The 141,847-nt window shown below is 48.6% G+C and overlaps 4 protein-coding genes across 7 annotated transcripts; 1 reads left to right on the plus strand and 3 right to left on the minus strand.

Moving 5' to 3' along the window:
* Positions 1-2,193: 2,193 nt before the first annotated feature.
* On the minus strand, positions 2,194-7,300 carry NSUN4 (NOP2/Sun RNA methyltransferase 4). 3 transcript variants are annotated; one of them, XR_010923569.1, is made up of 7 exons: positions 7,184-7,300; positions 5,575-5,966; positions 4,544-4,698; positions 4,058-4,212; positions 3,423-3,547; positions 2,391-2,722; positions 2,194-2,310 (listed from the first exon to the last, which is right to left on the minus strand). XR_010923569.1 is itself a non-coding variant. In XM_067567734.1 (6 exons), the coding sequence occupies exons 1-6, from the start codon at positions 7,286-7,288 to the stop codon at positions 2,446-2,448; spliced, it is 1,209 nt and encodes a 402-aa protein (XP_067423835.1). In that variant the 5' UTR covers positions 7,289-7,300; the 3' UTR covers positions 2,194-2,445. The 3 variants fall into 3 exon arrangements, 2 of the variants coding, with proteins under 2 accessions (XP_067423835.1, XP_067423837.1); XM_067567734.1 differs by having other exon boundaries at positions 2,194-2,722; XM_067567736.1 differs by lacking the exon at positions 2,194-2,310 and having other exon boundaries at positions 2,593-2,722; positions 3,394-3,547.
* A 3,672-nt stretch (positions 7,301-10,972) lies between these two features.
* Positions 10,973-15,098, minus strand: UQCRH (ubiquinol-cytochrome c reductase hinge protein). Its single transcript, XM_067567851.1, has 4 exons — positions 14,936-15,098; positions 13,199-13,231; positions 12,237-12,398; positions 10,973-11,256 (listed from the first exon to the last, which is right to left on the minus strand). Exons 1-4 carry the CDS (start codon positions 14,984-14,986, stop codon positions 11,224-11,226), a joined length of 279 nt encoding a protein of 92 aa, XP_067423952.1. The 5' UTR covers positions 14,987-15,098; the 3' UTR covers positions 10,973-11,223.
* A 37-nt stretch (positions 15,099-15,135) lies between these two features.
* On the plus strand, positions 15,136-27,178 carry LRRC41 (leucine rich repeat containing 41). Its single transcript, XM_067567848.1, has 10 exons — positions 15,136-15,381; positions 16,027-16,113; positions 17,048-17,118; positions 18,918-20,151; positions 21,365-21,610; positions 22,803-22,967; positions 23,746-23,844; positions 24,313-24,435; positions 25,189-25,264; positions 25,795-27,178. Exons 1-10 carry the CDS (start codon positions 15,270-15,272, stop codon positions 26,027-26,029), a joined length of 2,448 nt encoding a protein of 815 aa, XP_067423949.1. The 5' UTR covers positions 15,136-15,269; the 3' UTR covers positions 26,030-27,178.
* A 139-nt stretch (positions 27,179-27,317) lies between these two features.
* RAD54L (RAD54 like) lies at positions 27,318-49,962 on the minus strand. 2 transcript variants are annotated; one of them, XM_067567849.1, is made up of 18 exons: positions 49,942-49,962; positions 49,757-49,843; positions 47,975-48,094; positions 47,312-47,372; positions 45,451-45,586; positions 44,305-44,374; positions 41,958-42,246; positions 41,279-41,403; positions 39,646-39,796; positions 36,976-37,102; positions 35,329-35,403; positions 34,943-35,073; positions 31,752-31,862; positions 31,206-31,329; positions 30,778-30,856; positions 30,502-30,681; positions 29,309-29,472; positions 27,318-27,784 (listed from the first exon to the last, which is right to left on the minus strand). In XM_067567849.1, exons 1-18 carry the CDS (start codon positions 49,942-49,944, stop codon positions 27,583-27,585), a joined length of 2,235 nt encoding a protein of 744 aa, XP_067423950.1. In that variant the 5' UTR covers positions 49,945-49,962; the 3' UTR covers positions 27,318-27,582. The 2 variants fall into 2 exon arrangements, with proteins under 2 accessions (XP_067423950.1, XP_067423951.1); XM_067567850.1 differs by having other exon boundaries at positions 49,760-49,843; positions 49,942-49,954.
* Positions 49,963-141,847: the final 91,885 nt, after the last annotated feature.

Genomic DNA, 141,847 nt, shown 5'->3' on the forward strand with positions numbered 1-141,847 from the left:
ACAACCTCCAATCCTGAGGTTCTCGTAATGCTGAGGTTCTACTGTATATTCCTGCCATTCACAAAAATCCCCCGCCTACCGCACAACACCCACAAGCTACCCGACTGGATCCAGAGGGCGGTCTGCTCCTGCTGGTGTTGCCATTGGAGGAGAAATCAGTGATGCAAAGTCGGGGTATGTTTTTAGGGCAAATGCTTTGCATCTATACCAGTCCTGGAGCAGAGGTGGTCAGCAGGCAGCCAAACCCTGAATGTTGCCAAGTCAGCTGATTCGAAGTGACATCTGGCTTGTTCATGTGGCATTGGGTGGCTGTTTTCAGGCAGTCAGGGCTGGTGATTTTTTCCATTTGTCACTGCAGTCCACGTTTTTTTTAATTTGCCCAGAGCCCTGAAGCATTTTCTGCAGCATGGTGGTATGATGCAAACCCCGCCCAGGGGACACAAATCCCCATCCTGTGGCATGGCACAGGGATGGAAACCCTGGCCCCCAAAACATGCAAAATTTTGCATGTTTTGGGGGCCAATCACACTTGGTATGGGGCAATTTTCTGGCAAGCCCTAGGCTGGTTCCCAGGAAGCAGCTCCGCCCTAAAAGGCTTGACTCTAGTGAGTGAGACTAAGACAGAGCAAACTCCCTTGCGGCAGCTCCCCTGAAGGGATCAGGTGCATCAAACTAAAGACAACCCAGCATTTCTTCCAGCAGTGCACTTTGCTCACCTACTAAGTAAAAGAACTTGCGTAATGAAGTGTAACATCTCCATCTAGTGGCTCCCCTCATGACTGTCTTAAATGTCTCTGTCCAAAGACAGCTAGTGCTTGCTAAGGGGTTACAGGAGAGTCCTTAATGCCAAGCTGCTATTGGTCAAATAGTACATGAAGGCAAGAGACGTGATCCATATAGGTATGGGTGAAAATCATCTCCTTGAAAGTCAACACAAGGCCTCTGCCCCACCTGGTTTCCTTGTTTTAAAGGCTTAAGTGAAGCATCGGAAGGAATTCCAATCCACGTTCCCATGGATTTGTTTCTGCCTGACAGCCTTTTCAGTTTTTCCATCACCACCCCCAACGCTTCTCTGCACCCCTCTAGAGGGCTGTGAAGGGGGAGGGAGGAGCAATGCCAGGGCTCCCTGCATCCAGGTCGCTTCCCCACCTGGACTGTGCTGTGAGGCGAGCAACGGGAGCTGCTGCTCTCTGCCCTCCCCTTACGTAGCCCAAGTGGGGAAGGTGACCTGGATGCAGGGAGCCCTGGCATTGCTCCTCGCTCCCCCCTCACAGCCCCCTAGGGGGGCGTGGAGGAGCAGCGTTCAAGGGGGGACGTTCAAGGGGGGACCGAGCAGCAATACTGGCCGCTCTGCATATGCAGGTCAGTTTCCACACGTGGTGCAGGAGGGTGGGTGCAGGGATTGGGGGGCGAAGAAGACACAGTGCAGGGATTAGGGATGGAGGGGGAAGGTCAGGGGGGTCGCACTCAGATGCTTGCTGTGGGAAAAAGGTCGCCAGTACAAAAGGTTTGAGAGCCACTGATTAGGCTGGTGGAAACACTCTCCAGCCATTGCTTATGTGGGAAAGTAGAAGCAGGAAGTTATTTCGTGTGGGTGCAGCTCTTGGCTACTCTGCCGAGCCTGCTAACAAGGGAGTTGATGTAAGACAGACACCTGCCCACCGCAAATGAACTGAAACCACCACGAGAGGACCCGGGACTGAGTTCTACCCCCAGCTCTTCTATTAACTCACTGGGGGTCCTCGGCAGCTCTCGCGGGTACTTACCTGCCTTTATAAAGCACTATACAACAGCTAATACAACACTCATTTAGTCCTATCCTTATCTGACTACGGAGGCTTATGTAACTGCATGTGTGTCTATAGAGCCTTTTGTTTGTGGACCTGGGACTGCGTTTCCAAACGCCAGCAGAGGTGAGGTAGGAAGAGATCACTGCAATTTTACAGATGAGGAAAGGTGAGACACAAAGGGACTCGCTTGAGGCCAACCAGCTGCAGAACCAGAGGCGGAATCCAGGGTACTACACCTCCGGGTGCCTTGCTCCAGGTGTTAGTTCACTCCGGGGTTATTTTACAAATAAGCAGAGTAAATTAAAGGCCGGAGAAGCAAAACAGCCAAGTTGCAAACAAATTGTAGCTAGATCCTGGAAAGTCCTGTTCCCAGAAACAAAGAAGAGACACTACACTCTTCACATCATGTCTGCATCATTTATTCTCGGTGTTTGTGGCAGGGCAACAGACGTCCCTTGGGGTGTTTTAAAAGATCACAAAGCAGCTCTCTCTCTGGAAATTCTGGATATTTCATTATAGCCTGTAAAAGAGCAAGATGAGCTCAGTTCAGAATGTCGCAATGGAGATGCAGCTGGGTGAAGACAAACTCCTCAATCTCACCTCCAACAGAGACCGGGGAGAGGAGTGGGGAGGGGAGGTCAAGAAGCCGACACCCCTAGTGTTCCCGACGTAATTTGCAGAAGTACATGGGTCCAAAGTTGGCTGTGAGGTGGGGAAGGACAAGTTCCCCCAACCTGCAGTCTTCAAAGAAAGCAAATGTGTCCTGGAAGAGTCTCCTGAAGCAGCTTAAGTCTTCAACACGGACACTGATGTTGTATTGAGTTTCTGCTAGCTCAACGGCTCTCTCGACGACGTACTCGTTCTGCAGCTGAGACAGAGAGCACGTGGAGTACACCACTTCGCCTCCCGGTCTAGCAGCCAGGAGTCCAGCACTAGATGTGAGGAAAACAAAAATACCATGATGGGATGTAAAGGAGTAAGACCTCACTGTGACTGTGTGGGACACGAGCACAGCTTATCTGCTGAAAGGGGGAAGCCAACCTCGTGGCTAGTGAGAAGTGGACAGGGCTTCTGGGTGTTGCCATCTAGATCACTGCAGTTGCAGGAGAATTGAAAACTGCAGTGATAAGCATTTGTCCCACACTGAAGCAGGATGGGTCATTCTGCTGGAAAGCAGACCTTAAGCAGTACACTAGGGTTCACTTCGGCCGCATGCTCCAGGAACCCAGAACGGGCTGAGAACGGATGCACAGGAAGAACAGTCTTGTGATTAAAGGACTAGGTTTGGATTCTAAAGATTGGCTTCAATATTTGGTTTTTTTGCCACAGACACCCTGGGTGCCTGCTCTGTGCCTCAGTTTCCCATCTGTAAAATGGGGATGCTAAAGTTTCCTGTCTCACAGGGGTGTTGTGAGGATACAAGTTCATTAATGTCTGTGAGGCACTCAGATTCTGCAGTTACAAGAAGGTACATGAATTCTCCAAACAAGGTATCATTTGACTCCAATCTTTCCCAGACGAACACACCCTAAGGAATGGCTTTCTATGCTAAGCCCAGCAGCCACCAGCCAGTATAAGAACCTGGGTGAACAAACAAGATCACCTGCATCAGGCAGGGTCAAGCTCACTCACAGAAGCAGCTGCATCTGCAGCATCGGCAACATCTGACGCTCCTTCAATCTCATTCGACTGAAAATGTTGTTGTCCTCTTCCATGACAGAGTGCCTGTCAGTCGTGCATGGCACATCCACGAGCACCTGCGTGACAGAGGACTGGGATCTCAGCTCCGTTCTCCACCTGCTTAAAGCTTAGAAATTCTTACAGAGTCCCTTTCCTTTGCTCAATGTCTCCACTATCATTGCACACATTCTGCTCCCTTCAGCTGTTTATATAGGGCCCATCACCATGGTATTAGATGGCCCATCACCATGGTATTAGGCGCACACACTGGATTGTCACTGGTAGGTTGTTCACACGTCGGGGGGTTGAGCAGATTTGGAGCTAGATTTTAAAAGGGATGATAATTTCATGCGCTCCCATTTGTAGCTACGTCAGTTAAGAGAAGTGAAATTAAATCACAGGCTGTAGGGTGTTCTATCTGGCAGATCAACAGTTAAGGAGAGAATTCCCCCTCCTCCAACATGAGAGGATTGCATAGTTGGATAAACAAATTATTGCCTTCCTCAGAAGCATCCAGCATTTTCCTCTACCAATGGCAGGAAACTCATCTAGATAGATCTATCTTTTCCATATTTTCAGTCACTTACCCTATTGTAAGTGTCCCGCTCCACTTCCCCCCAATTCCTTCCGTCGCAGGATGTGATGCGCACATTAGCGCTGATCTCGGTGGGAACGTAGCTACGGAGAACACTGCGCAGCCTCTTACTGCGGGAAGCAGAGATATCGTTGGCTGCCAGTTGTCCTGCCATGAGAGAGACAACAGAACACCCACTGAGAAAGAATGTGAGGAAAACTAACAGAGACAAACTGAAGTCCCAATTGCCCAGCCCCTATAATCACAGGAGAGTGATCATATGAGAGTGATCTGACATTAATGGATGGGCCTCTGCATAACACTCCATTCCAACATAACCTGGGGAGAGGGAGGAAAAAGATTCCTTACGGACCCCAATCTGGCTACCACTTCAAGACCGTGGCAGTGAGCAAAGATCATGCGTTAACCATCTAACCCCCTCTATACCGTGAAGCACCATTTGTTGATGGGAAAGGTGGGATTAGCCACCTTTACTTACGGCAACACCCTGTCTGCAGAAGGGCCAGAGTCTTGCCACCAGGTGCTGCACAGAGGTCGAGGACAAGGTCACCGGGCTGCACGTTGAGTGCCAAGACAGGCAAGAGCGATGCTGCATCCAGCAGATAGTAGCCAAGAGTTCCTAAAACGTCTGGTCTAGAAATCACAAGAAATGATTAATAAAAACTAGGTGTGTTGGGGAAAAAGTGAACAAAAGTCAAGATACAGAGCTTTACATTAACGTGCTGTTGCCCGAGAGAGCTCCCCATCAGCTATGTTTGATAAAGGAACAGAACACAAAAATCGCAGAGAAATAAAATGTTCCAGATGGAAGAGACTGATCAGATGATGATCTAGTTCATCTCCCAGCCACCAGAGAACGATTCCTTAAAACACACTGCTTAGTGCTTTGTCTGCTTTAAATATCCCAATACCGTAGGTATTTTACAAAACCCACTAATGCTCTTCTTCACCTCACTCCAGCACACCGTCTTCACAAGCTCCACTAACGCTGTGTAGAACCAGCAGTTGAGCCGCCAAAGCAAAATGTAGAAATTAAGTTCAAGGCAGCTAAATAAAATGCTTCATGTAATGAATTTAAGACGGGGAGGGGGAAAGAGGGGCCAAATGGCTTTTATTTCTATTACTCAACAACTCCTAGATATGGAGACGATTCCTGCAAGGTAGCCTCCAACCCAGAGACTAAACATCCATTTTCAAGGAGGGGTTGGGGAAAAAGGATTGTAATGAGTATATACATAGCACAACCACCTCAAACTTTCCAATCAGTCTTACAAGCCATTAATAATATGCAGCTCTCACATAGCGTTTTTCATCAGTAGATCTCAAACTGCTTTACAAAGGAACTCAGTATTATTTCTATTTTACAGATGGGAAAACTGAGGCATGGTTTGCCCACTGTCACCCAGCAAGTTAAGTGGAAGATCCAGGAACAGAATCCTGATCTCCTAGGTCCCAGTCCAGTGCTCTATCCACTAGGCCACAATGCTGCCTACTAGACAAGCATCATACCTTGCAGGAGGAAACCGACTGATGTCTCCTTTGGAGAACGTGTAACATTTGATGTTGGGGCTGATGGCAGTAGAAAGCAATGATGGTGTCTGTTCACTGTGGATTTCTGGGGGCGCTGTTTCCTCACTCCTCTCTTGTTCTACAGGTGAATCGCACTGCACCTGCTGAGCCGCTTTCTGAGATTCATAAACAAAATCCACAGCGTTTAGAAGTTCCAGATCTTGGCTGATCCTGTCGGCATCAGAGAAGTTGTTGACGAGGGCGCCGTATTTCTGTTCCGAGAGGAGGCTGATACGGATCGAGGACCAAAGGCTGCCAAACTGCACGCTATAGTTCATGTCGAAGTTCTGCAAAGCCAGCCTGGTGGCTGGGATCTTGGAGGCAGTTTCCGCCTTCAGGGGAAATAAAAAAGTTACGGCATGTGAAAGAACCAAACATTTTTAAACTGTTCACCGCTTCTGTGATTTGGGAAGGATCAAGAATGTGACTGCTTTACCAGTTACACCCGGCACTTCTGCAAGGCCTGTCCCAGGAGGAGATTAAACCGAGTCCCAAACAATCCAGCCACAAAACAGCCCTGCTCTGAGGCAGCTGTTCCGCCCATTGCACAGATGGGGAAACCAAGGCAAAGAAAGGCTGGGTAATTTGCACTCAGTCTGAGAGTAGCAAGACTGGGTGCGCAGGGTGGGACGGGAAGATGGCCTCACACCGACACGTTTTTACAGCTCCATTAAAGCCGTGTGGAAACAGCAGTTGAGCCACAGAAACAACATAGGGAAAGGAGGCTTTGGGACCGGTAGTGGCGGGGTGTTATTGCAGAGAAGGGCAGGAACCCCTGGGGCTGCAGAAAGGAAATATCACACAAGGGGCTTCAGAGTAGGGGATTTCTGGATGGGACGGAAGATCCAATTCGGATTACAAGGGAGGGGGAATCGGCCATGAGGCGGGATTCGGGGGGTTAAGTGGGGTGGGAGGGAAGGAATGAGGGGAAAGAAGAGGGTTTTGGGGGGGGTGGAATTAGGAAAGGGGTGAAGGATTGATTAAGGAGAGCTTAGTGGGGGGAGAAGGAATGATTTCAGGGGGAGGATTTGGGGGGTATTGGTGGGGGAACCTGGAACAATTTTAGGAGTGGGAGAGATTTGGGGATCAACGGGGGTTTGTAGGGGAAATAATTATTTTGGGGAAGGGGCAGATTGGGGGGGGGGAGGGGGCGTGGAATGATTTTGAATGCCAGGGGAGGGATTGGGGAGAGGGGTAGTGGGGACGGGGGGAGGGGAAACATGTTGGGGGAGGGGGGATTTCAGGGGATTAATAGGCGGTGCAGGGGCAGATTTCGGGGGGCCGGGGGTAGTGGGATCTGGGGGGCAGGAGGCGGCCATGGGGTGGGGTCAGTGGGACGGAGAATTTCGGGGGCGGTGGGGGGAGGGGAGCTAGAGGGGGGGGCAGGTGGGCCGGGGGGGGCCTGACTTCGGGGAGCGGCTGAGCGGGGGGAGGGGAGGGCGGATTTCGGGGGGCCGTGGGGGCGGGGAACGACCCCGGGGTGGGGGCAGCAGCAGGAGGCCGCGGGGGTCTGGAAGCGGGTCCCCGGATCCCCCCCGGCCCCGCTCACCCATTTCTCCTTGTAGCGGTAGCGGCGGGGCGGCAGCCCCAGCCCCACCAACCCCCCCGGCGCCAGCCGCCACCACAGGCCGCCCCGCGCTCCCAGCGCCGCCATGGTGCGCGCCGCCGGCCGGGCCGGCCGGGAACAGGGGCCGCGCTGCGGGTTCCGGCCGGGCCTGGGCGGGGCAGCCTCAGCCTCAGCCTCCCCCCGCCCCGCCCCCAGCCTGGGGCACCGGGCTCTCAGCTAGGGGAGCCCCACCTCCTCCAGAGACCCCCCCATCTTAGGGACCCCCCCACCCCCTTTAGAGCCCCTCCCAGTTTAGGGACCCCCAACCGTCCAGATCCCTCCCCCCCAGTTTAGGGACCCCCTCCAGAGCCCCCCAACTTGGGGACCCTCACCCCCTCCAGAGCCCCCCCAGCGTAGAGACCCCCCCCACCCGTCCAGATCCCTCCCGCTCCATCTTAGGGGTTCCCCGTCCGGCTCCCTGCCAAGGGACCCCAACCGCCCCGGCTCGGTGCTAGGGGACTCTCCACTCCCTCCAGATCCCCCCGGCTTCGGGGTCGGACCCAGGGTGACCAGACAGCAAGCGTGAACGATCGGGACAGGGCATTCAGGGGGAATAGGCACCCATATAAGGCAAAGCCCCAAATACCAGGACAGTCCCTATAAAATAAGGATGTCTGGTCGCCCTACCCCAGCTCTGTGCTAGGGGACCCTCTCATCCCTCCAGAGCCCCACTGGGCTAGCTCTTCTCCCACGCATTGTGTGCCCTTGGGCATGTCACTTAGCCTCTCTAGGCCAGTTTCCCCACCTGAAAAATGGCATAATCCACTTTCTATTACTTCACCCAGGCCTTTGTGGCTCTGTGCACCCCTGTGTCCATCTTCTGAACATCTGTGACCCTCAGAACTCCTCAAGGCCATGTAAATAGGGGTTATAAGACTGTCCTGATTCCGGCAGGCACGGTCCAGTTCACTAAAGATGTCACATGACATCTCCCATATCAGCTTAGGTCACACTGATCCTCATCACTGTTGCATGCTGTATGTACTGCTGATATTTACGGAGATGCGTAGACATATGGAAAAATACATTTTGAAGTCTGTCACCAACCAAAGAATGAAAAACAGATTTCTTCCAGACACGAGATAAGAGGTGTATCTTTCTGTCAATGGTAAATAAAGCACTGCCAGCCAATGCAAGAGCAGCCCCATTTACCCATGGAGCTAACAGCAAAAACCAAGCCCTGTGTGAAGACAATTAACTTTAGAGAGGGTATATGTAGGAGGCAAAGACGACACCCCTTTATGTGGCATTTAGAAAGTAATTGGGCCTTGTTAATTACATTCACACAAACGGGATCTCAGACAGCTGAAAACACTGTGAGAAGGCTTTGGGTGGGATGACTGCTTTAGACAGGTCAGCTTGTTAAAATGTAGTCTCTAGAAAGCATTTATTGATTTTGTTTTATATGGTGAAAAGTTCCAGCGGGGTAGCCGTGTTAGCCTGTATGCAGCAAAAACAACAAGAGTCCTGTAGCACCTTAAAGACTAACAAATTTCTGCGGGCATAAGCTTTCGTGGGCTGCAGAAATTTGTTAGTCTTTAAGGTGCTACCAGACTCTCATTGTTTTATATGTAACCCTTCCGTTTCCATTATCCTGACTCACTCAGTACTGTGGTACTGTAGAAGGAGCTGGTTCAGAGTTGAATCATTCAAGGTGGTGTGTTTGCTGTTCTCCTGGGGACAGCATACTGTAAGTGTCCAGTGGGCAAGAGTCTGAACAACATAAGGGGATCTTCAAAGGGGCTTAGGACACACCTGTTAACCCGCAAAGCAAAGGGCTAGCATTGCCCTGAGGAGAGTGGTTGGATGGCTGACAGCCTGGAGTCACCAGGAAATTGACATCTAGTTAAGAACAAGCAATCCTCCCTCTCCCTGGAGGCCAGGGAAGGAGGGGTGGGAGGGAGACAAGGTGACTCTCCATCCTGGCACCCTGAATCACCACAGCATCTCAAAGCAATTTACAAACATTGCCAAATTACGCTTCCCCACAGACCCAAGGTGTAATAAGCCCAAGAGAAGGATCTTCCAGCTCAGAATTGAGGCACTAATAGGGAACCATGTGGGGGCAAATTACATTGTCACTGGTTATGCTATACACGGTGTGTGCAGACATAAGTGAATTTGGTTGCCAGCACACCTTTCACAAGCATAAAATTTACTCTATACCAGTAAGCCTTGGTGGAGAGAGAGCTGCTTAGAATACCTTGTGTGACAGATTTCGACAGTAAAAAAAACCAGCCATCCAGTTTCCAGGCTTGCAATTTTTTAATGGGAAATTTATTTATTTAATTTATTTTAAAAAGCCATGATGCTCAGAGCAGTCCTTTAGCAAAGAGGGTTTTGGGGCTGGTTTTGTTTTTTTACAGGATGTTTAACACTTCAAAGCACTTTGAGCTAGAAATTATTATACTTCTGTTTTGGGTTTAAAATATCACTATGTAATTTTCAGTTTCTGGGCCGCAAAATATTTTTGTTAACGTGAAAGTCTCATATCCACACCAAGGCTGTGAGAAGAGTGCTCCATTTACTCCATTATGGATAGAATTACAGCACACTATGGTAGTAAGAAAGACTGCTGCTTTTAAATCCAAGAACTGTTACTTTACATTTTTTGCTTTGAAGCTCCAAGCATGAGGGAAAATATTCATGGAGTTACTTGTGAAGTGTCAGAATGTACTCATGGCAGCATCACTGTGAAGATTTATCGGATGCTAAACACGCTCCCTTTAGCTGAATTAAGGCTTAAATCCCAGCTGTACTACAAAGTGCTACATTTTGAGTCAGCCCAATAGGTGACTCCACAAAACATGGGCCCACACTTTCAGAAATGACTGATTTTGGGTGTCCCACTTGAGACTTAAAAGCAGCCTGATTTTTCCCTTTAAAAGTGTGTTAAATGGAGCACTCAAAGTCATTAGCCGTGTTTCACTGTTGAATTCCTTGTAGAAGGAACATAACTAACTCCATTTTGGCACTTCTGATATGTTGAGGAGGAGGGGACTTGCCTAACCACATCTCTCACTATACCACTTTGCCCTCTTAGGTCACTCTGTATGACAGGATTGCAAAGTATATTGCAGCAGATGAAAGAGACCTGGCATCAGCAGATGAGCCAGTAAGGGCTAGCGGCCAAGGCTTTCATCACAATGCACTTGATGGATGTGCATCAAGACAGGTTTGAGGAAGCCAGGAAGGCCATGCTGGTGAAAATCCTGTTGTATCAATGCAATGGACATGCCTAGTTGACATGATCCCTACCATGTTTCAAGTCTGTATACACTTACCATAATTCTAGCTGGAGCATAGATACCAGGGAGGATGTCTTAAAGTCAGAGGGTTGTTTAAAACAATAGGGACCTTTTGTACTATACAAATGTGATTTGACTCCTTTTCTTGAGCAGAGCCTGGAGGTAGCACATCCATCCCTTGTAGGAGAAGTGGCATAAGTACCTTGTGCCTTCCTGCTGATTAAGGCAAGGTACTGACAGATTTATGAGTAGCCCTGTCTTGTCTCCACATACTGGAAGAACCGGATCCCGAAATAATCTCTTCACAGTTTCAACAAGCTCAAAGTCATATGACCTATTTGATCAGGTATGGCACACTGCCGGTAATGGTTGTGCACAAGGGAATTCCTACAACAGGGAAGAAGTTTCTTCCCTCCCTGCTGTTTGGTTATTAATATTAATTAACAGCCTTCATTAAGTAGTCATAAAATGAAGACATTTCCACTGGAACTTTGAATATGTTTAATATGGAAAACCACAGAAGCATCAGATGGTTTTGTTACAGCTGCCCAATTTTCACAGAACATACATGCAGTGACACGTTGACAGCTGGATCACCGCAGCACAGCCAGGAAGCTGTTCACTTATATTGTACATTCACAGTAACGGGCAGCAAGCAGCACGTGGAATCCAAAAAGAAACTGCACAGAGTTCCAGCTGAACATTGGAGGAGGAGGATGGGACTTGCTCCAACATTTACTTCAGATTCTTAAAGAGTTTGTGAGCCACCTAAAAAGGCAAGATGAAGAAAGCTTTGAGTAACTGACAGGTTCTCTCAACATGAAGGTCTTGAGAAATGGACAGACATCACATTCTCTCCCCGCACTTCCCTGTCTTTATGTCCCTATCTTCTGTATCTCAAATTCATTAAAACAGCAGCAACATACTTAGTGGATTGATCACAAAGACGTTTGTCTCCCTTGACCACCAATAATTTTCTAATAATGGTCCCACCTTTGCCTGTCTTCAAACAAACTTATGAAGGCTACAAAAGTGTATTTCCAACCAATTACTACAGGTGAACAAACTAGCAATAGTTCGTTGTTTTTTAAAGCCAAGTATTCTTACAAACTCCACTATTTCAAATTAATCCACCTGCTTCAGAGATGAGCTGTATTTAGGAGTAGTACTAGAGTGCATACTAATCAGCACAGGGTCCTCTTAAAAAAATAAAACAATGCCCCACTTCCTCCGCGTGTTTTTATCCCATATAGCCCAATAAATGTAATGGTTATAATGAGACAGAATTTCAACACAAAAGCAGGAAGAAAAGTATTTAAGAGAGGGGGAAAAATCACCCCCCAAGATTAAGGTTCAGCGTTAAATTCAAAGCATGATATTGACTCAGATACTTGTTCTCATTCACCCTATATATTGTAAGCAAATAAGGCTTTTTAGAGCATCATCAGGAATCTTAGCCTTATAGAGGCAGTCAGGCCTGATGGGCAGGGCACTGACCTAGGAAGCAGGAGACCTGGCTCTATTCCTAGCTCTGCCAGTGGCCTGCTGGGTGACTTGCACCTCTTAGCTTCAGTTTCCCAAACCTAATAGAATGGGGATAACAATACTGACCTCAACAAAATGGTCTGAGATCTACTGATGAAGAGTGCTGTGTCAGAGCTAGGTACTATAGAAATAAGGTACTGATTCAGTCATGCCCGATTAGATTGCAAATCAACACAAATGGCTAGGCATTAGCCTGGACTTACACAGTGGTCCCTGGCATGCAGGAAGTCAAAAAGCTCTTCCGTACATTCCTCTTTTGTGCGGGACCTTGAGGACACTCGGGCATCACACTGTTCCAGCTTCTCCCGTGCCTTCACGCAGTTCTCAGTCTTCTCACAGTGCTCCCTTATTGCAGTTAAAGGATCCTGAGGGTCAGGTTAAAAGATTATGAGAACAAAACGTCTCACAACCCAGACAGTTTGTGGAATTACTTATTCTACATGGTCAGATGCAAAGAACAGGCTTTAAGAGTTCAGACGGTATTTCCAAATTGACCTCCATTGTATGCTAGCAGGTAACATTTACATAAAATGGTATATATACACACCCAAGCACTAAAGTGGGTGGCATATCCTCAGCTGGGTAAATTGCCCATGCCCTGTACCTCTTCTAAAAAGAGGTGAGAAAAAAAATCCACCACCACCACCACAAGTAAATACCATGTGTGGCGCTAGAAGCCTCCACAACTCTCAAAATGAAAACCAATTACCATATAAAACTATACATTATATCCAGGGCCTGCTAATCAGCAAGCCCACAGAAACACATTGAAAAAACCCACACATCTGCACATATACAAACAAGCACTCATTTGCATACACTACAAGATATGCCTGAGCGTATGGTAACCACACAAATAAAGCAGGCGTAAAAAATTGCATACACAAATGTACAACTACAAGTTTACTGAACACCAGGTCTTTAGACATTAATTTTTATTCCCCATATGCTGCATAGTAAACGAGACTCTACAAGTGTTAGTTCATCAGTCCCTAGTTTGCTTTTAATTTGATATCAGCTTAAATAGAGTTAAAAACAAAAGCCAAAGGCACAAGATTGGTTAGCCAAAGAAAACAAGTATAGTTCACATCCACTATAAAACATTTATGCTTCTTGCATAGTTTTTCTTCAGTGGAAAAGGTTTAGAAGATTCAATAGTTCTTACCACAAGTTCTGCTTCCTCCTCCTCTTCCTCTTCCTGGGAGAAAGAGATACCAGATAAAAGTTAAGTTATATTTTGCAACACAGGAAAAAGCCTATACGCCAGGGGAGGCCAAACTCATAGGCAGAGTCCTCTAGCCCCACCACTCTGCCACAGGGCGGGCTCTCTGAGCTCCCCACCCCAGAGAATGGGGGGAATGCATAGGGAGCTCTGCAAGCTGCACGTCAAGGGTAAAAGAGCTGCATGTAGCTCACAAACTACACTTTTGGCCACCCTGCTTTATTCCATCATGCACATTTAGAGTCTATTTCCACAAGTGATGTGCTGGTTTTAGGAATTTCTCTTTCAGCATCCTCTATTTTATATGGTTTAATTCATTCCAGAAACTGAACAAACAGGAGGTTAAAAAGATTTATTTGAAAACATTGTTTTCATCTCAACATCTGAATATTTAAGTCAGCTCTTTCAGGAAGAGATTGAGAGTTCAGCCAATTAGTTTGCCTGTATCTCATTTAGGTTTCCAGCACAAGACTCCCTCCTCTGCCATGAGAGAGCAGTTTTGTTCTGTTTCATACAAGCATTTCCACTCCTGCCCTAGAAACTGAATTGCTGAGCCTCCTGCCCGCCATCCTGATCAGAGCTGTCTCATTGCTTCCTTGTGCTCTGCTCCCCCACCTGTATCCACCTGCTCTCTCTGGTCTTTATTAGCCTCTCAGTGCTTTGGTCGGTGTCTGCAGAGCACCTAGTGCCAGGGCTCCGTACCTGGAGCTGCTCAAGACCAGCGTTTCTCAAATGTGGCCACCTGCAGATTGTTTTGTGGCCACAATCGCCTCCAAAGCATGGGCAGAGTTTGGGGGGAGGCGGAGAGGGAAGACGGGAGGCAAAGCAGCAGCCGCTCCCTACAGCACCCAGCTGTTGCTTCTGACCAGCTGTTACCCAGGGCAGCAGGATGGGCCGCCTCAGTGTTTGCGCTGGCAGGGTCAGCACGGATCCGTGCCCCGCACCACACCCCGCCTCCGCGCTGGCAGCTCGGCAGACCCGTGGGGCCGGTGTCCCCGCACGGCCGGCAGCTCTGCTCAGCGGAGCCGGCTGCGGTGTTCGGTCGCCCGGGGGCTCCCCTGGCCTAGGGGGACCAGATGTCCGGATGTCCTAGGGGCAGTGCCGGTATTCGGGGCCGTGTCTTGGAGAGGCGCCTGGCACCCCCCGCTCTGTCAGACCGCCCGGGGCAGCGGGATCCTGGGACTCCGCCGGCAGCCGGGAATCCCCGGGGCGGAGGGGCCGCGGGAGGCAGGAGACAAGCGCGGGGGGGGAGGGGGGTCCGCACCCTGAGGCCGTCGGTGGGTTGGGAGAAGCCGGCGCTAGACGCCCGGGAGTCGGGCCCGGCGTGGGCAGCGGGAGGCGCCGCAGCGCAGGCCCCAGCCGGCAAGGGGCGCTCCCCGCCTTACGGCCGCGGGGGGGAGGGGCACGGATACTGCGGGGGGGGGGGGGGCTACGCCGCGGGCCGAGCCCCGAGGACGGGGAGGAGGAGAGGGGTACGGGGGCCGGCAGGGGACACACACACACACACAGTTACTGGGGTGAGGAAGGCGGAGGGGGCTGCGCCGCGCGCCAGGGCACGAGAGAGGCGCGGGGTACGGAGGCCGCCAGGGGACAAGCCGCGTTGGGGTAGAGGCCTCCCTCCGCAGCGCTCCCCGGCCTTGCAGCCCCCCGTACCCAAGGCGGGGGCTGGCTCTGCCTTACCTCGGGCTCCCCGCTATGGCTCCCCAGCGTCTCCTCGTCCCGCCGCCCCATCGCTGCTCTGCTCCTGTCCCCGCTGCGGGCTGGCGCGAACTCAGCCGGGCTCCCTCCCTCAGCGGCACGGCAGAGAAGGACTCACCAGGGTCACCCACCGGAAACTCCCGCCTCTCTCACCCGGAAGCGGAAGCCAGGCGGGGGGGGAGCTCGTGACCTTCCCAAGATGGCGGCGTCCCTAGGCCGCACACTGGACCCTCTCAAGATGGCGGGGATCTCCGTGTCCGGGCTCTGCGCGTTCCTGAGGTGTTCGGCGGCGGCTGTGTGAGGCCGGCGGCAGGGCATGGAGGCCCGGGCGGAGGGAGAGGCCGCGGCTGAGAGCCCCCTGAGTCTCTTCCAGCTCAGTGGGGCGGTGGTGAGCTCCGCCATGGGGGCCCTGGAGAGAGAGGTTTGGGGTAAGGGGGGCGCCGCGCCAATGCCGGGGGGGCAGGGTCCTAGGCCTGGCCCAGGGCAGTGTGTGGGGGAGGGGAGGGTCCTAGGCCTGGCCCAGGGCAGTGGGTGGGGGGAGGGGAGAGTCCTAGGCCTGGCCCAGGGCAGTGGGTGGGGGGAGGGGAGGGTCCTAGGCCTGGTCCAGGACAGTGGGTGGGGGGAGGGGAGGGTCTTAGTTCTGGCCCAGTGTGAGAGTTGGTGTGTGGGGATCCCAACTTGGGGGGTCCCCAAGCGTGTCTCAGTTCAGGAGTGGGAGGGCCCCAAGCCAAGCGTGTCTCGATGTGGGGCCTGGGTTGGGTACCTGACATCTGTGAGGCAGCACGCTGAGTGACTGGACCCGGGTTACCAGGACCTATCTAGCCCTAAGGTCTGTGTGATACTAGTAAGGCATCACTGGGGAGCCTGACTGGACCTACTTGTGTGTGGACACAATGAGGATGGGTTCTTGTCTCCGCTTCAAATGCCCATGCCACATTTTGTGTGAATGTAATCCACACACCCAGAGCGTTACCCAAGTGGGGACTTCAGTCTCCATTTCATTTTTCTGTCTTTCTAAGTCTTTTCCATCTTTCAAACTTATAAACCATTCTGCATCTGTTCTCTTCCCAAAGCACTCCCTGGACAGATACTCCAGGACATCCTCCCTTTGCTCAATATCTATTATCTGGAAAGGATTGAGGAAATGGCTGTGAAAAAAGGTCAGTTTTATTCATAGAAATTACATCTGTAAAATTGAAGGATTGTTCGGTTTCCGTAGTCCATGTGGTTCTTGGCCTCTCGGCTAAGGCTGTCAGCGAGGGATACCAATACTATCAGCTATGAGAAGTTTTTTGGTGTGGATGCTTTCCCTAATTGGAACTGGATTTAGAATGTCAAACACATTCTTATAGAGCACTGAAAAGCATTAAAAGATAATGATTTTCAGTGACTGCTGATTGTGGCTGATGAATAATAATGTTATAAAGGGCTAGTAATATCTGATGTATCCAGTCTCGCTAAACAGCTTAGAATTCAGTGAAAATCCCCAAATGTATAGTTTTTAAAAGACAAAGTCAAATTGCATCCCAAACTTTGGCTTTCTAAAAGTAACATTTACAGTTCTTAGGACAAGAAATGCTTACATATTTGATTGTTTAAATTCTCGTGGAAATGGTCTTGTAAATATTAAGGCCTGCAGTATTTGCAACCCAAACATTGCTGCCTTTTGCTCCCATGTAAGCATTCAACAGTGAAAATTATTATTTAGTGTCCAAAATGAGGAACACTAAAAGTATATAGGCAGTATTAGTACATAAATGTTTTAATTAATTTATAAATAATTAATTAGATTACCAAAACTAAACGAATAACAATCTGATGTGTAATAGGTAATAGAGGAAAAGATTATTTTTATAGGAAATGTCTTTTAAAGATGTTTTAACCTCATAGTACCTTCGTAGCAAACACAAAATGTCTTTTTTATTTTAAATTAATATCAATTTAGTGCCCTGAATAGTCCCCCCAAAAATGGTATGGATGACTCTTGTTTCTACTTATATTTGTCTTAATTAATATCATTGTGAAACCTGAGAAGGGATAATTGAGCAAATTTTTCAAGATGGAGGATTTGCTATAAAATTGTTTGTTTTTCAGGCCTCTCAACCCAGCCCATATGGCACAAACTCTGGAACGATGTGATGAAAATCAGACCACCCAAGTCAGAGGTGAATTGGAAAGCTGCTGCTGGACCAATTTAGAAAGGACACAAAGCTTACACCCCAATTTTGCAAACACTTCTGCTTGTATTTTACGTTGAGCATGTGAGTAATTCCACTGAGTGACTTCAGTGGGACTACTGACGTGTCTAAATGTCTGAAGTTAAACAGAGTGTAAGTATTTAGAGGATCAGGGACTAGGATGTCATCCTGGTATTTAAAACTTCCCAGAAAACACCTTATTTTGTTCTTATATAGAACTTTTCATCCATAAAGATGCTATGGCACTTTATGGGCTTAATTTATTGGGATGGATCCCCCTACTGGAGTGTATGCATGTGTGCGGTGCATCTGGGGCCTCAGCGCCAACTTGCAAGGAATTGGCATGAAAGTAAATTTATTTTACTCTGATTTTATTCCACTCTAGGAAGGTCCTACATTTAAAAACCAAGAATGTAGATCACATTTATAGGATGGGGGACTGTATTTTGGAAAGCAGAGTTCAGCAGGGGACTTGGGGGCCATGGTGGATAGAACATGAGCTCACAGAGTAATGGGGTGGCTAAGGAAACAAATGCAATCCTTGGATATGTATGTATGTATGTATGTAGGGGAATGTTGAGTAGAAATAGAGGGGTGTTGTAACCACTGTATATGGCATTACTGTATCCGGTTGTGATGTCCATACTTTAAAAAGGATGTTGACAAATTGGAAATTTGATCAGAAAAAGAATACAAGAATGATTTGAGGTCTGGAAAACTTGCATTTCAGTGAGAGACTAAAGAGGCTCAATCTGTTTAGTTTAACAAAGAGACGGTTAAGTGGTAATTTAATCCTGATCTATAAGTACCTGCTTGGGGAGAAGATTTTTGATAGCAGAGTGCTCTTTAGTCTAGCAGTCAAAGGCATAGCAAGATCCAACAACTGGAAGCCAAAGTTGAACAAGTTCAGACTAGGAATAAGGTGCAATTTTTTACCAGTGAGTGTAACTCTCCGTTGGAACAAATTTACCAAGGAACATGGTGGAGTCTCCATCACTTTAAGTCCGTGAATCGATACTAGATGTCTGTCTGAAAGAGACACTCCAGCTCAACTGGCAGTTATGGGTTTTTGATGCAGGAGCCACTTGGGATCATTCTGTGTCTTGCGTTATACAGGAGGCCAGACTAGACAATCATAAAGGTCCCTTCTGGCCATAAAAATCTATGCATCCATCTTCCTCATTGCTGAGTGGGCATTGCTCCCGATGTCCCAGTTGTAAAGCTTTTGCTGTACGGATGTTGGAGTAAAGACATGCGGGGAATAGAATTAGAACTCGGAAAGATTAGAGAGGACAATGTGCCCATAAGCCTAAATCTGACATACTGAGCCTTCCTGTTGATTTTAATGAAGACCTTCAATGCTAGTTGACACACTAGAATACCTTTTAGGCTCAGAACCTTAGCTGGTGTCAAATGCTGGCTTGCAACACAGAACCCATGTGGCACAGGGTGTGGCAGTATAAGCTTGTTTACCATCAATATCCCCCAGGACTGCCTGTTGGGATGAGAGAGTATTTCAGTCTCCGTGGCACGTTCACTTCCTTGACCTCTATGGAGGCTGATGACAACTGGGAAACTAGTTTCAGTTGCGGTGGTTTTTGTGACATTGACTGAAGCCACAAAAGACTTGTCAGATGGTAACCGCTGACCTGATAGAATCTGAATTAGCATTCTGAGATGAAAGTCCACCCCCCTAGCTTCTTTCCCAGTGTGTCCTTGTTTAAATGAGGATAACATCCATTCACTCTGGGATGCTTTAATTACAGAACATCACATGCTGGAGGAAGAAGTTCCTTGAAACTTTCTTCTCAAATGTCCTGCATGGAGTTTTGGATGTTTCTTCAGATCAACGCCTGAACGACCGTCGTTTTTCACCCTTGCTCCACAGCTCACGGCATGTTACCCAGCTCACCATCTGCAACATGCTGCAGGGGGTAGCAGAGCTCACCGCAGAGTCCAACCAAAGAGTGCTAGAAAGTCTGGCGTGCTCCCTGAGAATCTTGAAGTTCCGTCACCTGCTGACCTCCGATCTGTCCATTCGACATTCCCTGAGTTTGCTCCTTCATCGTCTGATCCACCATGGAGCTGTCAGCCAAGTGTCCATTTGCTCCTGGCCTGTTCCCGACAAAATACTTTTAGTCCTCATTCTAAGTATGTGTGCTGGGTTTTGGCACCCAGATAAGACGCTTGTGCAGCAGGGCAGCCCTTGCAACCTTTGCAGAAAGGAGTCTGATGTCCAAAGCCTGTTAATTCAAGAGGAGGGTGCCCTGCTGGGATCAAATCAGCTGTGCTGTGGATACACTGAGCAGTCAGAGACAGGCCAGTGGGGTGACAGTGAGTCAAGAAGCAAGAAGGTCCAAACTGCTTCAACCAAAGTGCTTCAAGAAGGTGATCCGGACTCTCAAGCTTCTGTAGAACTGTCCAGAAGCAGTAGTGGCACCGTTACAACTCCAGTGCTCTGTGGATTGAGGAGCAATTCTAAAGGATTACCAAACCTAAGATGTCATGATGTAAGCTGCAAGGTGCCCCCTGAGTATTACAACATTAAAGGAGAGTCTCTGCCTTCCATACCTCAAAGGTCTTCAGTTGGCCGCGCTTTCCGAAAGCCCGATAGATGGTTTAAGTCTGCAGCGGGGAGGAAGCGCCGCTGCCCCCGGAGAAACCGCAGAGCGCGGGCAGATCCAGAAGACCTTTATGATTTTGTCTTCACCGTTGCAAGGGAGGAGGAGACAGCAGAGTCGCTGTATGAAAGCAATGTCCTGGAGGAGGAAAGCATTGATGGCTGGGCCCTTTCCTCAGCAGACGCTCCTGGCTTCGAAGGTGTTGGCTGCACGGAAGGAGGATCTGTTGGGATCGTTCCCCTGAAAGCTGCATGCCCCTTCCAAAGTGTATCCACGCTGGAATTGTTCTCCATCCCTCTGACCGGGGACACCTGTCGGATTCTGGGTAACCTGCTGAGCTCTTGGGCATCTTTAGAAAAACTGGTTCTGTCTTACAATGGTTAGTAGTAATAACAGAGCTTTTAATTTCAGGTGTGTTTGACAATCTTGTTTCTGACTGAAGCCAAATTCTAAAAACTGCTGAGATCTGCACTGAAATTTTGGTTGGGTGGAACAGGCATTACTGGGCACTCTTAAACTCAACCTGAAAACACAGGTAGCAAGGACACTTCCAACCAGGCAAGGCTTTCTTTAAGTAGGGGGAAAAAATGGAAAGATGGTCAACAGCAACAGACCTTAAAATAAGAGAGGACAATATAGAAGGGTGTGTGTATGTTAGAGGAAAAGGTGCCAAGATGCGAGTACAGAATTATGAAGATGACACAAGCTGTGAGAAAAGGGAAAGGAAGAAAAGGGGAGAGGCCTTTTACTGTGTACAGCTCATAGCACAATGGGCCCTATTCTTGGCTGGCCCGTAGGCACCACCTTTTTATCTGTAATTAATAATAAAAGGGTTTAATATTTTAATGGGGGCCACAGGATTCTTCACATAGTAAAAATGTCCCGTAATGTTTTTTGTTCCTATGTAAATATATGGTAACTTTACTTCGGAGAAGGAACTGGAATGTAAATCCATTAGATTAAGGGGACAAATGAGTATAATTAGGGGGTGAAACCGAAGAAAAGGATAACTTCCTAATGGTGAGGTCTGATAGACCCTGATCCTCCAAACTCTTGCATGCAGGCAGATTCGCATCCATGCTGAGCTCTGCTGAGATCAGTGGAGTTCTCTGTGGGGGCAGGTTACAAGATAAGAGCCTTAGATTATAGAATAGTTCCCGAAAGGAATTGTAGGAAGCCCTCTCGCTTGGGACATTGCACTGGACTAGATAAAGCTCTGCTGACAAGAGATCTGCTCGCTAGTGGAAATGGACAAAGTGACCTAGTCAGTCTTTCATATCCAACATTGTCAATATGTATGAAAGACTCTGGAGTTCTTAAGACGGAGTCTAGAGCTAACCACATATTTTACTAATCAGAGGCCATCTACTCCATCCCTGAAGTACAGGATTGTTCCCTGCAATTTCTTGTCTAGTGCATTGTCCAGTTTTAAATGACTGAAGTGATGGCTTCCACCTCTTCCCTGGGGAGACCGTTCCACAGCCCAACGCTGGGATCTGTTAGGAAGGTGTAGATAGTTCTAGCCTTGCTGAATTATTTGCTCTGTGTTTGTGTAACACCCATCTTGCTTGCTGTTGAAATGTTGGTTTTAGGCCTTGGTGCTAATATCTTCTGCATCCTATCTGGACTCCGGGCCCTCTCTCGTCGCAGTGACTGCCGCCTCCATGTGGTGCGAGTGAGCGACGTGTTCTCACACATCCCCTCCGTGGAGCTTGTTCAGGCCATCCTGAGTGCCTTCCCCCGGCTTCACACTCTCTCGGTCAGCTTTGATCTCAAAAACCAGCTGGAGGGGAACAGGCTGGAAGGGCATTCAAGCTCGCTGGAGGCAGAAATTCCAGGTAGAGACAATAGACTCTGATGAATAAATGAGATCTTGCTCTTTGTTTAAAGCGATTAGTTCAACCTCCTTGGCACACAGGATGAGATGCTAAAGTCCTGGCCCAGTTTGCACTTAACTAGGTGATTGTGACATTCCTTTATGATTCAGACCTTGTCACAATTTTCCACCTCCAGGTGGGATGGTAGCCTCCAGTCTGTTTTATGCGCTGTCATGCTACAGCTGATGGCTCTTGGACAGACACTTAACAAGCCCAGGCAGAACCTGTAGTCAGTGCTTGCTTGTGGCTGCTGACTTGCTTACCTGTGTGGTCCACATGGAGCAAATTATACCAGAGCGGCAAGGTTTGTGGTGTCTTCCTGTTCACTCTGGTGTGAAATTCCTGCTATGGACTACAATATATCAGGCCTACAATATATCTTAGGTTGTGTCGGTCAGAGAAAAATCTCTGCTTGCCATCATGATAGCTGAGATCAAGTGCAAAGCCACTGCTAAGTCCTTAGATTGCTGCAGCAGGGCAGGAACCCCGAATTCTGGAATCCATTGCCTCCCTTCTTCCAGCAGATTTGTTGGTTTTCAGGACATTGTGAAAGGCCTGTGTATTTACTCAGGTTATGGCTATACTATGGGAGCCTCTGCTGGCATAGCCCCTAGTGTAGACATAGCCTACCCTGACAGAAGTTATTCTTCTGTCAGTGTAGGAATATCACCTCCCTGAATGATCTGAAGAGCTAAGCACTGCATCCCTGCTGGGGTTTTGGTCAGCATAGCTATGTCAATCAAGAGTGTGGGTTTTTTCACATCCTTGACCAACACAGCTAGGCCGGGGTAACTTTTAAGTGTAGACCAAGCTGCAGGCTTTTGGCTTGGCGTGGGATCTGTGGAGAACTGTGTCCTGCAATGAAAATCTAATTCAGGTATTTGTTGATAAAGGGTTAATTTTCAGATGTGACTTAAGTGTTTAGGAGCCTAAGTTGTATTGATAATCAGTAAAATTTAGGCACCTGAGTTTTACCATAGTCTACACTCATTGCTGTTTCTTGCGCCCAGACGCTGGGGTTGGATATGTTCTACAAATCTGAATGACAAGTAATTACGATAGATGACTTCTTTCCTCTGGGAACCAAATACATTTATCAGATGTGTTCTGAGGGAAAGTGTTTGTAGACAAACATCTTTTTTTCCCCCCTTAGTGAGCTGCCTGGAAGAGTTAGAGATCCGATTCCCCAGAGAACCTCTGCAAACCACTCTCCTTCTGCCTGTGTTGAAAGCCTCAAGGTCTCTCCAGCAGTTGTCTCTGGACAGTGCTACAATTTCCTGTCCCCTAGAGTTTGGGCTCCTTCTGCAGGCACTCAAAGGTAAGAATAAACCTGTGTAGTCAGCTTCTTGGACAAAACGTATAATGTTCTCCTGTAAGCTGCTTGTCTCTGTGGCTCCCTGTCCCCCTTGTCGAGGGGCCAGGTCTACTCTACCCAGTTTTTGTAGGCATAGCTGTCTGTCAGGGGGTGAAAAATTCCACACCCCTGACTGAAATAGCGATGCTGGCAAAACCCTGTGTAGACACACATGTGCCTGCAAAACTGTTCAGGCAGGTGATCTATCTATACTGCCAAAAGCTGGATCTCCACTAGGGGGCTCTGCCAGCATAGCTATCGCGGTGTAGCTGTCTCAGCAAAGACTTTCCAGGGTGACTAGCCCTAACTCTTTGCTTTTCCGTTGCCTTGGACTGTAAACTGTAGGTAACATTTTCAAAAGAGCCTAACTGACTTAAGTCTCATTTTCAAAAGTGAATTGGGCACCTCAGTGCTTTTAAAAATGTTACCCTCCTCTTTGTCTCTGCCATGTACACACCCAGGGTGATACACGAATACAGAAAAATGGAAAAGGCAGTAGGGGTTTTCTTCCCATTTTTGTTTCAATGAAAATTACAGTGGGGAGTTAGGAGTTACTGTCTGACGTGAATCTGAAGGAAGAATTTGGTCCTAAATTCATAAGTTTTAAGTCCCATGAATGGTGAGCTGCTGTTTATCCATGACATCCATCCGAGTGATTGGGGCTGAATTAGCTGATCGTCCCAGTCTCTGTTGATACACAGGCACATGATACCCGACCAGCAAGTTCTTGTCTCTCTTGCAGAGTGTAACCCAGGCCTGAAGAGACTGAGCTTCCATGATGTCAACCTCGCTGACTACCAGAAGGAAGTTCTTCTCCTGCTGCAGGATCCTGTCCTTCAAGGTACAGCGAACTCCCGGCCACCTATGAGGGCTGCACACAGACTGCTGGTGGTGGAGTCAGTGTGTGATCCTAGGGCGTACAGGGTTTGACCGACAGCTTCAGATGAGATGGGGAAATGAGAACACAGCTGGGTTGTGGCTAAGGAGAGGTAAGGGTGTGAAGCCATTCTGCAGTACCGAACAACCGAATTATAGTCTTGGCTGTTAGACGTAGAATGCATGGAATCATAACTGTGTAACCAGATCACATAAGGTTTTGGGTTTTTACCCAGGTAACAGAACACCATTAAGGGCCCTGTCTCTACTATTCGTTTTAAGCATGTTGTAACTAGATACCTAGCAATGGTGGTTTCAGTGCTTGCATGTTAAACAGGGCCCCAAAGATACCTGCAATATGTAATAAATAATTTACTGACTAGGGTGAGAGAGGCCAAAGATACATCTATCACTGTGTGTATTTTTTTGGTAGAAATTACCTTTTCGTTTTGTCGGCTGTTTGAAAGCTGCACCACTGAGTTTCTATCTGACATAATCAAAATAGTGAAGAGAAATTCAACTCTGAAGAGTCTCAAACTGCCTGGAAACAGACTTGGTATGTATATGAAATGCAACGATCTCGGCACCCCTCTCTCTAGCTCCCTGCCAGAGCTATTGCTGACTGACTGACTCACACCAATGAGTTGAACACACAACTGAGCTGTGTAAACACAGGGACTGTTAAACCGATGGATTTTTGTGGGATGAATATTTTTTCATGGAGGTAGATGGGGAATTTCCACCATGTGCTGCATTGCACGATTGTCCAGGTGCAGGATGGGATTTTTTTCCTCTCGCTGAAGCACCGGGTTTTGCCCACTGTCAGAAGCAGGATTCCAGCTGTCCTATTCCAGCTGTCAGGGTCTGATTCTAGAATTCTGATTGCATAGTACACCTGGCTAAAGCTAGTGCTGAGCCTCTGCCTCTGAAAGCTACTGCATCAGCTTACTCAATGCAGCTTGGATCTTTCTAAGGTTACAGGTTTCTTTAATGATTTCCTACCCAACCTCCCTGCTCTAATACTTGAATCATATTCAGGAACCAGTTGAGGGTGTGAGGGGTGGACTGGCTCAGTAAAGGACATCAAAGCTCTTTCACCGCTAGGCCTCCAGTCTGAATGAGTCCAACATTCATCGTGACTTAACACTGCTGTTTGGGGGGAGTGGATTGCAGCTGTTTCTAGTAGTAATTGTCCACCACTGAAGCTGCTTGAGTCCCTTAGTGCTGCAGCACCATTGTACCTCCCTCCTTCCCTTGACGCTTTCAGTGATTGCAGCTTCAGCTGTTAATTGTGTTTTCCCATCCTTAGGGAATCACAGGCTGGTTGCCTTGGCTGACATTTTCTCTGAAGATTCATCCTCTTCCCTCTGCCAGCTGGACGTCAGGTATGCTGTTGCCTCAACCATAGCACTCTCCAGCCACGTCCCTTTTTAAACAAATCTCAGGGGTCCCGAGCGCTGGGTAAATCTTGAGCATGGGTCCATTCGCTAGTGGAGCTGATAGCACAGCGCTAAGAACAGGTTTTAGGGAACACATTGGGGCCGCTACCCAGTTTTTGAGCATTCTCTAGGCTTAGGTATCTATGCATAGACAGCAAGGGAAGAAAAAGAAATATAAACATCTCATTGTGGAGCATCTCAGCCCCACTTTTAAAGGGCTAGGAGTGAGTTTAATTACAAAACCACTAGACTTATTCAGTTGCTTGCCACCGGGTGGGAGAATGGACAGAACAGTTCAGCCATTTATCGAGGCAGAGTATAGCCAGCTCTTGTGCATGACCAGTCTCCCTCTGATACAACCAAGCTGTTAGATATCCCCTGCCTACGCATTATTACTGTGGTGCCTGAGAGTCAGTGTTCTCTTCCCCCCCCCCCCCCCTCAACTGCATTTTACTGTTTGTTTTACTCCCTTAAAGCTCAAATTGCATCAAACCTGATGGGCTGCTGGAGTTTGCAAAGAAGCTGGAGAGCCACATCCTGCAGCGAGGGGGGCGGATCACCTTTACCCACCTCCGCCTCTTTCAGAACTGGTTGGACCAAGATGCTGCGACAGCTCAAGAGGCGCTTCGGCGGCTCAAAGCTGTGTGCCGTGTGGTCAGCAGCACCTGGGACTCCTCGCAGGCCTTCGCTGACTACATTAGCGTGATGTGATGAGCGCCCCCGAGCTGCTGTGAAATCAGGGGTAGCTTGAAATCAAGTTTTACAGAACGGTGCCCCCACCCTTACTTTGACGTTACTGCTCAGCTTGTGTGTGCGAAGCATGTTGCAGGCGCAGCTGGGATAAGAAACTAGCATACTAACAACAGAGGGTCTTACACCACCCCGCTGAGCAAGGCACAACAGGGTTAGGGGAACAGAAACTCAGCAACCGTCAGCTTATGTACTAGGAATAAAGAAGGGGAAAGGGGGAGCCAAGAAGCATCTTACCTGATTCTAGCCCACTGCGCAGGACACACATTTAAAACACCAGTCTCTTCCCCTTACAGCAGGACTTTAAGCTGTTGTTGAATGGTAACTGGCTGGTGGAATTTTTTAGTTATTGCAGCATTCCAGTAGGAGCTCTGACAGGAACACAAACTGCCCTAAACGTACTCAGCCTCTCGCCTGTGTGACTAGAAAATAAAAGGCTAAATCAACACAATGCCCTGGCCAGTTTGATTTTTGGAAAATGAGAGAGAGAAGAGATTTCAATACAACAAAAGGTTTTGATTGCAACCATTTTACCTTTGGAAGGAAGTCCTTCTAGGCCCTGCTTTCCTTAATTTGTGTTTATTTAATATATATACTTTCACAAAAATATCTTAAACAGAACAATTTGCTTGTCTTCAGCACTTTTATTTTATAAAACACACTTGAGTAGAAACTTTGATATAGGATGGGCTATTCTTTCATTGCATAGTAGAAAGGTGATCTCACTAAAAAAGATGCCAACACAAATGAGTTTCTCCTCCAAAAAATAAAATATAGCCGTGATTTTAATGGGCCCTGACTCATGCACTTTCTGAAAATTGAGCCCTGTGGAGGTGTCTCAGGCTGGGCCATCCAGAAACAACTCATTTAGACCAAGATTTTCAAAAATGGCTTAAGTTGGATTGCTCTTGAGAGGAATTATTGCATTTCTCAGTGCTCTGTATTAGGCTCTTCATAATATAAGTGGACCCTGCCAGCTGATTTCAGATCAGCATTAGTGCCTGTACATTCAGTAGCCTGTAAATTGGATGGGTGGTGGTTGCATTCTGAAAACCAGATCTGCAGCCAGGAATTAACTTCCATGGGAAGATGCAACTCGGTTTTTTGTAATGGGACTTAGCTGAATAAAAAGACAGTAATACCAATTGTGAACTGGATCTTGCATGTGCTCTCACAGATGCAGAACTGGTTATGCCCTGACACTATTACAGTATGTCCTACGTTAGACTGAATGAAACATCACTACCCAAGCCAAACAGGTGTTGCTCCAGTATAAATTCTAGACAAGAGTGGCACAGGTAATGCCATGTGCTTCCTGCTGTTCCAAGCAGAGTTTGTTCAATTTTCAAGGCCTACCGATTTCTGGGTAAGAAAACAGAACATCGTCCCGTTCTGCTGGATCCAGAAGAACAGCACAGGCTGGATTGTTATCAGACCTCTCCTTAAAAAGTGATTGAAGTGGGCTTGACTTCCACAGGAGCCTTCCCTCATCCCCCCCCAGCGGAGACGCATGGTCAGGGAATCCCTCGCTGCTCCTCATGGGAATGGTGATGGAAGGTGAAGGTGACAGCAGCATCCCACGCAGCTTTCAGCACAGAGTCCTGAAGCCCCCGCTTCTCAGCACAGTGGTTCCACTGGGAGAGGTCAGATGTGCAGTCGGACCCTTCAGGAGGAGTCTTTACCTGGTGGCCGTTCACACAGCGGCGACACTTAATCCTAAAACAAAGAAAAGATGTTCTACAGGTGAGGATCAGGGCGCTTGCTGGGTTAGGTACCGAATCCTAGCGTTTCACATTTGCGCTAAGGGCTATGCCATTATGGAGACTGCACAAACAAACAGAATGCACGTCGTCAGCATCTGGAGCTAGCCTGCTCCCCTCCGTCTAATAATCAGTGCAAGAAAAAGCCCATGCAAAGCCAAGTGTCAAATCTGCATGCACTTTTATTTCCCAAGTCCCCTAGACTCCACCTGTGAACGTTTATACTGTCAAGGAAAGTGTCGTTATAATAGAATCCATCCACATTCAGCAAATTGTGGGACAAGAGGTGAACTACGTGGAGCCAGCTGTGCTCCAAAGGGAGTTGAGACAGTGCTTCATTTAGAAGGTGAACAATACTGCTTTGAGTAAACTAAAGAGAATAAAACCCTAGGCCTAATCACCTGTAAAAGCCCAGATCAAAAACAGAGCATGGGTGTGGACCTGAATGACAAGTCCACGTAAAACCCCCATTATTAGAAAATCCTTTTACTTTTCAGGAACCTAAATACTTTGCAATTCCCTTGCATCATCTAAGTACCTCACCTTCCCTCACAGCCAGCATGGTGCCGTCCTGCTTTGTTTTACGTGGTTGTGGTGCAGGGGGTTTTAAAGAAGGAACCCTGAACTCAGGGCTTGGCCGATAAGGAAAGAAGGATCTAATTGTCAAACATTTACATTGAGTTAATGGTCAGTCCGCATATACAATTGTTCTTCGTTTGGCTTCACTACCTATGGCAATGAACATCGACGGGCTGGTGGAAAAGCCTCCCTGTACATTGAAAACTAGACAAAACCATTCACTAAATGCACGGTGGGGAACAATCCTGCAGTGCTGGAGGGGAAGGAGCGGATGATCCAATATGGATTTCCCATCTCTGGACTTCCTGAGTTTGAAAAGCTTGGTAAATTAAAAATAACCTTCACTTCACTGTGAAACCTTACAGTCTCTAACCTCCCCGAGGAAGCTACATGCTGTAGGTGGATGCATCAGCAGGGGTGGTTTGAGTATTTATCCAATAATAGAAACGTATGTAATAAAGTGAGAGGGTGAGTGGGACGTGTCCATCTCCTTATGATTAATGGAGTGTTGGAAATGGAAGTCCACTCTAGACACTCACCTCTCCTCTAACTGAGTCATCCCCATCCTGTGGGACTGTCAGTCACTTAGCCTCTCTGTGCCTCAGTTCCTCCATAGCACTGCCCTGCTTCACAGCCTGACAACACCCCTAAATCCATAAAAGAGCATGACGTGCTTTGAAATCTACTACTGAGACACTATATAATTATCTTCCTGGGGCACAAGGAACTCCTGAATCAGCACATCAATAGCTTCAGGAGCCTGAAAGGTTCCCTAAGCAGTTCTTAGCAAACCAGAGCGCTTGCCACTCTAACTACAGCCTGTGTGTCTATCCTGAAGTCAGCCACTGTTTATGACATGGTCACTGGCTACCCTCAGCCATCACTGGGATTGTAAACGCACTTGTCATGGGTATCACTGGCTGTGGTCTCATTCAGTGTAAACAGCTCCTTCAGCTCCCCTAGTGAGAAGTGCCTCTCCACGTCCTGCTCCTCATCCACCACGCAGCTGCTAAGTGCCTTCTTGTGGGTCTGACGCTGGAAGATCTTCTCCTCGATCGTCCCTGTCTGCAAGAGAGAACAGCCAGCGGGATTAAGGACAGCATGGAGAAGGCTAGAGCTGGGGACGCCGGGATCAAGCCCGTATCTTTATGAAAAGAGCCATGGGGTCTTTAATGACCATAAGTGATCACACCCCCCATTTCACTTTCTTCCAGAAGGTAACTTCTCCAGCTGCCCAGAGCCACTTTGCTGGGGCACAGGTTCAGTACAGAATCCAAAGGATGCGTCAATACTACGTCATGCAGTGTCCTTACAGGGCCCATTGCTGCTTATCTTGCAGCATGTGACAGGCTCACAGATTGAGTTGTTGCGGCGACAAGCCATGTCACAGACGGCTGTAGCAAAGAGGCGACACGCAGGAGAGCCAGCCAGAATACAGAACTGCTACACCATGCCCACAATGTTTGGAATTGCTGCTAGAGATTTCCCTGTCAGGGAACTCACCCCGATAGCGACATGGTGGGAAAGCAGGGCCATAGGGGCAGCTGGCAGAGGAGAGGGAGTGGACTCTGAAAATGGACACGCAGATTCTGTCGTCGGCCCAGTTAGTACAGCAGTCCTGGGCCCTGTGGTAGAAATAGCTGCACGGACATCCTTGCAGATGGGCCTGTAGGAACTCTAACACCTTCCAACCATGGGGGGTTGTTCATAACGACCAAGGGGAGCACATCTACAAGAGCAGCTGCCGGGATCTACTACAATTATGGGAACACGGTGCCCCGCCAACAGCCATGTCCATACTCTGCCACAAAAGATTAACGTCTCATTTGTAAAGCTTTGGTCACTTCTATTTCCCCATAAGCCAGCCACCATTAAAAAAAGCAAGGGAGCTCTCCGTGGCTTCAACGGCAGAAGATTTGAGGCCAGATGTAATCAAGCACAATCCATGCCGCGTGGCTGCAGACACTCAAGGGTTTTAAGCCCCAGCGTCTCTTTCCAGCTGCAGAGGTCAGTTATTCTACAGTATCACCAGCTGCAGCCTGGGCGCTAACCCACATCCCGACAGGTTCAAAAGGAGATAAACTCCAGACTCACGGAGAGCAGCCTGTAGATGAAGCAGGTCTTCTTCTGGCCATCTCGCCAGACTCGAGCCATGGCTTGTTCGTCATTGGCTGGATTCCAATCCGGGTCGAACATGACCAGTCTGTTGGCCCCAATCAAGTTCAAGCCGCAACCGCCTGCTTTGCTGCTCAACATGAAGATAAACTCGGGGCTCTGGGGGGCAAGATGTATTCAGATTAAAGCCCTGCCAGCTGTCACATGATCACACCTTTCAAGACCGACGATGTGGGTCCGGGAAGCTCTACTCACCGAGAGGCTATTGAACCGCTCTACAATCTTTGCTCTCTTTTTAATGGACATGGTGCCATCTAGTCGGACGTATAAATACCTGGCACAGGAGAACACAACGGTTAACGGGATCTGGTCATTGCAGTCTTTGACTACCCCGCTTTACAAGGATAAAACCCAAGATGAACAGAAACAGCTCTGCAAATGGTCTTGTGACTGAGTGCCAGGCCAGGGGGTAGGCCCCTACCAACGTGGCCAGAGCTGTTCTGCTGACTCATCCTGGAAGCCAGACCAGGTGGGTCGCATTCGTTCCAGTTCAAGAGCCGCCCTCTGAGGCTAGAGGCCAGAACAGAAGGTCCTGCAGGGAGGAACCTCAAGAACAGCCAGCTCAGGCTAATGTTGCAAGTATAATCCTGCAATAGTTACATAAGTTGAGACCAACAACAAACCTCCTAGTCCTGCAGAGCTTCTCGAAGAGGTCCAGTGTCTGGGTGTAATTGGAGACCAGGACTACCTTGTCACTGCTGGTGCTTCTCGTCACAGCCAGGATATAGTCCAACACCAGCATCTTTCCTGGAAGGAAGAAAAGTTCACCTGTAGCTAAAGACATCCCATTGCCAATATGTAGGGAGGTGGAACGGTTCAGTGGACAAGGCACCGGACTGGGAGTCAGGAGACCTGGGCTCTATTCCTAGCTCTGCCTCAGTCACTGTGTGACTTTGAGCAAGCTATTTAATCTCTCTGTGCCTCAGTTTCCCTATCTGAATAAGGAGGAGAATAATTTACCCATCTCTGTAAAATGCTTTTAGATCTACAGCTGACGTGAGTATTTACGGGTTAGAGAGCACACACGCAGAGATGTACATGCTCAGCCTCCTCCGAAGAGGTGACCCCGAAGTATCTCTGGTCACTGAATAAGATTCCACGCTGCCTGAGGCAGGGGGCCACCCTCTCTCAAGCAATCAATTCACATAGCAGAGTTACAGTGCGGTTACCTGACAGCTGGGGCTCCAGGGACTTGGGACTGTAGCCAGCAGGGAACAATTCCAGTGCGCCTGCAAACCCTTCCTCCTCCTCCACACACTTCTCATAGATGAGGGCAGGATCTGAAGAACAAACAAAGCCTGGAAACCACTGTGGCTTTCGGAAGTTTGCAGAGCCCCCTCTGAGGAGGGAAGCAGGACTGCGACGGCTCCATGATGCCTGCATCCTCGTCATTGCACTGACTATATAATTATATATAAATGCAGTGTCTGATTCATCCGCCCCACTTCATGGCCTATTGGTCTGGCTCTCAGATCTTCTACTACTGCCATTCCTCCCATACCAATCTTACTTCATAGCCGACTACCAGGATCACTCCTTCAAAGACCCAGCCACCATGGAGTTGCATGATCATAGACTCATAGAAGATTAGGGTTGAAAGGGACCTCAGGAGATCATCTCGTCCAACCCCTGCTCAAAGCAGGACTAACCTCAACTAATTCATCCCCGCCAGGGCTTTGTCAAGCTGTACCTTAAAAACCTCTAAAGATGGAGATTCCACCACCTCCCTAGGTAACCCATTCCAGTGCTTCACCACCCTCCTAGTGAAAAACTTTTTCCTAATATCCAACCTAGACCTCCCCCACTGCAACTTGAGACCGTTGCTCCTTGTTCTGTCATCTGCCACCATTGAGAACAGCCTAGCTCCATCCTCCCTGGAACCCCCTTTCAGGTAGTTAAAGGCTGCTATCAAATCCCCCCTCACTCTTCTCTTTTGCAGACTAAACAAGCCCAGTTCCCTCAGCCTCTCCTCATAAGTCTTGTGCTCCAGCCCCCTCATCATTTTTGTTGCCCTCTGCTGGACTCTCTCCAACTTGTCTACATCCTTTTTGTAGTGGGGGGAGCCCAAAACTGGATACAATACTCCAAATGCGGCCTCACCAGTGCTGAATAGAGGGGAATAATCACTTCCCTCGATCTGCTGGCAATGCTCCTACTAATGCAGCCCAATATGTTATTAGTCTTCTTGGCAACAAGGGCACACTGCTGACTCATATCCAGCTTCTTGTCCACTGTGACCCCCAGGTCCTTTTCTGCAGAACTGCTGCCTAGCCCGTCGGTCCCCAGTCTGTAGCAGTGCCTGGGATTCTTCCGTCCTAAGTGCAGGACTCTGAACTTGTCCTTGTTGAACTTCATGAGATTTCTTTTGGCCCAATCCTCCCATTTGTCTAGGTCACTCTGTATCCTATCCCTACCCTCCAGGATATCTACCACACACCCCAACTTAGAGTCATCTGCAAACTTGATCGCCGTACTCCCTAGGCGAGGGGCAGTGACATCAACCCCACGGCAAAAGGAAGGAGAGGTTGGCATTGCTAAATGATCACCGCTCAGGTCAGCTGAGGAGTAGCGCTGATGGGCTCTGTAAGGAGCACATGCATTCCAATCTGGCCAGAAGGATGGCGAGTGTCATACAGGCCCTGGAGGTTAAAGCTGGGGAACATCGGGGGAAAACCCAAGAGCATGAACAGAATCACGGATCACATGCTGGGAAAAAGAGCCAGCTTAAAGCATTTTCCGTGGGTGGGCCTCAGAGACCCAAGCAGGTAGTTCTATTTACAAAGGACTTTCTCCGGCACCTAGCAGCAGGTCTCGTCAGACCCTTGTATTACACTAAGTGATCACCATGACAGGTTGCTAAAACAACAACTTTATGGCACTGATATTGCTAGGGTCACAGAATTTGGAGATGTCCCACATGGAGTCCATTACCCTTGAAGGCCAGGATAGTCTCCTGTCGCAGGATGTACAAGATACTGATCCAATACTACAATGGTTTTTAAGAGGCTGAGAAGCAGCAGTCCCCAGGCATTGTGTTTTCCTCTAAGAGTCCGATCCAGAATAAAAATTGCCTGCAAGCCTCAGAGCAGCTTGCTGTCTCCATAAAACCAAGCTGAGCGTCTCCTGGGTCTTCCCCCACCCCAGGAGAAGGGGCGGCTGTGGCGCTAGGGAAGAAAGGAGCTGCCTCCAGAGGGCACCACAGAAGAGCATGGGCAACCGTGAAGAGCTCCACTTTGCAGCCACTGGAGTTTTAGCACCGATTTCAGGGGAAGCAGGACTGGGTCCTTCATGACCCTGGCTGGTTTCCCCTCTTCCTCTGCATCACAGTCAAGCTTCTCATCCTCACTTCAGCACCTTCACAATTCTTCCCTGCCTACAGCTGCATCCTTGTCTCACCCAGGACCCCTCTGGCCTCTCTTCCACCCCACCTGGCTCCCGTTTCCTCCCCCCACCTGTAATTTTGCTCCTCTCCAGTATGCCATCCCTTCTGCCTAGAACTGTCTCCTATTCCCTAGCCATCAACTGCTCCCCTTCCTGTCCCTACGCAGCACCTACTTCTGCGGGATCTCCTCTGACAAGGTCTCTGAATTTCTGGGCTGAGCGCTTGCCCTGTCATGGTGTGTCTCTCACACAGAGCTGGGTGGGAAACGGCTTTTCTGGCCTGCAAATATTCTTGAGAGTTCAAAAATTCTTCCCACCACAAATCAGAAAGAAAAGTACAAATCTCAAAATTCTTTTGCAAACCAAAAAACCAGAAAGTTTTTCAGCTCAGGTCAATCAAATGTTTCTTTTCAATTTTGACCTTGTCTAGTAAACTAATTAATGAAAAAAAGGTTAAGTATCAAAAAGAAAAAAGTCATTTAGAACCAGAAAAATTGAACATTTGGTTTAGACAATTTCAAAACTCTTTCCCCCAAACACATTTCGGGTCAGGAGAGTCATCAGAACCGATCCTGTTTCACAAACGGTTTCTGTTTCAACGAATTGGTGTCTTTCAACAACAAAAGGTATAGTAAAAAAATTCACTCAAATACACCCAGCAGTAGAGCTGGTTGGGAAACGATGTTGCCCTCTAGTGGCTGGACCTCTTCGTACTCCTAGTCACAGGAAATCTCCTTTGGGTCAAGTGACACTGGTCTGTGATGTGAGGCAGGAGGGTCAAGGGGTCTAGTTCCAGCTCTCCGGATGTGGGGGTGATTTATACAGGGAGTGTGTCCCTGGTCTGCAGCCCATGGAGTCATTACATTACATTACATCCATTACATTGGAGCAGAGAGCTTGGCATAAGTGTTTCATGAAGCACTGCATCCAATGCTCAGCAGACAATACAATAATAGCATTAATTCAACCCCTTACTCACGGTTACAGAGCTTCTTCAGAGACGTGATGGAGGAGAGAGATGACACACTTATCTTCCCCTCCCTCAGCTCTTCAGCTGGCTTCGCTTGTTTCAGGAAGCCTTTGTACAGCTCAGTCTGCAGAGGTGTCAGTCTGGAACAGAACATGGGAGTTAGCACATCACGGCAGCATTGTACAGCTGTGGGCACAGCGGCAAGCCAATCTCTGCTCTAGTTTTTCTGGGCCACAGAAACACACCCCCAACTGGGAGAGCCTTAGTCTTAGACAGATTCAGTCAAGAGACACCACTAAAATCCAATACCCTACAGTCAAGACTATGTTTTGTGCGTTTAGCCTTTACTTTTGTTCTTTCTTTTCTATCTTTGACCGGAGCAGACTGTCCCGTACCTGCAGCAAACTACCTGCTCGATTTTCACAGGTAGGTATTTGGACAGGATATCTGAAGTTCTCCTGATCAAACATCTGCAATGAAGGAAACAGGGAGTTAGAAACATGGAAAAAATCAAAAAGCCAGAGGGGAGATGCAATATTGTCCCCGACTAACATGACTGTACAAGTCCCTACAGAATTTAGGCCTGAGAAATTGCCTCACCCCTAACTTGGCAGGTGTGATCAGCCAGGTGTGTGTATTCTTGGTCCCTACATGCAGGCAGGGGGCAGGTGTTTCTAGGCTCATCGTTGGGAAGTAGTTTTACCAGTCTCTCTCTCTCTCACTTGACTATAGGCACCACTGATTTCAGTACAACAACCTTTGCCCTTCTCGGTGTGCTCGCTCCTTGCTTTTGTATCACGATTCCAGGATGAGCGAGTTACCGAAACCTGGACGTGCACGCTGAATGGGCGACAGGTGGGAACAAACACCTCAGAACAGCAGCCCAGGCTACTGATGCTCTTTGAGCACAGCTTCAAATCCCCTTCCCCGTGAACAAAAGCAAAGGCACAGGAGGACCAGAAAGAGTAAGTTCTACCTCTCCCGACCGCGTTTCACGGAGCCTTTTCACCACCAGGCTGTGTCAAGGTCATGGCCAGTTTTGCAGAGTGGCTGTGCAGCATGAGATTAAATGTACCGTGAAGAGAAACTGCTCTATGGCATTTGCAATGGTTGCAAAAGCTTATACGGAACCGAGACTCCAGTAACACTGTGAATGCAAAAGAGACTCTACTGAAGGTTCTTTTGCTGCCCATCAGTTACCTGTCAAAGATTTCATTAGTGTGGTTACTTACAATTCAGGATCAGAAAAGTGACTGTATTTAAAAAAAAAAAAAAGACATCATCTTGCAGTGTGGCCTACTGAACAGAGCACTAACTAGGAAGGACTCAGGAGTCCTGGGTTCTAGTCCCAGCCCTGCTATTGGTCTGCTGGGTGACCTTGGGCACGTCACGTCCCTTCTCTGTGCCTCAGTTTCCCCATCTGTAAAATGGGGATAACGATACCGACGTCCTTTGTAAAGTGCTTTGAACTTAACTACGAAACATGCTCGATATTAATAATACTCAAAAGATTTGCTCCCAGAGCATCCTAGTGCCGCAACATTTTACCTAACTGGCATGAACGTGGTTTATTCCAGTTAGTCCCACAGAGCCAATACAGCTATGGGAGAGTGAGATGGGTTCTGTTTTACCGCACATATCATCAACAGAATCGACCGCCACGTCTTAGGTGTCGAATTTTTATCACAAGAGCTGATGCAAGCAGCAGCAACCCGCTGTTTTCCTTCTCAGACACCAGATGGAGTTTGAAACGTGGGACCATTAGAAAAAACTTCATTTGACTTGTAATCTGAATACACCTGATGAACTAGGGTTAGTGGGAGCCATGCGTCATTCTGACAGTCCCTTTGCAAAGGATAACTGCACATTAAGTATATTCCTTATGTCTTAACAGGACAATAATGTTAATAGGGCTATATTGACTCCTCAGCTACACAATGTGCAAAACTCACAACAGAATTTGTTCCAGACGTCTAACTTTAACCTTCCAAAGGGGGTGTACGTGGGAGGGATTTATGCCAACGGGAGATGTTAGAACTCACCTGTTCACAATGCTGATCAGCTCTTTAAGTCTCTCTTCCCCTTTATGCCTCTCCATTTCACTTGCATTTGCATCTCTGCCTTTTAGGATTGGGATTTCAAAATGCTTTTTAAATTCCTGCGCCGTCCCTGCCCAAAACAGAGGGGAAACAACAAATATTACAACAGCATCTCACCTGTTGTGAGGCCTTTGAGAGAAAAGTGGATTTCCCCCACCCTCCCACTACCACGGATGGGCCCTAGATAGACATATTTAAAGCCCAGCCCCATTAGCACTACCCTGTTTATCATACCAGAAATGATTCAGGCAATGCACGTCAATGTGAGCAACAGAATAACACTTCACATTTATACAGCATTTCCCTCTCCAAAGGACTTTACAGGTAGAAGTAACCCTAACCTTCAGGAGGTATTAACCCCATATTACAGCTGGGAAACTGAGGCACAAAGGGGTTACATGAGTTGCCCAAGAGTCAGGTCAACAGACCACGTTGCCTCCCTGAAATAAAGTCCACAAACTAAATCAAAACTCATGAAGAAAAGAGGAAATCAAAACTCCTTCTATCCCCATTCCATCCTCCCTCTGATGAAATTCTGGGGGCAGAATCAGACAAGCCCACATATTGCTCTTGGGCTGGTGAGACAGTTGTGTGTGCATGGAAGGGATAGATTTAATGCCACGCCATTACGGTTCGCCACAGAGACCAGGGGCCTCATTGGGGTGAAAAGTAACAACAAAAGGATCAAAGACAGATTTATGGATTGGTTTATTTATTCTTGCCCTTGGACAGACTGCGGCCTTTCTGAGACAAGCCTTAACCCGCCCTGCCAGAGAGTGTCAGAGCCAATCTAAACCTGTTGATGTAGCAGAGAATGTAAAGCACCAACAGATTAGTTATATGCTTTGCTCTTCAAATAAACCAGACCAAGGATTACCAAGGGCAGGGGACGCAAGACAGAGCCCAGAGACGGAAAGTTTTAATCTGCAGAAGGCAACCATAAGATGCATTAGATCCTCTGGCAAGGAGGAAATTGAAACAAATCATACTGTGCCTCTCTTTCAAACATTTTTCCCCTTTCCCCTGTAAATGGGATGATGAGGTGAACCCCAGATTCACAGGGTTCCTCATCTTTGGAGGAAAAAGAGTCCCAACTCAAAACCCTGGACACGACCACCACTGCACTGAGAAATTAGGAGGAAGGATGGTCTTGTGGTTAAGGCACTGGGCTGGGACTTCAGATCAGTGTTCAGTTCCCAGCTCTGACAAACACTCCCTGTGTGACCCACGGCAAGTCTCTTCAGCTCTCTGTGTTTCAGTTCCCCATCTGTGAAATAATCCTTCCTTTGTCTGCCTACTTTATTTAGCTCGTAAATTCTCTGGGGCAAGGACTTTTTCTTACTATATGTACAGCGCCTAGCACAGTGGGGCCCCAATCTGGCTGGAGACCCTAGATGCTATTGGAATACAGGTAAAATAAAGAGGGATAATGCTCAGATTCACGTTTGAATTTTGCAGCTCAGGCCCATCACTAGGACTGGTGCTGCTGACTTCTCCAGCACTGGTGGTCCCTCCTGAGTCACAGTTTAGTCTTGAGAAAAGAAGACTGAGGAGGGACCGGATAACAGTCTTCAAGCATGTTAAGGGCCATTATAAAGAGTAAGATGATCAGTCGTTCTCCATGTCCATTGAAGGCAGGACAAGAAGTAATGGGCTTAATCTGCAGCAAGGGCGATTTAGGTTAGAGATTAGGAAAAACGTTCTAACTCTCAGGATAGTTAAGTTCTGGATGTAGTAAGAAGTGAGAGCTTAAGGCCTGTAGAATAGGCTAAGGCCTAAATGGAAAAAGCCGAGTGAACAGAAGTATAAGGGGTCACTCAAGTTAACTGTAACTGATACAGGAAAGTGCTGACACTGCAAGATTGTAAGACTGCCAAAATATTACTAAAATATGTAGTGGGTATAAGAGGTACCAAGATACTAACTCTCTGAAATGACACTTTTATGGATAGAAATGATACATGGAGTTATTTTGCCCAAATCAGCCAATCAACAGAAAAAGGTGGTATTAGACTACGTCAGGAGGGTGGCAACTACCCACATCAAAGGGGGAAGAACAAAAGTGTATGTAACAGTGTATAAAAGAGGGTGTCAGAGGGAATACCGGCGTCCGGTCTAGGGGATAACCGAAAGTCCCGCCGTTGGGCCGAGACCATTGTAATGCCGCCTATGCGAAACTGACCCAGAGATACTCTTAAGTCATTTCTCATTGTGCCGCACACAATAAACCTGGCCTGGGCGCCTTCGTTGCTCAGCTAATCTGTGGTCGTGCCGACTCATTTGATCGTGAGAGCTGTCTCAGTTTCCTGGCCAGAGCTGGGACAGCATCTATACAGGGACACACGCACGCAGCCTACGCTGATAAACACTGGTGACCAACACACCGATTACCACACTGGAAAAGGCTTCCAAGGGAGGTTATACAATCCCCCTCCTCAAAGATTTTTACAAACAGGTTGGACAAACAGCTGCCAGGGATGGTCTAGGTTTACTCAGTCCTGCCTCAGCGCAGAGGGCTGGATTTGATGATCTCTCAAGGTCTCTTCAAGCCCTACATTTCTAGGATTCTAAATCTATACGCTGCACAGGGGTTAATGCCTTCACGCTCCTTACCTAGGATACCCGAGTTAACGAAGTGCACCAGGCTGAAGTATTCGAGCAGGTCATTCTGAATGGGGGTCCCTGAGATGAGAACTCGCCGTGGGGTGTTTAAGCCATCCAGAGCCTGGTACGTTTGGTTTTCGGAGTTCTTTAGCCTATGGCCCTAAAAAGAAAATAAAAACAAAACAAGAAATCCCATTACACTTGGGGAGAGAGCACAGATCTGAGAGATCTCTGTCAGCACTGATGTGTTTTGACTGTAAATTCCTCAGGGCAGGAGTGTCTGTTCTGTGTACATGGAGCACCTGGCACTGTGAAGCCCTGCTCTATGACTGGTGCTAGCCTAATAACAATGATGACATGGCCCAAATTAAGCAATCATTTCCTTTCCTAAAGTGGGGACAACATCCCGTACCTCCCAGTGATGGCCAAGATGGTTAATTTATTGCTGTTTGTAAAATGCTGCAAGATCCTTGGATGAAAGGTGCTAAGCATGGGCAAAGCATTAGGGTGGCCAGATACCACGGGGAGGGGCACACTGTAAGTAACTACACAGAGAAGAATGCGCTCCATTTAGAAGGTCATCTCAGTCTGCATTGTAGTGGACACAGAATCAAGTCACTGCGTGTCTCTAGCACTCAATGAAACTCCTCTCGGGGAGGCAGAGGAAGCATTAAGTGCGTGGGCAGTTCTGTACAGCTCTGCATTGGTCTGGGGCTGGGCACGGGGGCTTGCTTTGCTTGTTTCCCCTTTAGAGAAATGAAGCTATAGCACAAATGTGAAGCTGCATACCAGTATGCAGCATCGGAGAATAGAAAGGGTTGAATGGAACTACACCGTATTCGTGTGAAGGCAGCTCCCGAAAGACCAGCCCTGGCAGAGTAGAATCCAGCGCCTGGAGAGTACGACCTCGTCAGCCTAAGCAGTGGGCTGCGTGACCACTCACCCTGCCCGTTCACACGCTCCCCTGTATTGCCAGCCCGCCCACAGCAGTGCCGGGAGACCACTTAGGGGCTCCCTTTCAGATACGCATTGAGCAAGAGCTTTCCACACTTACAGCTCCACAGATCAGGCTCCTCCTGCTAGCGCAGCGCTCAGGAAAGTGATCCTTCCTTGCACACAAGAACCCAATGCTCCTGTACGCCCTGATCCAATTTCCATGGATGTCAATGGACGTTGGAGCAGGCCCTTTGTTCCCAAAACTATACTGTGTTGTCCTCAGCATAGCCGACACTTGACCTTCTGCTGTTGTGGATGCACAGATCCAGCCTGACGACACAGGTATTGTATACAACATGGGGGGAGGTAAGCGTGATCTGGTGGAGAGATCGGGGGCCATGAGACCTGGCTCCGATTGTTGACTTGCAGTGTGACCCTCGGCAAATAATTTAGCCAATCTGTAACTCAGCTTCCCCCTCTGTAAAGTGAGGACACTGCTACAGACCGCCCTTCGTACAGCACCCTGGGATCTCGGGCTGAAAGGGGCCTGGGGCTGGATATTATCAGACATTCCATTTGCGTGCTAGCAGCTAAGACCCTTTCCAAGAGCGGGATACAAACGCTGCCAAGCCTTTCCGATCGGTTCTCCACCGGAAAGCAGAAAAAGCTCTGCACAGGACTAAGGAAACACCAGCCACCTCTGTACCTCGTCACATATGACCAGCCCGAAGCTCCCCTTCTGGAGAACGCCAGCGTGAAGGCGGAATGTCTCGTAGGAAATGATCAGGATGGGAGAAGGCACTCGCAAGCCACGCTGGTTCATAAAGCCGGCTGAGGGAAGGAAGAGGAAAACGTGAGGGGCACGAATGGAAAAGCAATTGAAATCCAGGAAAAAGATAGCAGCTGAGCCTGATCCCTTGCCCCCTGAAGTCCAGGGGAGACTTTCCATTTATTCCAATTGCTTTTGAGCAGGCCCAAAGCAAGCCCATCTGAGCCACTTCCCCTCTGGCATTCTGAGACACTTCTTTCCCGTCCCTTGGCTCCCTCCCATTCATCGTTCCTCTGTTCCCTCCCTTAGTCTCCTGTCCCCTGCCCTTTCCTGCCTTGGCTTTTCTCCAGCAGAAGGAAACTACCCTAACCAAACCATGCCAGGTAAATCTGATTGGGCATCTGCACCAGGAGATCATCCATTGAATGAACACAGAGGTGTAAGGGCCTGAGTCAAAGACCACCGAAATCACAGGAAAGACTCCCAATGAATTCAGGGGGCTTTGGACCAGGCCCTAGCACTTTACATCAGCTGCCTGAGTGTCTTTTCCTGAGTTAGAAGATTCCACTACAGACCTAGAGACAGACAAGCCACCTGCATATAGTTGCCTCCACACCTAGTTTACGGTCTATCTCGTCTTTGGAGCCTCCGTCGATGGCCAGCGGCTGAATCCTTCCTCCGAGCCATTTGCCAACTTCGTTATACCAGTTTTTCACCAGGCTGGAAGGGGAGACCACCACGGCCTTGTCGATTTCAGGCTTGCAGTCGGGGCTTTGACGCATCAGCGTCCATATCAGAGCGATACACTGGAGGGTCTTGCCCAGACCCATCTCATCAGCCATTATGCAGCCATGGCTCCCAGGGATCCGCCGGCTCGTGACACATTCCCACAGAAACTTCACCCCCTGCATGAAAAGTGATGCTCATCGATTAGAATCGACTTGTGGGTGCAGAACAAAAGCCATGGGCAATAACGCTGTCTCACTGCATCATGGGACCGATGTTATCATACACAATATCTCAGATTTACATAGCACATCTCAAAGGAACTCAAAGCACTACACTAACTAGATAGAGGACTCACCAGAGATGCTGCTGAAATGCAGCTACCTCTGGGGCGGAACAACGCAACTGGTTAACAACGCATAGCAATGCTGCACATCAGTTTGAGACAGGAAGTGGAGAAGTATCCAACTGGAATTACAGGAGAGATATTAGACAGGCAGAATCTGATGGCTCAAACTAGTACCTATACACTGTGCTGATGGGTGCATGAGGAATACCTGGTAAGATACAGTTTGGCCTGGACACTGGAGCTACCAACTCAAAAAAAACACCCAGCTGAAAAGCAGCGCCAGCGTCTTAAATGACGACAAGCAGCCAGCATCATCTCCTTTGAGAGAGTGCCTCCAGCTATGCAGCTGGAGACAAAGTGCCATGCTGGGTTACATAACTGACTGGTTCAATACCGACTCAGAGAGAACACCAATCCCAGCAGCACCTGGTGATCTCCCATCAGGACACACAGCTAGCCTGACACTGCTTAGTTTGCAAGGTCAGAAGAAATCGCAGGTTGCACCACACAGCCTCTGGTTATAACAGCCTACCTCTGACAACAGCCTGTATCCATTATGAACCTCAACAGCTTATTAGGTGCCTAGCCTGTTGTGTGGGAGTTTTTGGTTTTATTTTAAACACATTAGCCTTGGGTTTCTGGAAGTTAGGACAGGAGATGTTTTTCACTGAAAGGCATACATGCAGCTACAGTGGCTGACTCAGAAACTAAATAGATTACCGACAGCTGACATTTACAGAACAGAAATTTCGGTGCAAAGATTTGCAGAGAATTTATGGTTACAGCATCAAACAAATTAACATGCAATAACAAAAGGCCCTGAAGTGTGGGTCTATCCTGAACAACGGCATTGGGGCTAGCAGGCTTTGTAAGCCAAGCTGGGCTCTTTCTGACTAGCACGCCACACTGTTAACACAAACCCTACCGAGGTGTGTTGCAAGTGAATGCCTCTGTATACTTCGAAGTAAACAGAGATTGGAACTTAGGCCCCAAGCCTCAAAGAGCTCTCTGCAGTGCTCTACGCTGAGCTCCTTGCAGGATCTGGCCCTTCCTTAACATTCAATTGATGATGCAAGAGTCAGTGCAAAATCCAACTCATTCCCTAACAACTGTGTTGGCTCTGCATGGCTAGACAGAAGTCATGAAAGTATCAGTCACCAAAGCAAGCAGTTTTGACACCAGGAGCAGATCTGTACAGTGAGATGGTGTCAAACTTTTCTGATGATAACAGATAATTTGGGGGAATATTACCATCAGGAAGCAGATAGATTCACAGATTTTTTTAAGGCCAGAAGCATGATCTTCTAGTTTAACCGCCTGCATAACACAGGCCAGAGATTCGATCCAGTGATTCCAGCATCAAGCCCATAACTTGTGGTTGGGCGAGAAAGTATCTTGACTTAAAGACAGATAGATACTGTGTAAGTCTAATAAAAACACATACCCATCAGATGTGTGTATAGCAGGCCAGAATGGCAGCTAATATGAAATATCACTTGGAAATGACGATTGCTCTCCTATAGTGATTTTTAGCTAAGATCTACATAGCATCAGTTTAACATCCAACTGACCCTGAACCTATCTTAGAGTTTCTCACAGGGCCCATCACCATAATATCTCAGCCCTTTTATATGGGGAAAGGAACATGCCACGGCAGAACGATCTCTGTGGTAGAATAGGTCTTTGGCGTATAGAAGGATGATCTTAAATCCATTCAGCTGCTGTTGCCATTACTGTAGTTAGCAACAGATCTTCCCAGTGAAGGTAGCTGTGTGGCTTTGTCCATTCTCCCTCCACCCATGTGCCCCGAATTCTCTGTAAAGTTTAAGCACTTGGAGTTAAGGAACTCCTCATGGACAGGTTCAAAGTAGTTTCGCACAAAACTCACTTCTCTCTGATGGGGCCGCAAGACGCGACTGAGAATGGGGTCTACCACAACATGGACTGGCACTTTGTCCCTGCAGGAGGCAAACAAGAAAAGAGAGAGTGTAAAATGAACACACCGGTCCAGGCTTTTTTTGCTCGCTACTGTTCTGAGGACTCACAAAGAAGGCAACTGTCAGTGATCCTATCTGCTCTGCAAAAATCAACCACATTGGGGTCTTGGCACAGGGTTCCCCCTGACATCATGGTTCCATTGTGCAATGTAGATGGAACCATGTTTTAATTGTTTCTGAATGCAAAGCTGGAACACAATTTAGAGAGAGAGCCTGCTCCCACCACAATACAGGGATGTGTCATGACCATGTCAGAGGACAGCCACGTTGTGACTCGATGCAGACTTGAGTACTTTTGTAACATGGAAAGTTAGTGCTAACTGGGGCTGGAAATATCCTGCAACTCTTAGGTGAAAGCTACAGGACATATCTATCCTAGGTATTTATTACCATAGGATTTGAGTGCCTCACAATCTTTAATGTAGTTAAAGGCCCAGAGAGGGTAAGTGACTTGCCCAAGGTCACACAGGCAGTGTGTGGCAAAGCAGGGACTTGAATTCAGGTCTCCCCAGTGCTAGACTAGTGCCCTAGTCATTGTACCATCCCATCTTTCTAACATACTGTTATTGGAAGTGAAGCAATGGTTAACAAAGACAGCCTCGTCCCTGCAATAGGACCATCAGTGACTGCTCTAGATAAGGGTGCCTGATGGTTCCCATTCTAATCCCCCATTTTCCATCGTCATTTTTGTTGGCTTGTATGTTAACGTTGGCACTTAAACACGCAACTGACATTCTCCAAACAGCTTCTCTGCATGGAATAAGGCCCTCTTAGGAGCGGACTGAAGTGTACAATGGGGTTAGGGTTAGGGCTCATGCACAAGTCCAGCCCATGGGGAGAAGACTGCAGATGATTTAAGATGGCTATGTGTTTTCATTTGGTTACTACTGCTACAGGCTAGAGCCGCTCCAGAGCCACGAGGCTCGGAACCAAACTTACCTCCAAAATTCTGATCCAAATTTGGTTCACAGTCTTTTGGGAATGGAAGATTAGACAATGAGGTTGGAGCTACAATACCCGCTTTGCGGGTTACTCACTTGTCTATTTTCAACTGGTCATGTGCACTCAGCGGTGGGGGCTCATAAAGAACCAGAGCCCCTTCTTCAAAAGGGTCATGGAGGGCATTCCTTACCCCTGTCCGTTTGAGGCCCAGTGCCCTCAAGCCCAGCGATCCTGAAAACAACCACAGGCAGGATTCAAAGGCTTGCCAGCTGCTTCCTCCCGGAAAACGCTGAGAGTTCAGACAACGCGTCGCCCTGCAGGAGGCTCAACACACTGTTGATAGTGCTGGGTGTGATGCAGGCAGAATATAGATTCAAGAGGTAGCCAACGCTGCATTCACCAGCAATTTAGATGCGCTCTATGAACCAGCTGATGGATGGCTTTCCATGGGTGTGTTGAGAGGGAGGAAAGGAAGCCTTGTCCCCCATTGCACCCACACAGAGGCAGCCATAATCTGTGTGCAAAGTGTGGGGGAGTAGCCTGTACTGCCAATAATGGCAGAGGCCATCATTTAGCCTTTTATAAGGACAAGCAAGGCTGAAGGCTGTACGTTCTACAAGCCCAATAAATATATAACTAGGTTGTCACAAGCCACTGGCTCAAATCCTCCTCTCAGATACCAATGCTGAGCTCAGTGAGAGCTGCATGCATTTATGCCAGGGCAGGATGTGACCGTGAACAGCTACCTATCTTTACAGCATGGCATTGAACAGTGGACTGCTAAATCTTGTAATGACATCACATCCTCTACCATATTCTTGCCACCCCTGCTGCCGGGCAGTTGGGGCCTTGCAGGTCAGCTTCCCATTAAGAGTAGAAATTAATGATGGGGAAACTGGGCATTGTTTTAGTATCATTTGTTTTATTTACAGTGATGCACCCATCATGGAACAGGGGTGGACACAAAGAGCACACACAGACAAACTCCTCCTTCAGAAATCTTTGCCCAAACATCAATGCCTGCTTCTCGGGAAGCAATTCTACTCCAAGGATTGACGCTAGTTAGGGAAATTAAAATGGAGCATAATCACCTGCTGCTTGCAACAGCTTCCCCAAAAGAGCATGCAGCACAGAACAACAATCCAGCTTTTGTAAAAAGCGGGCAAGCAATGTGCAGTCTAAGAAAAGACGACTATGTAACAGCACCACCTAGTGATTCCTGCCATAATAATATGCTGTGCAGCCAGAGACCACATCCTCTACAGTTAAGGCTACATTCCAACTTTCTTTCAAACCTGCTTTTTCAGCAGCTAACAACTATATCAAATACGTTTCTTTTGGGCTGATAATTTCCATTTTTGGTCTCAGTCCAAATGGGTTTTGGTTTTGTTTTAAATAAAGTTTGAGTGAAATTGGCTGATCTGTGTTTGAGTTATTGAATCAGGGGAGCGGGGGGCAATGATCCCATTTGTTCCAATCAGAAAGTTTGTGCTCCAAAGATTTAAGAACAGTTGAAGCAATCACCAAAGGTTGTTTTAAAGAGCACCTTGAGACTTTAATTAAAGTATGAAGCCAAGTTTAAAGAAAACTGGTGCATATGTATTGGCTTCACACGCATTGTTCCTCTTGTTAGTGATATTGGGGGTATTATTTAGACAGTAAACTCCTTGGGCCAGAAACCAGTCTCAGTTTTGTTCTGTAACATGGCATGCAAACCTATGGCACTTTATAAAGTATGTAACTGTCATAATGCAGAAGCCAGTACTGAAATGTAAGATTATCCAAACTAAATGCTAATAAGAAATAAGACTGCTTCACTAATGTGGCTATATTTTTCTGCTCAAACTAACACACACACAAAAGGAGGAAACTATTATAATCTGGCAAACCAAAATGTCATCTTTTTCACTGGAGATAGACTTGATACAGATAACTGTTAAATCTCCTTCATTTTACCTTGATAATTCGGAATGGGTACTTTGAAGGGTTTTGACAAAATGCTGCGGATAAATGCCTCCTAGGAAGGGAGAAAGAAAAATATACATGAAAGTTATTTGCTATCAGAGATAGCTACATAACATACGAAGAAACCATTTGCTAAGGCCCCAATCTTGCAAAGTGTCGAGTGTTCCCAATTCCCACTGACATTTCTATCTCAGCTATTTTTAAGTCATATTTAATATGGGGGAGGGTGAATTGCTTTCCTGACTGTTTTCCCTTTGGACTCTTCAAAGCATGAAACTGACTAATAACACTTCATCTGATTAAACACCTTAACATCATACATGCCTTATTTAGATACCTTACTACTACTTGACTGCCCCACTGAATGCTTTCCATAAGGAAGTTGTGTGAACTTCATTATAATAAAGTGCCTAAGCACAGTGGGACCCTGAATTCAGGTGAGGCTTCTAGGGGTTACTATAATGTAATGGTGCAAGCCCGCTTTATGTCGAGTTCCCACTGACTCCCTGCAAGTTTTCATAAGCGGTCCATGTACAGATCAGGCCCCAAGTGTATAACCGAATAACAGTGTGTGAGCCCTTCTATTCAAAGATGTCCAGTGCACAACTACTCTTTGCCATGCAATGACAACATACCCTCAAGCGATCTACTTACGTGTTTGCTACTATCAAGGCAGAAAGGCCGATTAGTCAACTGAGCCAAAGGTTTCCGGAAAGGTGACATGTAACATTCCCAGCTCTGGCTCTCACTGCCAGGTTTCCGCTTCTTTGGAGTCTAGGAAAGAGAATGAGGACAGGCTGCAGGGGATTCGGAGAGACCAACACAGGATAAATGCATCCCTGTCATGCTCTATAAGCATCTAACCATGCAGACAATGCAGCTAGCCAGCTGAGTAAGTTTGAAAACAGAACATCATTACTCACTGCCATTGTCAAATGATGCTAAACTTTGTAAGGACACCACCAAGGTCGATGGAACCAAAATTTTACTGACCCAGAAGCGAACATGTTTACAATATTCTTCTAATTCTGAATATATCCATTAGCCCCTCCCAACTGGTGCTGTCACCCTGCTAAGACATGCAGTATTTGGGTGCATCTAGCAGAAATATGCATTTGTTTTGTTTTCAGTTTTCAAACTTCCTTCATGAAAAAAGTCAGCTGCCCACACTGGCTAGCACACTGATTATAGTGCTTTTAGCATCCCATTGGTTCCGGATGCGAGTTCCTATTAGGTAGGTGAAAGGGCTGCAAATTTCAAGCCGAATTTCAGACACTCAGGAAAGTGACAAGACAAATAAATACATGCATACATACATAAAGAGGTCAGTGATTTATAATGATCCCATTCAAACCGTCTCTCTCCCTCCAGAGAGGGTATCTTTCTACACAATATATGCTCTCATCATAGAATCATAGATTAGGGTTGGAAGGGACCTCAGGAGGTCATCTAGTTCAACTCCCTGCTCGAAGCAGGACCAACCCCAATTAAATTATCCCAACCAAGGCTTTGTCAAGCCAGACCTTAAAAACCTCTAAAGATGGAGATTCCACCATCTCCCTAGGTAACCCATTCCAGTGCTTCACCACCCTCCTAGTGAAAGTTTTTCCTAATATCCAACCTAGACCTCTCCCACTGCAACTTGAGACCATTGCTCCTAGTTCTGCCATCTGCCACCACTGAGAACAGCCTAGCTCCATCCTCCCTTTAGGTAGTTAAAGGCTGCTATCGAATCCCCCCTCATTATTCTCTTCTGCAGACTAAACAAGCCTAGTTCTCTCAGCCTCTCCTCATAATTCACATGCCCCAGCCCCTAATTATTTTCACTGCCCTCTGCTGGACTCTCTTCAATTTGTCCACATCCTTCCTGTAGTGGAGGGCCCAAAACTGGACACAACACTCCAAATGAGGCCTCACCAGTGCCGAATACAGGGGAATAATCACTTCCCTTGATCTGCTGGCAATGCTCCTGCTAATGCAGCCCAATATGCCATTAGCCTTCTTGGCAATAAAGGCACACTGCTGACTCATATCCAGCTTCTTGTCCACTGTGACCCCCAGGTCCTTTTCTGCAGAACTGCTGCCTACCCAGTCGGTCCCCAGTCTGCAGCAACCCTCTCAACAGCGCACTGCAATCCCCTAGGCAACGCTCTCCACAGCACACTGCAGCAGGATGTTAGACCCGGACGCATTGGTCCGGGTGCAATCTCTCAACCTGAAATCCTGTAGGGCCCTGGCCTTCCTTCATCACCAAACTGGGAAAGCAGCAGGGAGGCAGGTGGCTTCGGAAAGATGCAGGGCAGGTCCTGTGCACTTCTCAGCCCAGCCAAGGGAGGGCACTGAGGTTACAGCCGGGAGGAGAACAGCAGCACTGGAAACAGACATCTACCCAGCCATGGGAAAGAGGGGAAAGGGGGGCCAGGGTGGGGAGCTCACCACCTCGGGGCACCAGTCCTCGTCCTCCTCTGAGCCATCACCCGCTGGCTTCCTCTTGGACAGCTGGCTGGGGGCCAGGCTTCTCCTCTGCCGGAAGGAAGGAGAGAGCGGGTCATGCAGGGGCTGGTGCGGGGGGGAAAAGGGGGGTTCGGCAGTGATTGCATGGGGGCGCTGCCCCCCCTTACCATTGTCTCGCAGGGAGCTACAGCCCCAAACAGGGAGCAGCTCGGCGGGGGGGGGGAGCTTTAGCAGCTGCAGGGGCTCAGGCCCAGTGTGTGGGGGGAGGTGCGGGGGGGGCGTTAGGGGAGGAGGGGAGGGGCAGGCTGGGGGGTGTGGGGGGAGGGGAGCGCCCCGGAGGGTTGGGGGGAGGGGAGCGCCCCGGAGGGTTGTATGGGGGAGGGGCAGGCTGGGGGGTTGTAGGGGGAGGGGAGCACCGATTCGGGGTGCGCGGCCCGGGGTCTGGCTGGGGCCGGTGGTTCCTCTCGGCGCGCGAGGGGAGGGGGCGGGGCCAGGGAAGGGGCGGGGCCCTGCTGCTGCTGCTGCCGCTGGTTCCCGCCGGGCTCCTCTATCCCGGCCCCAGCTCGGCCGCCAGGCATGGCCAGGCGAGCGCCGACACCTGCCCCTGCTTCGCCCCATCGATGCGCTCCGGGCTCCTGCCCAGCCTGCCATTGGCTCGGGTCCGGCCAGGGCACAGAGCGGGGGAGACAGACAGACAGACAGACATGGGTGGGAGATAGACAGAGGGATGGGGAACAGATGGGGACAGACATGGAGAGGAGGGGGACAGACAGACAGAGGGTTGGGGAACAGACAGCTGGGGACAGACAGATGGGGAGGAGGGGGACAGACAGATGGAGAGGAGGACAGACAGACATGGGTGGGGATAGACAGATGGGGAGGAGGACAGACAGACATGGGTGGGGACAGACAAATGGGAAGGAGGGGGACAGACAGACATGGGGAGGAGGAGGACAGACACACATGGGTGGGGACAGACAGATGGAGAGGAGGACAGACAGACATGGGTGGGGACAGACAGATGGAGAGGAGGACAGACAGACATGGGTGGGGACAGACAGATGGGGAGGAGGTCAGACAGTCATGATTGGGGACAGACATGGGAAGGAGGACAGACAGACATGGGTGGGGACAGACAGATGGGGAGGAGGGGGACAGACAGACATGGGTGCGGAACAGACAGACAGGATGGGTCAGGTGACATGGGCCAAAGAAAAGGAGATTTATTAAAGGAATAAACCAGGAGAGGAAGCAGACAGGGCAGATAAAATCAGCAAAGCACCCAGGGAGCAAGAGCCAACTAAAGCGATGGAAACTCAGAGAGGAACAGGGGAAAACACGCAGAAACTAGAGGGAAAGGAGTAAGTGAGGATCAATAGAGAACAAATACTACAGGAGGGGCGCGCAAAGGGGCGTGGACACTCAGGCTCTTCCTAGGGGCAGATTAGAGAACAAACCCTGCATCCGAAACAAACCGGAGCCAAGACCCTTTGGGTTTTCATGGTTGCATGATGGAACCTGTTATTCCAAATCCTTTAAAAGTCTGTTCTGCAGGTTTACACGACCATGCGCCCCGGCCGTGTACTGTTCTTAGCTGTGCCCGTTTCACTGGTTGCTCGGAGTGCAGAGACGTGGCCTGTCTAAGAAGCAGAGCTGTTAAAGCTGCTCTGATAGCTCTGTTCCAACAAGGGACTCATTGCAGTATGGCAAAGCCACTCCCGTAACACTAACAGAGCAGCCTAGACTAGAGGAAGGGTGGTCTGTGGTTAAAGCACTGGACTGGGCTCTCTGATCTGTCTCCATGTCACCTGGCTATGTTACTTCTGGGCCAAGCAGTTTTGCCAGGGGTTTGTAATAGAGTGAAGCCTGGTGTTTTACTGTCAGGTATACTGAGTAGGACCTAAGCGGTAACCAGTGTTTGTCTCAACCTTCCTCAAGGAACTACACAGCCTCTCCTACCCCAAATCAATTCGCCCTGCTATCTGCGAGCAGTTGATAGGGACATTCACTCTGCCGGGGCTCCAGGCAGATTTATTGCACATGCACAAACACGCACACTAAAACCCCCTTCTGCAGAGATGACTGCTGAGGAGTCTTATCCATCTAAACAGCAACCGTGATGTGCTGTGTCATATATAATTACACGCAGCTAATGAAGCACCATGGAATCTCTGTCAATATCGAGAAGCAGGAAAATAAACTTGATGCGTCCAACACTCCAGCCTTGAACGCAAAACTGCTGCCTGCTTGAATTTGGGAGGAAGAGTTAGATTAGTTCGGAGGGGCTCTGGCTCTTGTCCCGTTCACTGTAGCTATGTCTCAAGCTCTCGGGCAGGGTACAGCTGCCCCGGCACAGTATCCTTCCGACTTTGATGGAGCTACTAAGAATTTACCAAGTGTCAGTGGGGGGCGTAGCGGAGTCCAAGGGATTTCTGATGCTTCCCTAGAATGATACCACAGCAGGATGGGGATGAGAGCTTTAAAATCACAGCAGCGGGTGTTCCTGCTGAATCCAGATCCCCTTCTCTGGCTCTGCAGTGTTAACAAGAGTTAAAATACTGGCTTTTGTCACTAAAGCAAGCAGATCTGACCCTAAATACCCACAGGGAGGCCACCTGTGGGGTAAGAAGAGGCCTTTTCTGAGCAGACCTGTGTGCTAAACACAAAGAGATTATTATTTTTATGTATTTATTTGCATTGTGGTAGCCCCTAGAAGCCCCGGTCATGGAGCTGTGCTACAAATACAGAACAAAAAACCAGTCCCTCTGGTACATTCTGAAGGCATTTCTGGTTTCTTGGGTGAAAAACAAACCAATAGCACTAATGCTTTGAGAGACGACGCATGACACCTGTAAGTGGAGGTCTGGCTACTCTTCAGGAAAGCATGAGGGTGGATTACTTGTTCCATGGATCACAGGTGGCAAATGATACATTATGATGAGTTGGAAGTCATATGCAAACTTGACACAATTAAACTGGGTCTGAACAGGGACTTGGAACGGTTATCTCATTACAAGAAGTAATTGTCACTGTTCACACATTCTCGCCTCCTAATCAACCGTTGTGAATAGGCCTCAACTACTCTAACTGAATGGACTTTGCTTATACCTAACTTCCCCATTGTTGTTCCTTACGCTTAGATATATATATATACCCCCTATCTGATTTCTGTTTCTTGCATCTGACAAAGTGGATTACAGCCCACGAAAGCTTATGCCTGCAGAAATTAAATGTGTTAGTCTTTAAAGTGCTCCAGGACTCTCGTTGTTTTTATTATGATGATTGTTGAAGGCTAGCTGAGCATTTGTAGGACAGACTGTCTGTAAACCAAAATCTTACCATTTCAGAGATATTGAGACAAATTCTGCACTCAGTGGCTCTCAATAACCTCCCAGTAACTCCACTGACATCACTGAAGTTATTGGGGTTTGTTTGGTTTTTTTACCAATGTAACAGCAGAATTTGGCTCATGCACGAATGGGTCAAGAAGAGCATCCTTTTATCTACAAGGCGCCAGACAACCTTTGTCCAGTTGCTGTCTTTTAATCTGAAGCCTTCCATCTCTTGTCAAGTCCTCACCGCTGCCACAGTTGCACCGCTGCCTGATGCTTGATCATTAGTGACACGTTTAAGTTTCACAGATTCCCACGTTTTGGTGCCATACAGTGCTCATTTGGAAGCATCACTACAATTCTTATGAGAACTGCACTAACACTTATGATAAAGCCACACGGCTTAAAACACAGTTATCCACTGTGCAGCAAAAGGGGCGCAAGGTTCATAGACACACCAATGAGGCACTTACAAGAAAGTCATTTGTGCCTTTAAGAGACCAAGTGCCTTCCTTTCTGTGGGTATGAAGTTGGGGAATATTTATGGTTTTTTAAACCTAGGAAATTAAGTTAAAAAAAACTTAGTTCAGGCACCATCAAAGTTGTGCAGTTGATATTTTTAAATGCAGAAAAATAAGGGCCCTTCTGTAAAATTAACTTGGCCACCTTGCTTGTTTGCTTTATTGTCCCCTCATCTGTTTCTTCTTAAATATATTAATATTAATATTTTACTATGTTCTTAAATATATCCATCAAATATACAGGATGTAAGATAATGCCAGGTCAGTTCCTACAGAAGGAACTTTGTAGGCCTAAAAGCCAGTCTTTACCAGGTGAGAGCCTGGCCCCTTTTTACTTAATCTTAAACCTTTTTCAGTATTTTATTTTAGAAGTGCTTCCCATGCTCAGAGACTAATGTTAGACATGGCAATTACTGATTCAGTGGGCAGAAAGTGGATATGTATGAAGATAATTGGCTGTTTCTCCTGGTTTGAATAACATTGGTACTAAATTTTCCTCTGCACAACATGGAGGGTAATTCTGCTTTATGCTATTTGGTTCTTCTTGGAATATACAAGTTTTGCGGTCTAGCAGGTCCAGGCAAGAGTAAGGGAAAGATCATGGAGGTAAAATGTGCTTCCTATCATTGTATAACCACTACTGGCCCAGCAGTACAGGCGCTCTAGATTGAGGAGCCCATTATTAAATATTTGTTCCCCATGTAGATACTTGTAGACTGTAATGAAGTCACCCCTTAACCTTCTCTTTGTTAAGCTATTTTCTATTGCGATGGCTTCTAGGAACCTCATTCAAGGATCAGCGGTCCCATTGTGCTAGTGCTGTACAAACAATTCATGAAGACAGTCCCTGTCCCAGAGAATTTATAATCTCGGTGTCAGACAGGATGTAACAGACAAAGGTGGGGAGAGGTTAGGAGAAAGAGACCGCCTGACTGAGATAAAAACTTGTCCTTGTTCAACATCTTTATCAGTTCCATCACAGAAAATAAGAGATTTTAAAAAATTAAACTATTTATCTACATATATGTGTATTTTTTTTTAATCTCTATTTTCTGTAAAGATATGAAGATATGTTTCTTCTGCTAAGGCCCCAGTCTCGCAATTGGATCCATTCACCCAGATCTCCGATTGCAGGATCAGGGCCTAAGTGTATCATGTCTGAGCAGGGCTTGGATGTATTCAGGTGATGAAGTAATTACTTACATAAATTTGCCAGTTAATTCCTTTCTAAGCCACAAGAGGAATCTTAAATGCAATTCCATTGTCCGCGTGTCAGTCAGCATTGAAATACCTTTTCAGCACTGTCAGAAACAGCTCAAATGCCCTTCCCGCGAAACCACTTTGAGGACGAGAGCGAAATCATTAACTGCTGGAAAAAAAGCCAACATGCTAACTTAAAAAAGAAACAACTTGTTTTCACAGGCTCACCTGCCATTCAAAAACCACTCAACCTGCACTCTCTGAACATAAAACTTCACAGCTTTGTAGCTGCTAGAGGGTATTCATTGCATAGTCTCATGGATAGTGCAGTTATTTGTACTAGCAAAGATGGAGAAGCGGGCTGGCGTCCTACAGCGGGCTAGCAGAGCAGCCCTGGGGTGGCAATAATTTACATGGCTTCCTTTTCTGAGTCTTTTGATCCATCAGAGTTCAGGATTTCTGTTGATTCATTTCTTATTCCTGCTATTGCCCCTTTGACCTGAGTGGTTAGCTAATATTTGATGCCTTAGTTTCCATTAGGAGGCGAAATAGATGCTCTGAGTCAGGTATTTGCTTAGTGTGATCTTGTTTATTTACGAAAAATGCACACAAAGTCCTGAGTGGAGTAGAAACAAATGGCAGGCAGTTTCCTCGCTCAGAAATCCCCAGGCCTGCCGTTCCAGGAAGCTCAGTGCCCAAGAAGCTCTGTATTTCCTCTCAAGGTCGCACTCACAACTCCTTCTCTGGGCTTTTCTGCATCCAACGCACACAGGCTACAAATTGATACCCGAGCCCATGCATTTGCAATTAGGGAAACCCTGGAGTCCCCTTGGCTAAGCTCTGACCCTGCCATGTGTTCTAGTCCTTGGGCAGTAATTTCCGCTGTATGCCACTGTCCTTGCTCCATAAAGGGTCTTGATTGCTCCTTCTGTTGAACCTGAAAAGAATGCTTGGCTCCCCTCTTGGCTTTAGCAAGGTCGGTGATTGTCTTTGGATCCACAAGCTCCCAGCTAGTAGCCATTAGCACCCCTCAGCGTAACAATACTTACTGTTTGTATTACCGTAGAGGCACCAGTCAAGCGATCGGGACCCCATTGTGCTGTGCAGGCATGAAGTGAAATGTCAGTCTCTGCGTCAAAGCGCTGACAGTCTGGGCGGGAGACGAGAGGAGCGGCTGGATGAGCCAAACAGTTGGGTTAGAGGGAAAAGCATCAGCGCAGTGGACAAGTTCTTCTGCGGTCATAGCTTGCCAGCTGTCTAGTCACAGCTAGTCAAGTTCTTAGGCACTTCCAGGGTTCCTATTACCAGAGCATCTGGGTGCTTCTAAATCTTTAATGCAGTGTAATTAGGACACAGAGAGGCCAAGGACCAGATCCTCAAAGGTGTTTAGGTGTCCAATTCCCCACCAATTTTGAGGATCTTTAAAGGTATTTAGGCACCAAATTCCCATTGGCTTATAGCATCTAGGGCTAGCTGACTTGCCAAAGGTCACGGAGGAAGTCTGTAGCAGAGCAGGAAATTGCCACTCTCATGAGGCAGTAAGAAAGGATTTGAAGGAGGGTATGCTGGTGACTGTGTAGCTATTTCCCAGGAGTTTTTCTCATACACAAGGGGTGGCAGTGGAGAAAGAACACTGTTGTTTGATGGAGGAGATGACTGACGGGCAAGGAAGGTTGGAAACACCTTCCTTGCCCTTGTGCAAAGGGGAGAGTGAATCGATAGAGTAGCTATGTGGGGCGGGTGGAGGTGTGTCTGCCATCAGGGTCCTCAAAGGTAGCTTGTGTGTGCTGAAGTGGAGAAGGGGGACCCAGTGGACTGGCGCAAAGAAAAGGGGGGTGACTTGGTCAGAGTGGCAAGCCAGGGAGCTTCTTTTAGCAGTGGTTGGAATGGATCAGATCCCTGCCTGGCCTGTGGATAAAGAGAAGTCTCCGATCTCTGTGACTGTCAAGCCCTCCATGTTCACCCAGCACTAAGGAGATTTTTCCCAAAGCTTCATAGGGGAAAAAAAACCAAACCCCTCACATGAACTTCTCCTACAAGAGCTCTAGTGATTGCGCGAGGGGCAGCCTCCCGCTTCAGTAACCACCGCTGCCTGATTGACTTTCCCATCAGAAAGTCTTCCCTAATCTCTGACGGCCTCACGCTCAAACTTTCCTCATCTTCAGCGGGAGTTGGGGGCGATCTGCGCTTCTCGGGAAGAGGCCCTGAAGCAAGCAAGACATAAAGGGAAAGCCTGCTGACAAGAGACATCGATTTAGGCCCAACAGTCTTGACGAGGTCCCTAGACCTGTTCTGTTCAACCTGTTTATGAATGGTCTGGAAAAGGGAGTGAACAGTGAAATGGAAAGTCTGCAGATGATACAAAATTATTAGTTCAAAGTGGACTGTGAAGAGTTACAGCGGGATTTCAAAACCCTGGGTGGTGGGGCAACAAAACGGCAGGTGAAATTCACATTAGAAAAAAAATAATCCCAACTACACATACAAAACGATGGGTTCTAAATTAGCTCTTACCACTCAAAGAAAGATCTTGGCATCCCCGTGGATAGTTCTCTGAAAACTTCTGCTCAGTGTGCAGCAGCTGTGAAAAAGGCAAACAGAACATTAGGAAAGGGACAGAAAATATCATAATGCCACTATATAAATCCCTGGTGCCCCTACACCTTGAATATTGTGTCCAGTTCAGGTCATCCCATCTCAAAAAGACTTATAGTGGAACTGGAAAATTATTTCCTTTATCTAGGGATAATTCAGGATTTGTGAATCTCTAAAGATGTGAAAAATAGCTCATTTCAGATTCCCCACTCCAAGACTTGTTCCTTGCCAGCGTATAGTCAAATTATCTCCCTGTTCCAGCACGGCATGAAAGTGGATCTGGTCTCAAAGACACTAAGTCTGAACGTAAATATAAATACTGGTTCCTGTGGCAGAAGACAGGGAAAACATCACTTTGTGGGGGACCATTAGCACAAACTAATTAAGCCCTCACCTCCAGTTCGAGTAGCTCTGATTAAGTGGGCTGCCACTGCAGATACTCTGGATTATGTTAAAGAGACGAATCAATTAATTACATGACAATCAATAAATGCTACAAGGTAGGGAAAACAGCTTGCCTGTAAATAACCATCCATCACAATGATCCATGACTGTAAATGTTAAGGGAGGAGGCAGACATGAAAGGTCGCTGGTGCATTGTGATGGTCATTGTGGATGGTTCCAATTTATGAAGCACAGAGAATCTCTGCCATCTCCCAAGCAACCACCCTTAATTTTTTATTGTTAGTGAAACAAGCTGGGTATTAGGTGACTGAACAATCAGAAATCAGCAGAGGACCCTTAGCTCCTTTAGAATGCAAATCGTCACTTTGGGTTCTGGGTTATAAATAATCATCAGTGTGGCAACATTTTGATCTTGGATTATTATTTTTATTTCAGTAGTTCCAACCTAGATGGGTGGGTGGAATTTTGCTGGATGCCGTACACATTTCTAAGGTTTCATTTCACAGGGTTTTTAAACAGGCCCAATTTTGGTCTTTTTAAATGTTCATAATCTTTTTTTATTACCTGCAGTTTTTATTGAAAACTTTATGACAACTGACTTTTTTCTTTACAGAAAACCAGGTTATCGGTAAACATAAAAAGTTGGCTATACTGTCCATAAAAATGTAGTAAAAAGTGGAATATTAAACAATGGTTTGCAAAGCTTTTATTTTATTATTTTTTTAAAGGCCTTTTTTGACAAAAGTTTTCTTTGTTTGAGAAATGTGACTGGCCCTACTAAATAGACAAGACAGACAAAGGAAGGATTATTTTCCCCAGTTTATGGTAGATCTCAAACCCAGATCTCCTGAGTCCCACTGCAATGCCTTGACAACAAGCTTATTACTTGTTGTGGAAGAAAACTGGACAAGAAAGGTCAGAGTCAGTGCATTGGTTTTTAGTTTAGCGTCATTGGTTAAGGCCAGTTTGCGAAACTTGTACCATATGGTCCTGATCCAAAAGCCATTGAAGTCTATGGGAGTTCTTCCATTGACTTCAGTAAACTTTGTATGAAGCTATATGCTCCCAGGTCCATCCTTTGTAGCAAAAAAAAAGTCTCTCTTCTGTCCTCCAGTAATTGAGCTTCTGGGGCAGAGGAATGATTTGATAGGCAGTCATAAAGATAAATTAAAGATGGAATTGCATTTGCCACTACATGGCTTGCCAGTCAAGAATTCATGTGTCATTTCTGTAGGCATTTGCATGGCCAGGAGATTGCAAAGCTCCTACATTGCAAGCGGCACAGCGCGCACTGTCGTGGTCCCTTTAATCCTTCATCTTCTAAACACAATAAAGAATGAAGTCACCAGGTAGGAGCGGAAAGTGGGTCCCAGTAGGACAATATCGGTGTAGAGAAACTGGGTGCTGACACTGATGGGTGTGGGAATTTCTCTTGTTAAAATCTCTCTGCCCGTCTGCCTAGGATTTCCTGGGGTGAGCCCAGGAAAATACCTCTTCATCTCTTTTGCGGCAGGGTGATGTGGCTTAGACTGAGCAATGCCCAACTTTCTCCCCCACCCCAAATGCATCTTCTGTGTTGCCTGGCTCGGCAATCACGTTTTCAAGGAGCAGTGGCCCTCGAGATGGAGACTGTGTGACGTGGAAGCTAATTAGCAAAGCAGGCACACTCTATGCACAGAAAAATCCGGCTTGCCTTTTGCCTTAGCCGAGACTAGTTTGATCTCATGAAACGCACAGGGATGCTTTGAGTAAAGAGATCAGCGAGGAGCTAATCATGAAGCAGAGCATGCTTTCCTGTGGGGAGGAGGGAGTAATTACAAGCAGTACGGTTCTGGAGCTTGAAAATAAAAGGCATCAAATAACCCATGATGCACTTGCTAAGGTGAGCAGCTCCCTCGTGTACCTAGCAACAAGCAATGGGTACGTTTGCATTACTTGGCCCCAGATGCACAAATTGCAGTTTTAATTCTCTCCAGTAGTCAGCAGTGACACCCCTCCCCACCCCGACCACCAATCCTTCCTTAAGACTAAAGTGGTTGCATTAATCAGGCTGTCTCAAACTAGGCCAAGCCGAACGTGTCTGAGCCAGGGCTGACCAAAATGAGGCGAGAAGTGCAAGGAGATTATAAAGAAATCACACTTCATTTGGTAACGTCTCTGAAGATTTATTCAAATAGCGTGAAAGACTAGGAGAATGCTCCTGTCAAAGATTACAGATTCTCTGAGGCACATCTCGACGGCCCGACAATTGCTTATTCAGGAGAGCTGTCTGCAAATGAAGCCATTTTCCAGGGCCATTTAAAGTTTGAAAAATCGAGACTTTGTTAGTTTAACCCAATAAAAAGAAATACGACTGCAGCATCCACTACAAATCGCTGCTAAGGATATCTGTGCTTTCATACCCAGGATTTTACGTCTTGGCAATCCTGCTGTGGTGCTGCAGGAGCAATCTCTGGGTTTCTGCTTTCCCAGAAAGGTGGATTAGTATTGCATGATAACAGACACAAACACGGCTAATTAACCAGCAATGCTTCATGACAGGCCACAAAGCAGTGCCGGCCTGTCTACCTGTCTATCTGGCTGTCTTTCATATCCCATTGTCCAGGGAATCAAAATGCAGAGCTAGGAAGTGAAGGAGAATTTGCTTCCCCTTTACTGTCTGGTACTTAAATACTGCACCCGATTGCCAGCCCCAACTGTTCGATGACCATGAGTTGGGCACCCTCAAAAAAACATGAGATTGGCTGAAAAAATCATGAGATCTAAACTAACCCAAATGGGATGCTTTTTAGTTGCTTTACGGCACTTGAGTCATTAGTGGATCACGTTTTCAAGCTCTCTCTCTCTAGATCCAGGAGGGCTAGAAGCTTAAGATGTTGATAGAAAGGGCAGTTTGAGGCTCAGAGCTCCCTTGAAGTCCCCTGTACCAAGTGGATCTCAGAGCAGGAACAATCTCGCTCACTGCTGTGTTCTCTTGGAGAGTTGTAGCCCTGCTTCCCAAGGAGGGTCTGCAGAGTTGGTCCCGGTCTTGCTGCTGATAGGTAAGAACGGTCCGTGCTCTGTGACGAGAAGACTACATACTTGACCTCAGTGTCCTGACAATTACTCACCTCTCTCACCTATCATGGGAACAGCAGGTGCTGGTTTTGCCAGCCCTCTCTCTGATGCCTTTTATATGCCATTTCGTTTGTGGAGCAGGTTTGAAATTGATTTAGAAACAGAAGCAAGAGCCTGTCTCAATTTTCCCCTCGGAGATGTTCATCCAGTTGCATCAGCTGCTTTCTACTAGCTTAGCCAATTTTCTCGCTCATGAATCCCCCCGCCGCCTCCTCGAATCACTGAGACAGGTTAAAAGAATCATCCACATTCCCCACGTCAATCCTGTGGTAGCGAGAAAATGAATAACATGAGACAGCCAAGCAAATGTCCATTGCCAGCAGCCTTCCCGTGTTACACAACATCCATCATCATCGGGCTTCCATTCTGGGTGTAGTGAGAGGGACGTTTCCAGGTGGACACCTCAAGCACGTCTACCCTATACTGTGTAACCAACACCAAGTCTTGAAAAATCCTAAATCAGGCCCTCCAAAATCATGAAATTTGCTTAAAAATCATGAAACTAAAACAAAATAATTTGAGGTTTTTTATTTGCCCTCTAGTTTGTGAGCCCCTGGCATTCACATTTTCAAGCTTTTCTCTGCAACTATAAGGCCTAGGCACCTAATCTTTTGAAACTGAAAGCTGAGACACTCATTTAATCACCTGACTCCAGGAGCTGAGTCTTTAAGAAAACCCCCAAATATGATAAGACTTATGCGTAAATTGTGAGAGCTTGCAAAACTGCCTAGACTCAACTAACTATCTCACAGCTGAAAATAAAATAATTATTCATGAAAATTCTTCTAGTTTCATAGCTCTCACAGAGGGAAGGATCTGAAAGAGCTTTGTGGACATTACTGACTGTATTATCCAGGAATGATCTCCCTCGTCACCACTGAAATGCAGCCGCCTCTGGAGTAACACATGGCAGCTGTTTAATGAGCACAACGGTTTAAGGGAGGAAATGAAGGAAAATAGGGCCAGACTGGATTTCTTTTGAAAAGGTCGGCTCCTGTCCATCCGTAAGAGACGGGGTTCAATAGGAAGAATAGTCTTTTCCACTGCAGGAATCACTGGCTGAAATTCAGTGGCCTATGTTAGGCAGCTCAGACTAGATGATGAACAACGGTCCCTTCTGGCAAGGAGAATTCTGCCAATGACTTCCACATGGCCGAGATTGCACGGTAGGACTGAAAAATGCTGCCTCTAATTAAAACGGCAGCGGGACTGGAACTGGTCAGTGTACCCCTTCAGGGGCGAGGGGGGCCAGGGAGTAGCCGGCCCTGTTCTGCAGAGGAGCCCAGCTGCTGAGAATTGCATGACCCAGCTGGACAGAATTTAATGCGTGGGGCTGACGATTCCCAGCCAGGGGCTATAAGGAAGGGCCGAGCCCCATGAGGCTGGCTTGCGCCAGAAGAAGACTGAGTGTGCATGGTCCTGTGGCTGCAGCAGAAGGCTTGGAGAAGGCAGGAAAGCCCTGCAGACCCCCCTGGTCTGGGGGAAGGTCCAGCGCATGAAGCTGCAGGGTCCAGAGGGCCCCACTGCCTTCCTTGACGACCAGCTAGGGTGACCAGATGTCCCGATTTTATAGGGACAGTCCCGATATTCAGGACTTTTTTCTTACATAGGCGCTTGTTACTCCCCATCCCGTCCTGGTTTTTCACACTTGCCGTCTGGGCACCCTAATACCAGGCCCCTTGCTTTTCGCTCTAGTTCCAATTTCCCTTGTCAGTGTTCAAGGCTAAATGGGGCCCTAAGGAAAGGGAGACAGACTGCGCCGGGCGTGGCTGATCGTTTGTCCCAGGCTGGCGATCGGCTCCCCGCAGCGTGCCTGTGGTGGTGAACGAGGCAGGAGCATAGGCAAAGTTTGACGTCTCTATGTGTGGGGGCAGCTGCAGTCAGGCCAACAGGGCCGGGCGTGGGGGTGCAAATCCCATGCCTGCCCAAGGCTTGCAGCTGGGGGGAGGGCAACACCCCCATCCCTCCTAAACTACGTCTCTGAGCAGGACCCACAGGTTGGGGTGCTACCACGGTTACCTGTGCGGAAGGGAGGAGTCCTCAATAAGATGGGATCAGAAGAGGACCCTGAGACCTTCTTAGAAACCTTCCGGTGGGTAGCCCAAGCCTATCAGTCGCCCTGGAAGGTGTCAGCCATCGGTATGGTCCCCTATGTCACCGGGGCACCCCAGGCAGCGACCAGTGCTCTGGGCATGACAGCGTCAACAGATCATGGGACCGAGACATTTTTAGAGAGGCCTAGCAGAATGTACCTACCCAGACTGGAATCTGGCCCGGCCATCCATGGCATCTTTAATGACGAATGGCCAGGAGGACCTTCATCTGACCCTAGAGATGGCTCCTCCTGCTGCCCTGCCTGACTGACATCGTGCTGGTCCTGGCTTCAACCAAGGCTCCCAGGAAAGGAATGGGTCGCTGACGCCTCTCTGCCTGGAGCCTGCCTATGGCACTGGGCTAAAACTCCCGAGATCTGGAGTCGACTCTTGGCTCTGCCACAGACTCCCTGTGTGTCCGGGCCAGGTCGCAGGTGACCTGTGGACTCAGTATCAGGACCAAAGGTTAGAGATCACTCGGAGCCAGGTCAGGTTAAACCACGAAGTCAAAGTCCCTGACCAAACTGAGAGCATGAGGCAAGAATCTGAGTCAGGCCGGACCAGGGTCTTTCCCAGGGATCAGCAATAGGCCTAAGCCAGAGTCAGTAAATCAGGATCAGGGTTGGGTGCTTAACCTGGGTTGAGAGCCAGGAATTTGGGATCAAGGGAAGTCACAATGAGGAGCAGTGAGCAAGGTCTAAGGCCGACGCACACCAGAGGTCTGCGTTGCTCAGATAACTCCCAGAATTTTCAGAAATGGCTTCCTGGTTTATATGGAGAGTGCCAGCCAATCAGGGAATCGCAGAGGGCTGTCGCTCATGTCCCTTAGGGCGGGACTTCCTTCAGGGGTTAGCCTCTTCAGTGGCCATCCTGTCAGGGGCCCTGGTAGCGCAAAGGAAGCAGTGCTTTCCTTCAACCTCACTCACCCAACTTCTAGGGCTGTGGGTTCTTTTGATGTGGGGCAAGTTACTTAATCAGTCTATGCCTCAGTTTCCCATCTGTGAAATGGAGATACTAGCACTTCCTTCCCCCCACCTTTTGTCTTGTCTAATTAGATTGTAAACTCTTCAAGCTAGGAAGTGTCGGTAGCTATGTGCGTGCACAGGGCCGAGTGCAGTGACGCTCCAGTCTTAGCGGGGGCCCCTGGAGGCGACTATAATACAAATAATAATATTAGCCTTGGATTCTGAATTAAGTGGAGCAGAGACAGACAATCCGACACGCCACTCTGCTCTCAAACCCAGTGGTATATAATCCTTTGCTTCCACCACAATTCAGTTGCTCAGATCCAGTCTGGTGTGGCTCGCAGAGGCTGCATGGATGAATGTTTATCCTTTAATCGCACAGATTAACCGTGCCCTATGTGGATGTCTTTGAGTGCAGCCGTTCTCTGTGACAGGGTCCGCATTAATGCAGATAGAGTTTTCACCATCCAACCTTTGCCTGCAGAATGCATTGTCTTCTAGAGAAGCAACCTCTGCAGTCAGTTGATGGGTTAAGTGGGACAGTCGAGGCCAGAAGCTGAACTGATGTTTGTTGCTGGGGGTGTACAAAAGCAAGGAGAAATGAGGCTGTTTAGGATCCCAAAGACTCTAAGTGGAATGGGAAGGACCTCTTCAGTTTTCTTGGCTCACGCCTCATGCGTCTGACAAAACCTGCCTAGGGAAGGGGAAACTGGGTTGGAGAAACTCAACAAATCCAAATACTCACCCTAACCCTTCTTGTTTCCAGCCAAAGAGGACAAGCGTAAGTACCGTGAGGAAGAAAGTTGTCACAATACTTCAGTCCTGACAGGAAGCACACCTAGGGACATGGAATCATTGAATCATAAAAGATTAGGGACCCCAGGAGATCACCTAGTCCTAGCTCAAAGCAGGATCAACCCCAACTAAATCAAAGAGGCTCAGACTTGAGGTTCCATCCCTAACCAGAACATCTTGACTCTGCTACAATGGTCTGGAGGTCCCACAAGAACAGACGGTCGTTTGACATGCCCATTACTTCCTCCTATGTTGTTGTTACTGTTGTAGATTTTAAGGCCAGAATGCACCATTCTGATCATCTAGATTGATCTTCTGCAGAGCATAAGCCAGAGAACCTCATTGATGTTCCTGTATCAAACCCATAACTTCTGTATGAGGTAGAACTCACGTTTCAGAAAAATACCCTTTCTTGATTTAAAGACTCTAGGTGAAAAGTCCTCCAGGTTTTTAAGGCCCGGCTTGACAAAGCCCTAGCTGGGATGGTTTAATTGGGGTTGGTCCTGCTTTGAGCAGGGGGTTGGACTAGATGCCCTCCTGAGGTCCCTTCCAACCCTCATCTTCTATGATTCTAGGGTTCTATGCTCTGCTGTGTGTCTGATGATGGGATTTAGGCATCTGAAGCCATCTCAGCTGGATGTCTTCTCTGAAAAATCCTCTCTGGCTGACTAATTATTGTCTGGGCCTTTCCGGTACAAACATCAGAACTCCATCCCACCACCTGTAAAACCCCGAGCTCTGGATCCGTGGGGCTGAGGAGTGCTTCCACTGATTAGCTGGGCTCTGATTAATGTGTGGATGTTTTATGCTTTGTTCTGTCATGTACTTCCAGCGGCGCTAATAAAATTTCCTTTGAACAAACTGCAACAGGTGTTTGTAGAATTGTGCCGTGTCTGCGTAAGTGATTCATTCTCGCCTTGTTGTCATAGCAGCTTGTCCGGGTCGCTCGCTCTTACATGTAAGTGGTGCTATTTCCTACTTTCCTGCTTATAATTTGCAAATAAACAAAACCTTGACTTTTTCCCCCCAAAGGGATTCACTGCACCAATAGCAATACACTCCTGTTTAAAAGGGAATTGAACATCTGGATGGATTCACTATCCATAGGACACCCTACATGGATTTTGAAACATCCAGCGACAGATGCTCAGCCCAGATTTTACCCTGATCCTGGTGTATCCCTGGGACAGGACTTCCAGGCTTGCTGCGGTGCCCATTAAAATCAATGTCAAAACTCCCAATTAGTTAAAGAGTGCAGGATCAGATCCTTTGTCCGTGCTGTGCGGCTACCCATGCAATGCAGCCATGAGCCTGGTTACTTCAGGAGAGGTCCACCAGCACACGCCCGCTGAGGATACGATCTATGATCCATAAAGCTCATGGTCCTGCATTACACTGAGTCTCAGCATCTTCTGCTAGGGAGTTCCCCAGCCATTTGTGACACGTCAGCGTCTCCATCCCAAAATGCAACACTACAGCCATCAAGAAGGGCCCCATCTGACATCAGTGAAACGACTCCCATTGACTGCGGCGGGTATTCGACCCAGCCCCAACTTCCAGTCGTGGCAGAAGCCAAATTGTGGATGATCCACGCCTCTTCCGATTCGTGATTCACTTGTATTGCTCTGATTATAGAGTTCTAGGTGGCCGGAACTCTCTTTACAGGGTCTAGATTTTTTTAAAAGGTATTTAGGTGCTGCTGAGTTCAGCAGTGGAAGGCCTAAGTGCCAGCGTATGTCGTCACGGACAGAAAAACTGTGTTCTCAATTCAGATTACAACAGCAGTGAAGGCACGGCCATTCCGCCTAGCAGTTCAGATTCAACCCTGGGTTCACCTATAGGCTTAAACTCAAGCTGCTAACTCGATTTACTGTGTCTTCATGGCTACTTTAACCATGTTGAACCGGTTTTTGCAGAACATTACGTTACAGCAAACTAAGGTCTCTTTACTCCTGAATTTAAGCCTCACAGAGGGGATTTCTGCATTTGAACCTCACACCTGGAGTTGACTTGCTTTTGCTTTCCTGAGCGTCCCCCTATAGATATTTAGCCTCAGTGGCTTCGTAGAACAGGGAACTGAACTCACATCGGCCAACCACCGGTCCTAAATTTTCACCTCAAGAACATCTTCCTTTCTGTAGCTCTTCTGTGGATCAATAAAGACTCCAGTCCCCGGAGCTGTCAATTCAACACCGTTAGCCGTCACTAAATAGATAATAAGAAGTTGGTTCAAAATGTGTGTCATGTTCCAATTCAAAGGGCTGCTGAAGAGACATATCTACTCATTCCTGATCTCTTTGGCCTCCTTAAAGGCCAGACTGGAAGATCCTCCACTGGCATAAAGCGCCAGAGCTCTGGACTGCCTCAATTTACACCGGCTGACGACCTGGCCCCCAGCATAGCCCAATCCAGAAAGCAGCTGAGCAGCTGCAACTCCAGCTGAAGTCAGTTTGCAGCCAGACGGTGGTTTGCTGCTCTGTAAAAACCAAACAAAGGGAGAGGAAGATGCTGAGCCAGAATCAAAGGATGTCACAGATTTATTTTCTTGCGGGTGTTAGGGAGCAAGAGCTCATCAGGGATCAGGTGTTTTAGGAAATTTATATTGCAATAAAAAAGGAAATAAAATAGGAAAGGGGCTGGAATCGCACTATAAAACAGAGGTCTATCTCTGTGTCCACTGCTGTCCCTTACGTTGGAAGAAGGATAGCAATTACTCTATGCTGAAGAAGGGATGTGCAGCAAATTCTGTTCATGTCTGCCTCATTTCACCTCCTCCCCCCCCATATAAGGATGGCCACCTCCCAAGCCCACACGCTCGCTAATTGGAGAGATCTCGCTAAGAGCTCTCTGATGAGGGTTGAATTAAATGCCTTTTGAAAACCTGCGAGCAGGGTGAGAGACTGGAGGAATTTTGCATTCTGAAGGGGGAGCCCTAAACCCGGGGCTCTTGTCTTTACGGCTGAATAATAATCAACGGTTGTAGAGAGTGCCACCAAATCACAGAGCAACGCCTTGTAAATAGTCACCTTGAGTGATTGTAATGTGTCCTACAGAAGAAACTGGAGGCCTGAAACTGTAGTCAGGGCTCCCTTGTGCCAGGGGCCGGGCAGTTCCTTTACAGAGAGACAGTCCCTGCCTCAAACAGCTTCCACCCTCAATTGGCAAAGGAAGGATTAATATCTCCATCCTACAGTCAGGTACAGCGACTTGCCGAAGCTTACACAGGAAGTTTGGGGCCGGGCAGGGAACTGAAATCAGAGCTGTCGACGCTCAGCCTGATGTGTTAACCATAAGACCACCCTTCCTCTGTGCACAGGGCTCTTGTTCTAAAAAGCTTGTTTCTTTGGTCATACAATTCATTAACAACCACACTTTTTGCAATCGGTGGGTAATGGCTTGTGGCAGGGATTGAGTGAGTTTTCAGCGGAAGGGCTGTGGTCTCTTTCCTCTCTGAACAGGACCTGCTGGCTTTCATTTGCAGCCTCATCTCATGGACCGAGGAAGCAATTGCACCAAGCAACCAACCAAAGGCGGTGGAGTGGAGCCATGGCTTCTCCCTCTCCAGTGCAGGCTGCAGGCCTGAAGGAAGGAGGAAGCACATCGACACAGCTCCAAAGAAGAGCCGTCGGAGCTGGCGTGCTCTCCTTTGACCCACTGTGTGCGTTGGTGTTCCACGAGCACAATGCATCTGAGGCTGATTTCCTGCTGTGGCAAGGTGGGCCTGTTTCGCCCCGTGGGTCTGCGCTCCTTACGGCTATGCCGGTGGTGTGGCTGGGTGGGAGCAGAGGGGGGGGGGGGGGGGCCCGGTCCCGCCCTCTACCCCGGACCCTGACCCAGGGACCCTGCGAGAAGTAGCCTCAAACAGCTTAGTCCAAGGGCTACTACCTGCCCTGGGTCGCTCTTCTGTAGCCCCCCCGGCTTGTGGCTCTCCTTCAGGCTCTTTGGGGCCGGCGTCCTCTGGTCTTGGTTGCACAGGCTCCTTCTTACCTCCCGTGGCTGGGTGCTCTCGCCACACCCACACTAGCTCCTCCACCGGCTCCACACCTAGCAGCAGCAGCTCCACTCCGCTCCTCCACTGATGCCACACCTTGTAGCAGCTCTGCTCAACTCCCTCTCAGCTGCCCCCATCTGCCTGACTGGGAGGCTTTTAAATGCTGGGGCAAGCTCCTTGATTGGCCCCAGCTGGCCTGATTGGCCTAATTGGCCTAATTGTCCTGGAGTGGCCGCAGCTGGATCACCCAGGGAACAGGGATTTGCTAAGCCTGGGGCTGATATATATGCCTTCCAGCACCCTCCTATAGCCGTCAGGGCTGGCCCCGTCACACTGCACACACCATGGCTGTGTCTGATAAAGGTCCAGTGGAACCTGGGGGGCTTATTATCAGAGCCCGGGTGACGAATGGATTTTTCAGTTCACTGGCAATTCCGAAAAATCGGGAAAAGCGGTCGGTTTGGGTCAAACTGAAAGCGACGTCTTTCAGAATGGCTGGCGAATGGAAAAGTAAAAAGAAAAAAGCTGTTTCAGGTCAAAGAAAGTGTTTGTTTTGACAGAACTGGAAGTTTCCTGGTGATTTTGGCAATGCTTTTTGATTGGTTTTTAAAAAATAAAATTAAAAGGAATTTTGAAACAAAACAATCGTTTCAGAGTGAAAAAGTGAAACATTTGATTTGGGGGGAGTTTTTCTGGGTTTTTGTTGTTGTTGTTGTTGTTGTTTTTTTACTGAAATGGTTCAGCAAAACTGACACAAATTTAGTGTTGTCGAACTTGCGTTTTTTATTGAAACAAAGTTTTGCAGAAAACTTTCACCCAGCTGTTTATGACACATGTGGCATATTAGTCATTAAAATGACAATTGCTCAGATGTTTCCTGGCTGAAACCTTTGGTAGGTAACAAGCATGGTCAGCACCAAAAGGTCCATTTTACTGGCAGACATAAGCCCACCCCCTTCCAGATGCCCCTGATCTACAACTATTTGATGGGTGTAAACACAGAAGAGAACTGTTTAGGGCTATCCCTAGGGTAGAATTGGAGTAATGGGCACAGGTAATCTTGGTTGAATATTTTGTAGGAGAGGGCTGTATAGATGCAAAGGACCAACACAAGACCTTTGCACCCAGAGGACTTAATTTGAGATAGTGTGTCTTAAGGAATAGTGCCCAGGAAATCTCAGCCATTAGCATTAGGCAGATCCCTTATTCTTTCCAGCCCCTGGATGGCAACATTAAATACTTTATTTAAAAAGCATAGAAAGCTTTTCCCTGTGTTTATTTTGGCAGCATAGCTTGGAGTGTGAAACATGTACCACCTCGGCTGTGATCTGGGTTGTTCAGAATCTGCAGCTGTCTTGCCAGCTCTCATGATTTTCTCGCAAATCTTGCAACAGCCGGTGAAAAGCCTCAGCCCCCGGAGTCATGTGATTAGGTGAGATTTGCAGCTTTCATTACAAAAACCCTGTTTTCAGCTCTCTTGGCTGCAGAGACAAGCTGGAAAAGGTGACCTCCATGCACCTGAGGCTCAGGAACCTGATGTCAAAGAGGAAAATCCCAAATTGTGTTGTGTTCTTAAAAAGCTCATGATTTTTTTAGGAGCCTGACTTGTGATTTTTGAATGCTTGGTTTTGCCGATTCTGCGTGATATTCCCCCATAAGTCCATAGGCTGTGTGCTGGCTATCTGCACTAGAGAGAATTCCACCCTACTAGGGGAAAAAAGAGTCTCCCAAGGTTATGAACAGAAACACCAGCATTTGGCGTGCTTGAAACTAGACTAGACAAAGTGCATCTTGCAGTGGCCAGGAGAATTCTGTTCTGTGGAGGTTCTTCTGCATCTATCCCCACTGATATCGGAGCACCTACTGGGAGAATGGACATGAATTTCTAATTAAAGCTTTTTCCACCTCTGATTTCCATGTTTAGCATCTTCATTCACCATCCATGCATTCTCATGAAATGACGCTCCTAAGCCCCCTGGATCACACAGGAGCGTCCCTACGAATCCTTCTTTATTGCTGTGGGGCGGTGTTATTTTTTTGTGCAGCTGAGTTTAATAAAGGAACAGTTTTAACAAACAAGCTGAACAAGTCCGTTTTGGCGCAGGGAATTCTTTGGCGATGAAGCTGATATTAAAACAATTGCAGCTTTAATATAAAGGACTTTCCTGGGACGCTCTGCAAGCTGACGCTACGGCTTATTCAGTATCATGTTAAAATCCTGGTTCAAATTAGCTCTGGGAGAACTTTCATTTCTGCTGTGGTAAGCAAGCAAGCAGAGGGGAGGGGGGTAGTCGAGATTCATCAATCTATGGCATGCAGGGTCCGGAGGAATTCATCCCAGTTCTCCCTGCTTCCATGGGCCTTCTGACATGCTGGTTGTCAGCCCTGCATCTCTGACCCCTAGTTGTCACCTCTGACTTGTTGGGTGCACCCGTTCTCAAGTCCAAACCATCACTTGGATCCAGGCGTAATCACACTCAGCCTCAGCCTGGAGTGCGGTCCCCTGACACTAACCAGGATCCCCTCGCAGGCGACCTGTGGCTAAAACAGCCTCCTGACAGCAAAGTATTCTTTATTTAGAACAAAAACATTTCAGAGGAAACATACCTAATGGCCTGAGCAGTTGGCCAAAGTGGAGGGCCCGGTGGGTTGTTTTCCTTAGCAGGAGAAATCGAGCCAGGTCTGTTTGATGCAGCCCTGTTTATTTACAAAGAATGTATGTAGTCTTGTTTCCCCGAACAGCAGGAATCAAACAGGAGATCGCGTCCTTGCTCACCGTTCCAGTCCCCTTTCAGCCAGCACTTTGCCCAAAAGCTCTCCCCCTCTCGCTAGGCTTGTCTCCGGGCTGACACTCTCAATGCTTATTCAAGCCATGTCTGGTCTTCCTTTTCTGTCTTTTTCTGTGGTGTGTTTTTCTCCTGCTTCTCTCTCTGTCTCTCCCACACCTCTACTAAAACAATACCCAGCCGAAACTGTCTGCCCACACGTGCTTATGTTTTGGGTGGAAGCTGCTATTGATTCAGAGTTCTGGTTCCATAAAGGAGCTCAATGGTTTCTTTCAATTAACTTCAATGACAGGTGGTGGTTACACCCCGCCTGCTTCAAGGACATTTTGCCCACAACACTATCTTAAAAACACTTAAACCAGCCTACACACTTATCTGCGTTTGATCATCTTCCATGTGGGGACTCTATAGATTCTTCTGCAGAGCCTCCCTCTGTGTCAGCTTGTCTCCCTGTCCAAGCTCACAGACAATGCCCTGGACAGCCCCTGGCAATTCACCGCCTCTTCTTGTCCTCAGAAGGCTTTTTAACAGGTTAGTGTCCTTTTGATCTCTAACTTCCCAGCTTGGTGAACAGCTGGGCCACTTCCCCCTAGAGCCCGGACACATGGCATTGTCTTTTAACTGCCCCCCAGTGTTTGCTGAACTTGGACTACTGTATCACCTTCCTGTTTATTTTCCCCTCAGCTCCCTATTAAGCAAGACTGATGCATTCATACTGGAAGGTCTTCTAAACCCTGTGTACAATAACTCCCCCCCCCCATCTGACCGGGTGACATACTGTGTTCCATCTCAGCACGCAGAACATTGCTACCTGTCAGTTCCACGTCTGGCGCACTGGCCATGGGGGTGGCCTTAGGGTAGAATCCGCCCCCAGCAGACCAGCTGCCTAACCACTGGCGAGTTTTTCATAGGCCTCCCGGCAGAGGAGAGTTTGAAGGAGGAGGAGGAGGTGGCTTTGTGTATATTTATGGAAAACGTCGCTGTAGGGAAGGGTTGTTGTGTAATGTTCCTATTAGAGGTCTCACGTCTTGTCACTCGGTGGCGTTGTCTGTTGCGGAGGGAGAGGAGGTGTTCTGTCTGCCTTGTGGAAAGGCTCCATGCTCTGTGGGCAACAGGCACAATCATTAAATAAGCCATGCAGGGCGTCACCTTTAATTCAGAGGCACAGTCTTCTGACACCTCTGTTAAAGGTGACCTCATCTGAGAGTGGGAGCAGGTCTCTGATGGTTTCTGCATCATCGTTATCAACAGCATTATCAACCACGCATGTTCGCAACCCACGAGTTTCAAAAACTCCTGGATTTAAAAAAAAAAAAAACATTTTGGGTTCATTTTATTTCTTTTGCCTGGAATTTTCAAGCTTTCCTCTAGAACAATAAGAACATAAGAGACATAAGAACATAAGAACAGCCATACAGAGTCAGAGCAATGGTCTATCTAGCCCAGCATCCTGTCTTCCGACAGTGGCCAATGCCACGTGCTTCAGAGGGAGTGAACAGTGAAGGCTAGACATTTATTTTTTAAAGAAAATGCAAAATGGAAGCCGAGAGTCTCACATAATCTCCTGACTCCAGGAGCTGGGGCTTTACCAAAACCCCCAGATATAATGTAACTCATGATCAGATTGTGAGCGTTAGCCATACTATTGACTAGCCATTGGATGACAGCCTGAGGGTGCGTCTACACAGCGAAGAAAAATCCTCCCACCTCCCCCCCAGGGTTCTAGAGCCTGAGGCCAGGGGTTTTTCTTTGCTGTGTAGACATATCCTCAGCGTCTTAGCCATACGACCCCAGTGCCTTGTACATCCTCCTGTTTTTTTATTTCCTCCAGAGCAGTGGTTCTCTACATATTTACTATCACGGGCCGCGTATGCAGCTCTCCGTGTGTTATGTGGGCCAGATCCACACAACATATGAACTACCTGTACGGCCCTGAGGCTGTCACATGGACCGCGGCAGTGTGCTGATTGGGCCGCGGATTGAGAACCACCGCTCCAGAAGTTTGAGGCACAGCTTGACATACACTGCTTCATCTGAGACTTGGGGAGATCAAAATCTGCAGCTAACATCTCCCCCCCCCCCCCGGCAGATCCTGGGTGTCACCAGTTGACTACTGAAGAATATTCTGTACCCCGAAATAATAATAAAGGTCTGTCCTTTTCTTATTGATTCTCCTAGTGCCCTAGGAAGTCACTGGATATATATTCATTACAACTGCAGGCTCCAAAGTGGGGGAAAAACATAACAGGCTGAAATTTGTATTTGTCCTAGCAAATGATCAATGAAATATTCACAAAGCTGTAGCGTCTTTCATAGCCAGAAGTAATAGCAGAGCACCTGCTGCATTGCTATGACCTTCTCTCTGTCTGGTCGGCTGATTTTCAGGTACAGCCGAAACCAACTCAATTACTTGGTTAAAAACCTGTCAGCTGCTGGTGAGAAATGGATCTATATGAAACTATAAAACTCCCCAGAGTTTTACAGCTCCCAGAGGTAATTGAACTGAACAAGTTCTTGAGTTTAGAGTCCTTCCAGAGCTAGAATCTACTGTAAATAACAGGATACACTTTGTAGCAATTGGTAGGGACTGGGTGAAAATTACCAATGTCAAACATTAACGGCTTCTGAGAAAAGAACTGTAACCCTTAGTGGACAATGAGGAAAGGGGTGCAATAATTTTCAGAACTGCCTCTCCTATTTATACAGACCCCCTTAAGATAGCATGGGAGTGCCTCACAGTCTTTAATGTATTTATCCTCACCCTACCCTAGTGAAGCAGGGCAGGGCTATTGTCCCTATTGTACAGAGGGGAAACTGAGGCACAGAGAGGCTAAGTGACTCACTCAAGGTCACACAGGAAGGCTGTGGCAGAGCATCCCTCCCCTTGAAACAGCTGCTTCACCTTCTTTCTCCTCACTTGCCGCTCCCCCACCAATCACTGCAGTACACCTCTTCCTCCCACCAGTTTGATGGTGTAGCTGGGAGGGGTGGTCCCCCTCTGAGGAGGACCCAGAGAGGGAGCCAGACCCACCCTGGCTGATAGAGCCCTCCCCCAGGGGAAGCCCTGACTGGAAGCAGGTGGGCGGGCCCAGGCCTTTAAAGGCCCCAGTATCCCCACCTGACAGGAAGCAGGGGGGCGGAGCTAGGCCTTTAAAAGCCAGGCCGGTGAGCTCACTTAAAGGAGGATGGCCAAGGGGGAAGGATGTGTCTCCTCCCAAGTTCCTAGCTAAGGCCGGGCTGGGGAGCCGCGCTGAAAGGGAGCAGCCGGCCTTAACCCCAGCCTGGGGATACGCGGAGGCCTCCCCCCAGTACCCCACGGCCTGGGAGTTGGAGGAGGGCCCACCAGAGGGCCCCAAGGCCTGGGAGCCGGAAGAAGGCCCATCGGGGCCCCCCGCCGACTACGAGCCTGAGGAGAACCCCCCGGAGACACCCAGGGCCTGGGAGCCGGAAGCGGACCCTCCGGAGCAGTACAGAGCCTGGGACCCCGAGAACTTACCGGCCCTGCCCGAGGCCTGGGGACCACAGGACCTGGAGGAGCTGCCCTCCGAGGACGAGCCCATGGAGTTGCCCGAGCTGCCGCCCGTGGACGAGGAGGGCCTAGCAGGCCTACCACACCCCAGCGACCCAGAGGAGGCAGGTACCGGGGGTTTCGGAGAGGAAGAAGCCCAGGAATAGCCGCACGTTAGTGGCTGAGTCAGGGGCAACATGGGCGGCGTGTTGCGGCCGGAGCCCCACCGACCCCGTGGCAAACGCCGTTGCCACTGCCAGGGCCCTGGGCTGGGACGCAGTGGAGACGGGCGGGCCTGCGTCCTCCTCCCGCCTTCCCTACCCACCTTGAGAAAGCCTTCCCCGCCGTGCCGCTCTAGAGAGCGGCCTGCTCACCTGGCCAGGCCTGCCTGAGGGCCTGGTGCTCAGACTGCCGGCCTGGTGCTAAACTGCCTACCTTGCCGGCCCTGCCTAAGGGCCTGGCCCTAGACTGCTTGCCCTGGGAAGGGCACAAGACTGCTCCCGGTGGGAAGTAGCTGGGAGGGGTGGTCCCCCTCTGAGGAGGACCCAGAGAGGGAGAAGCCCGGACGCTGCTCCCCGCTGCAGGGGCGTGTCCACAGATGGGCTTTGGGGGTGTTTAAAATGCAGACCCAGGTGGATCGGTGTGGCTTGATCTCATTTCTGGAGTGCATCTTGGCCCCTGCCTGGAAAACAGACTGGCCCTGTGTGTGTGTGTGTGTTTATGTGCATATACAGCCATACAGCCTGCATATTAGCACTGTGGAGACACAGACTAAGCCTCTTGCAAGATCCATAGGCAGGAAGATGAACCAAGCAGTGATCCTTTCTTACTGTGTATACAGGAGCTTGCCTCATCTGAATGGCATTCTTGATGTATTTACATGAGAGTGAATCTCTATGGCTACCGTAACAAACCCGTGGCTCCTTAGGACTTAACCTTTGTCACTATTATTACCCAGTGTCACCCCTTGGAACTTCACAGCAACAACAGGGTCAGAACTCAGATCTCCTGAATTCCTGGCTCCCACCACTTGGGCTCCAGGAGACTCTCCATTTCCTGCTAGCAGTATCAGGCTTATGACACACAATGCCTCTATCCAGCAGAAGGCCATGGTGCATCTAACCCAGTCAATGGCACTGTTCTCAAGTGCCTGTACTGTAGGTTGTCTGATTCTGTTAGGACAGCATCCTGGAGCAGATACGACCCTCCCTAAGTCTCCCCCTGTAGTAATGGTGCCATGTGGGAAGGGCTGGGGAGAATCAGACGAATCACGGGCTATTTTTTAAATTGCTTTGGCTACATGGGAAATTTAGTGCTGGGAAATTCAAGTCCTGTTTGATTTTAGCATTCATGCTCCAAAAGGACGGATTACTCAGAACGTCTTTTATGCACCGGGAGAGCATGAAATCACTTTCACATTGAGCTACGTGCCCTTTAATTTGCCACCCGGGTTGAAAAAGCTCCTGCTGCAAACGCAGACGGCAGTCGACTCCTAAGTGGAATATGCCTGGAGGGGCACCGCCTCCAGCACACATGGCATCTAGGGGCCCCATCCTGAGGGGTGCATCCCACTAGCTGCAACTGAAGGCACCTATCAGCTCACAGCTGGACCTCAGAAGTTGGCAGGATCGGAGCCCTGAATCCCAGAGATAAGCTTTGCTTAGAGCAGCCGGGAGATTTCTTATCAGCCCCAGGGCACACACATTCCATTTTCTCCCCTGAGGCTCAATCAAGATGCATTTGATCTGAGATTAGGAGGGTCTCAGAGATATATTTCTTCCCCGGCACAGAGGAGAAGAACAGAAACAAACTTTGAATCGGACAGGACTTTAAAGAGAGCTGTCTCAGGCGTAAGGCTGCGTGCATTTACAGGAGGTTGTGGGCAGGCCAGTATTTGAAACCCACTGGATTTGGTTCTCCAAAGGAGAGCTGTGATGCTTTCCCGGATGTCAGTGCTTTGCCAAAGCAAGTCTTCAAGAGAAACTGCGTCAGCCATCCCTGCTCCTCCGGCCCAGGTTTCAACGGTCACTGCAGCATTACAGAGCAATAAACGAATGGCTGGGGAAAGCCCAGCCTTTGGTCCTCTAGCTCTGCACTGCACCAGACTCCGCGCAGAGTCCCTCCTCCTGATGCAGCCATCCCACAGATCCTGGGCCCAGACAGGAGAGCCCCCCATGGGATCGCTGAACTGGCCTCCGGAAGTGCAGCACCACGATGGAGGTCAGCACAGACAGAGAGAGGAGAGCCCCCCCCGGTACTGAGTCACCCACAGTTTTCCCTTCACCACAGCGCCTGCCTGAGAGGACATGGCAACACCAGCAGAGTTATCAATGCCCTGCATGGAACGGTTCCCATCCCGCTCGCTGCGCACACACGGGTCAGGGCTGAGGTCTGATGGAAATTCATTGCGCTGATGGTACCAGCCCTGCCTCAGAATAGGATTTCCCCTGGTGTTTCACCAAAGGGAGCCGGCACCGTGTCCCCCGGCATGCCAAAGCTCCTCTTCCTCATTGCTAACGCGCTACTGGGTCCTGCCTTTCCACACCTCGCGGAGCTGTTTCATTAACACTCTTCTCTGAACTCTCGGCAGGCCAGTGGGTCACGGGGTGGGGCTCGTTGCCTGGCGCCCGCCCACGCGCTCAGCAGCAGGCAGCCCCACACTTGAGCTGGGCTCGCACTTTTTAATTTTCACCCCGTGGTCCCTGTAGGGCTGTGCTGTGATGGGCTGCGTGGGATCAGGGCTCCCCGCTGGCAGCACACACGCAGACGCGACTGTAAGGGGAGCGATCTCGTTTATCTAGCGCCTTTTCAGCAAGAGAATTTACATAGCATTCACTTCCTCGTGGGGGTAAGGAGGTCTTAGGCCCGTGGGTCAGATGGATCCAGAAGGAGAAGGGGAACAAACCGCCCAGCAAGGTGATCCTTATGTAACATGCTCAATAAACATGTCTTTAAACCACTGCCTCCTGCTGGAAGGCCTGGATTCTCGGGCCTGCCCAATACGTGTGACTTTGTCTCCATCTAGCGGCCCTTTGACACTACCTTACAAGTCCGTATGTGTTTCTGTTGCTTCGGTGCTTTGCTTTATCCACCCCTTCAGAACAGCCTTTTCTACTCTCCAGGAAAGGAAAGCAAATGGGGTGGATAGACGGGTCCCTGAAAATTCAGACATGCCAGATACAATGCAGGACCATTGCCAGTGGTTTCTATCAAAGTCGTCATGAGTCATGTCACCAATTCCCCACAGAGCTACTGGGAAGCGTCCTTTTCAGATTGCTCTTCAAGGGAATCCCCCTCCCCTGAATTTCCAAGCTTTGTACGCTCCAGCTAGTGGGAAGTAGCGTGAGGAATTTCAAAGAAGACTTTGACTGATGTGGAACACTGTGAAGCCATCTGGGGGAGCCAGCTGGGGCGAGGGGGAGCAGGGCAGCTTAGGGCACCTTCCCCCCGAGAATGAAATCAAAGCCCGAGGAAAAGATAACCTGAGCAGATCTGACTCAGTGCCGCTGGGGACTTGCTCCCTGCTTCGTTACAGAGTCTGGCCCGATAGGTCTGTCTTGCTTTATTGTTTGCAAAAGCTTTGCCAGGCTTCAGACAATTCCTAGGTTACCAGTGGAGACGGGCACTTCGCAAAACCCTGGATCTCCTCTCTAATTCCCAGCAGGGATTTTACCTTTGTGTGGTTATTGAACTGAGAAAAGCCAGTTCCCTCCACCTCTGCTGCTGCCCTGAGAGCTCGCTCAAGGGTGGGATGGGAACCAAGAAGGGGGCAGGTGAGCAGAAGATGAGCTTAAAAATCTTCCTCTATTGCCTGAATCTCTAATGTGTTTACTTGCTGAGATGCAGATCCCTAAGGCAAACTCAAGGTACTGATAAGTACAACAGCCAGCAGTGATGACTCGTATATTACCACCTCAACACTAGGGCAGGAGACACGGGTCCAAATTCACCCCCCGCCGTGTGAGTGCATTGACTTCCGTTTCGTTGTTATCCTCGCGCCGGATCTTCGGCTGGTGTCAATCACGGTAGCTCCGCTGACATCAACAGAAGGTCTGGACCGTTAGCCGGATGGCACTTCAGAGACAAATACAGAGGCAAAGCCCCGTCCCAAGGGAAATAGCAAAGCCCAGCAAGGGGTGGTGAACGAAGAGCGGGAGTGGGCTGTGAACGTTCAAGGACCATGCAAAGAAGGGAAGAAATATGCTTCCTTGATAGTTCCTGTTCCTTCTCCTGCCCCGCCGTTCGTTGATTCATTTATATTAAGTTAATCCAGTCCAGTGAACTGGCTGGTGTGTTTGTAGCACCAGCGCCCCTTGTTGGATGGAGTCAGAACCGCTCAACTGTGTATCATGGGCCCTGTACTTCTAACAGTGAATGGTGATTCTCCTTAGCTGGGGCTGTGAAGCAGGAGGAAGGGAGGCCTAGCCCAGTGGTGGCTGTGTAGTTTTGACGGGTGCAGCTTGATGGCTACTGATCGGTTAAAATGTAACGGCTGGAGGGAGCCAAGGGGGTGGATAGATCCAGAGTGGTGCTCAGTGCCCTGAAGAAGAGAACCTTTGGGAGGGTGTCCGAGGGTCGCTGGCCCTCTGAAGGGCTCCACAAGGGGGGTGAGGCAGCTCAGATTCACCTGGGACTAGTCACTCCTGGAGGCAGTTAGATAGGCAGGGAAGCACCGGGGCATGGTAAAAGGCCCAGGCGCTCTATTAGGAGGGGAACTCCAGAGGAGAAAGGCAGCTGCCGCAGAGGCAGGGCGATTGCAGAGGGAGGATCCCTCTAGCAGGCTGTGGAGGTGCTGGCCAGAGAAGCCAACACTCCAGAGAGGAAGAAGCTGGGGAAGCCCACAGAGGAGGAGAGGTGGGAAAAAGGACAGGGAACAGCCAGGGATTGATTCCAGCTGTTCCAAACAAGGCCCTGAGTTGGAAGCCAGTGGGATGGGCAGGCCGGGGCACCCTTAGTCCCTCCAGCCAAAGACTTTGGAGGAGAAGACTTGAAACTCAGCAGACCTCAGGCTGTCCAGCCCCCACGAGAACCCTGGGACTTCCCAGTGTCCATTACCCCGAAGGGGGAAGAGACTATTAAGAACCCTGGCCAGGGGGCTGGGTCACAACAAGGGCTTGACGAACACAGATCTGAGTGTGGTGGCATTTGGGGGATGGAGTCCGGTGTAGCTCCCCATCCCACCGCAAGGGGACGCTAGCAGACAACGGCCCCAGATTGCAGAGGGATTTGAAAAAATGTTGCTTGGAACAGTGGATCCGGGAGAGGAAATCCAAGGAAAGGGACCGATGGGAATCAGGTGCATTGATCCAACAGAGCATCGGCCATGAGTGGGGGAGCTATCTCTAGTCCCACAGCCCTGCCGGGCCTTTGAGGTGAGGATGAAGAGTTTGAACATGACCCTAATGGACAAAGAATGGTGTGACAGGGGCTACCGGAGGGTGGTAGAAGGGCGCTATGTTAGCCCAAGACTGATCAAAGCCCTATTCCCCTAGCAGCTGCCCAAGGTTTCCTTCAAGCTGATCAGGGCCAGCTGAGGCCAAGGTCAGCTGAGACCAATTAAGGGCTGCCTGGGAGCAGATAAAAGCTCCCTGCCAGCCAGGCAGGGATCTCCTGGAATCTGGAGAGTTTGGAGTTTTGGGGGAGTTTGAAGAGCGTGGAGAACAGGGGGGCAGGAGAACTGTGAGCAGCAGGAGCCAGAGAAACGCAGGGGGTTTGGCCGTTGGAGTGGCCACTTAGCCCCAACGGAAACCAGGGTAGGGAAGCAGCCCAGAGGGAAGATTTCCATAGTGCGTTATAGCAGCAGCCAGCCACTGCTGTCAGCCAGGGTCTCTGGGCTGGTGTCCGGAGAAGAGGGCGGGCTCGGACACCCCCTACCCCACCGCAGAATCCCAAGGGCACTGCTCGGCCGGTGAAGGCCCGAAGGGAGATGGGGCAGAAGCAAAACAGTCGCCATTTTAGGACTGGTGGGAGCCCCGGGCGGCCATTTTGTGCCCACCGCACCAAAAGAAGCGCTCGGCCCACGGGAGCACGAAGGCCACCTTACCACAATGGCATAAAGGGGAATGTGTTTAACACAACTCAAAACACACAAACACCACCACCACCGCCCTACCAGGTCCTGAAAATCCTCCTAAACTCACTTAAAAAGAAAGACAGCTCATAATTCTTCCCACTGAAAGAGGACATGGTTCACATGAGAGAGAGCTAATAATGTCTGAGTGCAGGACATTGCAGTCAAATTATGGGGAGGGTTTGAAATGGGAAATGAGTATCATTTCAAGGCGCAGTAATGGATGGTGTGCAGCGTGACTGCCAATGTGAGATGGGCTGCAAGACAGTGATTGCTGTACTCCTGTGGCTGTCTGGGAGGAGAGGATTTTACCCTGGTCTCTCAGCACTAGCAAGACTGCAGCTGGATGCCTTTGCAAGGATCAGATCTGAAGGGCTGAACATTTCAAAACCCAGGGGACTGTTCATGCACCTACAGATCACATGCACATGCAAATTTTTGAACCCTACCACCTGGGTGTGCAAATGCTGGGGCAAATTCTATCATCTGTGCACCAGGCAACTGTTTGTCATCTACTTCTTGTCCAGGGCTACTCCTAGCAGGTCAGACTTATATATCTCACAGAGAGATACACACCAGATGTGTTCACAGTAAGCTCCTTTAATGCTCCGCCAGAGATGATGGAGGTAACTAAGGTGTTTTTACACACACCGCTACCTATTGGCTGAACTGTGTAATGCAGTTTAGCATGCCATTACCGGGCTCATGGACATTACCTGCATATGCAAGTAATCAGGGGGAGGGCCCCATGAAAAGGGGAGCCAACCCAGCCTGCCACCACACCGCCTTGTCCTGTGTTTTTATTACTTGTAGTATGGTAGCACCTAAAAGCCACAGCTGAGATCAGGTTCTCCACTGCGCTGGGTCCTTGCCACGACACATAGTGAAGGTTCCTGCCCCAACCAGTTTACAGTCTTAATAGACAAGACGAAGGAAGGGTTGTCCTGGAGAATAAGTACCTTCCAGGGGGAAAACACCAGCTACTAAAGGGCACTTTCCTCTAGCAGAGAAAGGCAGAACCCGAACCGATGGCTGGCGGCTGAAGCCAGATGGATTCAAAACTGGGCACCGGTTTTTAACCAGGAGGATGATTCGCCATTGGAACAAACTCCCAGATCAAGGCCGGGTGCCTTTCTGGGAGATCTTGTCAGACACAACTGTCCTGGCGCTTGCCTTTCTGAAAGGAAGGGGGATGAGGCATCAGATTAATCTGAACACAGTGGTTTTCATTTTTTAAAATGACTTCAGTAAGAAGAATTTAAAAAAAAAAATGATGTAAAGCTTCCCCTGAAGGCTGGGCGCACACAAACCCCACCATGCCGCCCTGTGCCCCCCCACCCCACAGATACAGACCCCCTCTAGCTGGGGCAGCTGGGGGGCAGCACCATCTTGTGGGAACCAGGGACCCCTCCTGCCCTGTGCAGGTTTGGCCCCTGGACGCTGGAGACCCAGGGCATGCCACTGGAGCTGAGCGCGGGGCCCACACAGTGTGCTTTGCCCCAGGCCCTGCACCCCCCTAGGGAAGGCCCTGGGTAGGTGCCTTTCACTTGGAGCCCTACAGAGTGGGAAAGGGTGGGGGTGCCTTAACTGGGTTATGCCTTGAGCCCTACGGATTGGGTAAAGGTGGGGTGCCCTAGAGTGTGCGGGTAACACCTGCACGGAGAGGGCTGTTTCCACCCACTGGAAAGCTCTTTTTCACGGCCAGTGTTTCATAAAGGGGCCTCAAAACATAACTGAGAGTCAGGCCTATCGATGGCACGTTACATACACCAGCCCTTTGGAGACGGCTTCTGCAATCCAAATCATCACGTTAAATATCAGCATATAAATGGCTGGATTTCTCTCTCTGACAGTGCTGCAACTGTGGGATCAGAACACACCCCAGGATCCCAAATGTTTTGGCTTCTGGCAAAACAAACCCCTCCGTGTGGTAAAGAAAGCAGTAGTCTCCAAGGAATGAAAAGGGCATGACATTTTGGACTGACTTGGTACTGCCTTCCAAATTCCTAGCATTCCACCCCCGTTGGCAAGAAATCTCTCCTGGAGCTCAAAATGAAATAGATTGAAATAACAGTTCAGTGGAGTCAATCAGAAGAACAAAGTCCACTGAGGAAACCTTGCAAATTGCTCTGGTCTCTCCTTATGGGGGAAAAATAAATGTGTCTTTGCTCTTAATTTTCTAAGAAAATGAAAAGCAGGGAGCGTCTGAGATAGGGCAAGTGAGGATTCAGAGAAAGAGCTGTGAGTGAGTCAGATCACACAAACAGGAAACCTCCAGGCTCATAGAAAATACATTCTAATGATTGCATCTAATACAAAGAAGATGAGACGATTATATATTATTATAACAGCTTGTCTATAATGGACAAGCAAAAAAGAAAGCTGCCATATTGATAATTTAGGGCCCAGGTTCTGCAAACACTTATGCACATGCTTCACGTTGGTGCATAGTCCCCTTGAAGTCCATGGAACCATGCCTGCTTAAAATTAAGCTTGTGCATAAGTGTTTGCTGACCTGGAACCTAAAATTGTGAGCCGTGAGACTTGGGGACTCTTTCTCATAATGTGTTTGTAAAATGCCTGGCAGAATGGGGTCCCAATCCTGATTGGAGGCGGCTTCAGGAATAAATAATAATAATGGACAGGAGGACTGAAAAAAATCAGCTTCCACGTTAGAAAGTGCTGGAAAGCAGGGATTTTTGACACTCCGGTCTGGACAATCCCTTCATGAAACATTGGGGTTCACCGAGCAAGTGCTAAAAGAGCCATATTAACGCCCTTTTAAAAAAGAATGCTAGAAAACCTTTGCTTTCCAGGGGAAAAGCTGATTATGTCAGTCCTACTTTGCACCATCCAACTAGCTAGATGGCTTTTATGCTAAGCTCATCACAGGGCTCACAATGGGACCCCCAGCTGGGAAACAACACTCTGAAAGCAGTCCTCCAATGAAAGCAACAATAGCTTCTTGTTGTCCAGCAGTTCCCGTTTCCCCCTGCAATCTCAGGGCCTTGTGTTGCTTCCACGTGAACGGATATGGGGAGCTCCCTTCCCAGTGTTCCTCAAGAACTCCTAACCCCTCTTCAACCTCTAACCATTATGTCTCTGCTGCAAACTTGTGATCTTCAAAGGGTGTCAAGGGCTTGTGACCACGCTGCCCTCCTCTCACTGCTAGATGGGATGTCCTGGCTAGATGGAAGGAGGGTTCCTGGTCTGGAAAAGGTTGATCTAATAAGTCTCTTCCAGCCCTGACTTGCCTGATTCTTTGAAGGTTTGGTTGCATGATGGATTTGCTAAGCAGGGGACCACAAATCTCATCAGCTCCCTCCGCACTGCATATCCCCTGCCTCCTGGAGAAGGAAGGGGAAAGGTCTTGAACCAGAAAGCGGCTGGGTTCTGTTCTAGGGGCGGAGCAGCTGCCTGGCTATCCAGGAGCTGAGGGAAGCTGAAGCAGCAGCCGCATGGCAAGCTGGGAGGTGGAGGCAGGAACCGTATGCGGAGCCGTGTGCAGAATAGGCTGTGACTGCTGGACGTCACAGCTGGGGGCTGGTGTGTGGGGGACCTGTTGGGGAGACAATTAAGACAAATGAGAGACATTAACCGAGCCTGCAGGCTCCCATTTACCTGGGCTAGAGACTGGACTGGAGAGGTTACCCCAGTCACTACTCCTGACGAGGTCTGACTCTGGATTGCACTGTCCCTGGGACCCAAACCCCTACGGCTATGGTCCACTTTGCACTGTAACTGTTTAAGCCTCTGTAAGAGGCTTTATCCCTCCTGCCAGTCCTAGTGAAAAACCTTCCCTTAGCCACACGGCTGAGGGGATGTGTCAACACTGGATTGTAAACTGCATTGTGAACCTGGGGACTTGGCGTCTCTGCGCTTGAGCATCCACGCTGCCTTGTAAATCTGAGTTTACAATTGCTGCCCCAGGTCTCACAGCCGCACTAACGCGTCCGTACTGCGCTACGCAGACCTTCTGACTCGGGTCTGCGGCTTGAGCGGTGTCCATGCGGCAGATTGAGCCAGGCTTGGACCTGAGTCTCAGCAGGATTTGGGCTCTGACTCGCCCCCTAGCAGGGTCTTTGGATCTAGGTCCTGAGCGCTCGCTGACCCGAGTCAGACTGACTTGCATGTGGATGGAAGCAGGGCTTGGGCTCAAACCTGTGTCAGATCCTGGGCTTAGCATGCAGTGTAGACTTACCCTGAGTGGTTAGCGGGACCCACCAGGGCTGAAACACCTGCAGTGCTTGCCTGCGAGCCATGGGACACCTCCTGGTACTCCAGTGGTCTGTTGTACTCCGGCCTTGGGCAGCCCCAGGGTTAGAGTTGTCTGAATTGATCCCTGTTTTGAACCTTTCCTCATTCAAATGGATATCATCAACATCTTCCGCCCAGCCTCTCATGCTGGCATGCCGTGGAGCCCGCTTCTCTCTGCTAGACGCCTGGCAGCTCTCTAAAATCCTCTGCTTATTTTTCTGAAATTGATTAAGTGCTAAATTGCTCATGACCTCTGAAGATTTACAAATATAAAAATTACTTTGCCATGACAACAAGCCCCAGAGGGAGGGCGATTTCAGCGCGAGGTTGCACGAAGAGCTGCCCTAAATCAGACAGATCTAGAAAGCAAAGAATTAAACATCATGTGAAATACAAAAAAACCCCAACAACTTCCAAAATAAAACTTACCCAAATCCTAAGCAGCTAAGAACTGCTCATCCGCAGAATGTCATCATTAAATATTTAAATGATGAGTGAAGACATTTGCATATTTGCAGGGAAAGCTACTACAGCAGTGAGATTACAGAGATTACATACAGAAGCTCTCAGCAATCAGCCCGTGTTGCAGCACACATAATCAGCTAGACAATGAGAATAATGAAAGCGCTATGTATAGTTGTTGCTGAGCTTATCTGATGATGGGGGCAAAGTGTCAATGTAACATTCTCCATCTCATAATGCCATCCCTATCCCATCATTTTCGTACCTTTTTTAGACTCCCACTAACCCACGTGGCACTTGTCTGTGTCCGCCGTTTCTGATGGAAGCATGCAGGCCACACCGCTCTGCACTCACGAAGGTTGCAAACACAGGACAAACAAGCCTCCGGTATCTACAGAGCCACAGGAACTCTCTCAGCAATGGGGAGGCCAGGATGATTTCTTGGACAGATTGCTAAGGGACACAGAGAAAAACAATTCAAGGCTGTCGGTTGCATTCCTGGAGCACTGCTTCTGGGCCTGAGAAAGGAGCACTGACTGGTGGGGTCGCGTCATAGTGCAGGTTTGGGATGAATAGCAGTGGCTGCAGAATTTTCGGATGCGAAAGGCCACATTCCTAGATGTGTGTGCCGAGCTCACCCCAGCCTTCCAGCACAGGGACACCTTGGCTTTCATGCCGTGCTGCTGCTGATCTCTGTCATACCCCTTCACCCGTATCCCGCGGGCAACATTTTCCTAGATTGCCACGTTTCTATGATTGGTCCATAGCTCTGCCTGCACAGCTTCTTGTCTCAAGAGGCCCAGGAGAGCTCATATCTCCTGTCTCCTCCAGGCAAGAACACGTCTAGAGCACGTAGCTGGCATGGCCATCTGGGCCATTGCACACAACCAGGCAGAGCTGCTGGGTGGCTCACCAAGCTGAGCAGCCGAGAAAAGGCATTTAAAAAATATGTGGGGGTTTTAAAGCGGGGAGGGGACAGCGGAGGGGTTGGCTTCCGATTTCCGTGACTCCTGGGCAGGGGAGTTCACAACTGTGACCAGAGCGGTCACGGTCAGGCATTGTGGGACAGCTGGAGAACTGTAACGGTCAACATAGGTCATGCAGTGTCTACATTGTCCACTGAAATGTTTATTTGAAACGACTGTTTCAGAACTTCCGCCAATTTTCTTTTCAATGAAAATGTTTTGAAAAGGTCAAAATTGAAATGAAACATTTTGTTTCGGGTCTAATGAAACATTTTGTTCAACCGGAAATGATATAGTTTTAGACTTTTCAACATGCCAAAAATTATGAACCCCTCCCCCCAAAAAACAGTGTTTGTTTTGTCTGATTTTTTTGAACTGCCACTGAACCCAAAAATCAGATATTCACCCAGCTCTACTCAGAAGGTGAGACCTCATGATCGCAATGGTCCCGTCAGCCCCTAAAAATCTATTAATACAACTAAATAATAATTTAATTTACCTAAAAAATTGTTAGTATTGGGTGACTTTTGTTCCCTGGATTCTAAATAGCAATTTCTTTTTGGTCTAATCTATCTCTGTCAACTATGGGATCCCCATCAGGACAAAATTTGGACCCATAGTTTTTCTTTTTAAAAGCTGCTGTATTTACAGGACCTACAGAAACATTGTTGCTGTAAGATCCTTCCTTGCGCATTTCCTGACATATATGCGATCAAATCCCAACCTCTTTATGATCCATCCGTGTCAGATGTATTAGACGTTAGAAGCGGGGAAAAGTCTGTTAGGTTAGCAAGTGCAAGCACGGTTGAGTGCAGGATGATTCCCTACACTATATTCTCCATATCTTGCTCCAGTGAAGTTTTATCAGTTCCAAATGATGTATATTCCCTTGCTTCCCCTGGACACCATTCTCCCAGATTAGCAGATCTCATCCATCCAAGTGAGGCCTCAATCCAGCACAAAGGATTGGATCAGGGCCTTAATCTTTCACAATATTAAGCATGCACAGTAGCAGCAATAGCCTGGAGTTGATGACTCAGAACTCTCCGCTTGTCACCTTCTACAACACAGTGCATCTCTGCCGTCACGCTGCACCTTGGAGCCAGGAAAGACCTTCCGACGCAAACCATCCATGTGAGATAATCTGCAAATCAATGGCTAATAATATCACCAAGCTACAGCTCAGATCCCAGACGTGAAGATGAAGGAAGACAACCGGAAACCAACTCTCTTAAACCGACAGACATCCTGGCAAGGGTAAGCAATGGCCTGCACCCACGGTGCTCTAGTTACAGCAGTGAGGTCGCCGCTGTCTCTTTCTTTTCCTTTGGAAGTTAAACGTTTACGCAAATCAACTGATATAAACAAAGAGTTTAACAAACCATCACCCCGTAGGAGTGGATGCGTGCCGTCCAGAGAGGGATTGACCTTTGGGGACAGACTGAGAGAACTACATGCACTGAATGTATCGCATGGGGTGTGGACTCGACTGCCGAGGGGTCCGTCTTCACAGCAGTGCAGAAATGTGAGCCCCAGCTCGGATCGATGCACACACGACAGCTCTGCTCAAGCTCTTGCAGTGTAGCCATGGCAGCCTGGATGACAGGAGGCGCTAGCGAGCCGAGTACGGACCCTGCGTGGGGTAGGGTTATACTTTGCACCACTAGCCATCTTCGCTGCCATGGCCACGCTGCTATTTTTAGGCACTAGCTTGAAGAGAGCTAGCACGTGTATGTCCCCCCGAGTTGTGAATCAGATGCAGGGGAGAAGTGCCCTAAGGGGGCACCACAACTGTCCTAGCTAAGGACCACTGGCATCCAATGGGAGTCTCTCCAGTGATTTCAATGGGATGTGGATCAGATTAGACAGATAGATACAAAACCCATCGGAATCTGATTGCTTCAAAGCGCCGGATCAAAGTATCTCTCTCTAGCTCTTTCATCCAGTTGACCTCATCCAAAGCCCATTGGAGAGACTCTTATTGGACCCAGCAATGACATTGGAGAAGGTATTTATCTAACTAATCACAGCAGCACTTGGTCACAGGAGCCAGTTGGGGCATTTTACGCAGTATTTATTATGCTCAGCCACTGCCCAGATCTCATCCAGTGTCTGATTTGTCACAGAACTGTTGTTGGTTGGAGGAAAAATTCCACGGGGTTAGCACCCCAAAGGAGGCAGGACTTGTCCACCAGAGGAATCAACCTCCCGGGGCCCAGAGGAGCAGGGTGTCAATATCCTCCCTGAGGAAGACTTGTTTCTGAGGCCCTGATTTCTCAAGAGGATGGACCAGGAAGAAACACGATCCTGTTTTACTTAGGAATATTTTTCAAGGCTGCTGGCTGAGCTGCCGAAGGGCAGGTATGCGTGTGGCCCCATCCTCCATTTGTCACTTTAAGAGCAAAATTAGCTAGTGGTGCAGCTAGAAGGAGCCACGGGGCTGGTTGCTTCCTACGTGCAAGGAGTTCAGAGACCAGAGGCAGGCTTCCCGAAACCACGGCAATAACGGGGAGGGTTTTCAGCGCTTCTACTGCACTTGCCCATGCACAGAGTGCAGTGCAGACCAACCGAGACAGCTTCACAACCCCTCGGTGGGGCAGGGAAGTGCTGCTAGTCCCTGCTTCTAGGGTGGGCGAGCAACGTGGCCAACTTCCGGGGCGCCAAACGACTGTGCTGCTCTGGGGCTTTTGTTTTTTCTGCCCTGCTCAGATAGGCCAGACGTTTTTGCTCCACTGATTGGCTGGCTGTGGGTTTTGGGGGGTATTTTTGCTCTAGGCTGCTCAGGAGTGCGGGGGTCGGGATAAAAACATTTTCTGCCCTGCCCATCTAAATGGCTAAGGCTGCTCCTGGCTATTCCCCACTAAGCCGCTAGGGAAACTGAAGCAGAGGGGTTCGGAAAAACACCCCAGGACACACAGTGAGTCAGTGCCTGAGCTGGGACTAGGATTCAAGAGTAGATTTGGTGAATATTATAATATTACTGCTTATACTTTCCTGATTCTCTCATCTCAGTGCTTGTTGTTCCAGTTCTGTCTCCCCATCTTCCTACCTACCAGCGCCCAGTTCTGGTGCCCAGAATTCAAGAAGGATGTTGGTAAATTGGAGTGGGGGCCACAGAAAAGCCACAAGAACGATTAAAGGATTTGAAAACCAGCCTTATGATGATTGAGCTCCCAGACTCCATCTGTTTAGCTGAACAAAAAGAAGGCTAAGGGGTGACTTGATCACAGTCGGTGAGTACCTGCACGGGGAACAGAAATTCGTTGATAAAGGGCTCTTCAGTCTAGCAGATAAAGGTCTGACAAGATCCAATGGCTGGAAGTAGGACTGCTTTACTGCTCAGCCCGGGGGGGGAGGGTTGCTGGGCCCCACCGCACAGAGGAAACTCTCAACCAGTGGCATGATAGGCAGCCAGAGGCAACGCACGACACTTCGGGACCTGCAGGGGACGGGAGTTGTACCAACACCCCCCTTCCTTCGGGAGAGCCCAGGCACCGTCTGTCACTGGCCCATTCCAACACTCAAAACCCCATCAGAGTCTTGAGGTTTTCGGTTTCGCTGCAGACTCAGAATCGTCCCCGCTCCATCCCTATGGCTAGCGGAACCAGGACCAGTCTTTGAGGAGCCTCTTCCAATTTCTTAGGTTTTTTCTCCCAAAGTCTGGCCCATCCCTACCAAGCACCAGGGTTGCCAACCTTGCATTTTAGTTTTTACTGACATGAAGATCTGAAGTTGATTTTTTTTTTTACTGACACAGTAAACTTTTTCCTGACATCACTAAAAATACCACAAACAATACAACAACGTCACAAAAGTGTGTACTCGCTCCCGATGTTCTGTACACAGGACTTTGGAGTGCCGCAATTGGTTTAGCTGTGGTTTATTGATCAATCAGGTTTTTTGGACGTGTGCAGTAATAGAAAACAGGACATCGATAAAGTCATGGCCAGTGTCGTTTTACGATACAAGACGTGATTCTGAGCCACGACGATCCATGTCAAAATGCAATAGGTTTTATTTCTACCCGATTTCACGGACAGCTTCATTTATTTACTGATTTACGGACAGTGTTAAAATTGTACCTTTTTTCACTGACTGTCCATAAATTTACAGACGTTTGGCAGCCCCGCGCAGGTGTCCACACAGGGTCCCACATATCGAATGAAAGAGCACATCCATCATCTTCTCTCTTCCCCACGTCCAACAGCTGACGGGCCAGACTTCCCTTACCCTAGCCTTCTAGGGTAGTACTTCTAAGCCAACACGTGACTGTAAGAAAACTGCCCCCTTCTCACTCATGATGGGCCGGGCCCACAGCCCTGTGAAGTCAGTGCAAAAGCCTTGGATCAAGTCCTGCTCCACAAGCCTTCAAGACACAACCAGCCTCATAGTACTGGCCCCAAAAGCTTTGGTTCCCATTAGCCGTGCAGGAGGCGACGCAGCTACCGGGAGGGTGAGTTGATTTCCATTCTGACCTGCGCGCTGGCAGCATAATCAGCCGCCAGGTCTCGGCAGCAGAACTTCTGCTCCTGACGATGACGCGAGAGACAGGAGGATCCCAGCTGCCCGTTCTTCCAGCGTGGCTGGCGGGTCTTTGGCCAGGATCCAACGCATAGCTCAAAGCGCTGGCTTTCTTTGTCTCCTCAAAGGAAGGAAGCCAAAATGGCTTTTCTCTCTCCGCGGAGAGCCTCAGAGTTCTCTAACATCTGGCCGCCCTCCTGGGGAATCAGCTTGCTGTGTCTACCATGGAGTGAGACACATGTCGACTTTTTCAGTCTCCATCCCCCCGTGGTGATAGTTCCGTGGCTGTCTCCCCCAGGGGCTAGCTGGAGGGCTTTGTTTCCATACAGACCGCACGTAACAATAAGAATGAGCAGCGTGTTGCCAGTCTGCCTACCATATCTTCTGTGACCCCTTTTAGGCGCAGATTATGACAGCAGTGTGTTGGAGTTCACGGAGCGTGTCAGGCCAGGTGCAGGTTACAGTCGCACGGGCCCTCCGCCAGTTGGGACCCGGGTGCTTTTTAGTGCCTGCTCCTGTGGTCCTTGCACATGCAGCACTCCCCGTTGCAGCCTGTCTTGGAACACCAAGATGGCTCCTTGATCCAGGGCCAGCGAGACAGGTTATGTACGGCACCACAGAATTGGATCAAAACAAACAAAACAAGAAAAACCCAAGAAAGGAGCACCCCCCACACTTTAGGGAAGCTTGAATCAGGATCCAAATTTTCCAGCTCGGGTCCATCTCTTTCCAGTCACCCCAGTGCTAATATAACCACACTTCAAGCACAGCTATGCCTGCTCTTGCTTTCTCAAAGATACAGAACTTCCTTTCTCTCATTCTCACCTATTGGGACAGTACACTCGTTGGGGCAGGGAACTGTCTCATGCTATGCACATGTACAGCGCCTAGCGCAATGAGGACCCAATCTGAATTGGAGCCTTTAAGCACTACTTTACTAATATTCATACGAGACCCTCAGCTACTAAGATGATTGGCATCCATAAAGGGTAACGCAAAAGCCCCCTGCAATTTGGTTTACAGAACAAGTGGCCTCAGCATCTGGAATCACGTACGCCGACAGCATCAAAATGCTTCAACAGAAATATTCAAAGATAGTAAGAGGTGTTCCCAAATCTCTTCTGATAATAGTTTGCTGCCAGCCAAGAGTGGGGAGGAAAATATTAATTCGCTTATCGTGAGAGAACTTCTTGGAGGAGTTTGATGGAGTAATGAAATAGAACATTCATTTCCAAAAGACACTCATCCCTGAAATTTGAGCATCATTCACAGGGTGTGGGGGGGAAAAAAAGGTATTTCATTCTCCCCTCCCCACAGCCACTGCTTCCCCAAGGTCACGGCAAAAGTCAAGGCATTAATTTAAAAACTGGTTTTGTGTCTCCATGAAAGGATTCATCAGCGGAATTGATTGCACCGACGCTAGCCCGGCAAACTCAGCCCTGATGGCAATCGTCTCTGAGAGGCCGGGGAATACGTAGCAGGAGCTACTCTGCCAGCAGCTGCTCCTTGAGCTGAAAAGATGAACTTCAGGAGGCTGTGGCTTGCATCCTGATTGGCTCGTTGCATCGAAAATCAGCTGAGAGATGTTCTCTTGCTAGAAATGGATTTAGCGCTGGGGAAAGAGGACTGAGGATTGGCTGGACTGAAGGGAGCTGTTTGTCCACAGACAGCTAACAGCGGCAGCCACGTAGAGGTACTGCCAGTCTAATGGCAGGGTTTGTGACATGGCCAGCTCTTTGCTTGAAACTCACCTGACACCCACTACCTCGTTACATGTACGTCATTTTAGGGCTGCCAGCAGATCTCAAACACGATCTGCCTGGTTTGCACCTAGCTCCCGATCCCCATAGGCCTGCCTGCCATAGATCCAATTACAGGATCAGAGCCCAAGGGATGAAAAAGTGACAACCAAATCTCTGACCCTTTCACGAGAATAACCCCCGCTTCCAAAAACCTAAATAAATGGACACTGATCAATTGTTCTCCAGGTCCACTGAAGGTAGGATGAGAAGTAATGGGCTTAATCTGCGGCAAGAGACTATTAGATTATTAGGAAAAGGCGAGTTAGATTATTAGGAAAAGCTTTCTACTGTAAGAGTAGGTAAGCTCTGGAAGTGGCTTCCAAGGGCGGTTGTGGAATCCCCATCACTGGAGGTTTTTAAGAGCAGGTTGGACAAAAACCTTGCAGGAATGGTCTAGGTTTACTTAGTCCTGCCTCGGTGCAGGAGATTGGGACTTGATGACCTCCTGAGGTCCCTTCCAGCCCTACATGTCTATGATTCTATACAGAACTGAGCCTATACTGAAATATCTTAGCAATTTGGCTTATGGTCCCAGCCAGCATACCCTGCTCGGAGGTTCCTGTGACCCGATGGGCCTAAAGTAGCTCAGACTGAAAATGCCAAGGGCAGGGCAGGCTGCAAAAAGGAGAGCAGATTCTCCCAAGACTGGTGGCTAACACTGTAGTTAGATTCACCGACCAGTCATAAACTGTGCGCCTGATTCCCCGCACTGGTTATCAAGAAACCACACAGCTTCCTTTATTCCATTTCAGTCTCTGGCTCCCAATCAGCGAATAGGCTCAGCACAGTGATACGTTATTTACAACTCTAGTTCACTTTGTAAAATGGTCTCCTGATCCCCAAAGGGTCAGCCCCAGTACCAGATCAATATTAGTTCGGATCTTACCCAGAATACCACGCTGCCAGCCAAACCTTTAGTATCTAAAACTAAAGGGTTATTATAAAAGAAAAAGAAAGAACAAAAAGAGGGATGTTAAATAGCCAAGGCAATCAGATTCATGCATGACTTTGACGTCCATATATCAGGTTCTTAGCAGTATTAGTGAGTTTGCAGGCTTCTGAAGTCCCTCTGGAGCACATCCTATACCTGGATGGGGCTATAGGGCCTTTGTTCAACGTTTCCTTTGTAGAGAAGTGACCCCAGAGATGAGAAGCAGGATTGAAGACACGATGGAGATGTTGCAGCTGCCTTTTATATCCTTTGCCACGTGGCTTGTCCCAAATACAAGCTCACAGCACATGGGCATGGAAAAGCAGTTGGAGTCCCCTGTCCACAGGCATGTCCCTACAAGTCCTGCTGACTCTCCTCGCTTCTCTCCCGGGGTGCATTGTATAGCTGATTGCTCTTGATGGGCCATCAGGCAGGCTGGGTATTGGTGCTGTAATCTGTCTGGGGAGGTCACCCAGAAACACAGCACCAGTTTGAGGTACAAATATATCACACCTATTTATAACTCACAACACGAAGGTGATACATACATATAAACAATATTATCATACTTAGCAAACTAACTTTTCTGCCGATCGCTTACATGGCGTATCTGGTAAGATTCCTTGCAATCTTGTAATATTGGTATCAATAATATTATAAATGGCGTCACAGTTACTAGTGATGGACAAACTTTGGAAAGGTGCAGAGGGGAAATTGGGATCTGGAAATCTGGATGCTGAACCAGACAACTTCTGCCTTTTGGGTCTGTAAGGGTGGACTAAAATTCTCAAGAGAACAGCTCTTTAATGCCCTCGGCCCTCTTTTGGCCCAAGCGGTTAGCCAGGGAAACCTCGCTGAGCAGTGGCGGCGTTGGTCCCTTAACGGCCCCCTGCAAAGCTCAGTTCTGGGGCGCCTACCGGTGTTGACTCCCATTATGCTGGGCGGGGTTTGTGTCCCTGAGTCACATGCTGGGCGGGGTTGGTGTTTTGCTTGTATCTGAGTCACCACGTCAGAGGGCCCCCGGCGAGTGCATAGGGAACAGATGCCCATCACCACCACTGCACTTGCGTTTGCTCTGGCCTGGCTAGGTGACGTAGTGCCTTGGGTGGTAGCTTCCATGAGCTGCACCTCTCTTTATTACAAAAGAGGGCTTGATTGCTCCTTGTGTCGAGCCTGCCAGAGAGTGATTGGCACCCACTGGATTTAAGGAGGTCTATTATCCTCTGCGGAAGGAAGAAAGCCCCTCCCCTCCCCAGCTGGCAGCCATTAGCACCTGTCCAGCAGAACGGTGCTTTAGACAGAGCCGACAAAGGCAGAGGCCTGTGAAAATGATCAGTCAGCGTTGCCTCGTGGTTCGAGTAATGAAGTGGGCAGCAGGACCCCTGGGTTATATTCCTAGCTCCGGGAGGAAGTGGCGTGTAGGGAGAACCAATTCCTTGGTTCTCGTCTCTGATTAAAGAAGGAGATTCCATGTGTGGCATGTGACTCCTACCTTTGGGGAGGTTGGCGGGGGGAGCACTGGTGCTCGGACCTTGGCCCTGCCCCTGTTCCACTGCCCCCCGCGAGGTCTCACCCATGCTCCACCTCCGTTCAGTTCCCACTCCCGCTCAGACCCCTCTCCTGAGGCCCCCCTCGCCCGCTGCTCCTCCCTCTTTGCCACCTCCCACTCACACTTCTTGGGGGGAGAAGGGGAAGAGGTGCAAGTGGCAGGTGGAGAAGCCTCAAGAGAGGGGGCCGAGGAGGAGCTGGGCCTGGGGGGGCCTCAGGAGACACACACACACATTTCATGCTTCTATTTTCGTGCGGAAAGGCATTGTGATGGTGCTGCTGTGTGGATTTTATTTTCCCCAGGGTAGTTTGCACACTATTTGAATTTAACAGAGCGGGCAGAGTGCTTCTAAAACAAATTTTGTCACCCATCTAGTTTCATTCTCATGAAAACAAAATGTCTCCTGGGAAGATGGATGTAGGATGCCGCCCGTCACAGAAGGAGCGGATGTGTTTAGTGTGAACCCTCCCTTTAAAAATGTACCCTCGGTTGAAACAACACCTCTCGACTGAAGATATATAGCACCACTCCCAATAAATAAACCAATGCCACAGCATGTGTGAGGAGCATTTCTGGCGCTTGGTTCAGAGTAATTATCATCTTTCATGATCTTGAAAGATGACCGCTATCTGGGCTGTTGTGGGGAAAGCCGGTAGCACTAGTTGTGATCAAACTTTCCTCTGTTGGGAGCAGTAAGATGTCTTTACTTGCAGTGCAGAATTCAGCCACTAGATGACTTTGTGTGCCGTACAAGGCAGGGCTTATCCACCTGGGAGTCGCAAATAAATGTCATAGTGTCATGACCTTGCCAAATGACTGGAGGTCCTGGCTAGATAAAAGGAAGATTTCCTGGTTGGGGTTGGAGGCTGTGGTATGGAAAAGCTTGAAAACAACTTGTATAGAGTTCCAGGGAGTGGGTCAGACCTGGTAAACAACAGAAACAAAGCTAGAACTCAAGCTGTGTAGAAGCCTCTTTGTTTGTAGTTGTTGCTGTTTTCTTTAATAAACCCCTTGGGGGAGATCCTCAACCCCACTCAGGCCCCTTTACACTGAGTAAAAGGGCCAGAGAAGCTTAAAGGGGGTTTTAAAAGGTCCAGTACTGGCTGGGAAAAAATTGCCCTGGTGCAGGAACCAAGGAAGACAGCTGTAAGATAAGGCTGACTTCTGAGCCCCACCTCACAAAGTCTGGCGTAGAGGGTGTACTCAGGGTGAAGCTAGGAGGACATTTTGGTGTCGGGTCCCAGCATACAATGGTACTGCTGCCTGTAGGCAGCCAGGGACAGGCTGCTGTCACTAAGACTTTCCCCAAGGCTGTCTAAATGATGCTGGGGGACGCTGTAGCCATTGCAGCAGCGGCGTCGCAAAATTGAGAGGATGCTAAGGTGGCCTGAAGCCACTTTTGCTTTTCCTGCTCTTTTATTGCAAGCTCTGTGCAGTGTTTCTTGGACTCCACAGCTCAGATTCCGCCGGCTGCTAATCAGTCCTGTTGCATTTTAGCTGATGCCCAATGCATAAGCTACGAATAGAGTTTAAGCAGGTTCTTTACCCAAGTCAACACACAAAATGCAACAGCTTGCCCCATCGGCTTCACTCCTACTCTCGTCTTCGCTAGCGTCCCTCTTGTGTTCTGCAGCATGTGTTGCAGCCGCTCACTTCTGCTCTATTCGCCATTCACTGCAACATTGGAACAAGGCCATTTTTGAACCATGCCGCTTCTGCATTTCTGACACTATTATGCATTGCTAGACATGCTGGGGAGGAGGCAGATTCTTCTCGGTTACACAGCAGCAAACCCACTGAGTCAATTTACAGGAGCGTGACTGAAATCATGCATCATTATTCGTATGGGCTATTTTCTTCCTCCTGCGTAGGCTGAAAGACCAATCTGCCTTCATCGAGGATGTCAGCTCCTGACAGCTCCGTTGCCAGCCTACAGTTCATCCAGAGTTATTTTTTCTGCCTCCATGGCACGGCTACTAAAAGTCATCCAGCAAGAGGATTCCATCTTGCTAAACCCCTCTGCTTGAGTCTGCCATGCCACTCGAGCTGCCGTCAGATGATTATTCAATCACTGAAGCATTGCTGCTGGCGGTTAGCGGGAGAGCCCAGAGCAAAGAAATTAGCATCTCCTGCAAAAAATCACACAAACGATAAAGGCTGTTCTTGGCAAATACCTGAATAGGCTCATTTGGTACCAAGATTGCTAAATTTCCTTTATTTTTTCCATCAGAGTATACGCTCTATCTGCTGCCCGTTCCACTTCCTAAAAGGTTGCTTCTCACACCTGCTGGTTGATGAGACCTGATCTGAGGGCCGTTAGCCACATGGAAGTAACCAGATGATGTTCCAACCTGAGGCCGGCTTTATATATCTCTGGTTGACTGTGACTCACCCTTGGTGCTGTCGGGCACGTGGACAATCTCTAATACATAGTGTGGCACGACGCTGAGGCCCCAGCTGAGATTGTGGCCCGGTTGTGCTAGGCGCTGTACACACTTGCAGTGAGAAGCATGGCTTTGTCGCTGGTGCCATTTTTCATGTGGCGAGCCAGGTTTCCCTTTACGCTGAGGGATTTCGGTACTTAAATAGGCAGAGCCTTGGAACCACAGCAACAACCTCCTGTGTTTTAATCACTGCACTGTTGCTCCCAGATGAGAACATAAGAACGGCTGTGCTGGGTCAGACCAATGGTCATCTAGCCCAGGATCCTGTCTTCTGACAGAAAACCACCCCAACTCTTGCGTGTCTTCCTCCTTTGTCTATCCTCCTATAAATGTGTCACTGGTGACTCTAGACCCAAGGGGAGGAGGAACAAAATTTAGGCTTGAACCCAGCTGTAAACTAATTATTAGTTGTATTATGTTAACACCCAGAGGTCCCAAATGGTGCTAGGGGCTGTACAGAACTATAAGATACGGGATGTGATTGCAGCTCATGTAGACACATCCTGGCTAGCTTTAACTTAGTTAGCTCAGGTGCCGGAGCAGAATCAGGTTTCGGCACAGGCTGGCCTCCAGAGTAATTCTCTGAGGTTCTGGGTGGGCGTACAGCCCATGTTGAAGCCCGTGTAGCCATGGCTTCACTGTTCTGTTACCTGAACTAGCTACACTAAAGTTAGCTCACGTATGTCTGCCCAAGGTGCAACAGCCCCTGCTAATCTCAGCCAAGACATACACATGGTGAGAGCAGTCTCTGCCCCAAAGAGCTTACAATCTAAATAGACACTACAGACGAAGGAAGCATTATTCTCCCCATTATACAGACAGGAAAACCAAGGCACAGAGCAGTAAAGTGACTTGGCCAAGGTCACACAGGGAGTCGGTGGCAGAGTCTGGAATTGAACCCAGGTTCCCTGAGTCCCAGCCCAGTGTGTTAAAAACAAGACCATCTGTTTTTGCTTATTATACTTATTTGAGGTGTTGCAGGAGACCCTTCAAAGGGGTGTGGTTTGTTTCATAAGCTTGGCACAAACAGGTCATCGGGTTCCATTAGCCATTAATTAGCACTTGGCAAAGTTGCGTGTGGCATTTGGTTGGCATCTTGGTGCTGCATTCACAGTCTCAGAATGAGTGAAAGATACTGTGAGAAGGACAAAAGGTAGCACTCTCCCTCTCATATTGGAATATATTTATATATCTACATATATAGGACGAACCATCAGAGGAATGAAGTTCTGGAACACCCTTTCAAGGGGAGCAGTGGGGGCAAAAAACCTAACTGGCTTCAAGATTGAGCTTGAGAAGTTTACGGAGGAGATGGTACAATGAGGCTGCCTACAATGGCATCTAGCCGTTCTCCAACTGCTAGCAGCAAATATCTCCACTAGCTGGTGATGGGACATTAGATGGGGAGGGCTCTGAGTTACTACCAAGAATTCTTTCCCAGCACACTTGTGTGAATGCCATCTGGTCCTGGTGACTTAGTACCGTTTATCAATTCGTTCCAAACCCTCCTCTATTTATACCTCGCTCTGGGACGGTTCCTCAGATTTGTTCACCTAAAAAGAATGGCTCAGGTCTGGGAATCTCCCTCACACCCTCAGCTGTGAAGACCGATGTGAAGAATTAATTTAACTTCTCCACACCGGCCCTGTCTTCCTTGAGTGTGCTTTTAGCACCTCAATCGCCCAGTGGCCCCACTGATTGTTTGGCAGGCTTCCTGCTTCCGATGTGCTTAAAATACTTTTTGTTGTTAGTCTGTCTTTGGCTAGTTGCTCATCAAATTCGTTTTTTGGCCTGCCTAATTATACTTTTACGCTTGACTTGCCAGAGTTTATGCTCCTTTCTATTTTCCTCAATAGGATTTAAGGTCCAATTTTTAAAGGATGCCTTTATGCGGCCGCTAACTGCTTCTTTTACTTTCTTGTTTAGCCACGATGGCACTTTTTTGGTCCTCTTACTGTGATTTTATTCATTTGGGGTATTCGTTTATTATTTGGTCTCTTAAACATTTTTCATAATGAACCACGAGTGTAGCCAAGCCATTGGCCATACTATTAATCAACACTTAGGATATTTAAAACGGACGCACCTGCACACACCAAAGGAATCGGCCTTGAGAACCCATTGCTTTTCCTCCTTGGAGCCTGCCTCAAGAGTATGGGAAACAGGCGCATGGTGAGACTTCGAGGTCACATCCTCCTCCAATTGCTCATTTAACAATCTCTCTGAAGTGCATTTCACCGGAGGCAGAATGCTGTTTTCTCTCTCCCTGCGTTCCTGACTCTCCCTGCTCCGAAAAGCCTCCTCCTCTGCTGCTCCTGTCACTCAGAAAACCAACCTGACAGAGAAGAGTCAAGAAAATTATGCTCTTCATGTTTCCAAAGCAGCTCAGCATTTATTAAGTGCATTCTACATCTCAAAAGGTCAACTAGATTCATACTGCTGCAACGGCTCCTTGTTACGTATTTAGAAAACTAATTAGAAACATGGGTGCAACAGGTGAATTTCCCTGTCTCTGGGCAGCATAATTGGTTGTCTCTTTGAGATGCTAAAAAAATCACCACAAAACTTAGCAATACGATCATGTTGTCCACTGCCCGTCCAATGGGCCAGGATCAAGGTAACGATGCAAACCTAGTTTCAGGCTACGTCACTGCACTGTCACTGCAGTGCTAAGGAGGTATCTTTGGTGACTAAGGGGAGTCCAGTGAGTACTTTGCCATTGACATCAGTGAGAGAAGGATAGGGGCCTAAGGTAGTAATGAATGGAAGTTTCCAGTCCAGCAATCATATCCCATATCTGTATCCGTCAATCTAGTTAGCTATCCCTAAACAATGATCCTTTTATTCATCCATCCTCAGTCAGAGTCATCTGGCTGGCTGACTAGCTAGCTGTCCACCCCTATACATAATCTTTCCATCCATCAACCCCCGTACATCTCTCCTTCCTCATACATAATCTATGTATCTGTCCATCCATCCTGATGCATAATCCTGTATCTACCCATTCATCTATTATTGTGCATCATCCTGACTATAAAAAAAAACCTGCCCAAGCACTGGAGAGTAGCACACTGGGATAAAAAGAAAAATCCTTCCAAATACCGTTAAACAAATTCATGTTGGCCAAATTCATGTCCCCTTTTGTGTTCACTTCCCAGGGATGTTCTAAGGCTACGCCAACACCTGATTCTAAGAGTATGTCTACACTGATTCCGATGCATCAGTGTAGCCGGGAGGGGTGGTCCCCCTCGGTGAAGGACCCAGAGGGGGAGCCAGACCCATCCTGGCTGGTAGAGCCCCGAAGGAAAACCCCTGACTGGAAGCAGGTGGGCGGGTCCAGGCCTTTAGAAGCCCCAGGGACACCACCTGACCGGAAGCAGGGGGGCAGAGCCAGGCCTTTAAAACCCCGGCCTGCGAGCCCAGTCAGGGGAAGACAGCCGAGGGAGAAGGATGCCTCTCCCCCGAGGCTCCCAGCTAAGACCAGGCCAGAGACCCACGCCGACAGGGAGCGGCCAATCTTACCCCCAGCCTGGGAACCAGCAGAGGGCTCGCCTGAGTCACCTGAGCAGTACAGAGCCTGGGACCCGGAGAACCTACCGGCCCTACCCGTGGCCTGGGGGCTGGAGGAACTGAAAGAGCTGCCCTCCGAGGAGGAACCCATGGAGCTGCCAGAGCTGCCACTCGTTGATGAGGAGGGCCTCGTAGGACTACCACACCCCAGCGACCCGAAGGAGACAGGTACCGGGGGTTTCGGGGAGGAAGAAGCCCAGGGGCAGCCATAAGACCGTGGCTGAGTTGGGGGCAACCTGGGCGGCGTGTTGCGGCAGGAGCCCCACCGACCCCGTGGCAAACGCCTTTTGCCACTGCGAGGGCCCTGGGCTGGGACGCAGTGGAGACGGGTGGGCCTGCGTCCCCCTCCTCCCTTCCCTAGAAACCCCGAGAGAGCCTCACCTTCCACACCGCTCCAGAGAGCTAGACTGCCTATTTGCCAGCCCTGCCCGAGGGCCGGGCGAGAGATAGCTTGCCCGGGAAAAGGGCTTGAGACTGCTCCCCGGCAGGAAATAGCTGGGAGGGGTGGTCCCCCTCGGAGAAGGACCCAGAGGGAGAACCCCGGACGCAGCCCCCCTCCTTGCAGGGGCCTGTCAACAGTCGGGCTCCACGGATCGACACAGCAGGATCGATTGAGCAGGCAGTGGAGACCCGCTCAGTCGATCCTGGAAGTGCTCCCCGTTCAACGCAGTAACTCCACCTCCCAGGAAAGAGTAACGCTGCGTAGACCGGAGGGCATTTCCCCTTGGCGCAGCGCAGTGAAGACGCCACGATAAGGGAGTGTAAGTAAGTTGACAGGAGATATGCAAGCTATGTAGGGTAGAAAGCGTATCTCCCGTCAACCCAGCGCGGCAGTGTAGACTTATACCCTTCAATCAGTGAACAGAAACATAGCATGTGAACTACGACTCCAATCAAAACCGCTCGACTTTCCGATATCAAATGTTCACCATAGAAGTGATCATGAGTGAACAATGGACCAAGAAATGATTTGGCGCATGGTGAACAAAGACTATGTTTGATTAAAATTGCGAGCTGCGCAGAGGCAATTAGCCAACGGAAGAAGAGGGGAAATTCACTGAATAAACAGTGCATTACAAATTATGTTGCCTGGATCTCCGGCAGGGCAGGTGCATGAAAAACATCTTGTTTGCTGCCCAGCTGTAAGCCCGTGGAAAAAGGGTGCCCAGATAGGGCATGAAAGTGGTAGGATGGCAGGAGGCAGGACAAGGCATGGCTGACTGCAGCTGGCCAGTCTAACGTGAGGTTAAGATCAAATTCTTAGTTCAAAAGTCAAGCTACGTTGGGAGGAGGTGGGTTGGCTAAATTGACAAGAAAGGTCGGCTCAGGGAGTGATAATGTTTTTACGGGAGGGCTCCATTTAACCCTAATCACACTCTTGTGCCCTCCCCCTCCCTGATCTCCTCCTGTCATTTCCAAGTGGGGTACGGAGCATTCGGTCTGACGAGAAACACCCTGTGTCTGTGGGTTTATTTTAACCTGCATTTCATCAACAGCAATTCATTACATCGCATTATCCTCATCGCCGGTGAGATTGATTTGATGAGACATGACGGGAAAAGATGTCCAAAATGATATACCGTCAAACAGCTTCTCTCTACCGGCATAACGCCAAGTGCATTCAGGGCTGGCTGGCAGCAGCCTGAGTGCTTGGTGAAAGGAGGAGCTTTCACTTCAAACTCTCTGTGAACTCCACAAAATCATCTGTGAGCGCCGCAGCCACAGCGGGAAAACCACCGCCACCGAGGGATAGGGAAGAAAGCAATGAAACTTGATCAATAAGCTTTGCAGATCAGGTCGCGGGGAATCCTCTGCTTCTCCTTTGCCAGGTTGTCCACCATGGGAAGTGTCTGAGTGCCAGGAATATTTGAAGGGAGTGGAGAAGAGCTACTGACGCTAACGGTCAACGTTGGCACAAGAGCAATGGGGGTAAATCCTTGCTGGCTGGAAATGAAAGGAGGGAGGTCCTGGATCAGCCTTCCAGTAGGAGAAAGACAGGTGGACCAAACAGCTGACCTAGTTTGAAGATGGAGTTTGATAAATGAATTAATGGGAATATATGCCGGGATAGCCTGTGATAGCAAGGGATGGGCATTGATGACCCCAGACCTTCCAGTCCTATGTCCTGTGTTCACCGCAGTCTCCATGCGGCTTGAATTTACGCCATGGAAGTTTGAATTTGAGAGTTTGAATTTGAGTTTGAGAGTTTGAATTTAACCGTCGCCACCTCGCTGCTCGGTCCCGTCACCACCCAATCCTTAACCCAACAGATCTCAGTGCAGGAACGAATGTGGACCTTGATCTCATCCTAATGATCTCAGGATGAGACATTAAAGGGCGTTGAAGGGCTGGCCGCCTCCCAAGCACTCCCTGAGGGCCCGACGTTGCTCTGCACGTCCCCCCCCATCAACCTTCCCCCTCCTTGAGGGCTCCCCGCATGAACTCCACGCAGATCGGGCTCCCGGCTTTATCTATTTTCCAAACCAGCAAACCAAAGTGCAAGTAGCAGCGTTCGGCCTTTGCCCTGCTGGCCGTAGTCTCTGCTCTCTTGGGCATCTCCACCCAAACCTTTGCCCAGCCTCCTGTCTGCGGCAGTTCCTTCTTGGCTCACCATTCCTGCAGCTCTTTCAGACCCCCGCCCTGCCACTTCCTGCTCCATGGAAGGGGAAACCAGCTGATGTCTCGCAGGAGTGCTGCAGCCGTAATCAGCAGAGAGGATGGAGCATGGCTTTACCGATGGGAAACTGAGACACAGAGCAATGAGGTGACTTGCCCAAGGTCATGCATGGAGTCTGTGGCAGAGCAGGGAACTGAACTCCAGTCCACTCCAATACACTAAGCACAAGACGATCTTCAGAAAGGGAGGGAGAGGCGATGGGAAGGGGCCCGATCTCTACAGTTAATAGTTACACCAGGGATGGACCTCGCAGGAGATGTTTTCTCGTTCTCAGCTAGCAACCTCAGTCACTCGGTCGATAAACCAAGATGCATCCCTGGTGACAGCCACCCAGAGAAGCCGGTCTGCAACAGGCTTGTATTAAGGGAGCCAGCCGTGTCATGATGGGGCCGTTATTCAGCGTCAGGCTCAAATTTGATGGTAATAGGTCCGCGGATGACACTGTGCGTGAGCTGCTGTTTAGCCCAAGCTGCTTGTGCCTCTCTGTTTTACTGCATGTGGCTTTAGTGTCAGGTCACCTGCCCAGGAGACTGGAGTGCCAGTCATTATCAGGCTCCTATTTTGAAAAGGGAGATGATATTAGGCGAGAAAGAACATTAAAATAAAACGATTAAGGTCATTTCCTTCCCCCTCTTTCCCCAGTCGAGTTGGACTTCCCTTGCTTTGCAACACCACTGTGACCCGCTCTGATTTATTAGCTCTCATTTCCATACTAAGTGAGGCAGTCAGTAAATCAGCTCATTCTCCTGCCATGGAAGCCCTGCTTATAACTCTTATTAAAAGCTCATTAGTCTTCCAGAGCCTTCCCCCTGCTCTCCCCAGAAGTCTTTGTTTTTTCATGCTGTTAAGGAAACCTCAGGGATGCCGATAACATTCACAGCTATGAAGCAGAGGTTATTACTTGTATCCCCTGCAGCTTCTGCGGAAGCCAGCCTGGCTTTGTTGGACTATCTTGCTTGAATCAAAGGATCGTTCCCACTCCCACTGGGCTGGGACTCGGGACTCCTGGGTTCAATTCCCTGCTCTGCCACAGGCTTCCTGTGTAACCTTGAGCGAGTCACTTAGCCTGAGATTTTTTTTAAGGTATTTAGGCATGCCCCCAAGGGACCCTTTGGCTCTCAGGGTTGTCTACACTGCACACTAAGCCCAGGCTCTGACTCAGGTTTAAGCCCAAAATCCACTTACAGATGATCAATCTGACTCGGGTCAGCAAGCACTCAGAACCCAGGTCCTAGGACCGTACTAAGGAGGTGGGTCAGAGCCTGAGTCCTACTGTGATTTGGGTCCAAGCCCTGTCATTTTGCAACGTGGGTGCAGCTCACGCCCCAGACCCGCGTCAGAAGGTCTGCGTTGTGCTATAAGGACACATCAGCATGACTGTGAGACCCGGTTCCAGCAACTGTAAGCCCAGCTTTACAATGCAATGTGGATCCTCAAGCACAGGTGTGTGTTGATGGGTTAGTGGGTGTGATTAACGTCGGCCTGAGACGTGGACAGACTTCCCGTCACTAGGGAAGGCTCCCACAAGCCTCCGTTACGAGCAGCCCGTTAGCAGCCAAAGGCCTGACACTGCAGGGAGCTGAGTGTCTTCCTTCCAATGGCTCGGCACCAGTCTGGCTCGGGATCCTACTTCAGAAGGGTAAGGAGGAGCGCCAGAGATGAGGAGGCAGTGTTGTCTAGTGGATATAGCACCACATTAGGAAACCTGGGTTCTATTCTTCACTCTGCTGGTGACCTTCCTGTACCCCAGTCCGCCCCCAGCCTATATCTATTTACACTTGGGGCTGACCTTGTCTCTTCCTACGTCTCTGTACAGCACCTAGCACAATGGGGCCCTGACCTCGTTTGAGGCTTCTCAGTCCTGCTGTAATAACACGCGAGTCTGCTCATACGGTTGCTTTCAAAAGTGGAGCATTAAACTCAGCGTGCGCCAGTTCTGCAGTCGAACAAAAAGGGGCTGATCGTCTCTCTCCATCCCACAGGATGCTGAGTGGATTGCTCAGTGTCTGGAAAAGCCCTTTGAAGATGGAAAACGCCGTCTCAGGACTAAGCAACATTACAGACATTTGTAATTGCTTCTAAATATTGTGGTGGTTTGAACATTGCTTGGTTTGGGGTTTTTTTTAGCGCCTTATTTAAAAAAAGGACAGCCTCTATGTTGGTTGCTTCAAACCGGTCAGTCGACAGGAAACAGGACAGGCAGCTTTTTTATCGTTCCTATCGATTATTCCTTGATTTCATGCACGCTGTCCCATCCCTGCGCATGGCCCTGCCCTGGGAGTATGCACTTGAAATGAGACAGGGCAAGTTTGGCAAAGGAGCACAACAGACCCAGGGGCAGGGAGGGAAGGTGGGTGCCCGTTAATACAGAACCAGGGATCCCCTGCGCACGAAGCAGGTTTCTTTGTGTGTTTTTGAGGATCAGCTCAGAACGGGGGCGGATAGTGACGGAGCGGGAAATGACCCAGGATGCACAGGGCCCAGGGGCAGTCCTACCTACCTAGAGTGCTGAATGCCTCCACTGATACAGGGCAGCGCTGTGTGGACACAATGCACAGTAACTTAAACCGGTGCACCAACAGGAGCGCGGCATCACACGGTCACTGGAGTGACAGGGGTTTCACCGTTAGCAAGGGCGGCGAATGGCTTTTGGGACAAGACGGGAACTTTTACAACCACCCCACCCTCCAGAGGGCCCCCCTGGCCCTCAGAGGTTCAAGCCGGCTACAGCTCCTCAGGACCCCTGGCTCCCAGTTCACCCGGCTTCTCAGCCTTGTTTCAGGCTGTTTCCCAGAGAGAGATGCTATTTCCTTCCTTGGGGGGCTCCCCGTCCAGCTGGGCTCAGCCAGCTCTCTGTGGAACGAGCTCTCCCCCAGCTGGGTCTGAGAACTCTGCCGAGTCCAGCACCCGATCCAGAGCAGTGGTGGGGGAGAAGGATCCTCGACGTGCCAGACTGAACCCTTAAGGGACAGCCGGCTTGCGTCAGGCCATCGTCTCAGGACCATAGATCTGCATTCAGCTGGCTTCTTCCCACACACCCCCGCCCCCTTTGAAAACAGCTCCTGACCTGTAAGGCCGTCTGTTCAGAACAGGGGTCTGCCACATATTTGACAACACCAGTGGGCGGCCTGGTGGCTGCGACGCTGCCGTCTCTCAGAGTCCCGCTCCCGCTGCTACCATCGAACGGGGAGAGGGCCGCCCGTCGGCCAGGGTTCGGCAGAGGAGCTCCTGGCTAGAACAGGGGCCCGGGGTCATTCTCATTCCGACAACTGCTGCAAAAACCGAGCAAGACGGATCGTGACTAAGGAATCCAACGCTTCGTGAGCCCGACCCGGTAATCATTCCAGAAAGGCAGATAACATTGGCTCGGTTATTTTCTTGCCTCCGTCTCTGCCTGGGATCCTTTGGGACCCATTCATTAGGGGGTCTGTGTTTCATCTCAACAGGCATCATTTGTTGGTATTCTGGTGCCTCTTGCTTCCCACAACCCCAGCCTGGGGCTGCCCGAATCTGTCTGGCCTCTGAATGCAAACCAGGGAGTGGAAGGGGAACCTTTATTCAGGACCTAGGAGATGCTGCTGCATCAAGCCAGCGGTCCAGCTAATCCCATATCTAGTCGCTACCAACAGGTACTTCAGCGGAGGGCGAGGTGGACATTTAATTTAAAAGGAAGCCCAGCTCTGGGAGGGCCCCGTTTCCCTGTCCAAAGCTTGTTCTAGCCATTTCAGAGCCGACGATTTTGTGGCAACTCGGGAATGTGTTGGCCTGCCGTGGCAGGTGAAGACCCGAGTGTGACTGTGGTGTGACAGGCAGGCTGCAGGAATCGGCGGCGCTGAGCCAGAGCTACCCCACCCTTCCGGGCCTGCTCACGTCTGGCTGGCAGCTCCCAGCAGCAGAGCATTGTATGGGACTCAGGGTTGCAGGGCGAGCAGTGACTCAGCCGCTCTCGGGTGCGAATGGAAGCCCAGAAAGGGACAATGGCGTTCTGCTCTTTGAATTGCCCTGTGCCTTGGCCGCCATGTCCCCGCCCTTTGCTCACTCCCCTGGCAGAGATCACAGAATGTTCCCGGGGCCCCCCACTCCCATCTCACCCCAATTACAGATACTTTGGGGGTGCCCATGAGCCTGTGACCCTTGTACGATTGCTCCCCCTCCTTCTCTCAGGCCACATGGGCACGAGGAAGTTTTACTGGTAGCATTTTTTTTGCCGGCACACAATCTTGCACTGCTGCTAGGGCTGCCTTTGCCGGTGCCGCATGTCCTCGCCGACAAAATGCATGGTGCATTGTGGGTAGGCATCCCAGTGTCCCCCTGTGCCACCATCCAGGACATTTTTGCAGTGCATTGTGGGATACCAGCACCCTGCTACGGGAATTATGGGCGCGCGAGGTCACGTTTCCCACAACTCCCTTTGTTCCATCCCATAATGTCCATTTTTTAAAACTTCACACTGTGTGTGTTCACGCTGGCTTTTTAGGTGCTGGCTAGAACCATTATGGCTAGGCGCTCCGGCGGTGTCTCTTAATTACCCTCACGGGTAAGCATATTGCAAAGCCCCTCCTTTCTCGCCCTGGGCGCTGCTACCCGGACAGCTCCAGATCTAATATCAATGGTTAGAACATCAATAGCAATAGCACCCCCACATTTGTCACAGCAGCAGCATCAGTGATGACTAGCTGCGACTCTTCCCTAAGGGAAATCCGCTGACTTCACATAACCAGCCCACGATGGAAGACCAAGCTGGTCAATTACGGCCTGCAAGCGTTCGCACTGCTTAATCTCCGTTCCATCAGCTGCACCTCCAGGACCTTGTGACAGCCGGGGCATAAGGAGAAGTCAGAGTAAGACGACATGGAGCGAACTATTCGCTCTGCCCTGCAGCAGGTGGGTGCTTAGATCATTTCAGACAGCTGAGCATTAAAGATTATGATTTCTTCAGTTGGGGGGGTGGGAAATGGCCCAGTTTTGGAGCATCTTAAAAAAAGCCCAAACCCTCTTTTCCACCCTCTGAGTATGGCATTTGGCACCTGGTACGTATTACAGCTCTGCTGGATGGTCAGAGAGTAATCTAGTCCCTGTCTCTGTTCAAGGGTTCTTAATAATCTTGACAGAAGTAAAATGGGAGAGTGGAGACAAATGGCTTTCCTAAGATTTGCTGACTCTTTGGCATGGGGTGGCTCAGAACTGGTTCCCTGCCAAAAAGAAAGGTTTTGTGGCTTCAAATGAACATGCTTGAAAGTGAGGCAAAAGGGACGGTGTCGAAATGGCCCCTTTTGAGGCCTGGTCTGCACTTAAAAGCTAGATCAACACAGCGCAGAATTATAGAGTATGGGGGTGAAATTCAAACCGCACAAAGTCTATATGGGGCTGAAGTTGAATGGAGGCAGAGGATAGCGCACTGGCCTGGGAACCAGGACACCTGGCTTCTAATCCCAGCTCTGCTATTGGCCTGCTAGGTGACCTTCGGCAAGTCACTTTGCCTCTCTGTGCCTCGGTTTCCCCTCCCATCCTTTGTCTGTCTTGTCTATTTAGATTGTAAGCTTTTTGGACAGGGACTGTCTCTCGCTCTCTGTAGACAGCACCTAGCACCATGGGGCCCTGATCTCCGTTGGGACCTCTAAATTGCTACCATAACACAGATTATAAGAAGAGTTTGTCCCCAGGGGACACAGCCTAAAGCAGAACACTGGACTTGCCAGAGGCAACCAGCCTGATTGATCTCTTGGGCTATAAAAATCTTTGGGCAAAGACATTTCTGCTGGAAGAGCTCTTGGGCTTGCTGTATCATCAGCACAGCCTCCTATTGTAAACAGCATCTCCTTCTCACATTGCAATGCTCCCTGATTAGTTCTGATTAGCCTTATTGTGCTCGGCACCTTAATTAAAAAGCTAGGTTCATTTCCCGGGCTGCTCAGCGCTTGCTTTCCTATCAGATTCACTCCCCCACTGCATGAGTAGTGTCCACAGCCCACAGAGCTGCCTGCTATGTTGCTCCTCAGACAGGGACAGCACTCAGAAGGGCACACGTGCATGAAACATCCTAAAGGCTCGAAACTGCAACCGACAGGAATCGCTCTCACGCGCTGCATTGCTTTGTATACGGTGACAGCCACTGAGATATTCTCTGCTAAAAACCCAGCAGGGAGATCTTATTCATCTTAACATCATGGCTACAGCTGGATGGATAACTGCTTTGTCAGTTTGGGGGCAGTTCTGAAAAAAACATGTAAAATGGCTCTGGTAAAACAGAATCCGATTTATTTTTTTTAAAATTGTTGGTGAATGAAAATAAGTCCCTTTTGGGTCTGTCCCAGTGCAGGGATTTGAACCTCTTCCGCCTCCTCTGGCCATTTTGCAAATGGCCAGAACTATTCACATCAAATTCATGAAGGGCTTGGGGTTGACCGAAACTGTGTTTTTAGCTGGAAAAACGATTCCTAAAAAAATGTCACAAGCTCCGACCATAACTGCTGTTCACAGTGTTCCATCAGCCGGTGCAGTCGGACGGCCAGATACAGACATGAAAACACAAACAGGACCAAAAAGGTCCCCAACCTTTCTCAGATCTCCACAAAGCTTTGCGTTGGCATTCTGGGAAAGATTTACCTGGTTGCCATCCCTAGTAGAGGTTGTCTCTGCCTGCTGATTTCCCCTCCATTTTACCCACTGCTGTTTACAATTTCAGGGCCCCTTAGCAGTCACTTTAAATAAAGAGCCGGGTTGAAGAGAACAAGGTGGTCTATTGCTCAACAACGTGGGCGTGACTGGAAAATGGAAATGTGCAGGACGTCTGGGTTGTTTTTTGACATTTGACACCAGCAGCAATCAATAATTAGTTAATCTAGCATTTGAATATTCACCGCTGCTAAAAAAAAAGGGAAGATATCTTCTTCAGCTCTTATGTAAATAAAATTTATCAGCGATGCAGATTTTAATAATTAACTGGCAGAGTAAGAAACCCCCCATGGGCTGTAATTAAACCTCATGTGATTATAGAGAAGGAGATACTTGCAGCTCTTTTCATTGTGTTTGCACAGGGACTGTTTGAGCTACAGCCATACACCTGCTCACTTATAATTACAGGCTTGTAACCAACCTGCAAATAATCAAGGAATGAAAGATTTAAGGGAGGAAGAAAAGTTGACGCTTAAGATTGGGATCTGGATATAGAATCATAGAAGATGAGGGTTGGAAGGGACCTCAGGAGGTCACCTAGTCCAACTCCCTGCTCAAAGCAGGACTAACCTCAGCTAAATCATCCCAGCCAGGGCTTTGTCAAGCCGCAGCTTAAAACCCTCTAAGGATGAAGATTCCACCCCCTCCCTAGGTAACCCATTCCAGTGCTTCACCACCCTCCTAGTGGAAAACTTTTTCCTAATATCCAACCTAGACCTCCCCCCCACAACTTGAGACCATTGCTCCTTGTTCTGTCATCTGCCACCAGTTTGCTAACAATAACTGATCCGTATCACACCACGGAAAGCCATTACCCCGCAAGCTACTGGGGCATTCGTAACCTCACTTTTCACCTCTAGAGATTGCTAGCTGGTTTCACAAGCTCTTCGGAGCCTGGCTTTTATTACGTCTAACTCAGCTAAAGAGAAGGCATCATAGACAGCAGCAGACTGGTCGGCAGACCTCCTCTGGGATCAGTCCTTGGCTGAGAGTTGATAGAGAGCTGGAGTGTGAATTTGGGTATTATTGCTAATCCCTCTGGCCCAGATCCTCCAAACTATTCCATTGAAATCAAATAGCTAGCCCATAGTTTAATCATCTGTAAGACTTGCCTACTCAAAGGAGTGGTGTGAAGCTCTATTAATCCCTGAGATTTTCGGAGGAAAGGCGCAATATAAGCCTGCCCAGATACCATGGTGATGGTCATGGCATAATACGCTAGTGCTGAGATAATACAGAAGTATTACAATACATAAGTGCCAAATATTATCAGAGCCAAGCAAGGCATCTTCAGGGTAAATGAGCAAGAAATGTTGCCCAGTCACCCAGGCGAGCCTTAGAGAAGCCCAGGATTGTAACTGGAGGATGACGGTACAGATCAAGATTGTGGGGCAGCCAGGAGCTAGAACAACAGGGAGCACTTGAGTCCAGATTGTACGTGCATTGGTACAGCTGCGTGGGGACCCTGAGGAGTAGAAAAGCAGAGGCTGGCGCTGGTCAGGACTGAGGTGCCGTTGAAGGGAGCTATGTAGGGGAGGCTCCTAGAACCTGCGGCTGCAGCCAGCGCTATAAATCCCTTGCTTTCGTGAGCAGAAAATTAATTCACAAAATCGAAGGTGGGGGAGAGAACCGAAAGCAGCACTGCAGAAGAATGGCCCCATCTCACATCGGCACCGCCCCAGAATGTTTGTACGGTGAGCACCGACTAAATTTGGTTGCACCAGTGTTAAGCTGGAGAAACTCAGCCGATGCCCGCAGGCTGTCTACTTCATTGCCTGGCATCTTGGGTAGTCACTGACACCTGTTTACTGGACTGACAAAGGGTGCATCTACACTAGAAATGTTACAGCGCTGTAGCTACTCTTGAAAATGCCAAGGGCAGGGCAGGCTGCAAAAAGGTGAGCAGATTCTCCCAAAACTGGTGGCTCTCACTGAAGTTAAATTCACCAACCAGTCACAAACAGTGCTCCTGATTCCCCACATTGGTTATCTAGAAGTCCCAAGAAGAAATACAGAGCCCCGTCTCTGGCTCCCAATCAGCAACTAGGTCCAGTAAAGAGATGTTATTTAAAACTCTATTTCTTATATAAAATGTTCTCCTGATCTCCAAAGGGTCAGCCACATTACCCGGATCAATATTAGTTTGGATCTTACCCAAATATCACCGAGCCAGCCAATCCTAGAGTATCTATAGCTAAAGGTTTATTATAAAAGAAAAGAAACAAACAAGATGAGAGGTGTTAAATGATCAAAGCCATCAGATACATACATGAGACTTCAAAGTCCATATATCTGGTTCTTAGCAGGATGGGTGTGTTTGCTGGCTTGTACAGTTCTTCTGGATCACATCCAGCACCTAGCACAATAGGGCCCTGCTCTCCTCTGGGCGCTACTGAAACACAAAGAAGAATTTACACCGACTTTGCATTTACCAGGCGCCGCTAATGACAAAGTATTGGGGAATCAGGTCCCAGAGAATTGCTCTGTATTTATGCCCATGTAGCTGGGGGCAGAACCTTGCTTCTGGAGAGTGAAATGTTTGTTCCCTCCTTTCGAGTGAGAAGGCAATACAAAAGGAACACCTAGAGACCCTTGCTGCCCATTACTGGGCTATGATTCAAAAGTAAAGACCCAGCAGGAGAAAGATTAAGTAAGTTATTGATGTAGAGGAGAAAGGGGCAGGGGGGGGACAACAAACCCAGATGATGGGTTTGCAACAAGCCACGGTTTCTCGGAGTGTAATTTCACTTTTCTTTTGACATATATGCAGTGAGACAGAGGCAGAGGCACCCCCGCTTATAAGCCACAGAGCTGAGTTTGATCTCGGCCTGGACGAGAAAGCAGAGTTTGAAACACTCAGACATGAGGAGCGTCTCATTATTGCTCCAGATGGCCCCCTTGTTAAAAGGAAACATGACATTTAATTAAGAAGAAAGGAAACAGGAGCTTCCCGCTGTGTCCAGAATTTCATCTCTTTAGAGGCTGTTGGTTTTTGGTTGGTTTTAATTGCTCATGAAAATGAGACTCTGATTGTCCTATCAGTCCACCTGCCCACCTATCCGGCCCCATCGCCACAGTACCCGAGTGCCTCACCCTTATTCATGTGCTTATCCTCATACATCCACGTTAAGACAGGCAAGTGCTGCTATCCCCATGCTACAGGCAGGAAACTGAGGCATAGAGACATAAGTGGTTTGTCTAACATGACAGAGCGAAACTGTGGCAGCATCAAATCTCCTGAGTCCCAATCTGGTGTTCTGTCTTCTACGGACCATCTTTTCCTACCCTGGCTGGATCCAAACAGCCACCGTGAAAGCTGTTAGCTAGCAAATCAGATGGTCACACAGCATCGGTGTCTGAGCGTTCCTAGAGCATCTTTTCAAGCAAAGATCTCACAGCTCCTCAGATTTTAAAAGTTCAGTGTAACTCTGAAGGTTACTCCCTCTCTCATCTCGCAATGTTTCCATATCAAATATCCACAGTTTACATATAAAGAGACTCTTTTTCCAGCAACCTGGCAAACTCAGCGTGGGATCTGAGAGTCAAGGTGGATTCTTTCCAGCTGGGCATCATAACTAGCAATCAAGGTTCTACAAGCCAGATTTGTCCGTCAGTTATAACTGTGCCCCTCTCTTGTCCTCAGCGAGGCTGTACAGATGTATGGGAGAGCATAATCTATCTAGTAAGTAGAACCGCATTAGCCACTTCAGCCAGAATAGAACCCAGCTCCCTCTTCCTTAGAGGAGTTGGCTCCACAGTAGAAAACAATAGAAACTTGGTTTTGTTGCTAAACTAGGTATGATCTGGAGCACATAGGGGGAGCAGAGGTGCCAGGTAAGAAAGGGCTGTGTTTTACACATTGGATCCACACCCAAAGCCTCCCAGCCTTTTGCAAAACACAGGGATTGTTCTTAGATTCACTTATTTTTAATCTGGGTCCCAGAGAGGTAAAATCCAGATCAGCTCAGTGGCAGACTGGAGACGCCCCGACCGCGTGCTGGATTCTCTAGGGAAGTCTCCCACCCTGCCACAGAACTGCTCACGCAGAATTGTCCCTGGCATCTAGTCAGCTGAGGCAAGCTGGCACAGACAGTTGAAGACCCACCCGCCGCTGTCACAGAAAACATTTGCCAATGTGTGATTGCCAGCAGAGGAGCTGAGCAAAAAGTCTTCTCCTCCCCACACACTAACCCATTGCAATGGCTTCTGCGAGAAGGAGCCCCCCTCCTTTACAGGATTCAAAAAGAGGCACATGCAGCCAGCAGCAGCCCCCAGCTATCCCAGGGCTCCCTTACTTTTAGGGCTGCAGCTGCCTGTCTCTGCCAATTTTAAAGGGCCAGCCCTCCCTAGAGAATGGCATGCTGGGAAACAACTTTCTATAAGAGGGCAAATCTGCAGCAGGGCAGTTCATAGGGGTTAGTTACTCACAGAGAAAAATGATACTGGGTGTTAGCAAGCTCTGCAATCCTGCACTACCCAGTTATAATACTCACAGGACAGTCTGAGGCTCCAGTCTCTTTGAAGACAATGCTTTTCAGCCATTGTCTCCATTTCCTAAAGAACCAAGGCAGGGTTTCTTTTCTACAGCCTGTTTGTCCAGACTAGTTTTAATCAGCCCTTTCCCTTAGCAGTCTGTGCTATGGCCTAAGAGGAAGCTTTGTTTCAGTGACTTTCAGCCTCATTTTTTTCCTCTGACTTTTCAGTTACGCCATTTAAACTCATTCCTAATATGTCTCTTCTTTAGCATTTCTAGCCTTCACGTAGTTGGGGGAGGGGATGTCAACCATCCACCCTGTGTGAAGCATTTATTAGTCTGAGTGACATAAGCAGATTCTCCAGAATCTAAGCGTTCAGTTTAAAAGGCAAAATAAGTTTCTAGCTGGCTGCAGAGATAACCTAAGCCAAGTGTAAGTGATGCAGTGATAGCATCAGAAGACAGCAGGGAAATCATGGATTAGAGGGGGAAACTCCCCTCTCCCCTAGTCATCAGACTGGAGAATTGGCTTCAACATTAACTATTTAATCACTGATCATCGTAGGGGCTGTAATGAAGCTGGCTAGGTTGGATTTGGGGAGTTGCTACAGGGAATGCAAAGCAGCGGAAAGACCCGAGGAGATTCAGGAAGATGAGGGAGAGAAAGAAAAAGGATGGGGAAAGAAGTGAGCCAGAGGGCATAAAGAGGAATAGACTTTCCCCCTGATGAATGTGACAATAAGGCACCAAACAAATAATAAGAAACATTCAGTTACTCTCTATAAGGGCCATATTTTCCCCAGAATCTTTGTGCAAATCTCCTCCAGACCTCAGCAGGCATTTCACTGTTTTGATGGCAAGGCGGTAGACCTGAATCTCTGCATCAAACCACCATCAAACGCAGGATTCTGCCCTCTCCCCCGCTTGTGAGGACCCCCCCCCCTCTTCAGGCAAACCCCACTCTTTTGTTCTGATGAAATAAAACACAAAGGGACCAGTTACCCACCTACAGCCACCTTGATCTCTATATACCACTCTTCTGCTTCCTTCCACTAAAGCAGAGAGTAGCTGTCAATGGGCTATGCTGGCTCAGATTCAATGCAAAAGCTGTATGAGAAACTCATTTCCATGACTGATCCATACAGTCCCCAGGGACGGTCCCATCTATGGGCCAGGACTTTGGAACGGCCCTGCTGAATCTGTTCCAGATTTTGCACACCATCCCTTCTGGGATGGGAGAGTTACCTCAGGGCAGAAGCAGCCTGGCTTAGTGAATTTGGTCTAGGCTGGCATATCAGGAGACCTAGGTTCTATTCCTGCCTGTGATCTTGCCCAAGTCCTTCTGTTTCCCCTTCTGTGACTTGATAGGTATATGTAGCCTCTAGAGCTCTTAATCCTGAGGCTTAACAAAAAAGCTGAGTGAGAACAGCAGCCACTTTTAAGACAGAGTGTGGAGAACTTTCTGCTGATTTCCAAGGGAAGGAGCGAGGTTTCCTGTCAATTACATTTCCGGCAAGCACCTCTGCTAATTAAAGATTACAGAATGCATTTACCATTGACTCCGTTAAAATCCATTTGCAGTTAATACCTTCCTCCTTCATCTTTTTATTTATTTTCTCTGGGAGGGAGCCAGCCTTCAGGAGGATTCGCCAGAAGTTATTTGATATTTGAAACAAATCCTTTGTCCAATTTCAGTTTCCCGGAGAATGCAGCCTGATTGGAATCTAATGTACGGCATTCATCAACGTACGGTTTAATGAGGTAACGCTAGAGCCTTGCCACATGAGAGCTTTCCCCTTTGTTACTCGGGCTCTTAACTCAAAGAGTGGGAAGATGCACTCCATCGTCTCTGCATGGCACCCTCTCCAAGCATTGTTCTCATCCACTGCTAAATGGCCATATGCTAGTGTAGTGAAGAAAGGATGAGCCTGTGGTCAAGACATAGGATTTGGAGTCAGGAGACTTAAATTCTATTCCTGGCTTTTACAATGAGGCCGTGTGTGACCTCGGTGGAAGTCAATAGGAATCCATTTATTGATTTATAGGGGTTTGGGATCAGGCACTCAACACCTCTGTGCCTCAGTTTCCTCACCCATTTTATGGGGAGGCTCATGTTGCTGTACCTCCAGAAGGCGTCATGAGTGTAAATTCATCTGTTTAAGGCGCATTGAGATCCATGGAGGGCAGGTGCTCTACGCAGGCAAAAGGTTATTCTTCTTGTTTTATTATCATGCACCTCTATGAGCCAAGGTCAAACACAAGGCCTAAGTCGGACAAAAAATAAAGTCATTCGATATTTCAGGTGCATTTTGGACTATTACAAAATAAAGGCTAAAACTTCAGTCACTTCTAGAGACGCATTTGCCAATATGGTGGTTGGAAAACCTGGGATACTTGAGAAGGTTATAAATCATAGAACTGGTCGATGGAAAAGAGCTGGCTAGAGCTGGGGATGGTAGGCTATTAGATACTACATCATAACAACAAATCTGTGGCCACCCAGCCACTTTCTGATGATCAGATTGAGGCACTTTCTGTCTTCACTTGGGAGCTTCTTGGTGGCTGGGGGATAGAACTTAGAACTTAAAACTTCTTCCTTCAAAAGCAGAGGCTTCATCTTGCTTGTTCTAAAACAGAAGCCTCGTTTCCTCCCAGTAGATACGCAGTGAAGCAGTTTTTATTCCATCCAACAGAAGGCAGTGGTGGACGCACAATACGCTTGCCCAGTAGTTCTCAACTTTTTCCATCCTGGGCCCTTCCTCCTGTCTAGTTGGGGTCTAGCCTGGAGCCCCCTTCCCATTTATGGGAACAGCAGGAGGTGCCCGGACCCCTTTCACATCTGTTGGTGGCCCCCGGGGGCTGCAGGCTGAGAACCCCTCCACTAGCCAAATCATTTCAAGCTTTTCTACTACTTTGCCAATCCAAGCAATGAGGCTTCCAGTGCCTCTCCTCCAGAGCCTCCCGGGGGTTGGAGATTTGTTATGAACGAGCGACTTAGCCCAGCGTTGCTGGGGTTCATGAATTCTTTGTTCCCTGGCATAGATCTTCCAAGCCTCACCCGAGTGGAGACCAGGCAAAACCAGATGGTTTCATCCAAAAAAAGGGTTGGGTGGATGCATGCAAACTGTGGGATTGATCCAAAATCTATTGGAGTCTTTCAGTTGAATTTAAATAGGTTTGGATCTGGCCCTGTAACATTTTTATATGGCTCCAGGGAGTAGGTCAACACGGTGGATTTCCTTCTGGAGAATTACCTGACGAGGTATATGATTTCCTGGCTTCCCCGTTTATTGTCCTTTAACTCAGATTTTGTAAACACATGCAAATCTGCTGTAAGAAGACAGGAAAATAACATCCCCGTCAGGGAAAGAAACTCAAACTACAGAACTAAAGGGACACGGTGTAGTGAAACGTCATAGGACTGCAGCTGTCTGCATCCCCACCCTGTGTTAAAAGCCAACCCATCCTAATATAACCCTTTTCCGTACCCCTGTACGTCCCCACACTTCAGGGAATGCTAGTGTGGATCTGCATCATAGGACCCTTCCTCTCCTTCTGTTCATGCTTTGTGGAGTAGTGAAATACGACATTTAAAGTATCCTCCAGTGAGACGCATGGGGCAGGTGACACCTCTCAAAGCTCTTGTTTCAGGCTCTCTGGAAACTCAAGCAGAGGCTGCATTGGTTACACTCTGGTTACACGTTCTTTGCAACCCTAACAGCTAGAAACTTACTTTACTTTTTAATGACAGCTGAGACTGTAGAGAACAGTGGGGCAGGAACACAACTCCCTTGGCTTTCTACTTTGGCTGGGACACCCTTAGAAGACACTGCAGAAAAAGCTTCTGCCTGTTATATGGAGAAGAAGCGACCTCCAGGGAAATCAAGCTAGCTTGAAATTCACTGAATTACTTTTTTGTGTGGGTGTTTTCGTCTCTTGGCAAAAAAAATTCTCCCCTTCCTTTCCTGACCCAGACGCCTTTCGCTGTTTTCTCTGCATGAGGCAAACTCCCCTTACCTTCTGTCAGTCATACCTGGTGCCAATCAATGTTTCGTGATGATGATGTGACCTGGAAAAAGCTGAGCCATCAATCACTGGGAGGCCCAAGCAGAGTTCAAAACTCCGTGGAGAGTGGCGAGGGTGGAATTTTTCTTGGAGTAGTATCTAATGCAGCATGTTCCTGCGGGCATTTGTTAGTCTAATCTGGACTTGGTGCTCTCTGGCTGCAAGCCCATGAATTATACAGCAAGAACAACAACAAAAAAAGACTTGAGAAAAAAACCCCGTATGTCTTTCAGATTCAGCCCTTAAAGATGTTTGGGGGGGTTTCGCAAAATGAATGGGGAGAAATGGCAGGAGCGGGAAGGAAGAAGGAGCCAGGCGTTACAGAGCACCTGTCATGCAGAAGGATTGCAAAAGCGGCTGGCAAACTTTGCATACACCAGAACCAATTGCACTCCACCTTGAAATGAGACTGCCGCCGCTGCGGAGGTGGGGGGCGGCAGCTGTGCACAGCGCCGGCTGGGCAGTGAAGAAGAAGAATGTCAGAGCCAGTTAGAATTACAGAGGGAATGTGGGCAGCTGTGTGGTAAGAAGCCCGAGACTTTTTATCTTCTGTGCGGCCCACGCCACAGTCACTGGGCTGTTAGCACCTCCCGACTATGGTGCTTTGCTTGAAACCCACTTATCAGGCCCTAGGTAGGTCAGGCCAAAGTGATCACACACCACTGCTCTATTCTGTGCTCCGGCTCTCCCTCTGTTTCTAGGCCCTGTTCACAGGGCTAGCGATCATCTATGAAGCCCTAAATGGCCTGGGGCCCTACCTGGCTATCTCTGATACCGTCCCCTCCGCAGCCCCTTGTGATGGCGGTTACTTTCTGCTCGGCGCTTGCTCAGAGCAAGGTGGGTTATAAAGCACTTTCAGATCCTCTTGTATCTCCGAGGCAGTAGGACTTGAGGGCAATAGCTCAACACCATCCCCAGGATTTGGGGGATGGCTTTCAAGGCTGGAGCTCGCTGTCATGTCTGACGCACTGGCGCTTGGGTTGGGGGATCGCTGGGACATAAGAACGGCCATACCGGGTCAGACCAATGGTCCATCTAGCCCAGGATCCTGTTTTCTGTCAGTGAGCAATGCCAGGTGCTTTTGAGGGAATGAACAGAAGAGAACAATCATCAAGTGATCCGTTCCCTGTCGTCCACTCCCAGCTTCTGGCATTCAGAGGCTTAGGGACATCCAGAGCATCGGGTTGGGTCCTTGACCACCCTGGCTAATAGCCATTGACGGACCTATCCTCCATGGACTTGTCTAATTCTTCTTTGAACCCCATTATAGTTCTGGCCTTCCAATGTCCCCTGGCAACGAGTTCCGCAGGTTAACTGCGTTGTGTGAGGAAGTGCTTCCTTTAGTTTGTTTTAAACCTGCTACCTATTAATTTCATTGGGTGACTCCTGGTTCTTGTGTTATGGGAAGGAATAAATAACACTTCATGAATGGGGTGGAGAAAGTGAATAATGATCTTATAGACCTCTATTGTATCCCCCTTATTCAGCTCTTTTCCCAGCTGATCTGTCCCAGTCTTTTTAAACTCTCCTCATATGGAAGTTGTTCCATACCCCTAATCATTTTTGATGCCCTTCTTTGTACCTTTTCCAATTCCAATGTATCTTTTCTGAGCTGGGGGTGATGCGAACTCCACGCAGTATTCAAGATCAGGTGTACTGTGGATGTATATAGAGGCATTAGGATATTTTTTGTCTTATTATCTATCCCTTTCTTAATAGTTCCTAATACTCTGTGAGCTTTATGACGGCCACTGCACACTGAGTGGATGTTTTCAGAGAAGTATTCACAATGACTCCAAGATCTCTTTCTAGAGTGGGAACATCTCATTAGAACCCAGCATTTTGTACGTAGATCTGGGATTATGTTTTCCTGTGTGCATCACTTTGCATTTATCAGCCTTGAATTTCATCTGCCATTTTGTTGCCCAGTTACCCAGTTTTGTGAGCTCCCTTCTCAGTCTGCTTTGGACTTAACTATCTTGAGCAATTTTGTATCTGCAAATTTTGCCGCCTCACGATTTACCTGCTTGTTCCAGATCATTTACAACTATGCTGAACAGTACTGGTCCCAGTACAACCCCTTGGGGGACACCACTATTCACCTCTCTGCATTCTGAAAACGGACCATTTATTCCTACCCCTTGTTTCATTGTACAAGACGCCTTTGTTCACCCAGGGCTCAGTTCTGCTATTCTTGCCCACGCTGAGTAGTAGGTTACCATGTAAGTAACCCTGCTGATGACGACCAGACTGCTCTTAGATTAAGGAACTACTTACCATAAAGGAAGCAGATTCAGACTCTTTAGCTACTTGGCCACATTAAGAAAAAGCCAGAGGGTCTATAGCTAATGAACAGCCAGGGAGGTGATAAAAGCTGCATTCCTGCCACATTCCCATTCACTTGCATGCCTGTGTCCAGGATCTGGGTAGCTCACGGGCAGGATGGGCATGGCCTCCAACCCAGCGTGGTTAAGCCGATTGAAATGTTTGCAGCAAAGCATTTTTTCCTGTTAAAACTCTTTTTTTTTTTTTTTTTTTTTTTTTTTAAATGAACACTTCTACAAAGAATCTCCAAGTTGGTGGAAATGTTTTCTGGGGTTTTTATCATAAAAACAAAGGGGAAACTTCTTTGTTTTGTTTTGGTTTTTTGGTTTTTTTCCCCAGTTTTTGTTTTCTTAAAAAAAATACAGGTTGCTTTTGGTTTTTGAAAACTGCCGACATTGGAAGAAAACGGTTCACGAGGAATGAGCACAGCTGGGGTTTTTTCACTGAAAAACCAGATGAGTTGTGCAGGACGTTTTGGAAAAATGCAGTTTTGGAGGAGGGGAAATTTCCAGGGGAAAAATAACTGGTGTTTTCCAATCAGCTCTTCAGTCCAGCTGCGAATGGGGAACAGCACTTTTCTCACCAGTCTACAAATCCCCTTCCATGACTGACAGCCCCATAGCTTTTTGCTAGCAAGCCAGGGGCTTTGTGCACTGATACAATGCCGCTTGCCCATGTTCATTGTCAGCGGCTGCTGTCTCACACAATTAAAAACCGAGCAGCTGCTCTGAGTGCTATGAAACCAATTTCACCTCGGCCAAGGAAGGTAGATGGGTAGAATAAAGCCTGGCATTTATCTCATTCCACCGGACAATTGTCAGGGTGAATGGGCTCCTGGAGCCTTTGAGAGGGAGACGGGTAGGCGGCCAAAGCCACTAGCCGTGGGGAGCTGCACGAAGTGCGGCCAGCCCCAGGAATGATTGTGCTTCTGGGCAGAGACACTCCCATCAATCAGCGGAAAGGCTCTGCATAACGCCGCAGCAGCGGGGAAAGGAAACCAGGTCATGCCGTGGACCCCGAGAACAAGGCAGAGAAATGATCAGGGTTCCTTTGTGTCTCTCTCAGCATAAGCCCAAGTAAGGGACCGTATGTACATTGCACACTCCTAGGAGATACACCCCTCTGAGAGACAATTCCTCCCCTGCTCCCTTCTTGCTCACTGTTGGCCTCCCCCATCAGCAAATCCCCACATCCCCCACGGCAGCTCAGCTGAGCAGCGAATGCACAGTGCTTTCCTGGCTCCTGCTCACGCCTGTCTACTGTGCTCGGCGCCGTGCTCACTTTGTGCCGGGGGGAAATGCAGTGCAGGCAGAGCTCCTCTCTCTGAAGGCTTCCAGTTGCAAAGGAGCTGCCCGAATGTCTTGCTTAACGAGGGCCGGCGTGAGCAGGGATGAGCTCGTTTAATCAGAAGCTCACGTTTATGGCACCACAAGCCGGTTTAATGCCACGGTAGCCCGGTCCCTTCCCCCCCCAGATTCAGGCTTTGAAGAGGGGAGCGCCTGCCTTATGACCAAAACATGCCCCCAGCACCACTGCCCTGCTCCTCAGGGCCTGGCTGAGATCAGACATGGGCTGAACCTGGACCCTGGAGAGAGGGCTGCTGACAGAGGGGAGCAGCTTAAAGAGCTCACCCAGCATCACCTTTTACCCAGGGCATCTGCCTTCTCTCCTTCACCCCGTCCACAGGCTTGTTGCTAAAGTGCAGCAGGAGGCCCCAGGCAGCCAAGAGATGGAGGACATGCCTCTCGCTTGCTAGGTGCTCCATCTTTTGGCTCTGGGCCTTGTCCATGGCGAGCCATGCAGTCAGAACCGCCGGGCTGGGAGGTCGCAATGCACTGGGCCCCTGAAGGAAATGGCTGGATGTAGAGCATCCTGATCACTCAGCCACCAGGGCTCCCCCACGGCCCCTTCATTTCTCCCAGTCTCAAGGGTGCAACTGGTGCCCGCAGCGGACAGAGCGTTCTCAGCCACTGGCCCGTGGCTATGGAACCTGCTTGGAGGACAGAGTCACGGGCATGAACCTCAGCGGCTCCGGAGTGGAGCGTGAAATGCTGCTGCCTTCAACCAGCCTGCTCACGATAACCCCGCCAGCATCACCTCTGGGTAGAAACACCTTCCTGCAGAATGGGAAAAGGAGACGGGGCGCAGGGAGACGCTGAGGTCACCCGGTCTGCATGCTAGTAAGTGTGGAAGGTGCTCCAACAGCCTGGTGATGGGCACAGTCTAAGAAAGAACCTAGACAGATGGACAGAAAAAGCGATGAGCAGTTAGCTCCCATTGCCCCACTCAGGAAGCACTCACCACCCCACAGAACTGGGCTCTGAGTCCCTTAGGAAGTGAAAGCGTCACAAGATCAAGCCATTACCATGTGACTAAGAGTAGTATTTGTAGTCATGGTTATAGCGGGCATCTCCAGATGACGCTGTTACACGTAGCCTTGCAAGTTCTCTTTCTTAGCGGGTGAGCAAGCTTTTAGTCTTGGAAGAAATGCTGAGTTGGTGGTTTTCTGATGTGGTTCTTTTGGGGGCAGCTGTAGCAAGCAGCAAGAGAGTTTGATTTCTGGCTTAATGTCCTTGACTAGCAGGAGTGCTCTGTGGGAAACGAGGCAGCGGTGTTGAGTTGAGATTGCCCTGCCTGCTCTTTGCTCCAGGACTGGTGTATAGGTGTAAATAAATCCAGGCCTCTGCATCACCGATTTCTCCTCCATTGAGAAGCCAACTGGCAAGATCACTGATGTGGAGCTGCTGCTTGGGAGAGGGATGGCAGCATTTTAGCTAAGATTAAGAAGACCTCCAGGTTTTTCCATCCTCATTTATTCTGGTGTGAGATGAGCACAGAGCTGTGCAGATAGTTCCTTTCACGAACAATTTTGAGACTTCAGAATTTGGCTTCATTCCGAATCAGAGCAAAGCCCAAAACCTTTGCAATTCTCTATGAAGAGAAACTTAAAGAGAAACAAACAATGCTTTGGGACATTCAACACATTTTCATTTTGATTTTAACTTTTTTTAGACAACCAAAAGGAATTCAAACCAGAAAAAGTGCTTTCCAAATGAAAAATCGCATCATTTCATTCAAAAATGTTGAAGTGGGGCATTTCAGTGTGGCCAGAACTTTTTTTTCCTAAATGAAATTCTGGTCAAAACTGCCTGATTTTGCTGAGTGTTCGGATTTTGACGCAGCTGCAGAAGCGGCAGAATATGGATCAGTTGAAGTTGCACCTGCCAGCTCTCAATAAGCCCTGGATCAGGGGGAAAAAATTCCTTCCATGTTATAGTTATCACAATAATCCTTAGCACTTCCCATCCCTAAAACTCACTTCACTAAGTGTGAGCATCATTATGTGCATTCTACAACTTGGAAAGTGATTTGGCCAAGGTCACCCATTAGCAGACATAGGATTCGAACCCAGATCTCTACCCCCAAGCCAGTGTCCAATCAACTGGACTACACTGGGTTTGGTGTGTTCCTTAGGCATTGGTCACTGTCACAGCCAAGATACCAGAATAGATGGCTCATGAGTCTGTTCCAATGTGGCTTTTTCCATGTTCACGATGGGTGGACTCACGTGATGCATAAGCTTTGTACTATGAATCAGTTTCATCTGGGCTAGTGGACTGTATGTAAATGAAACATCAGTACTGGTGCTGCGACTGCGCAGAAAATAGTCTGCAAAATCAAAATGCTAGAAAAAGTATTTTAGATATTCATCATCTAACAGGGGGTAAAAATCTTTCTTGAACCACTAAAATATTCACCTTGGTCCCCTGGGGCCAAAATCATGCCCGTGCAGATGAAAGAAGTGCCTCATCTGTTATGTGTCCCCCTAAATGTGACGTGTTCAACGGCATAGGACAAGCAGCTAATTCTGAAATTCATTTTGCTTCCATAATCAACCCCTCCGTCAAATGGCATCTGGGTGGAACTGTGGAGATGAAGATCTTTATGTAAAGCGATTTTTTCCGAAACCATTAGGAACATACCCTAAATGAAACCCGCTGCTGTCCTTTTGATCCTCCGCTCATTGGAGCAAATGCAAACCATTTTTTTTTTCTAATAATAGGGCCTCTGAAATATAAGGTTATTAAAATCTGTGGTTTTCTTTTTCTCCTCTCTCTCTTTTCTTAATGGGATGGAAACCAGAATCATGGAAATAAAAGCTGCTTCTTAATACAGGAGATGCAGAAGGTGTAGCATGAACAATTAAGTGGCTCTCTCGTTACTCGGAATTTATATGGGTATTAAGGAAAGCGAAAGAGGCCATGCTTTGCTAATTGCACGGCAGAGGAAATGCAAAGATTTGCTAATCCTTTTTTCTAATGAATTCAAGGTTTGCAAAAGGCGCCAGGGCCCCCAGCTGCCCTGCCTCCACATCTTTTCTGAAGGGGTCCACTCCTGCTTCCAGTGAAATCAAGGAAGATTTTGGCCGTTAACCCTGCTGTGGCTCTGTCTTTAGGTTTCCATAGGAATTGTCAGACCCATCAGACCCCAGGTGCTGACTTTGGCTGTAGCCAGTGCCAGGGGTTTTAAAAGAAAGTGCACGAAATCCTGGACAATTATGGACTAACCTGGTCATCGGAGAAGTTACGGGGCAGGGAACTGTGGCCCAGGGTGCCAGTCGATGCTGGCTTGGCCATTAGGAACAGGATTGAGACCATCAACTCATAGGCCATTGAGCAACCGTTAGAGGGTATCAGTCCTTCTCAGCCTTCCCATCCCACAGCCACCGCCATAGGAACATAGGACTGGAAGGGACCTCCTGGGTCATGGAGTCCGGTCCCCCACTGTCGCAGGCAACCCCATCTAATCCAGTTTTGGGGATCACAGAGACCATAAGGGCTGCCTTAATACTGCACTGGCTCGGAGCTTGCACACAGTCATAAAGGTCTCAACCCTGGCTTTCACCACCTCATTACTTCGTGCAGGGAGACCCCGCTAGCCCTTCTGGGCCTGCGTCTCCTTCACTCCATCTCCCTGAGTTCTTAATTACCGGACACTAGGACTTTTCCCCTCTGGTTCATCATCCCCCGAAGGCAGGAAAGTGATCAGTGCACTGGGGCGCACACACGCCACAGAGCTGCTCGGGATACAACTACCCTAGAAGATGATTTGATAGAAAAATCCCCAAGTCACAGATGGAACGGGGAGGAAAAGCAAACACAGACAAAGTGATGGAGAAAATCACCAGAAAGGCACAACCACGGGCTTCACGGTCCTATATCAGCTAAAGGACCCTTTTCTAATGCAAGTTACCTGTTGCCTCTGGACAGTTTCCCAGCATACCCTCTGTCCTGGAGGGGATCCAGTCTTTCCCAGGCAGCAACCCATTTAGGGCACGTCTACACTACAAACGCTGCACCAGCACAGCTGCGCTGCTCTAGTCTAGTGCTTTGAGGCAGATGCTCTAAGCCGGCGGGAGAAGCTCTTCCACGGACATTGCACTGTCTACACAGGGGGTTAAGGTCAGTATACATATGTCACTCGGGGGGATGGAGGGGGATTTTTCATATCCCTGAGCAACTCACTTATACCAAAGTAAGTGTGTAGTGTAGACGTGGCCTTAAAAGCTGGCCCTCGGTTGCTGGATAGACGTCACTTCACTTCAAATCCCTTCTCTTTTTAACAGGGTTTTCAGGGTTTTCTCTTACGCTGTGGTAATTCATGGTTACAAAGAGAGAGAGAGAGAGAAACATCCTCCTTCCTTAGTTTTCCAAGAGCGGTTGCGGGGAGAGGGTTCTTTTCAGTTTCGATATCTTTCCATTAACTCGCCCTTGTCGTTCCCTGAGCTGTACCATGCTAGGAGCTGGAGGTTAGTTTTGTGGGAGCGAGGCCGGGAGGTGCGCCTCCCTGCCCGATTGCATCCCCCCACCCCTGCTGTGTGGTGATATTGCAGTTGTATCCCGGTTACAACGACAATGTTTTACACACATGCCTACGTTCATTGCCAGCCCCAAACGTTCACAAATCCAGGAGTCAGGCTCAGCGAAAATCATGAGATTGACTTTTAAATCATGAGATGATGTAAAAACCACCAAATCTATTTTTAATTTGCCTTCTGCTTTTTGAGTCTTTAGGGTGCATGGGGGGGCCCACATTTTGAAGCTTTCTCCACAGCCACGAGGGCTAGAAACTTACTTTCTCTAAGAATGAAGGCTGAAATCATCACATATCCACTCGACTCCAGGAGCTGGGGCTTTTAGGGAAACAATAATTATCATGAGACTCCATAACACAATGAACGCACAGACTCCGAAATGACTGGAAGGTTAGTTTGTTTTAAAAGAAAATACTGAAAATCGTTTCCCTCTCCCCTTGCAATAATGCGTCGTGCTTTACAAACCTGGTAACGCAACAGATGGATCTTTGCCACGGCAAGGCAGGGAAGTGCTGCCACGCTCGGTTTCACAGACGGATGCACAGAAAGGGGTCCCAAAGCCACGCAAGAAGGCAGTACAGAGCCAGGACTGGAACCTAGCTCCTCCTTCCTCTCATTCGCATGAGGTGGTGTTGAACCTGGCACAAATTGCCTCTCTTCGTGCAGCCAAGATTAATAGATTTTAAGGTTAGAAGGGCCCATTAGATAATCTGACCTCTTGTCTGGCCTGTGTTATACAATTCCATCCAGCTACCCCTGTACTGAGCCCAACAAGTGGTTTGATGAAAGCATCTCTTCCTAAAAAAGCAGCCAGTCCTGATCTGAAGACCGCGAGAAATGGAGAATCCACCACTTCCCTTGGAAGTTTTTTCCAATGGTTAATCACCGTCACTGCTAAAAATGTGTGCCTTATTTTTCATTTGAATTTGACTTTCAGCTTCCAGCCTTTGGCTCTTGTTCCGCCTTTCTCAGCTAGATTGAAGAGCCCTTTAATGTCCAGTATTTTCTCCTTGTGAAGGTACTTATTATCCACTGTAATCAAGGCGCCTCTGGAGTTTTGGACATGCACAATGGCTTTTCCTTACTCTGTTTTAAGTGGCTGTGGTGTCGTCAAGTTCCGGGGGGAAACAGAGCACTTGCCCGGGAAGTGATGGCGAGATTTATTTTCAAATGCTTTGCGTTGAACTGATTGGGTCAGATCCCCAACTGGCGTAAACTGGCATAGCTCTGTTGTAGTCAGTGTATTGCAGTTGTGCCCAGAGCCCACAATAACCGGGGGTGTAATTGACTATCGCCGGGGTGTAATTGACTTGGAGCGCAAGGGGATCATTTGACCCCCCAGGACTTCTGCAGGGATGGAGGGTCTGTTTTTCCTCACCTCTGATTGGCTGAGTGATGCGTACCATGGCAACCACAAAAGCCAAACAGCTGGGCAAAACAATGACTTTAGTAAATCTGTGAATTGAGAAAGGAAGGCAGGCAGGGCAGGGGTTTGTGCCGCAGTTACAGGGTGGGGCTTGTCTCAGACACTGTGAGATAAAAAGAGAGACGAACAGCTCCAGGATTGAAAGCAGGAATTGAAAGAGGGAGGTGGTGGTGCTTAAGAAAAAGGAATGATGGAAGCATTCTTTCAAAAGTTGTGCTGCCATTTGCCTCTCCTGCTGAAGAGCCCAGAGCAGGGGATGCTGGAGACGGGGGAAGAGAGAGAAATCCAAGAGGTTGCCGTCGCAGGGATTTCCCCCAAACTATTCTGGGAATGGTTAGCGGTTCCTGGACAGCCAATCTGTAGAGACCCTGAGCCAGAGTGTCAAAGCCTGTAGGTGCCAAAACACACGGGGAAATCCGTCCCTCTGTGCTTTCCACACCAGGTCTGAGGGACGGTTCTCAGCCCTCATCCCACCCCCACAGCTCTCAAAACTATGGCAGATAATGTGGTGATCTCAATCGAGAGTAGGTGCAGGCTCTTCAGATATAGAGACCCTCCTAGCTCACTACTGTGTAGGAAGGATGATCTGGTGAATGGAGCACTGGACTGGGATCCAGGCGGTCTGGGTTCAATTTGTGACTCAGCCATGGGCTTTCTTGAGCAAGTCACTTAGCTCTACCCCACACCTCAGTTCCCCTCTGTAAAATGGGCATGATAGATTTTAAGGCCAGATGGGACCATTAGGTCATCTAGTCTGACCTCCTGCATAACACAGGCCAGAGAGTTTCACCCGGTTACCCTTGTTTTAAGCCTAATCATTTGTGTTTCACTAAAGCATCTCTTCAAGAAAGGCATCTTGTCTTATACTTCCCTGCCTCCCGGATAAAATGGTCGTGAGGCACTCAGGTGGTCCATTGTTGTCCTTTTCTCCCCCTGAAGCAGGGCAGGGCAGGGCTCGGTCCCACAGCTCTTCCTGAAACTAAACTCCTGGTGAAATTCCATTCTGAGGGGAGATCAAAGGAATTTGATGTGTTGGGGCCTGATCCAAATCCTTTTGAACTCAGTACAAAGACAACCATTGACTGACTGCTGTGGGCTACCCACCAGGCCCTTCCGGGGTTTTCAAGAGGATTCAGCACTAGTAGGCATTTTAGCCAAATCATGCAGTCCTTTCTCAGGCAAAGTACCCATTGAAGTCAAGGAAAACTTCCCAAAGAGGGGGAGGCCAGTGAAAGACCTGCCTGGGTAAAATTCAGCCTTCCAATGGGAGAGATTTATATCTCCTCTTCTCCCAGTTACTGCAGGTCAGTTTCTCCCCCCAGGATTACAGCTTGTAAACAAAAGGATTTGCTTCGCAATCTTTGTTCAGTCCAAGGGGCTATCTATAAAATGTGGCTAGTTTTCTCCTGACAGGAAGCTGGATCTGCCCTTGTAACTGTCTGGTCTTCAGGCTACTGCTGGAATATGATAAACACAAACACACACACACACACAAGTGCTATCCCCTCTTCCCCCCCCCCCCCCCCCCCCCCCGTTTCCCAAATGATCCTCCCTACAGGAGCAGTTTTTTCACTCCCTTCAAACAGAGCCAGCGTCTAGGTGCCTTTCCAGAGCGATGCATGTGCTGTGACATTGAAAGCGTTCCTCTGGAGGGGGAAAGAGCGAGAAGAAAGCTGCTCATATGCTGCCGAGGTTTATCCCCTGGCTTAAGAACACTGGCTGAGGGTTTATTTTGTCGACATCACCAAATCTCCTGGTGGCTCTGTTAAGCCTCGGAAAGGCATTCTACTCATCGGACAGCTGCATTGCCACAGGGAGCTGATTGGCAAGGAAAAGCAACTGGAATTGTTAGAAGAGGAGCCAGAAGCAGAGAGAGGCACCAGACAGCAGCACATAATCAAACGTTGTCTGCAGGGACATCGGTAGGGATACAAGTACTAAATAAAACAAGCAGGAACACTGGACGCTTAGGAGCCAGCAGGTCATCCGTCCCTCTGGACAAGTCTATAAAGCAAAACTGGGAGACCTAGCCTCCTTCCGTTCGGTGGAGTGGCTTCCTGGTCTTTTATACACAGGCTGGCCCATGCTGTGTGTTTGTTAATTTCACGATCATCTCCTCTGAATGTGATTTTTTTTTAACGGAATCTGGTGGGAGAGCCTGGTGGAAGAAGTTGGTGAAATGTTTGCAGAGTGATTGCAAACCTGCAATGGAAGGGATCTTGGAGCTCAAGGGGATCTGCTGAACTTTCCTGCTCTTGTATAATATTTTTTTCCCCTTAAAGGACAATCTCTGTGATGTGCATATTTTGAGACCAGGGGCTAAGAATGTCTGTGTAGATTGTGGGAAGAATCAGCATCAGCTGTTAAAAGAATGAGGCTGAGTCTGGGAGACTAGAAAAAAGCGACAATCTCTGGCCATTTGTATTCTCTTGAAGGCTGCTAAAAGAAGCTGGAGAAGGGGAATTTATCTTTCCTTTCCAGATGATTGAAAATATCAGGAGAATTCTCTCGCTCCAGCTTTCACCTGTTAGGAGCGCCCGAGAGAAACCATTGAGGAACACTAATGATACAGGTCAGGTTTACTCCAGCACCTCCTCCTTGTTAAGGAACTCCACAGCCTTCGAATCTGGCTGGGTGCATTTCATAATTTAAAGACCATGTAAAGCCAGCGTGTGTCCGTGTGCCCATATGTGTGTGCAGGGGGGGGGCATGTGTGTGATCAGGTAAGAATCCGCATGACATATCTAACCCAGAGAGACTTTCTCTGACCAGTTTGAGTGTCTGGTTCTCTGAAAGTACACTGATTCCTCCCCGGCTCGCTACCTCTTTACATCTCTTGGGTTTGAAGGTTTCTTTCCCGGTTGCAATTATGATCATTTGCAACATCAGCGCAATCAAAGACTGGCGCACTTTCCTCGCTCAGATCCTCCCCAGCGTCAACAAGACCCTCAACTTGGTCCAACAAGTGGAAGCCACCACCAGCTCGGTGGTGAGTGTCCTGCAGGACCCCAAGCAAGAGGGTTACCTCGCCAACAGCCAGCCCATGAATTCCAGCAACTTCACCACTGCCCTGGACCACTTATTCCAGTATTCGTACTCCGACAACGAGCAGCTCTACAAGGAGTACAAGCCTCCCGCCCGGGACGCCATCCCCTTGCCCAAGGCCGTGCTCTACCTTCTCATGGCAGCGCTGGTGGTGGTGGCGGTGGCCTACGCCATTGTCGGACACCTCATCAAGGACCTAGTCCACGATTTGATAGGTGAGTGCTGGGCTGCCGATGCTGCCTGCAATGCTGGGTTTAGTGCGCCGTGCTGGGGGGAGGGGAGTGTCGGGGGGCCTGTGATGTGTAGGTCAGATTAGATGATTTAGTGGGTCCTTCTGGCCTGAAACTCTGACTCTAAGCCCAATGGACCTGCTCCAAAACCCACAACATTGAGGGGACTCTTTCCACTGACCTCAATGAGCTCAATGACCTAATTCTCCACTACTTTATGCATTTATATGTGATTGCAGATGCTGAGCCTCCTAGAAGACAGATTCTCTTATTGGGTGTTTTTTTGGCACAGTACAATGGGGTCCTGATCACGGATCGGGATCCTGCCGCTGCTACCACAATAGAAATAATAGATACGTAACGTAAGCATGCAGAGGATCTATCTGTTTATAAAGAATTGCCCTTGCAGAAGCTAAGCTTCGTCCTTTCATGCCTTTTAAAATGCCCATTCTTTCACCGCTTTTTTCAGACAATGCTATGCGAGCAAATAAAACAGCTGGCCCCCTAATTCTGCTAAAAGCTTCCTTCAGAGCAGACGTTAGATTTGCTGTTGACTGGCATGCACCCACCAGCGAGCACCGGATAAGGATCAATAAGTCATCATGAGGGTTTTAGCTGCAAGAAAGTTACAAGTCGTTGGGACAAATTCATCCCTTGGAGCCACTACGGTTTACACCCGGGATGAAGTTTCGTTCTCTAGATGCCCTGCTCCCCCACTATTTTGGACTGAAGTGCTAAAGGTTAATTCTCTTGCCTGTGTGATGCAGGAGGTCAGACTAGATGCTTGCAGCTCCCTTCTGGCCCTCAGACCTACAAATTAGCCCACCAAGCCTTTTGATACAATATTTTCCTGATCATTCAATATTGTATGCCAAAGCTCCTGGGAGATAGGTTTATATACGCTCCTGGACAACGTAATAATATTATCCCACTCTTACCTAGTGCTTTTCATCAGCAGAGCTCAAAATGCTTTACAAATAAGGTCTGTATCATTACTCCCATTTTACAGATGGGGAAACTGAGGCACAGAAAGGGAAAGTAACTTGCCGAAGGTCACCCAGCAGGCCAGTGGCAGAGCTGGGAATAGACTCTGACTGTCCTGTTTTAGTCCACTGCTCTAAGAGCCAGGCAACACTGCCTCCCTTATTTGCCCCCTTTTCTTCTTCTACTGAGCAATCCGTATTGCAATATTGCCACGGAGGTGGGCAAGTGACGTCCCTGATGGGTTTCACGTAAGTGATCCCCCAAAAGAACTGACTTTAAAGTGTCCTACCTAAATGTAATGAGCCCCTACAGCTGGTGATTATATCCCCTGGCTCTGTTGCTTACTTCAGGGATTTCGGAGTTGACACTGGTTTTTCTAAGAAGAGTATACGTCTGCTACAGCATTTAAAAAAATATTCTGGATTTGAGCTGCCCATATGATTGCCGTGCCCAAAGGGTCCAGTCAAGAGCAGAACATTATTGTCCTTGTTGTTGCACTACTGCGGACAGAGACAATCCTCCAGGAGCTCACAATCTAGAGCCCTTAGTCAGCAAAGCACTTAAGTGTGTGCTTAGAGGTTGTGGCATGGCCAAAGGAGAGAATACAGATCTGGCAGCCGAGAGACGGGTTCTGTAGCCACTGACTTCCCTTGTGACCTTGTGAAAGGCACTTCAGCTCCGTGCTTCACTTTCCCAATCAGGATAGCAACACTTTCGTTGCTTTGCCAAGTCCCGGGTGATCTCTGGGTGAAAAGCACCGTATCAGAGCTAAGTGTTGTTGCTGTTATTAAAAGTCCAGCCCAACTCAGCAAAGTACTAAAGCACGTGCTTAACTTTAGCTGAAAGTGCTTTGCTGAATTGGGGCCCAAAAGCATCCTGGATCTTGGATGTGATGGTACTTGGGTCTTCCCTGGTTCTGTCCGTGCTGTAAGAAATCACAAAATCTTTTCAGACCTTGTTAAAAATGTGGCTGAGTGCCCAGATTTCCCAAAATAACATCCAGACATTTATCTTGTCAAAAGCAGGGCTCTGCTGGGCTGCGGATCTGAAGAGATCTTTTATTTATGAGTCGACACAAAATATATAAGTTTCTGCCACATGCAGATGGGAAGAGTAATGAATTACCCGGGCACCTCCAGAATCCAACATACCCACCATGGTAGACTGATAGCTGGAGTACCTACTACTTGGCGCTCCGTGCATGTCTTCTCACCATTTATACACTTGAAATTATTGAATCCACAGAGGAGAGAGGCTGAGACTGTGTGTGTTAACACTGTCAACCACATCATCCTTTAAAGCGCAGGTTTCATTTGAATGAGTTTGCATAAAATGACTTCAGGGACTGGGCCCAGGGGAGAAGAAATGGAAAATAAGGCTGGGCTGTATTGGCACATTTTGCACAATAACTATTTATACACTAATCAGCAGCACAACCTTTCCCTATCGGTGCTTCTGTGCTAATCATCTTTCTAATGGGGCCGATAAGGAATAAAATAATACCCGGAGAGCTGCAGCCTGGCTAGATGAGATTAAAGTATGAATAGTTAATCGCTACTTTAAATGTGCATTGAGACAGAGGATGTCTTTGCGTCCTAAATAACTGCACATAAGAGAAAATCCCATACACCTGCCTAATGTCTTATTTTGTTTTTAAGCATAATTTAAGATTACAGGATACACACGACTTGGCTGGGGTGCCGTGGCACATGTTAACAGTGTATCTTTTATAACGAAGTTCTGGATCTATGAATGAAGGAAAGGGCAGTCATACTTTCATCCTGAGAAATCAGAGAAAGCATTAGAGATAAAGGAATATTCCTTCCCTGGAATGTTTCAAAAATCCAGTTACAACGTGTTCTGGAGCTACGCAACAACAGGAAACCCAGGGAGAGAGCTTTGGGCTGTCCAAGAAGGCATGGAGGAGAAGCAGCGGGATGAAATTGGAGAATTGGATGGGAAATATGGAGGGCAGGGAATTACTAATGCTGTGTCTACACTAGCAGTAAAGCTGTTGTCAGTTGGGGGTGTGAAAAAACACACCCCTGACGGATGTAAGTTTCACCAACAGAAATGCCGGTGTGGACCATGCTGCTCGTTGGGGGTGGTTTAATTATGCCGACGGGAAAGCTCTCTCCCGTCGGCACAGAGCAGCTACACGGGGGACCTTACAGCGGCACAACTGTGCCGCTGTAAGATCTGTAGTGTAGACATAGACTAAGAGAGAGGGTTAACAGAAGAACAGTCCCGCAAGGGGAAGGCTGAGAGTTCTGTCACTCAGCTCATTTCAAAGCAGACTGGACAAAGCACTCAAGAATATATGGTAAGGAACAGTTCTGAAGGGGCAGATATTATAATCCTTATTGCACTCCTCCCCGGGGAGTTTTGCCTGAGTAAGGACTGCAAGACTAGGTCTAAAACACCCCAATTTCTCTTTGTTGTCTCTGATTCCTATGATCCTATGATTACTGTAAGGGCTGGGGTTTCGGGCAGCCCGCATGTCAGGTTTTAGCCCCTGGCACGTCCACCAGAATAAAGCCCTGTCCCACAAACCCTTGCTCAGGTGAGTCGTGCTGATTTCACTGGGGTGGCTCGTGGTGTAGTGTACTTCTGCGCTTGCATGCGGGTATCGGAATGGGGTCCCCCGTGCGGGGAGGCCGTCACTAAAGTCAGCCTGATGCTCACCTGAGTGAGTACAATTTGTGTGAGTCGCAGCGGGCGGGACTGGATCTCTGTACAGCACCTACGGCACGTGTTTGTTCCTTTTCTAGGGAATTCCACTGGACACCGTAGGTCTCCGAACAATAATAATCCCATCCCAAAGCACTTTACAAAGGAGGGTAGTAGCATTATCCCCATTTTACAGATGGGAAAGTGAGACACAGAGAGGCATAGGAATGAGGGAAAACACTAGACACAATTGTATCTTGGTGCTAAACTATATTTAATGATGGGGAAACCCTCCATCCCGCTTGAAAAAGGCAGCGCAATCAGGAAACGAAGCATGATTTTAGCATTAAAATAAGGAAGCGTTTTCCTTTGTTGGACTGAGCTGATGTACCACTGTGTATTTTATAAATACTCAGATTCATTCCAGGGCCTGATTCAAAACCCTTTGAAGTCAGTGGAAAAAAACCTCCCAACGACTTTGATGGGCATTGGCCCGGGCCCATGTTTGTGAAGAAAAACCAGGTTTTGAAAGCAGCTTTACTTCAGGCCGGAAGTAATATCAACAGACAATGTTGCAGATCAGATACAGCTTTGCATCTTATGAGCCTGTCTCGAACACAGGAAGGATTTAATTAGTGGAACCCTCAGGAATATGCTTCCCCCCAGAGATCAATGCAAATCACCTTCACTAACAAAATAAAAAAAGTTGGATCTGGAACAGCAAGAGGAGAAAATAGACCAGTTGCCATGGAGATACTATCGTGTGTGAGTCATGGCATGGAGGGAATCCCATCTAGGTGCACAAAACAAGAAAGGATCTAGAGGTTTGTGTCTGTGGAGCAGTTACCGGTTGGAACAACTGAGCGAGGGATGTAGTGGAGTGTCTATCCCATGCAGTCGTAAAGTCAAGATTGGATGCCTTTCTAAAAGATCTGCTCAAACAGCAGTTACTGGGCCTGGCGCAGGAATGACCAGGGGAAGTCCTCGCGCCTTTTATGCAGGAGATCAGGATAGATGATTTAATGGTCCCTTCTTCTGGCCTTAAAAATCTATTACGCAGGAACCTATGGTTCTTTCTTCTGGCCTTAAAAATCTATTACGCAGGCACCTATGGGTCAGATTCTTAGCTAGCGTCAATCCGGGTAGTCCCAAAGAAGTCGATTTAGTTCTGTAGTTCTGGCCTGTGAACTGAAAGATTGAAGCCACTGAGGGTTGTGAGTGAATTGAGTGCTCCAGAAAATAGGTAACTGATTGCCCCTCCTAAGACTGCCTTCATCACCCCCATTCTGCATCACAACACGCTTGGGATAATTCAGTCCTGGGGTTTGTTTAGGCAGAAATTGCCATCTGTGCCAGACTGGGCAGAGAGAAATGTTCTGTTCTGTTCCTTATGCTGTGCCCATCCTGGTGATATCTAGGCTTGGAAGGATTAGATTTTTGTTGGTAAATGTCGATAAACGTCAATTTCACCATGCACACAGGCAAGCCAGGGAAAAAATATTTCCACAGATGAGAATCGAAATTTACAGATAAGCAGCATTTTCTTACTTTGCCTGAAAACTCATTAGAGTTTGATTTAATGAATTGACTTGGTATATTTTGATGCATGAGGTTGACAGTGTTTGTTTCAATGGTTATAAAGCTTTGACTTGATTCTCAGTCTACGGTCATTAAATAGTTATTCTTCCCCATAACTGGGACAGTTTAAATAGCCCCTCAAAAATTAAAAGTTCGTAACCCCCATAATTTTGCACAACTGTGCAAATGACAGTCAATAAAAATAAAAAGTGCTTGAAGATAAACATTGATATTATCTGTTGAAATGACATATTTTAAAAAATCATTCTGCTGAGCCTAGTGATATGTGAAGTTCTAGAGTTAATTAAAACCATAGGAGATGCTTCATTTCAGTTTCCTCTCGGTTTCTCCTCCAACTGTGCAATGTCGGTCACATTTGGAACTGAATAATAACAGTGCCTCTCTCTTATGTAATGATCATTCTTATGGCATGCGCTGGGCAGAAATCTGCAGGGCTCTGGCTCCTAAATTGTCAGCAAAGAGTATGTTTTCAAATCCTCCTCTTAGGGTATTGCCATCCTAAATTAATTTCCTGTGAATGTGAATGGTTTATACATTGAATGCAAAGGCAAACATTGGGTCTCTGTTGTTAGAATACCTGCACGAGGTCTTAGATGGATGGAAATGATGTTTTCCATTGAAAAAATGGCATCCTACGAAGTTCTGAGCCGCCACCTGCCCTCTACCTCAGAAACTGGGGCCTACTAAGCCCACACTGTTCAGAAAAGTTTGCGTAGCACCCCGTGTCTTTTGGACCTGATCTTGCTCGCACTGACTACGATGGAGCCGCGCTACTGCTTGCTTTGCCAACCTGGTGACCATACAGATAGAGACGGCGGCTTTATGAAGCTCTATCCAGCCACAGATTCTTATGCCTCTTTAAATATAGTGTCCATCTTCAAGCATAGCCTGCTAGTCGTCTGGCCATCAGTAATGCCCCCCAGGGTCCACATCCCTTGTAAGAACAGCCCCTCGGGTGGCTACCATTCCAGAGTTCTGTTCCCCATTCTGTGGTACTGAGCATCTTCCTAGAGGAGAAGTTGGCAAGGGAGAAGGGCCTCCCAGAGTCCTGACGACAAAGCCTCCATAGAAGCCAGGGGGTGATTTTCCCCTTGGATCTCTGTGCCCCGTCACCTCCCGGGCCTGATAACCCGGCTCTGGTTCCTGCCAGCTAGCTTCACAGCTAAGCCCCTGGTATGAAGTACAGAGAAGAGTTCGCTGAGGTCCGCGGAGGCAGCAGCTGCTGCTGTTTCTGCCATTCAAAGGTGCTGAGGCAGAGGGCGAGCACAGCGCCCGGGCAGATAGCTCTGAGCAAGAGCTTGCTAGAGGGAAGTGGTTTAAGTGCTGGCCTGCCACTCCGGAGATGTTCACAATTTCCTGGGTGACGCTGGGAAGTCACTGAATTGCTGCGCGTCTCATTTTCCCCACAGGCAGGCCTGTGCCTTTCTATGGGCATCCCTAGAGGATCTCTGGGCACGATCACCATGGAAATGGTCAGCAGTCATACGCACTAGCTGTCATTTTCCTCCTTTCCCAAGCCCGGTAGAGTGGTTGTCCTGGCACTAAGGGTGAGGCATCACAGGGAGAGGGTGATAAATACTGAGTCACAGCACCCGTTCCTATGCAACGTTATCACCATGACAGTCTTGTTTATATTTCAGGAGCACCAGGAGCTGTCAGCTGAGGGAGGCTTTCCTAGTGGTTAGCGCACTTGCCTGCAACCTGAGCGACCCCCGTTCTATTCCCGGCGCTGCCACAGGTTCCCTGCGTGTCCTTGGACAAGTCCCATAGGACCAGATTTTCAAAGGTATTTAGGAACCTAAAGATGCACCTAAATGCCTTTGAAAATCTGGCTTTTAAGCACTCTGTGCCTCAGTTTCCCATCTGCATAATGGGAATAAAAAGCCCTGCCCTATCTCACAGGAGTCTTGTGAGGATAAATCCAGTGAGCGATGTGAGGTGCTCAGATACTACAGTAATGGGCCAGATCAGTACCTAAGGTAGACAGATCAGGGCTCCGCCGTGCTAGGCACTGCATATGTGCAAGGTAAGAGACCATCTGCCTTGCAGAGCTCAAAATCTAAAGACAAGAGGTGAGGGGGAAAGAAGAATTATGTCAATCCCCTTTTATAGATGGGAACAGAGGCCCAGAGAGACAGTGATTTACCAAACGTCACCCCAGGAGTCGAGAACTGAACCCAGATTTTCTGAGCCTTCACAAAATGCATTAGCCACAAGCTCACCCTTCCTCTGATGTTTGCTGGATAAAAATTAGCTAGAACAGAGGATTCGTGATGGTGTGGATTATATGGTTTTGCCCGTGTAAGTATGGAGATATGGACATCACTCATAAGAGAGAAAGCCGTGAGTGAATTATAGTGGTCATCCCAAATGAACCCTCCATATCTAACACATACACTCAGTCCCTTTGGTAGCAATCTATCATCATCAAGTGACAGAGAGAGGAAACACATTGTCAGATTAACGGGACGCTGATAAAATGTATGACAGGTTTTCGGAGCACAGCTATGGTTCCTCAAAGGGAACATTCTGATTTAATGTCTCCTCCGTATCAGTCCCGAAGTTCTCACAAGGCTGTTGGGTTGTGACAGCCCTGTTAAAAAGAATGGATTATCTCTCTACCTGTCAATTTGGAAAGCAGTTTTTTAGAAAGCTGCTCACACGTCTCTTTAACAAGACCACTCAGACGAAGCCATCGCGGCTGATTTGGGAGCTTTGTTCTAAAGAGAAAAGGAGGCAGCCGCCTTTGATTGCAAGTTGTTTAGAAAAGATTGGGAGTCTGATGACAAATGGCTACTCTGGATAGCATGCGATTACTGTTGGAGTGGCTGAAAATGGCCCAGTGAAAGGGGTTTCCATCAGAAAACGCTGATTTAACAAAATCAGAACGTTTCACAGGAATGTATTGGTATTGTTGTGACTTTTATCAAAATCTTCTGTTTTGGCTTTGTCATTTTGACTTAGTATAATGCATTGAAATGATAAAGTTGAAACAAGATCTCACAGGTAAAATTGAAGTGAAATATGTTCAGAATATTTCTTTTTTCGAGAAAAGCCTAGATTTCAACTTTTTGTCCTAATTGAGGATAAAGCCAAATTTTGCAATCTCAGCATTTCCTCTGGGGTGGAAAAGTCTGAATTTTGACCAGCTTCATGCCATGGAAGTAAGAAATAATGACCAAGGCCTTACTTAATTTGCGATATTGCGGAAATTGCGGATCCTGGAATATTAGGCTTCCACCGCAATTTTGATGCTGAATTCAGGTATATGTATGCTACATTTTACCAGTGAGCCCTTCTGACAATCCCAAATGGCCGGGCCTCCAGCTATCAACCCTGCACACGGCCAGACTCCCGCTGTCAGCCCCAGGACAGCCAGCTTTTCCAAATTATCCCAATTAATAAAAGTCCATTATTACTTTTCTGCGATTTTCCACGTCTTATCCGCAACTCAGCCGCCATCATTTGACAATCATCCCGTGATTCAGGTAGGGCCTTAATAATGACTGATTACTCCAGCCTTCTGCTTGGCGAGTGACTTACTTTTTAGCGTGAGCAATCATCTAAGAATGAAATACAACCTTCCTCTGTGTTACTGCATAGAAAGGGGCACAAGAAGTTTGTGGCGGAGAGGTGGTTGTTGGCATTTATCTTGGAGTCCCAGCTCCAGGAGTCCTGGGATGACGTGAGACTCTCAGCTGTCATTTAGAAAACGATTATCTTTCTCTCTGTCACGGTTGCTGGGAAAAGCGTGAAAACCTGACCCGAGTGCACCAGAGGGCACGGAAAAAGCACCCCAAGATTATTTTCTTTGGCTTAAAAATCATAAGATTTTTTTTTAATCTCAGGTTTTTGCAGGTCTAGCTCATGATTTCTGAAAGCTCGAGGGTGATGACACTGTCTACATGGTTTGGCTCCCAGCCCTGTGTGTCTTCAACATGAACGCATCCTTTCTCCCATCCTCTGAGACCGTGTCTTCACGCTGTTTTGCTTCAGCTAACGCCACACTTCAGTGTCCTGCTCAGAGAAACCCCTAAAACTCTGTCTCCACGTCTCTTGCTAGCCTCCTTCCGGCTCGATACCGGCAGCGTCCATCAGATGGCCCTGGGCCACACGTGCTTTGGTCTGAATGCAGCCGGAATGGGCAGC

Source organism: Emydura macquarii, unplaced genomic scaffold, assembly GCF_026122565.2.
Source record: "Emydura macquarii macquarii isolate MOO-44397 ecotype Brisbane River unplaced genomic scaffold, CSIRO-AGI_Emac_v2 contig_2805, whole genome shotgun sequence".
Classification (NCBI taxonomy): Eukaryota; Metazoa; Chordata; order Testudines; family Chelidae; genus Emydura; species Emydura macquarii.

Excerpts from the sequence above, each read along its gene's own strand:
- UQCRH (XM_067567851.1), bottom strand. The coding sequence starts at position 14,986 with ATGGGGCGGCGGGACGAGGAGACGCTGGGGAGCCATAGCGGGGAGCCC. Across the intron at positions 12,399-13,198 it reads AGGAGGAAGCAGAACTTGTG|GATCCTTTAACTGCAATAAG; the intron begins GTAAGAACTATT and ends CCTGACCCTCAG. Across the intron at positions 11,257-12,236 it reads TGCATGCCAGGGACCACTGT|GTGGCTCACAAACTCTTTAA; the intron begins GTAAGTCCAGGC and ends TTGCCTTTTTAG.
- RAD54L (XM_067567849.1), bottom strand. Across the intron at positions 42,247-44,304 it reads TGCGGCCCCATCAGAGAGAA|GGGGTGAAGTTTCTGTGGGA; the intron begins GTGAGTTTTGTG and ends CTTTTCATGCAG. Across the intron at positions 30,682-30,777 it reads AGCGGTTCAATAGCCTCTCG|AGCCCCGAGTTTATCTTCAT; the intron begins GTGAGTAGAGCT and ends CTTGCCCCCCAG.
- LRRC41 (XM_067567848.1), top strand. The coding sequence starts at position 15,270 with ATGGAGGCCCGGGCGGAGGGAGAGGCCGCGGCTGAGAGCCCCCTGAGT. Across the intron at positions 17,119-18,917 it reads TCAGACCACCCAAGTCAGAG|AACATCACATGCTGGAGGAA; the intron begins GTGAATTGGAAA and ends CTTTAATTACAG. Across the intron at positions 25,265-25,794 it reads CTCTGCCAGCTGGACGTCAG|CTCAAATTGCATCAAACCTG; the intron begins GTATGCTGTTGC and ends ACTCCCTTAAAG.
- NSUN4 (XM_067567734.1), bottom strand. The coding sequence starts at position 7,288 with ATGGCGGCGCTGGGAGCGCGGGGCGGCCTGTGGTGGCGGCTGGCGCCG. Across the intron at positions 4,213-4,543 it reads TCTGCAGACAGGGTGTTGCC|GACAACTGGCAGCCAACGAT; the intron begins GTAAGTAAAGGT and ends CTCTCATGGCAG. Across the intron at positions 3,548-4,057 it reads AGCGGGACACTTACAATAGG|GTGCTCGTGGATGTGCCATG; the intron begins GTAAGTGACTGA and ends TCTGTCACGCAG.